The 142,535-nt window shown below is 46.0% G+C and overlaps 7 protein-coding genes and 1 long non-coding RNA gene across 15 annotated transcripts in view; 4 read left to right on the forward strand and 4 right to left on the reverse strand.

The window, feature by feature from the left end:
* Nucleotides 1-330: 330 nt before the first annotated feature.
* Nucleotides 331-6,391, reverse strand: LOC126546119 (AN1-type zinc finger protein 1-like). 2 transcript variants are annotated; one of them, XM_050194213.3, is made up of 7 exons: nucleotides 6,101-6,391; nucleotides 5,753-5,795; nucleotides 5,608-5,653; nucleotides 5,301-5,526; nucleotides 2,346-2,539; nucleotides 2,203-2,283; nucleotides 331-2,114 (listed from the first exon to the last, which is right to left on the reverse strand). In XM_050194213.3, exons 1-7 carry the CDS (start codon nucleotides 6,168-6,170, stop codon nucleotides 1,947-1,949), a joined length of 828 nt encoding a protein of 275 aa, XP_050050170.1. In that variant the 5' UTR covers nucleotides 6,171-6,391; the 3' UTR covers nucleotides 331-1,946. The 2 variants fall into 2 exon arrangements, with proteins under 2 accessions (XP_050050170.1, XP_050050169.1); XM_050194212.3 differs by having other exon boundaries at nucleotides 5,608-5,677.
* A 244-nt stretch (nucleotides 6,392-6,635) lies between these two features.
* LOC126546118 (periodic tryptophan protein 1 homolog) lies at nucleotides 6,636-8,212 on the forward strand. The gene has a single exon (XM_050194210.3). The coding sequence runs from the start codon at nucleotides 6,710-6,712 to the stop codon at nucleotides 8,123-8,125; it is 1,416 nt and encodes a 471-aa protein (XP_050050167.1). The 5' UTR covers nucleotides 6,636-6,709; the 3' UTR covers nucleotides 8,126-8,212.
* LOC126546116 (ankyrin repeat and SAM domain-containing protein 6-like) lies at nucleotides 8,208-38,690 on the reverse strand. 5 transcript variants are annotated; one of them, XM_055061670.2, is made up of 14 exons: nucleotides 38,225-38,690; nucleotides 38,020-38,083; nucleotides 37,240-37,449; nucleotides 30,429-30,617; nucleotides 26,187-26,231; nucleotides 21,601-21,808; nucleotides 21,409-21,506; nucleotides 21,245-21,323; nucleotides 21,076-21,112; nucleotides 16,210-16,392; nucleotides 14,128-14,250; nucleotides 13,984-14,059; nucleotides 8,501-8,565; nucleotides 8,208-8,444 (listed from the first exon to the last, which is right to left on the reverse strand). In XM_055061670.2, exons 1-14 carry the CDS (start codon nucleotides 38,231-38,233, stop codon nucleotides 8,328-8,330), a joined length of 1,503 nt encoding a protein of 500 aa, XP_054917645.1. In that variant the 5' UTR covers nucleotides 38,234-38,690; the 3' UTR covers nucleotides 8,208-8,327. The 5 variants fall into 5 exon arrangements, with proteins under 5 accessions (XP_054917645.1, XP_054917643.1, XP_050050161.1 ...); XM_055061668.2 differs by having other exon boundaries at nucleotides 37,856-38,083; XM_050194204.3 differs by having other exon boundaries at nucleotides 37,856-38,083; nucleotides 38,158-38,690.
* A 105-nt stretch (nucleotides 38,691-38,795) lies between these two features.
* Nucleotides 38,796-43,333, forward strand: LOC126546120 (trafficking protein particle complex subunit 2-like protein). Its single transcript, XM_050194214.3, has 4 exons — nucleotides 38,796-39,115; nucleotides 42,728-42,988; nucleotides 43,071-43,150; nucleotides 43,232-43,333. The coding sequence occupies exons 1-4, from the start codon at nucleotides 39,083-39,085 to the stop codon at nucleotides 43,272-43,274; spliced, it is 417 nt and encodes a 138-aa protein (XP_050050171.1). The 5' UTR covers nucleotides 38,796-39,082; the 3' UTR covers nucleotides 43,275-43,333.
* A 2,724-nt stretch (nucleotides 43,334-46,057) lies between these two features.
* LOC126546126 (alpha-scruin-like) lies at nucleotides 46,058-77,483 on the reverse strand. 3 transcript variants are annotated; one of them, XM_050194220.3, is made up of 13 exons: nucleotides 77,301-77,483; nucleotides 73,850-74,044; nucleotides 70,979-71,187; nucleotides 69,054-69,232; nucleotides 68,030-68,134; nucleotides 67,833-67,931; nucleotides 67,008-67,168; nucleotides 59,403-59,545; nucleotides 59,218-59,334; nucleotides 54,541-54,724; nucleotides 46,762-46,953; nucleotides 46,451-46,668; nucleotides 46,058-46,394 (listed from the first exon to the last, which is right to left on the reverse strand). In XM_050194220.3, exons 1-13 carry the CDS (start codon nucleotides 77,447-77,449, stop codon nucleotides 46,177-46,179), a joined length of 2,169 nt encoding a protein of 722 aa, XP_050050177.3. In that variant the 5' UTR covers nucleotides 77,450-77,483; the 3' UTR covers nucleotides 46,058-46,176. The 3 variants fall into 3 exon arrangements, with proteins under 3 accessions (XP_050050177.3, XP_050050179.3, XP_054917648.2); XM_050194222.3 differs by having other exon boundaries at nucleotides 54,541-54,727; XM_055061673.2 differs by lacking the exon at nucleotides 59,218-59,334 and having other exon boundaries at nucleotides 54,541-54,727.
* A 1,143-nt stretch (nucleotides 77,484-78,626) lies between these two features.
* LOC140215234 (uncharacterized) lies at nucleotides 78,627-79,154 on the forward strand. The gene is made up of 2 exons (XR_011892176.1): nucleotides 78,627-78,836; nucleotides 78,910-79,154. It is a non-coding gene; the product is annotated as an uncharacterized lncRNA (long non-coding RNA).
* Nucleotides 79,155-85,707: 6,553 nt separating this feature from the next.
* Nucleotides 85,708-119,054, reverse strand: LOC129387984 (uncharacterized). Its single transcript, XM_055077891.2, has 7 exons — nucleotides 118,965-119,054; nucleotides 102,587-102,877; nucleotides 94,341-94,412; nucleotides 91,823-93,813; nucleotides 90,874-91,016; nucleotides 87,698-87,814; nucleotides 85,708-85,745 (listed from the first exon to the last, which is right to left on the reverse strand). Exons 2-7 carry the CDS (start codon nucleotides 102,647-102,649, stop codon nucleotides 85,708-85,710), a joined length of 2,424 nt encoding a protein of 807 aa, XP_054933866.2. The 5' UTR covers nucleotides 102,650-102,877; nucleotides 118,965-119,054.
* A 23,397-nt stretch (nucleotides 119,055-142,451) lies between these two features.
* The window catches only part of LOC126543250 (paired box protein Pax-9-like), a 12,310-nt gene continuing 12,226 nt past the window's right edge, over nucleotides 142,452-142,535 (forward strand). The window contains exon 1 of the mRNA XM_055077892.2: nucleotides 142,452-142,496. Coding sequence (XP_054933867.2) covers nucleotides 142,452-142,496 — 45 coding nt within the window. The remainder of the gene's footprint in view (nucleotides 142,497-142,535) is intronic.

Genomic DNA, 142,535 nt, shown 5'->3' on the forward strand with positions numbered 1-142,535 from the left:
GGGGGACCTGTCTCCTCCAGACTTGTAGCCCAGCCAATCAGCGCTCCAGCAGCAAACGAAATGGACAAGTCCACTAGGTGGACACTTACAGAAAATCCCCCCCCCCCCCCCCCGCACTGCTAGGTTCCAGAGATGTCAAAAATGGTTTACAATAATCAGTTGTCCGATAAAGGCAGAGAGGATTCAATAAAGCAACAATATTCATCTGTAAATATACTTGTACATAGCTTCTTGCCTGCATCTTCCCACGTAACAATATAACAATATTGTAGAAAATGTACTCTGGCACACTTTAAGTACTAAGACCAGACATTTAAAACAAGCACATGCTCAAACATGACAAATTTTATTCAATGGCAAGGAAACACTTTAAGAATGTTTGGCCAGCATTTCTACCAGGTTCTGCTAGCTGTGCCTCCTCCAACAACACGGTGCACCTCGTACATCACTGCCAGTACGCATGGCTATGGAGCAAATAGTTTATTCCTTCTAAATTTATAGTTTGAGCCCACCTTTTCCAGTGCTTAATTGTGATTTTCTATTCAAGAGCCAAGCACTTCTGTGGAGACCGAGGTGGCATTCTTGAACAGTCACTTTTAGGATACATACACCTTCACAAGATTTTGCTTGACAACTGCCAGATGCACCACGTACTTGACGTCTACAGGCAACAGTAGCGCTAGCGATGCGAAATCTTGCAAAGGTATTCCTGAAAGTGATCACTGGAGAATAGGGCCCAGTTGTCCTAAACTTGGGCATGTAGTCATGCTGCAATGAACTTAGTGTTACTGAGAGAAACAAGGCTACCTTTAACACGGGATGTGCCTACAGTATGCTGCACACACAACGGATGTGTCCTGTATGTGTGTCACAACTTCTTCGGAAGGTTTTTCATGACAAGGCCCATGTGTCAAATATTTGCAGTGCAACAAGCAACAAAAAAAAATTAATTTTTTCATACTGGTGTCAGACCTCTGACAACTTGATTTGAATATTATCGCCCTACTGAATTTTCTCTGTCCAAGTAAAAACTACTGTAAGTTGCAAGTTAGGCACGCACAGATGCTAAATAGTGAGGATTATGTCAGTGCACAAGAGACTCGCACTACAGGCTGTTTGTTAGGTACAGGTGCCCATAGCAATTTTCTTTCTTACACATGCGTTTGCTTCTCCTTGTTGTACTGTGCAACATGTAAGCGAGTGTAGGCATTGACATACTCCCCAAGCCCTCTGGCCTCCTGTCTATCATTATTCTAGACTGCAGAGCCACTACTTTTCTGTTCCTCTGCATTATCCCTTGCAACTGATCCAAACAAAGTGAAATGACCAGGTGGCATAGGGGTGTCAATGGCCTCTTGAAGTTACTTCCACCTCAGCTATCGATGTGTAACATATAAGCCAGCATGATGCAATGGTGCTACCTTTGCAGTGCTATTTACATTCAATAAGTGAAAAGGGAGCATAAAAGAACACTTTCAGTGCTCCTCCATGTGGGCCTGAAATGTTTTGCTAGTTTGTCCTTCATATTCACAGAAATCTGTTGTCACTGGACTTCATATAACCTCGTCTAAATGTGTGTGCCTAAGTCAAGACTATAATAAATTCACTGTTTGAGAATGTTTAGCATTCCAAAGCTACCCCTGGGCTATGAGAGATGCCCCAGTGGAGCAATCTTTAATTTGTACTAAAATATAAGGACACAAGAATTTTTTATATTTCGCCCCTTTTGAAATACGGCTACCATGGCCAGGAGCTGAACTTTTATCGTTGTGCTCAGCAGTACAATAAACTTCAAGAATCACTTCATTGTAGTGAAGGTTTACTGTGTATTCAAAATGTAGAGCTACATATTGCTACAACAAAATAGCACAGTTACCCAGTGAATTCCTGCAAGACATATGAACCTCTATTGAAAATGTTACTCGCTATCCAGACATGGCAGACACTCAAGTTTCCTCAAAATGATAGTCTGCTGCTAATGAATCACAGTTTGGAGCAACATATTCAAGAACTAATGTTTCTGCTTCGTTGAGGAGCTTGGAGTTCAACAGTGTCTCAAAGCTGTCACTCACACCGAGTGCCTTGAAGGTACTTGCATGGAACAGCAGCAATCTCTGCACGAGGAAAATGAATATTTATGGTTTCCAATTTTAAGCATATGACACACACTGTAGAATACAGTTCCTCTCCATAGCTGCTTACCTTTTCGGTCAGCCTGTTGTTCTGATTTGGAAGTTTCTCAATTAAAGCAGTGCTGTCAATTGCTCTCCCCACTGTCCATAACTGTAAGTGAACATCTATGAAAATTTCTAGATAATGGCACATATTAAACATTTGAGTATTACCTTGGAAAAATGATAGGGCTTTGAGCGAACCTTGTGACCTTTTGGGAAGTATACTTCAAAATACACCCTGTCGGCAAGGGGGACATTTTTTTCACCAGCAGCATGCATCTTCATTTTCATCAGTTTCACCTTCTGTGCAGTTGGAGATATGCTTGCTTTGCTTGACATAGGTTTTTCAACTGGCTTCTTTGACTCTAGAGGCAGAAAAGTAGAATGCAATGTGAATAAAAATGCAACTCAATGTAATATGCTTTTCTGTTCAATAAAATAATGAATATATGACTTAACAGCATGGTCTCAATTTTCTTAGGAAAGTACAAAATCATCATCACCATCAGCCTATTTTCACGTCCACTGCAGGATGAAGGCCTCTCCATGCGAGCCGATTCCAGCATGTGCTGGCAAATTTCCTAATTTCATCACCCCATCTAGTTTTCTGCCATCCTCGACTGCGCTTCCTTTCCCTTGGCACCCATTCTGTAACATTAATGGTCCACCGGTTACCTACCCTGCAGGTTACATTACCTAGAAAGCACCATTTCTTTTCTCTTAATGCCGACTAGAATATAGGCTATCCCCGTTTGCTATCTGATGCACATTGCTCTCTTCCTGTGTCTTTAATGTTATGCCTAGCATTTTCTGTTTCATCACTAATTGTGCGGTCCTTAACTTGTTCTAGAGCTTCTTTGTTAACCTCCAAGTTTCTGGCCCATTAGCACCAGTACAAAGCAATGATTGTACACTTTTCTTTTCAACAACAGTGGTAAGCTCCCAGTCAGGATTTGGTAATGCCTGCTGTATGCACACCAACCCATTTTTATTCTTCTGTAAATTTCCTTATGATTAGGGTCCCCTGTGAGTAATTGAACTAGACAAACATACTCATGTACAGAGCCTAGAGGCTGACTGGCGATCCTAAATTCTTGTTCCCTTGCCAGGCTATTGAACATTACCTTTGCCTTCTGCACGTTAGTTTTCAACTCCACTGTTACACTTTCTCAATTAAGGTCCTCAATCATTTGTTGTAATTCATCCCCACAGAATTGTAATTCATCCCCACAGTAAAATACAAAATAGGATAAGTGCAAAATATTTTGCTGCAAATTCTAGTTGGGTGCAAGAATTGTCAGCTTCCCCAAATCAGCTCATATGCACTCTGAAAATCATTAAAAAAAATGCCGCCAAGCACATTGTCCTGTGGCTCGTACTGGCTGCGCAAGCTAGAGTGATGCTTGATTTTCTGTGTCGTTTTTATTTTAAAAGGCTTAAAAGCTGCTTCTTGTGCAAGGATACAGAAATGTTTAGTTACTTTAATGAGTTCATTAGTTCAGTATATAACGCAAGGTGATATATTAGCATATATCATGTCAACTGATGCTTGTGGTGTATTTTTGTCTCCTGCAATACGTGCTTATTTGCTTTCTCCTACTTTTATATAAAAGTTTATCTGTATTTCTACCCTTTGAAAATTCCCTCTCAGAACTGCCGTATAAATAAATAAATAAATAAATAAATAAATAAATAGAATAAAATAAAATAAAATAAATAAATAAATAAATAGTGATATTTATGGAGGGAAACATTTATTTACGTCTATGTTGCCATTGGCTATCGTCACAATGTTAGCATGCTTCCTATTTTTTATTTTTCTGAAAGTTTCCAACTATTTCGTCTTATGAGCACTTTGCAAAAACAGTTATGCACTTCAATTTGGCAGAAAGTGCCTCAATGGATAGACCCAGAACACAAACATGTTTTCTAACAACTTCACTTGGTGTATGTGCCAAATATAACACTTGTTTGAGAAAATTGTGTATGGCATCAGTGGTTATCGTAATGACGGGGACAATGCTATAACAAATCTTTGAAGCCCTTGGTGTTACACAAGGAGTGTTTATCACACAGAGTTGAACAGAATGGACAATGATATAATCACCAGACTTCTGGGCCTCTGCTGAATATAAGAACAAGAGGAAGGCACAGGCATTTGAAAGGAAGAGTTTCAAGAGGCTATGAGAATTAAAAAAAAAAAAATATGGAGATTGAACTGCAAAAGCATTCTGCTTTGACTTGTCTGAACAAAAACTTTTGTGTTTTTCTTCAAAACCACATTTTTGTGGGCACAAGGATCTTTTTCTCGGCAATCGCTAAAACTTTGACAAAGATTTTTCTGTGAGTCGTTCCTGAATATGGGTCATGCCTACTGAACCAAAAGAAATCTGTTTGCTTTAGAACTTTTGTGTTAATTAATAGGTTTGTCTAAAAGAGGTGGTTGAAATTTGAGCCGCTAACTTCCAAAAAATTATCTTGCTTAATTCAGAAGCCCAGTGTATCCAAAAATAAGCAGAAGAAACTTCAGCTGTGCACTAAAGGTTAAAAAATAATACAAAAAAGCATGATGCTTCTTTACTGATATCCTAATATCTTAAACACATTTCAATATTTTTGTGTAATATTCGGTGTGCTACTGGGGTAGAATTAAAAACCAGCTAAGTTAGAGGCGACTGTAATTTAACACTATAGTTGACTGCTCATCCCCTCTTAACAGCCAAGTGCGCCTGCAACACCACAATAAATTAAGCACTAGGATGACACAAGGAGACGGGACGGAGCACTTCATCCAGTCCCATTGCCATCATGCTTACGGTAAATTTATCATGACGTTGCACCAACTTGGCCTTCAATATAAATCTTGGTGTTTACAGATACTGTTTCGAGGATGATGTGTTCTACCATACAGAGCAAAATTTCTTCATGAAAGTTGGATTTATAGCCTTGCAAATTACCCAGATGGTGACCGAGTGAGTATTCACTAGGCACCATCAAAATCATTGTGCAAAGTATAAAAACACATCTGCCGTACAAACACAGTTATCAGCATTAGTTATGAACAAAGGAATACAATAGCGAATCATGGAGTGCAAAACCAAAGTGTCCCCCGCAACATACACTTACCTAATATCTTCTGGACCACTTTTGTGGTAAGGGGCATGTGCTCCGATTGCGATGGGAGACATTTGCATTTGTGGTCCTGAGCGTGGCGGTGCCGCACGCAGAAATTAGCTGCGCAGAGTCCACAGGCTATTGGAGTCAGCTCCTTTTGCGTGCACTCACTAAATGTGCATCCGAAAAGTGTTCCGGTCCTACTGCACTTGGCTTCGTTGTCAGTAAGAATGTGGGTCTAGACAGGGGATGCGCAGCAAACACAACACTGCATTCATCTGCACAATTCGCTACTAAACACAATAAATTGCTCGCATACCTGCACTTGATCGCACACATGCGCATCCGACGTACGATGGTCACTGCTGTTGACAGGGTTGTGTGAAACACTGCATGAGCGCGCTAGTTCCACAAAGAACAACATGGAAACGCTGCGTGGCTGCATATGATTGTACCACACTTACCAAAACGAGTTCTTGCAGTGCACACACTCAAAAGGTAAAAAATCTGGAAACGGAAGTACAAAAAGCTTTGTGTAACACACGAGGAGTGATCATAACTAGTCTTGCTAATGCGACAGGTACGCAGGTAAGGCGCTAAATCTGTCTGTACAGTCACATTATGTGCACATGACTTCAAGTACACGCACACTGGACATAACTGCTGCGTGCACCAAGGCCATGAAGTTATCATAGCTGTTTAAAAAGCCGAAAATCGACAAGAACCATACCTAGTGCGCCTACTCACGTACTGCAAGCGCGCTATGTGAAAGCAGTGTATAAATAATATCATAGCAGAGCTGATCCACCCACCTAAACGATTGCATGATTCCACGTGACAGTGTTTACCCAGCTGAGGCAGTTCTGCCATAATTTCACTCATACCAGGCACCGCTCATACAAGGAGTTTTGCCGCGGCATACAGTACCGATTAAAGCTTGCCTGCGCGTCTCCTTTTAATTTATATATCTGGATTAATCAGAGGGAATTCGACTGCACTTTTAACAGCATAATAAATTATTTCGATGACTATACAGAGTGCCAGCTGATTGCTGAGCAATAAAATCGCGCAAGCCCAGTCAACCAGCTGGATACGATTTGGACTAGTTTCGACTCTACTCAGACCGTGTAAATTAGAGCGTACTTGACAAGTGTAAATGTACCGTTTCAAAGACTGCACGACAGGCAAAACCATTTGCAAGTGTAAACACATTTCTTTGCAAAACCTTTTTTAAATGCCAAAAGTAACGATTGTTCTCGCAGGAGCGACGACTTACTCGGAGTATAAAAAAAAATAGAGAAAACGTTTTTTTGCGTCTTAGCTTAGTCCAACAACCTGAAATCCAATCCAATCCAATAGGTCCTTATTTTTGCTGTGTGTCCGCGTGTTCGTCATTCGTGGCTAGCGCATCTAAATTTGCAATGAATTTTGTCCCGTGTGTCACCTGGGTTCCTCGAGGAGTAGCTAAGGCAAACCCCGAGAAAGTAAAATTACTCAGCGAGCAGCTAAAGGAGCTGATAGAAAAAGGTAAACACAAAAACGACAACAAAAATATGGACGGTGACGGCGACCTGGAGGACGGTAACGAAGGAGCGTGTGAAGATGACATTACAGCAAAGTATGGTTTGGATACGTATGATGATGAAGACAGTGCGGCGCAAATGGGTAATCTGGCTGAACTTGCCGTGTACGCAAACAACGCAGACGACCCCTACTTGGACCCTCAAGACGGCGAAGACAGTGAAGAAGAAATAGACGACTTCACTATAAGATCCACCGACAACTTGATTGCGGTGGCACGTGTAGATGAAGATACGTGCGCTACAATTGAGGTATACGTCAACAACCATCAGGAAGAGCATCTCTATGTACACCATGACATAATGCTACCTGCTTATCCGCTGTGCTTGGAATGGATGAATTTTGACCCAACGGACGCGAATCCTGGCAATTACTTAGCCGTGGGGGACATGACTCCTGTGATCAGCGTTTGGGACTTGGACCTTGTTGACACCTTGGAGCCTGCGTACAAGTTAGGCAAGAAAGCGAAGAAGAAAAAGGCAGCTGGCGCCAAGGCAACTATGAGGCACAGTGATGCCGTCCTGAGCCTGTCGTGGAATAAGCAAGTTCGGCATCTGCTTGCCAGTGGATCTGCCGACAACAAAGCACTCGTATGGGACTTGGACACGGGTGTGCCGGCTAGGTGCCTCTCAGCGCACAAAGAGAAAGTTCAATCTGTTGCTTGGCATCCTTTTGAAAGTCACACTATGCTAACAGGCGCATGCGACAATACAGTCAAGCTTTGGGACTGCCGAAATACCGATGCCAGCTTCAAGTCGTGGACTGTTGACGGTGAAGTAGAGAAAGTCTTGTGGAACCACTTTGATCCATTTTACTTCTACGTTAGCACAGACAATGGTTTTGTGTATGGTTTTGATGCCCGTACAGACCAAGCCGTATTCACACTCTCAGCCCACAGTAAGGGTGTCACTGGCCTTGCACTGAGTGCTTACTGCCCGGGATGTCTCATCACAGCGTCGGAAGACAAAACATTGAAGGTGTGGGACGTATTGGATCACAAACCAGTGTTTGTATTTGAAAAAGAGGGGTTGAATGTGGGGTCTGTGCTTACACTAGCCAGCTCCCCAGATGAACCCTTTGTAATCGCCATTGGAGGTGACAACAAATCACTTGGATTTGCGGTAGTTGACCTCAAAGAATGGACTGCTTTAAACTGCTTTGAAGGTCGGAAGCTGCTGAGAGCAGAAATGCAGACAGATGATATGGAGACAGATGCGCCTTCAGGAGCACTTGGTGGCCTTTCACTTGACAATTAAGAATTCCACATGTTATAGATGAAACATGGATTGGCTCAAGATGCCATGCTGCATGACATGAACAGTAATAAAAACACTGCACTGAAATTTCAAGCATAATTTATTGCTTTAACAAATAGGTAATTGTGTAATAGCATAAATGTCCATAAAAATTGCCAACTTGGCTTGTGCAACCTGGAATTTTTGCAAACTTTTAGGCTCGTTACATCTTTTGCAGTTGGTTGATGGCTTCTCGTAGTGCTTCTCTGTTTGCTTCCGTTTTAACACCAATTTCTTCTATGCTTTTTGAGTCCAGATTCACAAATGCGTCCCAGTCAACCTACAAAATACAAAGACAGTGACGTTTCTTGGCAACACAAGTGCACCATGGCCTACCTCATTTTCTTCAAAGTTTTCGGCGTACTTGTCAAGACCTAGTTGTTGGAGAATGCTCATTACACCTGAAAAATAAAGATATGGTACCCAAATAACTAGATGTGAAGTTTAAACAAGCTGGTTTAGATTGAATGCAGTCATGTTCCTAATTCCACTTGTTTCCTACTTAATCAGTTTGCCAGACAGAAAAATGGCATTGCAATTGTTTAGTTACCATCAGATCTCGAGTTGCTGGTAGTACACAAATTTTCTTACTCAATATTGTTCTTTGTGGCTTATTCGTTTTGTGCTAGCCTCACATTCCCTTATGGCAGCTATTGCAGAGAGAAATTGTGACACTTTCAAGTATGCTTGTGGAATCTAGATGAAGTCTGGTCAGCAATGCTCAGTATGCTTTTATTATTATTATTATTCTAAGCAATGCATTTTGTCTGAAATGTTCTCAAAAACATTGAATGGTGGTAATTAGAGGCTAAAAAGTGAACGTCAAGCACCTCAGGATCTGCAAGGTTGAAGTTGAAGCAAATTTATGTACTGCCCCCATTTTTCCATGCAAGTTGAACAACCATACTGGTGGTGCGTGCAGAAACTAATGCCAGCTCAGCCACTAGTATTTAAAAAGCAAAACTATACTTGCTGTATTCTGTTAATGCTGTGACATCACTTCACAATTTGGCAGGATTTGTGGCTGGGCAGACTTCCTCCTTACATTATTTTTGTTTTGTGTTGCACTGCATTATGTCCTTGAGCAAGTACCAAATCGTGCAACATGTCCTCCTCTGTTCTAGACTAGCTTGAAATTGGCTCAACCAGGCCTCCATGAGAGCCTTTTACAGATTTTAGCTGATACTGCCTGCACATGCACCAAATGCCATGCACACTTGTCGATTTGCACATCACATTCTCCGATTTTTACTGTCTTTAAGTATAACCAAGGTGACCTCTCTCTATTTTCTAAATACCTTCAAGACGTAACCAAACTTGTGGCTCACTCAGTTGTCTGATGTGCTGCTAGTAATTGTTGCATGGCTCAATGTGGCAGCAGAGTAGACGACCGGGTGAGCTGGAGCGAGTGCAAAATGCCACAATGTTTGCTCCCATGTGACCGCCTTCTGTGTCGTGACTAGAAATCGGAACTTTAGGCAAAATGCCTATTTTCCACTGAAGTCCTTCTTGTGCCTATTTAACATATAAGCATGAACTATAAGTCTAGAAACATTTTAGTGTCATTTGTATTGTGCCTATAAATGCCCATTTCGATGTTGGTGCCTATATTGAACTTTCAGGGCCTAAAAATGCCTTCCATGCTTTGTCCCAGCCTCAACTTGTTTATAATGTTACAATTTGCTGGGAAACCTCTCTGAAGGCAGCTGATTATTACCATAAATGCTTTGCAATTGTAAAGGTTGTCATTACCAGCTTTGCAGCAGTCTATAGAAGTGCTGTGAAAAAGGCACAAACTGCTCTACCTGGCGATACAGTTGAATGTGACTTAGCACACCTGTGCGCTCACAATATGTTTTTAGCCGAGAAACTTCAAAGCTCGGGTGCAACAATGACCCGGAGTGTGGGGCTCATTTTGCACACTCAAGAAAGGTTTGCCGCCATCTCCAATAGACCTATTGCTGATATAGTTAGTCCGAAACTTAAATCTTTCTCAGACAAAACACCCGGGTTTTTCGTACCGAAAGAACTGCTCTAACTGGCGAACATTCTGCAATTTCAGAGGGCACTGAATCATTGAACGTTTTGAAATACAAGTATGCGCCACTAACTTCGGTAAATGTTCAGCAGTCCTTTTCTCAATACAAACTAATACTTGCTGAAAAAGGGCATAGCACAAAACCTGAAAACCTTGGGATAGTGCTTGTTTGTAACTGCTTTCACAACTTTTCCCATGGTGTCTAGTTACACTAAATTTTAGATAAACCTTGCAATCTACGTAATCTGGCTCATTCTGTTTTATTGAAAACTAAAATGAATTTCACAAAACAAGTCTTTAAGTGAACTGTGCTCCTTAGAAAATATAATTTATCCTTGGATGCGCACCAGAAGTACTTATTAATTGAGCCTATTACATGCTTAAGGACTGTAATTGGTGCCTATATGTGCCTTAAATGGCAGCTTTAGTGCTTGTTCAATGTGCCTAAACGTCCAGTCCCTAGTTATGACATGCACCTCATGGGAAATGATAACAATAGGAACACATAGACCTGCGAGGGTGATGGAGAAACTGTGGAGGATTGACGTGTCAGCGGGTCTGAAACTGATTCATAGAAAAGTTTTAACAGCAAATTATTTTAGAGGCTATGACACTTGCAAGTATTTTTTCTAGAGCTTCAAGGTTGAAGGCCCTAATTTAATGCCACAAATGTTGAAAAGTGTCTTGCCCATACTCCTTTAAAGTTCGTTACACAAAGTTGTTCTTACAGAACAATTAGCTCATGTGAGCTTAAGGAACGTAAACAGTATAAAAATGCTTCCAGCACACATTAGTGGAGTACTGAACGTTTATGCATTTGCTTCTTCTAAATTGTGAAACGCCAGTCATGGATGTGTACTCAATGCAAGTAAAAAAAAAGAAATGTCATAGGTTTCCCTGAACAATAATAATAATAAAAAAAAATATGAAAGGAAAGTACCTTTGGGTTTTTACATCTCTTGGAAGAACAGCTGGATGCAAGAATATAGTTAGGAGTATTAACTGAGTTGGTTGGAAAGACAAGGAAATTTTTTCTCTGCAAATTAATTTTCTGGAAGACATCTGCAGGTCCAAGTGCATCTTGTAAAACTTGAATAAAATATATTAAGACATGAAAAACAGCTGGATCTGAAGCATTTGTACCACAGTAGATTTGGTTTAACTGATGTGCCTGTTACTCTTGATAAGTCGCTTCTAGTAAAGCTGTAGCAGCAGCATTTTGTGGGGATGGCGGGCATCAAATGCAGCAATACCAGATTATATTCAGACATTCAAGACACGTAAGCGTTCAAACTGAAGAGTTGCTCGCACGACTGGTGTTGGCTGCAGTGCATTGTGAGCTAGTCTGATAGTACGACTGAGGGAGGGGGTGGGGGGAGGGAGTACTAAAGAAAGAAAAGCAATCTGCTTCACGTGATTGGTGCATGTAAATAAAGACAGCATTACTTTATTAAGACATACTGTTTCCAGGTGCCACATAACATTTGTAATATTTGTCACCATAAAAACGTGCTAAATATTTCTTCTGGCAAATTATGTTTAGGAATAAAAGTCTAGCTGCAAGATATTTCTTTTTATGTGGTTTTGAGCACTGCATGTATGAAGCACTGCTTAGTGAAGAGCTGAAGTGCGTAACTATTGAGCAGAGCAAAGATCTCTTGAGAACCAGAAGCAAGATGGCAGCAAGGGAGCTTCCAGAAAGTAGGCACAGTAGAAGTGGTGAGATCGGTCTGTTATAGTTTGTTTAGCATGGCACTTTCAAAATGATGAATGAGTACACACAGGCACAGTGCATCAGGCCTTGCATATATGTTGCACTCTTCGGCCCTTGCACGGCAGTTTCAACTCCTTAGCAAGTGCTACCTGTTTCCAACAGGCACACACCCGCTCCGATGACCTTCATGCAATCTCGTACATGGCAATTGTTTGCAATGTAACAAATTATATGAATGACAGTTATCAAATACTAAGCCAGAGCAACCTACTGAGTTTTGCAAAGCAGTGTTCCTGTATGCTCACATCCACATCATTCCTTTCATTCATTCAGTGAAAGTCGGGCATTTTATGAACCATTCCAGTTTATAAAGTCCAAAATCACTGAAAGGCGAGTGAGAGTAGCAATGCAACTACAGAAAGTGAAAAATTATGGTCACTGACCCAGTGAAATTTATTGTTGATGTTTCATGATGAAGAGAGCAAATATCAATTGTAATGTATTTTCACTTTGTTTTCTTTGTCACTTGCTATGCATATCTACAAACTACAAGACTATGTCCACTATATTTTGAACAAGGAACCCATATGGGCTCTGAAGCATCAATAATAATGTTTATTTAGTTAGTGACCATACTTCCTTGCTTTTTGCAACATGCTACCCGACTAGACAAGCTTTCATCAAACCCTTGACTACGTGCAATGCAACTTATGTCCTGCAAGGGGAAAAAAAGAGGCCGATGCAGACCTCTTGCTAGAGCACACAAGCTGGCATTCTCTCTCTCTCTCTTTTCCCCCCATTATTTTCGTAAATGATGACAGGGTATTGTGGTGGCCAAATTGTTTGCCGCAAGCTCAGGAGTGAAGAGAAAATGATGCTACGTATGTTTAAATTAAATTAAATTCTGAGGTTTTATGTGCCAAGGGCATAATTTGATAATGAAGCAAGCCGCAGTGAGGGACTGTGGATTAATTTTGACCACCTCAGATTCTTTAATGTGCACCCAATGCAGTGTACATGGGCCATGGGTGTTTCTACATTTCACCCCCATCAAAATGTGACCGCCATGGCCAGGATTTGATCCCGCGATCTTGTGTCTAGCGGTGCAATGCTATAGCCACTGGGCCACCATAGCAGTTAAGTATGTTTCAAGCCACCCATTAAAGGGCTAGACTACAATTTTGACAAAGTCATCAGAAGTTTATGTACTGATGGCACTATGTACAAAATATTTAGTAAGGTGTCCCATTCAAGCAAGACAAAAATGTAAGAAAAAAGTGTTATTATATTTAATCCTGTGGTATGCTAAAATATGTTGGCATGCCCACTGGCAATTACTACGGAACAATCAAGTTCAAGCTAACATCGGTAGTTCATTTTAAACGGCGCCAAAAAACACATGGACAAGGAAGAGCACAGGACCAGCGCTGGTCCTGTGCTCTTCCTTGTCTGTACTTTTTGATGTTGTTTAAAATGAATGATACGTACCAACTAGCTCACATCCAAACCCTTCTAAATAACATCGGTATCTTAACATTTTGAGCTAGAACTTATGTTCTGCTCCTGAAGCAGCACTTAATATTGCAATTATAAAAGCGATTCCAAGTTTTAAAGAAAATTTTGTACTGTATGAAGCATACTTCTGTACAAAGTGTCTTTCACAGTTTGAAACTTTGAAAAAAGTTTACATACCATAAGCGAGTTTCTTTACATTGTACGCAAGAAAAAAAAAAAAAAAAAAAAAAAAAAAAAAAAAAAAAAAAACCAGCTCGAACAATTAAACTGAATTCTGGGGCTTTAGAGGTTTTATGTGCGAAAACCATGATCTAATTATGAGGCATGCCGTAGTGGAGGGCTATGGATAACTTTTGACCACCTGAAGCTCGTGCACCCTATGCATGGTACACGAGTGTTTTTGCACATACTGCCTCCATTGAAATATGGCCACCAAGGCAGGGATTGAACCCGTGAGATCTAGCTCAGCAATGAAACACTATAGCCACTGGGCTACCGTGGTGGGTACTCAAGTAATGAAGGAGTCAGTCATTCCTTTTTTTTTTTACATACCTGGAGGCTCTGGTTTAATGCAGGGAGGCGGTTTCAGATGTCGAAGAAATTTTGGTTCAATGGCTCTTCTTGTGATCTGCATGAGAAGTACATGTTTGTTCATTACAGCTTGTTCATTAAGGATCTCTCTGTATGCAGCTTTACCTTCTGTGAGTGTGCCTGTGTGAAATTATCAGGCATGGCTGCTGGAGTGGCTTCAAGCATTTTTTCATAGTTTGGAAGTGATGGTAGTGCTGCTCTGAAAACAGTGTCTACCTCGGGAAAAGTCTGCAAAAAGGCAGGATACCTCTAATAAATCACTGCACTTTGCTGGTATGTACAGTACAATCCACTGTCAAAGCTAACCACAAATTGTTACTAGTATTTCAGGACTGGTTACAGTAGATGAAGGCCTGAGCAATATTTTTTCTTTAATATTATAGGTCTACCTAATGCGTCACATCAACTACATTTCTCCTGTCAAGTTGACGATACATCCAAGTTAAGGTGGTTTAATACTGATTGGGTGTCCCTTTTAAAGGAGTACTGACATGACATTTTTTACTTGTCCTTACTTTTTTTTTTACATTAGCAAATGAATGTCATAAAGAGTGCCCTAAATAATTTACTGTGATTCTTTTTTTTACAAACCTGTTTTGATTCTGGTACTTAGGATGTGGATGTGTCATGACAATGATACACTGGCTCATTCTGTTCCTATGATTGCTGCAGCTGTCACACAGGACCACAGCCTCAAAAATGCGTTTTGTTTATCATTTTATGAGCAACATCATCATTCTTAGCCATGTTGCTACACAACATCAGCAAGTTTTGCTATGTCATAATGCTGCAATAAAATAATGTCAATGACATGAAGTCCAGCATTTCGAGATAATTTTAGGATTGAATTAAAAAACATATCTTGTGTTTTCCAACCTTCACACTTGCTGCGATGCGATCCATTTAGGTGCAAGAAATGTGTAGTAGAGTTTTTAGAGCTTTGGAAATATGTGTCAGTAGTCCTTTAAGAGTGGCCGGTACAGTACCTGACGTACAGTGATGCTGTAGTTGCATGCCATATTAATGAGCTGAAACAAGTGAAGCTGAAATATCTGCAGCAGCACCCCTATATCCGATTTTTCACATGCCATCCATAAATTACAGTGTGAAAGAATGAGCTTGCTGGTGGAGCACAAATTCCTGCTACAGTAAACTCTCAGTTGCACGAACGTCGGTTTAACGAATATTTCAGAATAACAAACTTCTGTAAAATCCCTGGCAGTTTTCCTATGCATTCAATGCAAAAATCTTTCAGTTGAACGAATTTCTGAAAAGCGAATATTTCAGTTGAACGAACTTGGATCAGCGTGATCAGCGAACCCGGGCTCATTTTTGAAATCAGCTAAACGAAGTTTTGCGCTCTGCAGCGCTGGCGTAGCCGACGCCCTCCGCCTCCAAATAACCCCTCTAGCAGTGGCTATGTGCAGAGTGACAGTGAGCTGGTTACCTGTGCTGAGCTATCAGACCTGGAAATTGAGTCCAGTGTTATAGTCCCGAAGAAGAAGAGTGTGACGAGGAGGATGCACTGGCAGAGGCAGATTCAAATCCCGTAATTCCAGCCGAGACTGTAGGCTACCTTGGAAAGTTGCGAGACTTCGTGTCTCAGCAACAGACTGTGCCAGAGGGAGTGCACAAAAACATTGACTCTCCGGACAGTTTTCTTAACTCATGTGTTTTAAGAGCACCAGTGCAAATGAAAATTAGATTGTTTTTTTCGAAATGAGATATGCAGCAATGTAACTGTTACGCACTTTGTATATATTGATGTACATAACTAGATAAATTTCATTGCACACTTTTGACTCCATGTCTGCTGTGACCTATGCTGTTCCATATTCTAGTGAATATTCAGTTTAGCGAACTTTCAGTTAAGTGAACTATTTCCTTGGGTCCTTTGAAGTTCACTCAAGTGAGAGTTCACTGTAGTAGGGTTTGTGAAATGTTCCACTAGCACTGAGGCATGGTGGAGACATGCTGCATGCTAAGGCAATCTAGGGATGCTTGGTTGCCCCCCAGTGATTATTCCTTAAATTAAACAAAAGCTGTCCGAAGATATCATAAAAGCAGTCAAAAACACAATGTCTCGTGCATCTCATTATATATATATATTCTCTGTACAAACATCTGGCCACACAGCTAGCTAAAATAGAAGCCATAGGTCTTGTGGCGAGATTTTTTTCAACTCACTATTTCTGGAGATGTGAAGGAAATGTCTAACGCAGGCATCGTGTTGTGCTTTGGCAATACGCTCAGTGACTGCAGGTCCAAAGCCAAAGAGCTAGGCAAGTTGGCTGCTTGACTGACACTTTTTTGCACAAGCTGTCTGCCTTTCCATGGTGTCAGCTTCTGTGTTACATTGCCAATCCAGCCCTATTTATAACACATAAAACATAGAAATGAAGAAAATATAAGATCTAAGAAATATAAGATATAAATCACAGCACATGCCCCATTTCCAGTCACGGTGTCTTTAGTTCATCACACTAAGGAGCCCTCCTTAAATATCAGTTGCAACAGTTCTTTCATGTATGATGTTTCTTCGCCATTAATTGAGTAAGCAGTTATTTCGTATGGACAACAGGCTTGTAGCAACTTCTGCTGCTCTCGACACAACATTAAAGTTTAGTTTTCATCAGTCTCTTTTTCCCAAAATAAATCATAGACAGGCATGCATGCAGTAGCTCATCAAAAGAACATATCAAGAGCCGTGGCCATTGGCATCACTGTGGTTTCAGCATAATGTATTAGATGGTCGACGCAAACTATAATCCAGCGGTTGTCACTTATTGAGCACAGGAATGGGCTGTGAAGATCCACTCAAACCATTTCGAAAGGAGATGATGGTGGCGCCACAGGGTGAAGGAGTCCGACCGGAGCAGTATTAGTGTGTTTGAATTGCTGGCACTTGTTACAACTGGCCACACACTTTTCTATATCCCGTTGCATACTAGTCCAGTTGAATTGGCCCTGAATGCGGTGGTATGTTCTGGTCAAACCCAGGTGCCCAGCGGTCGAGTCGTCGTGCATAGCACGGAGCATGTGGGTTCTCAAATTCTTAGGGACCACTAAGAGGAGGCGGGCACCATCAGCCGCATGCAGGCCATCTTGGATGACAAAGCCATTGTTACCTGTTGATTGAGCAGCTGAGACGAAGGGGGCATCCAGGCTGCGGCCGTCATGCTGCTCTTTCTGGAAAGTGGCCAGATCGGGAAAAAGAGTGTCGTCGATGGCGGCCAGAAGCTCATCGAAATTGTCGGCGTCACATGCACTTGTTGGTAGAGGGAGCCTCGAAAGACAGTTGGTGTATGCATGATGTCGGCCAGTCTTGTAATGCACAGCAAAGTCAAATTCATGCAAACGTAACGCCCATCGAGCAAGGCGGCCAGACGGGTCGCGGAGACCAACCAACCAACATGGTGACTGGTGATCAGTAACAATCGTGAAGCAGCACCCGCAGAGATATGGGCGGAACTTCTGGACTGCAAAGACGACAGCGAGACACTCTTGCTCCGTGACGGTGTAATTCTGTTCAGCCTTGCTCAACGAATGGCTGGCATAGGCAATGGCATGCTCGGCGTCACCAAAATGCTGGACGGCGCTGAGGCTGATTCCACTCGCGTCAGTGTGCAATTCTGTTGTGGCAGAGGGGTCAAAATGGCGAAGTATGGGTCCGGAAGAGAGCAGGAACTTCAGTTGACGAAACGAGGAATCACAATCTACTTTCCAGGTGAAAAGTTATCCTTGCGCAGCAATGAAATCAGCAGGAAGGCAGTATCGGCAGAATTGGGCACAAAACGTCGGAAGTACGAGCAAAGACCCAAGAAGCTCCTCAGCTCGCATTGTGACTGCGGTTGTTTAAAGCTGCTAACTGCAGCAACCCTCTGTGGGTCTGGTCGCAACCCCTGCTTGTCCACTAGGTGTCCAAGTACTAGCACCTCTCATTGGCCAAAGTGACATTTCTTGGAGTTGAGGGTAAGGGCAGCTTGTTCAAGGCACGTCAGAACAACGTCTAGTCAATGGTTGTGCTCTGCAAAAGTGCGGCCAAAAATGACGATGTCATCTAGATAACACAAACAAACTTGCCATTTCAGGCTGCACAGTACCGTGTCCATAAACCTTTCAAATGTTGCAGGCGTGTTGCACAAACCAAATGGCATGACGTTGAATTCAAACAAGCCGTCTGGGGTCATAAAAGCGGTTTTCTCTTTGTCAGCTGAATGCATGGGTATCTACCAGTAGCCCAATCGGAGGTCCACAGATGAAAAGTAGGATGCGGAATGAAGGCAGTCGATAACATCATCGATCCGGGGAGGTGGATACACATCCTTTTTTGTCACAGAATTGAGAGGCTGATAGTCGACACAAAACTTCCAGGACCCATCTTTCTTTTTCATGAGGATGACCGGCACAGCCCAAGGGCTAGACGAATCTTGGACGACGCCCTTGGCTAGCATGTCATCGACCTGTTGAGCGATGATCTTCCGCTCTGACACGGACATGCGGTAAGGCTGATGGATGATGGAGGCCTGATGGGATGCGCGGACCCCGTATCGATTCTGTGGCGAGCCTGCGTAGTTGGAATGCGAACTTTGTTAGCGTTCTGTGCAAAATCAAATAATGAAGCATGCTTGCTAAGGACGTTGACCAGGGCTTGACACATCTCTGAAGACAGCGACTGGTTGATCATTGTTAAAGAAGGCAACGAGTCTTCAGGGACACCAGGGCCAGCCCCGTGCTGTCGGGATTCATGTGACATGTCATCAGTTAAAGCGCCTATGCTGAGACTGGTATCCACTTCAAAAGAGGCAAGTCGCATACCGCTGGGTAGCACAACAGACTGGGAGGCTAAATTTGACACCCACAGTGTAGTTGTTCCAGAGGCCAGAGAGAGGACGCATCAAGGTAAGAGCACACTTTTCTTTACAACCATCGAAGGCGCAGGCTCAACAATTGCATCAAATGTATCAGTGTCGACACCGCAAGCAACAACTCGAACTCTGATAAGGAACGTGCCGGTAAGACAGCATCTTCAATGACGGCGAAAGTGCGTGAACAGGTAACAGGTTGGTTGGCAAGAGGAGACAGGAAAAGCTTGCCAGTACCACAGTCAACAGTGGCACCGCACTGCTGTAGGAAATTGAGGCCAAGAATTACATTGTGAGTGGCTTGAGCAAGCACTGCAAATTCGGCTTGATACACATTTTTAGAGAAATAAACATTCGCGGTTCACACTCCAATAGGCCAGAGCAACTCTCCACTCACAGCACAAAATGCATTAGCGTAATCCCAGCGAAACATCACTTTACCGCCTAGTCAGGTTTTAAAATCTAGGCTGATAACAGAGACACTCACTCCTGTGTCCACTAAGGCCAATGTAGCAACACTGACCACTAAAACACGAGTCTTTTTATCATACATGGTGACTGGCGGAGGCATAGGGGCATGTAGCTTATGATGATTGGCGACCTCACCTCCATTGGTCACACCACCTAGTTTCCCGGTGGCGGTGACGTGAGACATCGTCGCGAAGATGGAGACTGCGCTGGTGTGAAGGCGGCGGCGTCAAGCTCCGCACAGAAGCTGGTGAGTCGCTACGGAAAGTCGCCTGGTGGTTTGTCCTGCTATCGGAGTCGAAAGGCCAGCGCGTTCTGTCGCCGTGCCGATTGCTGCGCCAATAAAAAGTGCGCGGTCACTCATAGGACGGTGGTGACGTGCGACAGCGATGAGGACAAAATCTGGCGACGTGACTGCGAATACTGCATTGGAAGCAGATGGGGTGGTCACGGGACCCACTGAAATTGTCAGTAGCAGGATAACTGGCACTGCCGTCCCACTCTTGAGAAACTGCAGGTGGTCTGGGCGAGTAACCATCTGGGAACTGATAACTGGGATGCAAGTTCATAGTAGGGTTTGGCGCTCCTCAACGAGGAGCGAAGGTGTAGGCGTCTACGGAGGCGGTGGTGATGGACATCTCACTGAAGTCACAGTGAGAAAAGGGCTCTTGAACTCGCGGAGTCGAAAGGGAAGCCGCCTCACATAGGTCAAGCTCTTCACACACCACTTGCCGAATAACTGACGCAAGGTCGGATGGAGCTGGGACCACGTCAACACTGGCGACGTTAGTTGCGTTGGCCAGGCGACCGAACTTCGGTGTGATACGCTGAGCTTTCAAGGCTTCAAATGTGCGGCAGTGCCAAATGACGTCACTTACAAAGTCCAGACTGTCTTTTCCGATGAGGAACTGGTACACGTCCTCAGCGAACCCTTTTAAAAGATGACCAACTTCGTCCTCTTCTGTCATCTGAGGGTCCAGGGCCTTGCACAACTTTAGCACTTCCTTGATGTACGTCGTGCAGGTTTCGCCGGGAACTTGAGCTTGCTGCATTAGGGTTTGCTCTGTAGGCTTCTTTTTAGCTGCCGGATCTCCGAAGCACTTCCTGATTTCGTCGACAAACTTTTCCCTTGTCATGCTTTCTTTTTGGTTTTCAAGCCACACAGACGCGGTTCCCTTAAGGAAGAAGGCAACGTTGTTAAGCTGAGCGGTGGCATTCCAGCCATTGAACCAACTTGCCCATTGGTAAAAGCTGAGCTATCCATTCACGTCTTACCCGGCTTTTCCGGCAAAGGTTCGTTGTTTGATGTAGGGCTGCCATGGCTAGCTGGAAGAAGGTGGCGGGTTGTCGCCGTCGGATGCCATCTCTGTCGGCGACTTCGGCGAAGCTCCATGGATTGCGCTTCTGCGGGCGGTTCGTCGTCATTCTTCGTGGCGCTGTTATTTTACCCAGCACCTCTACCAAAACTGTTACGATGGGGTGCGTTTACTTAAAGATGAATTGGTGAAAAGGGGCCATACCGGCACCGAGCCGCTGCAAAGACAAGCGCACTTCGTTTTCCTTTTCTTTCGTCCTTGCTGTAGCTTTAGCGTAAAAATATAATAGGTTTATATGTCACTGTAAAAAGGCAGACGATGGTGCAGTTTATGGCTTAATGGTTGTACTACCATGGGATCGAAACTGAATAATAATTAAAATGAAATAATTAAAAATTGCTCACCTTAAGTGCCTTCAAGTGCTGAGAGTCACTTTGTTTTCTGAAAGTTATTTAGTGGGTAAAACAATGGCCAGAAGCTGCACGCGATACATAGATTTAGTAACCCAAGTCTTTCAAATAAATAAATAAATAAAAAAATAAAACAAATAAAGACATTGCTTTCACAGGGCACCTCACGTTCCCTGTTGGTGTTGACATGCGAGCAACTGTCTGGTCAGCCAGCATCCGAATGATTTTGGCATCTCCATTCTCTAGAAATAAAATGAAAATGAAGACATTCACATCCATAATACCTTCTCTGCCACATGAAAAAGTAACCTTGCAAGCTCCACTGACCATGATAACAAGCAATATCAAGAGCAGTGGCACCATTGAAAGCTTCCACACAGACGTCAGCACCAGAGCTAATGAGGTAGCGAACAATGTTGACATGCCTGTTGAAAAAGAAAGAGGGAGGCATGCCTTCGGTATTGAAAAAAAAAAAGGGTTTAAGGTAAAAAATAAAAATCATAGAACACTGAATACTACCCATGATATACAGCATGCATGAGCACTGTCCAGCCAGCTGAGTAGTCTTGCATTTCCAGATCAGCATTGTTTTTGACTAGAAGTGTGACAGCGTCCATACAGCCCAATATCGCTGCATGCATTAAGGGAGTGGTACCCTTTTTTAGGTGGCACCAGTTGGTGCATGATGGATGTTCCTTCAAGATTCTCTTCAAATCCCTCAAGTTGCCTTGAAAAAATAAAGAAATAGAAGAAAACTGCTCAAGTAAACCATTAGGAAAATACAATTAACTGACCATGAATTATCGTTTAGAAATAGCAAAATTATGCAAATGCAATGCACACATTTGAATATATGTAAAGCAAAGTGTTATATATATATATAATTTATAATTAAGGGGTTTTACGTGCCAAAACCACTTTCTGATTATGAGGCACGCCGTAGTGGAGGACTCCGGAAATTTCAACCAGCTGGGGTTCTTTAGCGTGCACCTAAATCTAAATACACGGGTATTTTCGCATTTCGCCCCCATCGAAATGCGGCGGCCGTGGCCGGGATGAAAGCAAAGTGTTAACGAAACAGTGAATAAAATGCTGTACAGTCGACTACCATTAGTTCGAAGCTAACGGGCACGACGAAATCGATCGAGTTATCCGGCGGGTCGAATTAAACATGACGCAGAAAAAATGCCAGAACACACCACTGATTCAGTTGGCAGTATTTGTTCGAGCTTAACGCACCTGCGAATCAAACGTACGACAACTTTCTGTGCCTGAAGTATACAACTACTGTAGAAATGACTTGAGGGTTCTAACCAAAGCACAAGTATAGAGCGCACCCGATTATATAGAATGGCGGCCGGTTTCCTAAATTCAGCTTCGCCGCAATACCGATATGTTATGCGGTAAAGCGTACAAACGGCGTGAAGGCAGCTTTGGTTTCATATCCGATTGCACCGCGCAGACAATTTACGGCCTCATTTGCTTGGAAAACAAAAGGCATCCGTTATAATTGGGTAAATACCGTAATCAGACATTGCGAGCTACTCTTATTGCTTGAAACTCTTCCTAAGGTAGGCCGAAAATAGGCGTTTTTGACGGGAGATAATGTATGTTCAACGCATTCACTGTCCCCTGAACTCTGCTAAGACAGACGCTGCCACTAAAGAGATTGTTACTGGGGTCACCATATGGGTCAGGCATGTTGGAACTAACCGGAGAATTCCAATTTCAGGATCAGAGTAATGAACGTTTGGCCCCATAGAAATGCATGGGTGCCTGCCGGGACCTTTGGTTGGGATCAAATTAACTGAAAAATTGAACTAACCGGAGTTAAATTATGGAAGTCTACTGTGAAAACTTAATGTGATCTATACAGTTATGTTTGTTTTCGACCTATGAAAGATGCAACCTCGTGCAATAGTTATGTTTGTGTATTGCGCAGGTCACAACTTGAATATCATGCAATGCACTACACCGTTTTTCACAAGCTATGCCAAAATGCAAACACCAAATAAGCCGAATGTACAGTGTGAGAAGTCAACACAGCCAGGTCACAAGGAAGAAGGCAATATATGACAGTTGTTGAGGGAAGAATGGTGATGAGAGGTGTATGGGCACAAAGAGGTATGACACATCCGAATACATTTAAGTGTTCTATAATCCTTTAATCACAGTATCACATACCTATTCCAAAAATCGGCCCGTACCCTGCAGTCCAAAAGTGTGGTAGTCCAAATAATAAGAAATTTATGAAAAAGAATCCATAGCATATCATATGCTATTCTGTTTAGAGCTCTGTATGCTTTAGCGATACACATGAGCTGACATTACATGTACAGCTTTTATGTCACAATTTACTGTTTTACTGTGCATAACAAAGGTGCACTCACTGACAATACTTTGTTGGTCAACATTTCATGCTATAAGCTGGAGCATATGATGGTATATAACCAGTTGCTGAAGAATTGGGCAGCCCAAATACAGTTAATGCTCGTTACATTGCACAGTAATAATCCAGCAGAAAAAGGTCCGTCTTATATCTGAAGTACTTCCCATCCAAAATGAGGGCCATGGCACATATGTTGCAAAATGGCAGAACTCTGCATATACCCAAAGGTGATAAAAAAGAACAGCGAAAACACCGAAATTAATAATAAATAAATAAAAGATAAATGGTTTGCACAATAATTGCATAACCACACAGCACGGCACTTTGCTGTTCACTTTTTTCCGAATGCTAGTCACCGACAAATGGCCGTTTTTCCGCACTAAAGCATATATACATCTGCACAATGGCAAGATTAACGGCCAGCTCCCCACTGTGCTGAGAATCCGGCTTGAGATGACACAAACATGAACTACCGTTTTCATATAACACAGTGGCAGGTACAATAAACTATCTTAATTTTATCTTTCACAACTGGCTGCTTGCATTGTCGGTGTGAAACTCTTAGCTGGGCTTGTTGCAGCATGCTGTTCTGAGAAGCTTTCTGCTAATTTGTTCATTCCTTAAGAAAAAGTGCATTTTTGCACATTCCGTGAGTGGCTGAAAATAGTTGCATGCAGTGGATTTCTGCATCAAAATGGCAAGTTGGGCCAGTTGATTAGGATTCATAGTAGGGTTTGTTACAGCGCAACACAAGACAAGGACAAAAGAAGGTATGACGACACAGCGTCGTGTTGTCGTTTCATACCTTCTTTTCTCCTTGTCTTGTGTTGCGCTGTAACAAACCTTACTATGGACTGCTGAATGCATGCATCACTGCAGCAAGGTATGTTGTATTTGCACCATCTAGACAAAATTTGCACGAGAATTTGTTTATTGTACCCGATACAATGTTATAGCCAGATCTGTTAAAAGCAGGAATTGTTGCATTGATAATATAGGCAAACCAAACAAAGCGAGAAGAACCATCTGTTATATCTGAAAGTATGTCGTATGCGGATCTCTCATAACGGGCATTGATTGTATGTGAAAATCAAACAAGCCATTGGATATTAAATGCTATTACACTAAAAAATCTTTGTGTTTTCAAGATACTTAAGAGCTAACATTATATGTATAAGTTTTATGTTGGAATTGTTAGATTACACAGAACAGAAGTGTGTTCACTGGCACTATTTCGATAGTCAACATGCAGTGCTATACAAGTCAGTCTGCTGGAGCCTGGCTTGCAGGCACTATCAGGCAAGAAACCGACAACTGACTGATGATCCATGCGGAACACTGGGGTGGTAGGTAAAGCTTTGATTTGAAGTGACAACAAACTTGACTAGGTTGAAGGACCCTTCCATCCTCTTCCCACCTTTCAAATGAAATTTGAGGGGTGGCAGGTAAACAAAGCTTTGCTTTAAAATAACAATGAACATGACTAGGTTGAACGATCCTTCCATGCTCTTCCCACCTTTCAAATGAAATTTGAGCTCCTACACCCACTAGTGTGCAGTGTCCAAAGAAACATTTTAACTCAAGTATTTCAGCGTATTTGGAGGATGCTTAAGCTTTGCCTTTAAGAGTGGAACGCGATAGTATTCAAAGATCCCCGACTGCTTCTCATGCTTCCTGGCAACTGCAGCTTATGTATCCATAATGTATACTGGGAAACGCTGGCAGCAAACGCTATGCACGAAGGCGAGGTTTCTGGTAGAAATGCAGCCTCTTGCGTGGGCCACGAATGCGTGGAGGATAGCACCATCTGGATGGTGCTGTTGGAAGGTACCAAGCCCAGCACACCACTTTATAAATGGTAGAAATGCTGCAAAAGGGGCTTATGTTTGAGTTTTCGTGTAAGAAAATTATGTTCGCTTGTATATTCAAATTACATTACGACGCTATCATGTCTGTAGGTTGTGTGTAAGCCATACTTTACGATTTCTTTGAAGCATTTTACTTTCAGAAATTAAATTAGTTCAGTAATGTCTTTGCACTACATGGAGAGCCTGTGTAGCTGGGTATGCATGGTTTGGAATGATTTTCGCTAAAAGATGTTCGACACTGGGCGTGTGACGCAGGGCGCCAACATCGGATTTTCTGCGGGGGGAGGGGGGCCTTAACGTTGTCGTGTTAAAAGCTGTGTTCACAGCACATACTGTACATATTTATATACAGTCTCATTTAAACAGGCAGCCATGAAATGTGTGATAATGTGCCATATTTGGCACGTTGTGATAATAACTTGTACGGTGCTATTACTTTGGCAGTACTACTACCATTATAAAGAAACATCGGCTCAATGTTACTGCCAAATGAAAAAAAAAAAAAAAATTGCCTGTTTTTCAAGCACAGTATAATGTAGAGTGAAAGTATAATGCAAATGACTTCTTACATTTATGCATATTCACACACACATGCAATCAGGTAAAAACTACTAATTGCATTACGTACATGAAAACCTCATAATCACGCATGTTACTTTTCCTATATTTTCTTGTTTTTGTGCTTTGTATGTGGGTGCAGATATTTTTTGCCTGTTTATTAGAATGTAGGTTATTATTATTTTAGGATGTAGGTTGTGCACATGATACTTTTTTATGTAAAGCTTGGCTCCTTAATGTAGGATGCCCTGCAGGCATATTGCAACTTGCATGACAGATGAGTTACTTACCCTCTGCAATAGCTTTGAAGATATCAGTTATGGTTGGGTTGTACTCTGTAAGAAGTGAAGAAGATAAACTAGTCAAAGAGCTCATGCACCTAGTGTTTCATTAGACATGTTGTAGGATAACTAGAAAATACATTGCAGTTCACTTATAACTATACCAGGCTTAGCACTGGACGTTTTATATTACTAAGTTGTGTGTCTCAAACCAATCATTCAAAACATAATATTGTCATGTTGTAGTGACAGTGAAGAAGGCAGCAAAACTGTGATTGACGAAACTAGCATTTTATTGGGCGAACCTGTGCCCTCAAAAACGGGCTACACTCAAATAACGATAGCAGTGAAGACAGTCGGCGATTGGTGAAAATCTGATCTGTCAGTCAAGCGCATCGGCTTTTATACATGAGTCATTGAATGTTCCAGAGTAATCACTGGTGCCTGCGAGTCATCCAGACAGTTCTACATAATTAGCGCCACACATGCAATCAGATTACACAAGCTTCGGAGACAACAGAGAGCAAACAGAACCATCAATAACATTCGAGAAACTTCTGATACATGCAGGTATTTCCTGCGCTGAGCGATAACATTTGTTAGACGGTGAAAAGTGTCACCCGAAAAACATAAATAAGTATACGTGCCAATATACAAAAGGTTATAAGAAACAGATTTTTCGATTCATTATTGTATTTATTGTAGGTCTTTTATAATTATTGAAAGCAAATACATAGATTTTAAAGCACAGGCTCATCTTCGCTTTAATTGTGCAACTGAGTTTCAGTTTATTGTTGTCGTCTTTTCGCACTGTTAAAACTTGCAATACACTGTGCCGACTTGCCAAAACAGAACTCCTGAATGTAGACTTTTATATATACTACCAAGGTCACACGTTTAGGGCATGCTCACTGTTATAGCAAGTGCATGGAGTGCAGTGCACTTGTACTTGACGTTGGATTGACGTTGATGTTACAGTGCACAATACCACAGTTCTACAGTTCTATGTTGTCATAGTGCAGGAACCAGTTCTACACAAGTTCTTAGTACTCCTGCAGTTACCACTTTGAAAGTGCAGGCATTGTGTAAGCACTTTGGTGTGGATGGCATGGCAATGCACTTGTTTAATTTCACACAAACAGAAGTGTTACAATTTTCTTTAACAAATGAAAAGTCAGTTTAGGCCTCAGAAGGTCTGCAGGAAGCACTTGTGGTCATATGTGTTTAATCACTTCTGGCAGCATGGGGTAAATTAGTTTTATTTGGGTAACTTTTGTATGTGTTGCACTATTTTCAATGAAAAACGTCCGTCTCCAAACCTTACTCAATCACAGAGATAAAAAAAATCCAGTCATAGCTGATGACAAGGCTTATACATTGCTGCATTTGTTCACTTGATTTTGGCGTAAGAAAAGGTGCACAAGCAAAATGTGAACTTCCTTCTTTCTTCTTTATTTTTGTGGCTGGCACCACCTTTGACTTTGAATTTGTTTCACAGAGTGTGAACTTGTGTACAGTGCAGTTATGAAATAGTGCAGATCATCATCATCATCATTATCAGCCTGGTTACGCCCACTGCAGGGCACAGGCTTCTCCAACTACCCCGGTTATGTACTAATTGTGGCCACGTTGTTCCTGCAAACTTCTTAATGTCATCCGCCCACCTAACTTTTGCTTCCCTTCTCTTGGAATCCAGTCCGTAACCCTTAATGACCATCGGTTATCTTCCCTCTTCATTACATGACCTGCCCATGCCCATTTATTTTTCTTGATTTCAACTGAGATGTCATTAACTCGCATTTGTTCCCTTGCCAAATCTGCTCTTTTCTTATCCCTTAACGTTACACCCATCATTCTTCTTTCCATAGCTCGTTGCGTCGTCCTCAATTTAAGTAGAACCCTTTTCGTAAGCCTCCAGGTTTCTGCCCCGTAGGCGAGTACTGGTAAGACACAGCTGTTATACACTTGTCTCTTGAGGGATAATAGCAACCTGCTGCTCATGATCTGAGAATGCCTGCCAAATGCACCCCAGCCCATTCTTATTCTTCTGATTATTTCAGTCTCATGATCCGGAACCGCGGTCACTACCTGCCCTAAGTAGATGTATTCCCTTACCACTTCCAGTGCCTCGCTGCCTATCGTAAACTGCTGTTTTCTTCCAAGACTGTTAAATATTACCTTAGTTTTCTGCAGATTAATTTTTAGACCCACCCTTCTGCTTTGCCTCTCCAGGTCAGTGAGCATGCATTGCAGTTGGTCCCCTGAGTTACTAAGCAAGGCAATATAATCAACAAATCGCAAGTTACTAAGGTATTCTCCATTAATCTTATCCCCAATTCTTCCCAATCCAGGTCTCTGAATACCTCCCGTAAACATGCTGTGAATAGCATTGGAGAGATCGTATCTCCCTGCCTGACGCCTTCCCTTATTGGGATTTTGTTGCTTTCTTTATGGAGGACTACAGTGGCTGTGGAGCCGCTATAGATATATTTCAGTATTTTTACATACGGCTCGTCTACACCCTGATTTCGTAATTCCTTCATGACTGCTGAGGTTTCGACTGAATCAAACGCTTTCTCGTTATCATTGAAAGCTATATATAAGGGTTGGTTATATTCCGAACATTTCTCTATCACCTGATTGATAGTGTGAATATGGTCTATTGTTGAGTAGCCTTTACGAAATCCTGCCTGCTCCTTTGGTTGACAGAAGTCTAAGGTGTTCCTGATTCTATTTGCGATTACCTTAGTAAATACTTTGTGGGCAACGGACAGTAAACTGATCGATCTATAATTTTTCAAGTCTTTGGCGTCCCCTTTCTTATGGATTAAGATTATGTTAGTGTTCTTCCAAGATTCTGATACGCTCAAGGTCATGAGGCATTGCGTATACAGGGTGGACAGTTTTTCTAGAACAATCTGCCCACCACCCTTGAACAAATCTGCTGTTGCCGGATCTTCCCCAGCTGCCTTCCCCTTTTGCATAGCTCCCAAGGCTTTCTTTACTTCTTCCGGCAGTACTTGTGGGATTTGCCAAATTCCTCTAGACTATTCTCTCTTCCATTATCGTTGTGGGTGCCACTGGTACTGTATAAATCTCTATAGAACCCCTCAGCCACTTGAACTATCTCATCTATATTAGTAATGATATCGCCGGCTTTGTCTCTTAGCGCATACATCTGATTCTTGCCTATTCCTAGTTTCTTCTTTGCTGCTTTTAGGCTTCCTGTGTTCCTGAGAGCATGTCCAATTCTATCCATATTATACTTCCTTATGTCAGCTGTCTTACGCTTGTTGATTAACTTGGAAAGTTCTGCCAGTTCTATTCTAGCTGTAGGGTTAGAGGCTTTCACACATTGGTGTTTCTTGATCAGATCTTTCGTCTCCTGCGATAGCTTACTGGTATCCTGTCTAATGGAGTTACCACCGACTTCTGTTGCACACTCATCAATGATGCCCATAAGATTGTCGTTCATTGCTTCAACACCAAGGTCCTCTTCCGAAGTTAAAGCCGAATACCTGTTCTGTAGCTAGATCCGGAATTCCTCTATTTTCCTTCTTACCGCTAACTCATTGATTGGCTTCTTATGTACCTGTTTCTTCCGTTCCCTTCTCGGCTAGGCTAATTCAAGTTCTTACCATCGTATGGTCACTGCAGCGCACCTTGCCGAGCATATCCACATCTTGTGTGATGCCAGGGTTAGCATAGAGTATAAAGTCTATTTCATTTCTAGTCTTGCCATTCGGGCTCCTCCATGTCCACTTTCGGCTATCCCGCTTGCGGAAGAAGGTATGAAGGTTCTGCACTACTTCATATATCAGTGAAATAGTGCAGAAAGCGTGTCTAAATGAGCTAAACTGTGTTTGATGACAGCAATTGAGCACTTACATATCTAGTTGGCAAAGACCTCGATGTCTTAAAAGGTTAGAGCCATGGCATGCGATATTGTGAGTGCATATTCACCAACAGAAATAATTATTTTGTTAGAGAAACCAAACAGGAAAATATATTTGCTAAAGCCTCTGGTTAACATCTGGTTAATATCTGGTTAACATCTGGTTAACATCTCTGCCTTTCACCTCTTGTTTTCCTTCCTTAGACTAACCAAGTTTACATGAAAATCCATAAAAGCTTTTTAGACAATCGAGTAACACATACTGATTACATTAAATTTAACTTCATTGTTTACACAAGTAATCATGTGACTTGTTTTGCAGAAACACTGGTGGAGTTTGCACAAAGTTGTACTACCTTGGTTTGACATCAGTTGTGTCATGCTTCGAAGGTATTCAGCTACCTCCATGTTTGAACATGCAGTGGCGACATCCAAGGCAGTTTTGCCATAGAAATCCTGCTGGTTTGGGTCAGCACCATGGTCTTTAAGCATCTGTGCTACACGAAGGTGACCACCACTCGCAGCCAGCATGAGAGGAGTTGTGCCTGCGATATCCATGCAGCAGCCTAGCATTATGGTACCAGCACTAAGCAATGGGCAGCCATATGCTGCGACCTCATGTTTTTGGACCGGTACAGAATTCAACAGCCAAGCTGCTTTTCATTTAGCAGTAATGGTAGCCAATGGGTAACAGATCTATTGCATGCTTTGTAGGGTAAACCTTCTACCAACTTGACAGCTGTAGGGCTTCAACATGCAATTGTATGAAAAAAACAATTAACTCGGGCAGAGGCAGAAACATTTTAAATAATACTAGTGGTACAGGTATCAAAATACAAGTAAGTCTGGTTAAAATTAGTTTAATTTTCCTATTATTCACTGACATTTCAGCAAAATAAATCTACAACAGTAACCAATGCAACTACCTTTAAAGTGACACAAAATAAAAATATTAAGATAAGCTAGATTGATAAAATATCCATCTAAAACTCTATAGGCCGGTTTCAGTTAAGATCAGCCAATTACGTCCAGTTGACATTTTAAGTTACGTGAAAAAAATTTATAATACGCTTTTTGTGGCAGCAAAAGCAAATGTGAGCTTATTTTCTCGACAAAAATTATTTTATCCGGAAAAAAATCCCAATATTTATTATCCCTCAGGCCAACATCTGTGAACTGCAATTCATCAGCACTTCCCCAAATTATTTCAGGAATAGTTTTCACACTGTAACTGAAATATCTTTTCTTAATGATATTAACTGAAAGTTCTCCTGGTCAGAATAAATATTATCTTGTTGCGAGCTTCAGATGTAGAAAAAAAAAAACATAGCACAAACTTCAGTTTGGCTTTGGCTCACATTTCTACCTATACGTTTACATCACATGACTAACCCAGAGTGCTAAAATTTTTTGCACACCTCAAGCAAACTGTTGTCTTAATTGATGCCAAAGTATATCCTTCCAGTCATTTTCTTTCATGTACAAAATGGGCACCAAATGTGCTAAGTTTGTAATTAAATGGAAATTTCAAAAAGTTATACAAAAACACTTTTTATTTTTTAGAAATGCTCCCAGTGACCTGAAGGCATGTGCCCTATCAATTCATGAAATAGTATTTTGCTTATTGCTGCAGGTGTACATGATACAGCGGAACAACTACGACCATTTTAGCGTAATTTCAGTTGTGAGTGGTAGTGTGCTTTGTAGTTTCCTTAGCTGTTCGAAATTAATGGCTCTGGCATAAAGTGAATAACATGCCCTTTCACTGGAAAAAGCCTGGTAAACAGTACCTTCAATAATTGAGCAGTGGTAATATGCAATATTAACATAAAAAGGGTCTTTGCATGCACACATTTAATGCGTTTCATTGTCGCTGTATCCTTGTCTTTGCCTTTGCCACAGTACACCAGAACAGCTGGTCTACTCTGAGTGTGGAAACAAAAGACGTGCTTTTACTCTATTTTTTGGTTGTTTGCTCATGAGGAGGAAAAATTCAGCTGGAGGCTATGATTCACACTAGGCTATTTAATTATTTGGCTGCCAAATGTTCCCTTCATGGAGAAGCTCAGAAATATCATCCTTGAAAGAACAAATCGTTACAGAGAGTGATGAAGTGGTTTTCTTTAAAAGAGTTCAGCATTTTTATCTGTGCATTTATCGTTCTTCCCACCTTCACCTGAACCTGTGTGTCCCGTTGCGACTACTCGGCCACATATGCCACGACTGAATGCCATGTACAGGGCGAAATGAGCGCCAGGCATCTTGCGTTTCTTTTCTGAATTCTTTCAGGCTTTCTTCAGGAAAATACATTAACTTCACATTTGGTAGTTTATTACCGAGTCTTTCCACAAGGTACGTGCAGTTTTGATTACAGATGTTGCCGGACGTCGGAGGTTGTTACAGGTTTCATGGCGCTTGATGACACCACAAACTCCGTCACATGCATTCTTGTCATATCCCATCACAGAGGACAGCCGTTTTGTAGACACAAAGTTGCTGTGTCGAAGTTCATGCGATAAAGCTGTCTGCATGCAATGATATCCAGCTTTATTGACGGTCTTTTGAGCTGAGACACGTGAGCTGAAAAAAGTGCAAGGCAGGAAGCAAACGATGAAGCACTCTGTATTGCAGCCTATCTTCTATATGTTATCAAAGGGAAGGGTACTGTTGTGTTCGTCTGTGCCACGTAACTGCGCAAGCAACTACACATGACAAAGAAAGATGAACACAACAGGATTCGAACCTGGCTGCGGCGGTATAAACTTTGTGAGGTGAGCCACTGAATGAGCACAGTGCTGGGGTCGTGTGTGCATTATTTATTTCAAAGCGCTGGTTAAGCCGGATGTGAGATAGCATAAATGCCCAATGTGCGATGGTTTCATTTAGTATTTGGAAGCTATTGTGAGGTCTCGGTGCAGATGTTACTTAAGTCAGTATCAGCGTTTTGTTGCTGCGAAAGATAAGAATCTTCACTAAAGGTTAGAATTATGAAAGGGAAAAATTGTCATCCACCCAAATGTAGCACGAAGCTACAAAGGAAACCAGTACGGGTTTCTCAGAAAGGTTAGAATCTCCTGTGCTTCTAGTTGCCGATTAATTCGCCCTCACACTGCAATCTGCTAGCCTCCTGGTTAGCTCAGAAGGTAGAGCGACTACCTCTGAAAGGAGTTGGTCCCGGGTTCGAATTCCGGACCAGGACAAATTTTTCCTCAACTGTGAAGTCTTCTTTCCGAGAAACCCGTATGGGTTTCCTTTATAGCTTCGTGCAGTATTCGGGTGGGTGACAATTTTTCCCCTTTCATGATACTTCCTCCACCTTGCGGGATTCCGCAGTACTGATATGCCATAAAGGCTAGAATATTTTTTAAGCAGCCATGGAAGCCATAATGCGTACTACCACTCAGAAATGAAATTACGGGCTATGGGTCGCATTTGTTTCTCTCTATCATAGACAGTTGCAGCAAAAAGTGAAATAATATTTTATGAATTGATAGGGTGTATGCCTTAGTCTCATGGGGGGCATTTTGCAGAAAATAAAAGTGGATTTTATTTTGTAAAAGTTTTCAAAATTTCTATTTATTTACGAACATGGTACATTCCGTGCCCATTTTGTACATGAAAGAAAATGACTGGAAGGATAAACTTTGGCATCAATTAAGACAATAGTTCACTTGAGGTGTACAACAAATTTCAACACCGTAGGTTTGTCATTTGGTGTAAAAGAAAGGGTAGAAATGTGTGCCAAACTGAAGTTTGTGCTATGTTTGAAATTTTTTCATTCAACATCTGAAGCTCCCAACAACATTATATTTATTCTGGCCAGGAGAACTTTCAGTTATATCATTCAGAAAAAAATATTTTGATTACAGTGTGAAAACTACTCCTGGGGGGGTATTCTGTAAGAGTACACCTAGTGGACTGTCCATTTCGGCCGCTGCTGATTGGATGCAGCTGTACGAGCGAGGAGGAGATGAGCGGCCCCAGCCAATTAGCAGCGATCGAAATTGACAGTCCACTAGGTGGACTCCTGAGAATACCACCCCTGCAATAATGTGGACAAGTGCCAACAAATTGCAGTTCGTAGATGGTGGCCTGAGGCATAATAAATACTGTGATTTTTTTCCTGGTAAAATAATTACTTTGTCAAGAAACTAAGCTTGGATTCACTTTTGCTGCCACGAAAGCTATATTATATTTTTTTTTCACGTAATTTAAAAATGTCAACTGGACATGGTTGGCTGAAATTAACTAAAATCAGCCTATAGTAAACGTTTTCTGTGTGACAATATATGACCTTGTTGCATAAGAAATTGCCATAGAAGGTATCGCTGCTACTCCTCAATTTGAAGTGCCTGCACCAAAATGGACGAATCGACGCAATTGTAACATGACCTCCCTCTCCCTGCCACTCCTGTGAATGAATCAGTGCTGACATCACATGAGAGGTACTGTAGTCCAAAACAGTGACACCACTTCGACTTTCCATTTTCATTTTCTTGCTTACAGAAGCCCTGTTCTTGCATTTTAAGAAAAGTTTGCACCCTTTCAGGTTTATCTTGTCCCCAAACAATAATCATCATCTATCCTGCATGCCTTTCCTTTCTGTAATGCTGTGTACTCAAGAAGATTGAAAGGAAAAAAAATTTCTCTTCACTTTCTTCAGCAGAATAAAAAAATGGGGGAGAAATGCTCAAAATCTTTGGCACACATTGAAATTTGTTTCAGCCAGTTCCCTTACAAACAGCTCCCTTAGATTAATGCAAGCCATTGAAACGTAATGATGAAAGGAAAGGTAAAAAATTAAATAATTGGATGATGCTTAAGCTTCGCTATTAAGAGTGGAATGCAATAGCATTTATGGATCCCTGACTACTTCTCACGCTTCCCGGCAACTGCAGCGTATGTAACCATAATGCCCACCAGGAAACACTCGCGGCGAACGCTATGCACGAAGGCAGCCTTTCTGGTTGAAATGCGGCCTCTTGCATAAGCCGCGATGCCGCGGAGGCGAGCGCTATCTGGAAGTGTTTCAAAGAAGCAGGCACGCCGCTCCGTGGACTCAGATATTTATGCGCCGGCGTACGCAAATGGCGGACGCCGCCTCCGGTCTATGCATTGTATAAACACTGGAAAAGGGGTTTGTTTGAGTTTTTGTGGCACAGAATTATGTTTTCTCATACATTCAAATTACAATCCGAGAGCTATCATGTCTGTAGGTTGTATGTAAGTCGTAGTTTACGATTTTCCCATGTGTTTTAGCTTGAGAAATTCAATTAGTTCAGTGCACTCCTTGTGCCACATGAACAGCCTGGGATGTGTGGTTCAAAAATATTTTGCCAGAGCGACGTCCGACGCCGACACGGGACGTCAGCGCCGGATTTCCTGTGACACGGGCTCCTTAATGCTATTGTGTTAAAAATGATAATACGGTTTTTCTACATGGTGTGGCTTGCTCACACAGTAGGAAAAGTCAAGAATCTAGATTTGATAATTTTTTTACTGCTAACAGCAATTCTGAGCTAGGAAATGGGCCGACCATCTCTATCTGCTTGCAGGAATTTCGAACGATTCTCATAAAACTAACAATTGTGCGTTGGTGTGGCAAATCGAGCCATTGCTTATGCGACTTCAAGCCGAGCCCTCTAACCATTACCCAACGCCGGCGTTCAACTGTGATCAACCGTTTTAGGGAGGATTCAGCATTTTCGGTTAAACCAAAAGAATAAAGCAATACACTGAATTTATTTCGTCGAATTTAGTTTTAACGAATTAAGGTCTCTGAAAGCAACCTATGAGAGAGCTAAAATGGTGATCAGCATGCAGCTGCTAGCCAACATGCGATCCAATACAAGGAGTCTGGCAAAGTCAAGGTGATGCATTGGCCTGCAATGCAATCTTTACTTCTTTCTTATTTGTGCCCATTTTGCCTGTCACTGTAACAAAAACAAAAGACAAATGAAGGGGAGGGGGGTAGGTAGGTAGGTATGCAGTGGGTTCAGGGGGCCTTGACACAAGCCCTCGCAGTCTTCACACTGCAGCCACTGTGGTGAAGAACTGGGAAAGTTGACTGACGGTAATGTGGGGTCATATCTACTTTATAATTCTTGTGTATTATCCATTGGAGCTCTGTAAATGCACATTGTTACAAACTAAGTATAATTCTATTTGTTCTTGATTATCAAATGCACACTCTTAATCTATGCATAGTCGCCACATGGCGTTGTACCCTTGCTAAAGACTGCTGCTCAAAAATTTTGTTGTGTATAGGATGCAACTACAGTATTTAAGAGCAAGATTTGCACTCATACAGCACATTTAACCATGGACTACATTAATAAACAAGATATTCACTAAAAATAAAGGAAAAAGAAAGAAAACAACTAAGCGTCACATGAAAAAAAAGATTTACCCCAAAAAAGTCGGTGAATGTTCTCCCAGAAAAAATAATAATAAAAAAAGCAGAAGTTTCGAATGGAAACAAAACCAAAAGAGTATGTAGAACTTCAAAATCTGAAACTACTGAATCCCGTTATAAGCTAGAAAAATGGGCTAAACGAGTCTGTCAGTTCAACAGATTACCTAGGCTGCTCAAAACAATGCGAAGTAGGTAGGAAAAAGAAAGGCTCCAGCAAAGTGAGTGCGATGCCACGAGACGAGTAAAAATAAGCTTCACACCGGCTCTTGCTATCAGTGCAGTATGAGACCATGAAAAAAGAAGGCGGTTGCTACTGGACAATAGGATATAAGCAGAGTCATAGCCGGGCTTTACACATAACTGTTGTTTGCAGTACTAGAGTTAAGGGACTCAGAATCTCAGGAATTCAGCAGCTTTTTTATTAAGAGCTGTCCATAACACCAGAATGTGCTGTTCCGACCATTACGAGGCTCTGCATGTGCAATGATTGTGTGTGGCCTATTGGCGCAAGAAATTATTGGTGACAAAACGCCCCATCTGTATTGGACTCCACCTATTTATGCTTGCAGTTTAGCTTTCGTATTCCAGTCCTGGACCAAACTGACAAGCATTTGCTTTAGCACTACGCAAAACATGTATACATCAATCTGGTGACAAGGCCTTTCCATCAATTATCTGCTCACACATCTCATATGTCGGCTTCTGAAGATAAATAAAAACATGAAGGCTTTGTAACTGCAGTGGTCATTTACCAGTTGCTAGAAGCACCTGGTTGACGGAAGTACCCCTCTGAAGAAGGACACCAACGATTGACACATGTCCATTGATAGCAGCAGCAGCTAATGGGGCGAGTCTTGGGCCAGAATGGCCAGCACTGGTTGCAATGTCTGTTCCTGCTTCCAGCAGGAGGCAGACGGTTGAGTGGTGACCACCAGCTGCAGCCAATGTTAGTGCACCAGCCCCTGTTCAGAGAAATATAAGCATGCACAGTGACACACAGCTGCGATGGCTGCTGGCACCCCTGCCTCTTTCAACCCTATCAACTCCACTTTTTTTGTGCTTGTGCAAAAAACAAACAAACAAATCAGGTATTGTATGCCACGGCTTTATGTATCAAAGTGACATGCATCTTGAATTAGGACTTAGCGCACTTCATCCCGTACCCCATGCCAAAATATCAGCAAGTGGTTGTGCTAAATCTGGACAACTATAGTTAATAACATCAGCTTACTTTCTACAGATATACATGCAGTGAATTACGTCTAGAAAGCCGAAATATTCGTAGTAAAGCTGCGATTTCATAGTTACATGACTGACTGGACAGCAAAAGCGAAGCATATAATTTAAAAAAAAAATCCCTATACTAACCTAAGAGGCTGGTGGCATTTACAGTCGCACCGTAATTTAATAGCAGCGTTACTACAGACACCTGACCATGCTGCGCAGCATGCATAAGCGGTGTCCAACCACAGTTGTTCGTGAGGTTAACATCGGCGCCTTGTTCCACAAGGTGTTCGGCCAACTTTTTGTACCCATTCGTAGCAGCAATTTGCAACCCCGTTGTGCCTTCTGCATCCTGAGCGTCAACTGGAATACCTGTAACAGTAAAGAACTTTCTTTTTATGAAGCGAAAAAATCTACACAACTGACACTAGAGAAAAAGCACTGACCATTTGTCAATAAATTACATACTTCCGTTAACTCGTTTTCCAGACAAAGAGACAAAAATGTATTTACTTTCTCCATTGATTTGTCAACTCAGTCACTGTGAAAAATAAGTCATGAAGACGCTTTTCATCCAACCTTGCATCTGCACATTTTATCAATCTAGTTTTGCCTGGTTTTACAAGTCTAGTTTCACGAAAAGGTGGAAGGCGTATTTGCCGCGTTTGTTTGGCTGGGCTTCGATCTGGCTGCGCTTGTGCCAGCTCTGTTCCAAGCACGACCATAATGACGTTCTTTCGGCGCCTATCATCGCTTCCTGCGTCAGCGGTACGCAAAAGAATGGCCTTCGAGAGTAGTTTTTGATACTTCGACGGAGCCGTCATGAGTTGAAGAGCAGTTGCGTGACTTGGGGTGCACACGGGAGTACCATAGTATACACGTTACAACAGATCATGAACGTCTAGTAATGTACAGACCACTGTGGTACAGATCTGCTGCTTTTACTGAGCGCTTTTCGACTTCGTAACATTGCAAACCGCAACAGTTTTGCGTGGTGAGCACATGGGTGGCTTGCATGCTCGCCCGGCTCGGCTATCGGCTAGTCATCTTTCTCTATGGGCTAGTTTCGGAGTGCCCTCATAGTATGGTGCAAAACTAACCGTGGTCCCGACTCATTTTTTTAATGTAGGGAGTGCTTGCATCGTTTGCATGCTGCTGCGTTTCACCGCGCTAACCGTGCTGTCTATTGTGGCGCTGCGGTGAACTCACAGCTGCACCTTTTAGGTCTTTATACCTGTGTTTATACTGACAAGATGCATTACGTTTAACGGGTATAAAGAAGTGTGGGCAGCCCGGTTAAAAGATCCGGCACAGAAGCGCGTCTCAAGCCGAGTTGAAATCGGGCATCCGAAGTGTTTCAAGAAAAGTGCTATGGCTGTTGCTGTGGCTGTGATCGGCAAAGAGGTAAACGCCCACTTCGTTTTTCATTCTTGAGGCACCAACGAGCACTAAGGTCCGGTTGTTAGTCACTTTCTAGTCAATCTGTGTCACGTTTCCTAGCGTCGAGGCGATGCGATGCTCGAGTACCTTCAACAGTGATCAACGCGCCTTTAAATCTTACAAAATATGTGCGTAACAGTACTGCGTCCGATTCCAGCTCGCTCCCACCGTTAAATGCTGAGCTTCGGTTTCGTGTCCCCGATCAACTCTCGTTTTCATGACCGTTCCGCTGTACCTCGTAATCGAGAAAATAAACTTTTCTGAAAGGATGATGCGCACTGTAGAGTGCGCCCCTGCCGGAAATGCCTGGGTGCACGACGCGCAGGTGCCGCACGGCGTCAGCCGTACAGTTCTTTGCCAATTGAAACGTACACTCGCCGGGAATTTCGAGTCTGGTTTGGACCTTCTTAATTCGCGCACCCAATCTGGGAGCTTCAGTAATATTTCGTTCTAACCGTATTATCCCCTACTTGTTTTTAACCTAACCTAACCTAACCTAACCTAACCCAATCCAACACCAACCTTAATCTCCATGATAAAGTTTCACCAGTGCGCTGCATCGTCGTGCACCCAGCCATTTCCGACAGGGGCGCACTCCGTAGTTCGCATAGCGTCATTCTTTCCAAAAAATTAAGACCCTTGCGTATCTCCAGAAGCGCACATTGGCCCATTAGCATGCGAACGCTAGGAAAGAAATCTCAAGCTAAATTGCAATAAATAGTCATTGAGCTGCATATCATATTGACCGCAAATAAATACGGGGACAGCGGAAGAGAACACAAAAACGTCACGGGTGGTCGTGTCGTGACCGCCCGTGTCGTTTTTGTGTTCTCTTCCACGGTCCCCATGTTTATTTGCGGTCAATATGATATGCAGTAAACACCAACTAGGCCAAACGGAAGTTCTTCTGGAGTCATTGGGCTACACGCATGTCAACGAACTTTTAATGCTTTTCATACTTTCTCCTGTAGGCTTCCTCCAGTATTCATTTTTATCTTGCTGTGAGGTCTTATGTGAAGTCTGCTGCCTCCACTTTCCATCCACCTCATATGTTGATCGACATAGCTGTGAGGAGTGCAATTATTTTGTTGTAATATTGTTTCATAACCTGGCATAATAATATGTACATGCCACTGCAAATAAAGTTGAATTGGCTCCCAGCCTTTTGTTCTGTAGGTTGATATCCGTTATAGCAAAACAAAAGGCATATGTAACTATAGCATAAAAGATCCTTTCTGGAATGTTCAAGCTAAAAGTAGTAACACACAGCTGATTTATTCCAGAAGTTCTGACCTCTGGGATGTGTTACTCTAGACAAAACATGTAGCATTAGTAGCATGCCTTCATGTTATGTTATCTCATTTATTAACAGGAATCATATTTACACTAGAGCATCTGATAGCCAGCCATTTAGTTTGCCAAGCAGGCTCTAAAGCTTGGCCATTGTGATGAAACACATTTACATTAGGGTTTGGTGTTGGTTAAAATGTCTAACCTTATTTTTAGACTAATCAACTAACCTGTTCTATTCATTTAATGTGCAATGTATAAAAAAGGACAAATTTTCACATTTTGCATTAGAGAGGAGTTGCAGCCTTGTGGCTTACTGCTAAGACTCCAGTCGTGCAATTTTCATTGTTGCCTTTTTGGAGCTTACTGCGACTGTGCAATGGTAATGTAGGCTTAGATTAGGTGGCATAAGACGCTTGCATTCCGCATGCGTACATAAGCTGCGTGGGTCCCTTGATTGAAAATTCTCTTAATATACATTTTAAGTTTGCTGTGATGGAAGACAGATGTACAAGTGCTGGTACTTTCTTTGTAATTTGCTTTATTTTGATCTGATAATGAAATTCAGTACAAGTTCTGGAGATCAACAGGGTGATGGAAAATGGTTTGTTGCTGTTAATTCTTTTTCTGCTATTTCATTTCATTTATTTCACCTTGATCAGTATTGAACAAGGAACACAGGATTGGAGCACAAACTAACAAGTGGTTTATTTTGGACTGGAATTATGTATTTATTTTATGGCAAAGAGCAATAGAATATGGGAGAAAGTACCTTTGAAATCAAGTGACCGGTAATATGCTCAGGCACAAAATATTTTAACATAATATAAACACAGCATGTGCTCAAATGCGATCTATACCTCTGTTAGCAAATACCTATGCACTCCATTTGTCTGTCTGTGTGTTCTTCATATCTGTACACTACTTAGGGCAAGTAAAAAAAAAAGTTCTGGAGAGAAACCAACGAGGGTGTGTGAATAGTAATTTTTTAGACCTAATTGAATACGAATCGAATAGTGCCAGAAGTGAGTCGAATGGAATATAGAATACTTTTCAAGTATGTTTCAAATAGTTTTAATGAACAGCTGTTTTCACAATTTATGTAAAACACTGATCACATCCTAGAATTTGTAAATGTGCTACGAGTGTTAGCATACACCAACTTGTTTGTATACACAGGACTCTTTGGAGAGTGCAATGATCTCTGTATAGCCGGCAAAGTATGGCTCCCTAAGTGGCGTAGCCTGCTGCTCTACTATTTAATTTGACATGTCTTATGCCTATACTATACTTGTGGAGATGAAATTTGTCGTACTTTCCCACCAATTTTATGTTTGATTACGCACAGTTACCATTCTTAAAAGTGTTAAAAGATATTCACATTTAGGGATATTGACTATTCAACTTGAAGATCATATCAAATAGGACATTATTTGATTCGTTATTTGAAAATTTCAAATATTCACACACCCCTAGAAACCAGTCATGGGAATACCAAAGGAGAAGTAGGTTTATGATTAGTAGACGCTGTTAAAAAGATTGGACACCAGTCATTTTGATTAGACACTTGTGAGGCCTCACAACCGACTATTTTGCACTAAATAAAAGAACATGGTAAACAAGAATGCACGGCAAAGCAGAAACACAAAAAAGAAAACGGGTGAGAGGGATGTAACATCTGATTGCTGCAGGCGTTCAAACTGGAGAGACGACTTTGAGCCAGAGTTGTTAGTGGAAATCTGAGGCGCAGGACAAGAGATGACAATGGGAAAGCAGTCACAGTGGCTGCCTCTGCTATTGTAATAACAGCAGAGCTGAAAAAGCATTATCTATGACTCGGGTATGCCTAGGGTATGCACCAGCTGTATACCTAAGTATCCATTTGAATGACTTTAGTGCAGTATAAGCAGTTGTGTGTGTCCATGTCTTTCTGTTCTGTGTGTTTCATTGTTCTTCAAATAGACAATATCATGTACTACTTGAATGCTAAGACAGCAAATTGACCCAATTTAAGAAATACATAAGGAATTTATGAAATGGAAAGAATATTGTCATCCACCCGACTGTAGCATGAAATTACAAAGGAAACTGATACGGGTTTCTCAGAAAGAGAAGCTACAGTCAGGTGCATGGCAATTTTTTCCTTCTCGTGAACATGTCTCCACCTTGTGGGCTTGCGCAGAACTGTTTTGCCATGAAGAGTTAAATCTGTTATTGGAATTACCCTGCCTTACTTAACTTCCTGGTAAGGCACAGAATTAATTTTGAGTATTTTTCTTTTTCCAGAATTCTCCGCTTTTTGTAAAGACTGTGACACCGTGCAATGAACTCAAATTTCTATATACTATACACACGTCATTGGATGTTGTCGAAGAAAAGATATCTCCTGGAAACAAGAGTTCTGGAGATGTTCGGGAACTGTACTTGGGATTGCTGTACCCCACAGAGGACTATAAAGTTTATGGATATGTGACAAACACTAAAACCAAGTTCATTGTAATTGTGGAAACTTCGCGTACAACTCTTCGTGACAATGAAATCCGGCAGGTAGGTACAGTGGTGCAATGTCATCTTTCATGTTTCATTCATTGAAATTGCACAGCATGCAAACAAAATTAAATTGTTGCAGATGTTTCACAAACTTCATGCTTCGTACTGTGATGTTGTTTGCAATCCCTTCTATGTACCTGGTGACCAGATAGTGTCCAGGTCAGTTGTATCTATTACATTTATTTATTTCATTTTGAGGAGGTTTGTGTTAACAAATTTATTGTATAACCTTCATTGTAGGTCATTTGACAGCACAGTCAATGGAATAATGACTGGAGAGTGACTTATCAAGAGGTTCACCTTTCTGGTAAATGAAACAAGAATAAAGATATGATCCCAAGAGTGTTTTACGAGTGTGAACATCAGAACATAAAGTACTTGCTTGTTTTGGCTGCAAGCAGGCACTAACCCTTTCAGGCGCTGTGTGCACAAGTGTGTACACCAAGATATTGCACCAAGAGCAATAGCATTGATGAAAGTAGTATTTCAAATGTATTACATATAGAAACACTTCTGATGGGAATAGTGCTGTAAGTTTGAATAACATGTGCAGAATGTTTTTAGTAAAGTTATTGAGAAGGTAGAAGTTTCGGTGTTTTTCGCGGTGTCAGTATGTCAGATGTGGTGAGTTCTCTTCTTTCATTGTTCTTCAATTTTTTGTTCCTGGCATTATTTTCAAGTGGCTGGATAGGCACTTTTCAAGCCTGCCAGACATGAAATAGCTCTCAAATTTTATGTTCCTGTAGTCAGTTTTCTCAAGGAATCCGCATTCTGCTAACCTGACAAAACTCGTTAAAGAATTCAAGAAAAGTGGTGAAACTAACTTTTCAACGAAGAATTAATCGGCACCTGAAAGAGTTAAGCAAGTTCTTCAAATATGGTGTCACTCCACTTTATGACGTTGCTTGAATTACAACTAGTAGAGGGCAATACAGTGATAGAGATGTGTACAGCAACTAATTGAAGCATTGGGCATGGTGATAATATAGCATTTCAATTGGTGAAGTGTATGCATTGACACATGTTTATAGTACAAGTCTTGCATTTTAGGTCATTTGACACACAGCCAATGGGCGTGGTGCCAAAAAAACATGCACTCACCAACAATAAAAGAAAAATAAAGAACATGACGTTTCATGCCTCGTACGGGTCCCTTGATCATAATGAAAATATGAGCATGGGCGCGCGACTATTTATGGCTGAGGTGGCGCAGCATGCAGGTGTATATCTTGGGAAGGTTACCCTGCATCCTGTTTATCGTGCATCTAGTTGATTGAATGTAGTAAGATTCTAAAAGCAAACGGGCAGACAGGTGTTTCTCGGTTGCGATGATTGCTGCCGAGTCCCAGTCAATGCTGTGTCCGGTTAGTTCACGATGGTCCGCCAGTGGGTTCACGGTTGTGTGGCCCTTGGCGACGTCATTTATGTGTTGTTTCAAGCACCATTTAAAAGTTCCGCTCTGGCAGATGTGATGTACAACACGTCACACTCCTTGCATGGTATCTTGTAGATAACTCCTGGGTAGTCCATGTGCTTCAAAGGGTCTTTTGCATGAACCAGCTGTTGGTTAAGTTTTCGAAAGGCATGTGGGCAATTTGCACACCGTAGCCCTTGAAGGGCCTCTCACCAGGCTCCTTAGCAAATTTCGGTGATACGCTGGAAGTTGTTACGTGTCCTCTAGGGAGCATTCTGCCGCAAAACGTTTTCAAATCGGCTCATTAATAGCCAAGATAGAAATATTGCAGTACTACAAACCCACGATTTCAGCAGGTGGGCTCCACTGCCAAGCGAGACACACTCTCTACTCCGCCCCGTCTAGCCTCTGCAAGCGAAATTGCTTCCTTGTGTTCTCCCATACTGGACCTTGAGGATCATGTGACGCATACGTCATGAGCCCCGCCTTCGTTCTTTTTTTTTTTTCCCTGCACTGCGCACTTCTGCTGTCGGCATTGCGCACAAGCTGTTGTGATCGCAGCAGCAGAATTTTGTGTCCTGTGCAGGACACATGACTAGCGGTATAATTCAGTGCTACACAAATACTGAGGCAGAACAAGCAGATCGCAGGTCATGATCACCTGCTAGAACACGGTAGAAAATGGCATAGTTTCGGTACCTGCGCACATGATCGCATGATCGTGGGAACAAGCAGATTTGGCGGAAGTACATCTCTCTTGCTTCGGTGTGAAGTAAAACAAAAAACACGCACACATTCCGTTTGTGTGTTTTAAACTTCAGTTCGTCAATTCAAACGACAGATCACAGAATTAACAGATGTTGCCTTGAATAATTCTCGAAGTCTCGTGTCACCACGAGCGACGTCGCACTGCGGACAAGAGTACGTAGGTGCATGCACACAGTACGTCACCGTCCGGCTTGGAGCGCAGTCGCCGTGACGGAAAGGGAAAAGGCATCCCAATTAAAATTTCAGATCTTTCTGCGGCATGTAGCGATGTAATTCTTTGCCAACACGATCGTTAACGTGCATTGTATGCTCTGTGCTTGTCAGCTCAAAGTGGAGAGACCTGGTGAGGGGCCCTTCAAAAATTCTTGCAAGGGCTTCGCTTGTTCCCACTGTGTAAGGTACCGCTGCACACTTCACTGTTTCTTTTTCAGTTTCATGGTGGAAACAAGCGAAGCCCTTGCAAGAATTTTTAAGTGCCATGGTGTGCAAGTCACCCACAATGTGGAGTCCAGCATTGGCTGGACTCCGCAGCCATCATCGAAACTGAGAAACACTTATCTGCCCGTTTGCTTTTAATATCTTACTACATTCAATCAACTAGACGCATGATAAACAGGATGCAGGGTAATCTTCCAGAGATATGCACCTGCACGCTGTGCCACCTCAGCCATAAATAGTTGCATGCCCATGCTTACATCTTCATTGTGATCAAGGGACCCATACGGGGCCCGAATCATAATGTTTTTATTTTTTTGGCACCAGTATATTTCCTGGGCAGACGAGTTTTCGTCGGACACCTGACTACAGACAGTGGGATAATGACTGGAGAGTGGTTTATCAAGAGGCTCACCATTGTGGTGGTAAATGAAGAGAGAACAAAAACGTGCTGCCCACAGGTTTGTTTTTATGAGACTGAACTCTGAACACTCAACATTCTAAGGTTGCCATCTGAATGCAAAATGTTTTGCAAGAAAGGTTTTTTTTTTTTGGCTACAAGCAGGCATTATGTAAGCCTTTCAAATATGGCGTTGCTCCACTTGATGCTCGAAATTGGATGCTGACTAGCAGAAGGCAACACAGTGACAGCAGTGTGTCCAGCAACTGCTTGAGGCATTGGGTTCGGTGATAATATAGCATTTCGGTCAGTAACAATCAACGTGTTCTTGGAGAGTACACCCCATTCTTGGCTGTTGATGCCGCCCATGATGAATATGCATGAACCTGTAAAGCAAATGGGCACTTTTCAGTCTATGGATACTATAGTGGCAATTTCTTACCTATGGTTGCAGTAGAAGCACCATGCCTGGCCACTGCAAGCTTGCAGGTTTTTTTCCATTCTGAGTGCTTGGAGCCGACATCAATAGAGTTCATGCTTACGGGGTGCTCCTCTTCAACATCAGCTGTTCTGCAGCCTCCACAGAGCCAGATTTTGCCATTGATGAGAGTTGCAGATGAAAAGGCTCGAGGTAGCCTGAGTGGTATACCTTGAGCCCAGCTGTTAGAAATAAAGCGGACCCTTTATGCATGGACAAAAAATATGAGACTAGAGCATAGAAAGGCGTGAAATACAAAAAAAAAAAAAAATTGCCTGTCATGCTGTAGTGAGTACAGAAGAACTTCAGATACAGCAGGGCTATTGGGCCTCTCAGACATTCCTCCTAAAAGCCATATGCGTCCCTCCTTGACCACTGCAGCCATGCCCATTCTCGGCTCTGGCATTGAGTTTAGCTGCTTCCATTCATTCTTCTTCAAGTCATACTCTTCAACGGAAGAAAGTAGTCTGTGAATAAAAAAAATATTTTTAAGCTGATATAAAACAATATCTATGTCAATGACCTTTCCCAGAGCTCTGTAATTACCCTTGGTTTGTGTCAACCATGCCCTCTAATATCGATGTTATTGTCTTATTTCCCTCCATTTGATCCTGTGCAGCAAGCGAATAAATAGTTTTCTTGGTATTTATTTTGTAAACCTAATAATATGGTCAATTCTTCCGTGCATTAAATGCCCAGCCCAAGTTTTAAACCAACAAATGCAGGCAACTGGTGCATGTATGGTTCAGTTGTGCGAAGGCCTGTTGCAAGCACACAGAACATGTTTGCTGTGTTTATATGATGCAACATCATGTTTGTTTCACACTGCACTGGCCCGTGCTGTAATCGGGGCTCAGTGCAATAGAAAAAGCTGGAATATGAAACATCAAAATGTTTGATAGAGTGGAAGTGTTTAGGAATTGAGCACTATGCTTTCCCCTTTTTAAATGAAAATTTTTACTGGCCGAATCTTCACAGTGATGGCAAGAAGTCTGGCTTTTTTTCTCTTCAGAATATCGTCAACATATAGTTACTGAATCTATGAGTGGTGCTGTTATTTTCTTACCATTGTGGTAAAGTGCAAAAAACAGCCATGTGGATATTTCAAAGCATGTTAAAAATTCCAGGTGGCAAGGTGAGTCCTTGTAAGTTTTGAGTCACCTGTAGCAGATAGCTCGGTATCACCTCTTGGTGGACTACCTTAAGAGGTGGTCATCACTTGCATGACAAATTGCAATTTTCAGGTTTCCAAGTACATTTTGCATAAACCCTGATACTAGCACTAGTTTCAAGGTATCTGCCTCCAAAATGTACTGCAAACTATGTTGGTATCCCAGTTAATGGTTTTCCGAAGCTTTCCTTCATGCACTGTGAATAGAACTGGAATGCCAGCGGGTTTTGCGGTACGTTTTGAGAACAGTTACTGACACTGGTGCCAGCCTCAGCCTTTCTGTTAAATGACTGTGACTTAGTTATTACTTGGCCTAAATTGCAGTTGAGCTGCAGCATGTGCTCTTAGTGATTGATTATAAGTTAAAAAAAATTGTTAAATGAGCATTGTGATTTGTCATGCATCACTCACCTATGTATTGAGTTATTCCTAAGAACTGAAACCCAGCTATACAAACTCCTCCCAACATGTACTGTAAGTACATAAATTCCCACAGGCTTCTTGCACTATTGAGATAAATTTCCGCATGATTTCGCAGTTCTTGGATGAAATTAATGTAGTTAAATTTGGATATTTTTTCTTAGTCTTGTCTTCAAAGAGCATATGAATGTTTTCTTGAAAAATAGTGCACTACTGGGGTGCCATAACGTAAAGCTATTCCAAACTTTTCTATTCCTATTCTGCAATCTGCCCTACGCGATTGGTCAAAAGCTTTTTTGGACCACCCCCACTTTGCCTTTCTGTCATGCGACGTCACGAAAACCGCGATAGCTCCCCATCTGATATGACGTGTACACACTGATTATGCATGATTTGACTGCGCAAGAGAAAAATAGTTATTTCCGATACCACGCTTTTTCACCATTAGCCCTCAGCTATTGGTCAAGAGTTTTCGGGCTGCACCCACTTCACCTGCCTGTCGCGCGACGTCACAAAACCACGAAAACTCACCGCGTTAAAGTGACGCGTACGTGTTAAAGATGCATTAATATGCCGAACAAAACTGAATTTTCGTCTGAATAGCCGCAAGCTGCCCCATTCCAAAGGAATAACAGATTGCTGCCGCCGATCACTCGGGCACTGGCTACTCGCACCTGCCGGAGAGCATGAGTTTATTTGCGTGTAATAAAGCTTTTTGCGTGGCCATGTAACGTGTTCGAGCCTTTTCGGCATGTTTACGACCTCGTGCTACCAACTCCCCTTTGCTGAGGGTCGGTTTTAGTGTCATTCTTAAGCTCCCGTTGCATGCCGCCGTGATTTTCGACCAGCCACTGCAAGCTAAGTAAGGGAAAGCGGACCAATCGCAGATGCTGGCACCAGCCGGCTATCGATTCTCAGTGCACTGGCTCGGCCCCATCGAATCCCTCTCCACTTGAGCATGCTCCTCACCTCTTGTCAGCCAATTAGGTAAGACAAGCCACTCAGTGTAGGCAATGTTATTCGATTTTCAAGCAAAGAAAAGTGACCTCCTATGATCGAGGAGAGCGTTTGATTGGTCAGTTCAGACAGCCCTGCGGTTCACCACCCAACGCTTGCATCGGTGATTACGCTAATTTGATGTCAGGAGATTGGAAGAAAAACATATTGGAAGAGTTTTACGTTATAGGGCCCCTGGAACATTTCCCATGTAAAATCATGAAACCAAAGTGAGGCTGTAGACTTGGGGTCACCTCAAGAATTCTAAAAATAAAGAAAAATTACAGCAGAATTCATCTCATAATGACTCTCGGTGGTAATGCAATTAGCATTCGAGGAATGTAGTGATGCACCGTATTTCTAAAGTCAAGTTTATTTACCATTGGTACTGGTCATTCTGAGAATTCTGTTGCTTCGGCTTTATGTGTCATACTTTGGTATGATCTTGGTTTGCTGTAGCACTTGCTTGCCAAGGTCATTCACGAGCAAGGTGGCATAACGACAACGAGAGGACGATTCCTAAATGAGGACAATGGTACGACAACATGAGGATGATGGGATGACGACAATAGCGTGATGACGATGTGGCAACCTCCGAATGACGACGATGGCAGGATCACGACAGCATGATGACAACGGTACGACAATAGATGCATGATAGAGACTGTCTGACAACGATGACATGGCACTGTGGCATAATCGTGATTGAATTATGACAGCATGATTACGATGAAACGAAGAACAAGTGACGTGGTTGGATTGACGAAGGTGGCATATGACAGTGTTATGGAGTTACTGAAATGATGACAATGGTAAAACAACAGCGTTAAGATGATGGCATGGCAAGAGTTGGATGTTTAAGTTAGAATGACGGCGATGGAATGACCACGATGGCAACACAACGACGGTATGACGGCGTAATGACGTCGTGAAAGAAGCCCGCGAATACACGCAAAACTGCCGCGCGACTCAAGGCACTTTGCGTGTATTCGCGGGCTTTTTTCAGGCTTGGACAATAACTTATGTAGCTCATATTGAGCAACAGAAATCTGTATCGGGAATGTTAACAGCTTTCGTTCAGCCGTGGAGCGTTACCAGAAAACTCAGCCCAGCTGTGCGTTGCCTAGCAACTACCTGCGAGAGCACCGAGCCACGTAACCTCCTCGCACCCCACGCGCATAGGGCGGAGTCGTGACGTCACAGGCGAGTCAAAGCTCGCAACAGCCGGCGCGGCGACGCACCTCTCGCCTCCGTGCGTACGTGCTGCTGCCATGGGAAGACGGAAGAAAGTCCGGACGCCCGAACAAGCGGCTTACCAGGAAGAGCGCCGTACGGCCAAGCGAGAAGCGATGTGTCGCCGCCGAGCTGATCCGGAACACCGCGCCGAAGCTGCGGCTGAGAAGAGGCGACGCCGAGTGGAGGAGACGCCGAGTGGAGGATACCGAGTTTCAGTCCAGGGAACGCGAGAGTCGACGCCTGAACGCTCCACGTCGCCGAGAAAGCGATCCCGGCCTGCGACTGCTCGAAAACTTCTAGCGTCAAGCCCGCCGAGACACAGGGCATGCGAAAGGCCAATTCCAGCGCGAATTTCTGGGCATCGAGTTTGGGCACAGCTGTCGCGTCTGTGACCGACAAGGAAGCTCGGCGCGCGGCTCAGCGTGACTACGATCTACGAAGGAGAGCCGATCCTGCCGATCGCGCCAAGGCCGCCGCCGAGCCAAGGATCCATAGTTTCGGGCCAGAGACAACGAACGCTGCCGACTGACTTCTCGACGCCGCCGGGAACCGGTTCTGGGCCTGCGCGTCACCGACAACTTCCAATGCCAAGACCGCAAATCCATGGGAGGTGCGAACGGCCGCTTCCAGCCTCGGCATAGAGTTCGGGCACAGCTGCCGCGTCTCTGACCGGCTCTGTTCGATGTGAATCTCTCCACGGTGAGCTCGGTGCGGAACTTTGAACAGAAGAGCTCTACCTTGCAGGTGCTTCGCGAAGCCTTCCTGAACGCCACCGACCACGACGACGGTCGGACGTCGAGGACCGGATCGACGATGATGACGAGTGGTACTAAAGAACTGTACATATTAAATTGTGATGCGTGTACTGTGGCTTGTGTGCGTGTGACTTGCTGGGGCTTACCGGCCTGACCGTGCATGACCTCGCAAGAACTTGGCGAAACTTAGCAAATCTAGGCGACACTTAGTATGAGCATAGTTAAGCCATGCATAACATCGTAACACGTAGCAAAACCTAGCAACGCTTGGTATGAGCCTAGCCAAGCCATGCATAACATCGCAAAACTTAGTGTGAACCTACCCAAGCCATGATAACCTCAGAACGTAGCGTAAGAAGCCAACAAACAAAGACACCAAAGAGAACACAGGGGAAATTACTTGTGCTTACTAATTGAATTAAAGAAGTGATAAATAAATGGAAAAAGAAGTGGATGAAAAAACAAATTGCCGCAGGTGGGGAACGATCCCACGTCTTCGCATTACGCATGCAATACTCTACAAATTGAGCTACCGCCAACGCCGTTCTCCCACCCACTTTCTGGGGTATTTATGTGTTACTACTAGAACAAATCCTGGGAGTGCTAGCCAGCGCCACCACTCGCAAACCTTGGCGGCGGATATGGAACATCCTTTCTGCCGCAGGCGTCAGGAGTACGCTATCTTTTTGGGTGAAGGCAACTGGTCAATAAACCTACACGTGGTACCTGACGGCATCAATGTTGCCGGAGTCGAGACCCTCGTAGTATGATGAACGAGAAGAAAGGGTGTTAACCGAGGGGCCCGATATTCATTAATCATAGCATAAGAAGCCAACAAACAGACACCAAGGAGAACACAGGGGAAATTACTTGTACTTACTAATTGAATTCAACCTAGCAACACTGAGCAAAAGCCAGAACTAGGTCTGCTGTAACCCAGCCTTGCACCACTAGTGCAAACTGCCCACATTCTTTTTCATGTTGCTCTACAATTGTCTCATTGATACTTCACATCTAAATATAATATTTGGAAAGTTGATCAAGACTAATTATGTAATTAGGCAGAATGCAAAAAAATAAGGATATCTCCAAGCAACTGCAAACAACATTACCGTGGTTCTGTCCTACTACGTGGCCTTTGCATATTTTTTATCTTGGTGCATGCTAGTTGGGACACCCTGTATGAAGTATGACCACCATATTAATTTTTTTTGCATGACAAACTGCGTAAAATTTTTTGGAGCATTGAGCAAATGCCAGTTGATATTACTACTTTCTCAGAAGATTCTGCTGTATAATGCACATTTTGCTTCAAACGCGTTATTGTCGCTTAATTTAGGGTAATGGAACCAAACAATCAATGAATGATGATTCTTTTGCAAGAAACGTACTACTACTACTACTACTAGTAGTAGTAGTAGTAGTAGTAGTAGTAGTAGTAGTAGTAGTAGTAGTAGTAGTAGTAGTAGTAGTAGTAGTAGTAGTAGTAGTAGTAATAATAATATTAATAATAATAGTAATAATAATCTCTTCGTTAGATTGCATGTCTGCCTTACAGTTTAAACGTCTCAATCATTCGTAAAATTTAAGAGTTAACCTTTTATATGAACACCAAGTAGTGCTATCCTTGACATCCTAAATGGTGAAAATAGCGCTTATATGCATATTTTATCTAATTTAATACACAATTCTCCTCACTCTACTCGGCACTCCGAACAATGGTATGTCCCTTGGGCGCGTCCGAATTACATATTTCAAGTGTAAACCTATTATTTGCTGAAAACACACAATAAGTTCGGACTTACTAATGAAAGGCTACGTACAGTATGTATAGTGACTCGATAATAAACTTGCTGTATTTGACTGCCCATTCGAATATGAATCCAGAAAAGAGCGGATCCCTCTAGCCCTGAGAAAGAAGATCATGGTGGCCAGCATCCCGAGAAACATGCATCCGGAACACAACAGAGAAAGGAGGCAAGCAAGAGTGCAATCTCTATGTAAGGCCTACGAAGGACCAAGAAATGGAGAAGTCGCTACACCGACGTGGCAAAGCACAAGAACAGAGCGGCCCACGCTGTCAGCGTAATCAGCGGCCAGGGAGAAGAGGTAGCAGCGACCTCGGCGAAAACTCCAGAAATCGACTCCGCGTAAGAAACGGCGATAGCTCTGGCGGCCACGACGGGCAAGCGTGAAGATCACATCACAGTCATCACGGACCCGCAAACGGCGTACAGAAATTACCAAAAGGGCCGCATTTCTAAACAAGCCCTGACCATCCTCGAGAAACGACAATTTTCAACTAATGTGCATTGTCCGGGCCCCGCGACATGAGTTCCTGGCGGGTAATCTAGCGGCTCACGCCGCTGCCCGAGATCACATTCTCCGGACTATTCCACTGGGTGCACGAGTCCCGGTATACCTACACGATGACATCCCGAAAACATACAGCCACATCCTGAGCCGTTACAGACTGGGTAGGAGGACTTACCTACCCCGGCATCCCAAGCTGACTAGAGAAGCGGCGGTGATCTTCCGCAAACTATAGACCGGCACATTCCCGCACAGCACCCTGCTACACGCACGCCATGTATCCTGCGAGCTACACATACAAGTGCGCCATCTGCTCTGCGCCCGATACCTTCTACTACATGGTAGGGGAGTGTGGGCGCAACCAATCGATACCACACATAACCGGAAACACCGTCGAACCATGGGAGGCCCAGCTGACAAGCCCGAGCCATGAAGACCAGCATTGTCTGGTGGGCAAGGCCAAGCTATCGGCTAAGGCCCACGGCATGCTGGACTAGGGACGCCGCCCACCTCGGACGACTCCACCGTCAGCTCATTTTTGCAAATAAAGTTTTATTCCTGCTCCTGTCCTGCTGTTTGGTATATTTTTTATAATGTGCATGTTGCAAAATACACATGTCGCCTTTAAGCTGTCATTAGACCTCAGGATTGTGGGGCTAGTCAAGCTGCTGTAAATGCAGTTTTTATCCCTATCTCTACCACCTATGTACAGCTGTACGCGCAAATGTGGTAAATAAATTTATCCTTAACTTTATCCTAAGCGATGTCTGCGAGTATGTGAAGTAAAAAAAAAAAGAAGAAAAAGGGTATTGTGTTTGTGGCATAGCGCTGAAGAGTGGGTCGCACAGCTGCTGTGCCTGACCAAGCACGTTGCGGCAATCTAGCCAGCAGTCGACTCCTCATTCACTCCTGCATTTTGAGTGAGTACGCGGGATATGACATGTGCAATCTCAGAGCGCTCGCGGAAGACGTTCTCGGCGCGAATGACGATTTTCCAATGTGTGGTCTTGCTGTCAACGACACTGCGATATTGCTCGTTTCTGCCGGTTGTTGTGCAGGTACACAAATACTAAGAAAAAAAATGAATATATTAACATGTTTGCGATTAGAATCGGTCGCTTTCCTATCCTTCCACAGCTAAGCAAGACTCTTCCCGTTATTACCTTCCATGATGTCCTCTTCCACCAAAAACAATGACACTGTCTTCTGTGGCAATCGATGCATGGCACGCCCTTTCATCCCACATGTCCGGTAATCTTTCCCAATTGCCAGTTTCAGTGCTCATGACGAACGTCGTTTTTGTTGCGACCATTTCGCCACTTTTCCTGTTGAATGTTGAGTAGCCACCTGCTGGAAGAATGGTTTCCGTTAAGGCAGCTTGCCAAGCTAAGAAGAACTTCACATTGGCCTAGTTGGTGTTTACTGCATATCATATTGACCGCAAATAAAGACGGGGACAGAGGGAGAGAACACATAACTCTAAGTACCGCCCGTGCTGTTTATGCGTTCTCTCCCTCTGTCCCCGTCTTTATTTGCGGTCAATATGATATGCCAAGCTAATACCGAGTCAAGAATAAGCCAAAAGCCGCTGAGAAGGGTATCTTGGCAAAGGACTGGCAAAAAAGTTTTTGCATGTACATAGTAAACAGCAATACTTAACAGCAGGCACGTACCCAGGATATTTTTCGGGGAGGGCCCAACCCAAGGTAACTTTTCTATGCAAATGAGGCGGGGTACCTTTACTAGTAGAAATGTGAATAACGCCCACCATTCGCCATAAAAACGTGTAAACCCAGAAAAGAAAAATGAAATAAGGTGTATTTTACACGTACTCCTGTGCGAAACCCCTCTCCTTTACTTGGCAAACAAAGAACCACGTCAAATGGACTCGCGCAGGAAAGAAGCGCAGAAAGAACACTGCCAAGAAGAAGTAAACAAGCAAAAGTGTAAAATAAAGATTACTTTAGTAGAATAGAACTTAAAAAAACAGCAGTTGGCAAGAAAGGCACACGGAATGCGCGGAGTTAGGTTACTCCGCCAGCCAATCACCGAAGCAAACAAAATCGTCGTCATGCGGCCTTTTCAAAATGGCGTCGTACTTGATACCTCCAGAGCGTCTGCTTTTCTTGAAGGGTCTTTTCATCGGTAGAAGCAATCAGGTGTGCAACCGACATGGACAAAATGTATGGAGTCTTCAAAAGTCTGCGGTGCAGTTCATTTCAGGACTGCACCAGTTTTACTCATGAAACATCACTACCAACTGAAGTGAAACTTCACAAATAGTTGTAGCGAAGCAAGCATGTTATTTCAGTTCAATAAAGAATTAGTCATTCGCCATTCCACTATAATAGGCGAGGGAAAATTACGCGCTAATAATTTTATTTTTGTAGTTACCGCCTTATTTGGGTAACAGAAAAAGTTTGAAGTACCAATTATTTGCAGCCTCGCGGCGGAACAGTGGAAGGCGGTTATGAGGGCGTGGGCGGGGCTTCATTGCAGACTTAAGTTGTATCTGGCTATAGTAGAGTTTTTTGAATTAGCTCTGGAAGAATTATACAGAAATATATATTTGCGGAGCAATCACAGTTCTTTTGGATCCCTCGTTTACTGCTCTAACACGTGCCACAACCGACTAGTATTGTTATTTGGGAAGTTACGTAACGATGCGTGGCCGCTAGTCGCGTAAAACCGCGTATGGCGCACGAAGCTGAGATTCTAGACGTACTGCGCCCACCGCGGAAGGTTAGAAAACACCCCTATTAGCACAGTAGGGAAGTGGCTACGTCAGGTGGCTCTAACGATAACTGTAGAAAGCGCCATTCAGAACACACGGAATTGTCCTCCACTTCCGGCGGCGTTTTCTCTGTTTCCTTTTTAAATAAAGAGATGTTGATCAACAAATATTTTCATAAACAATGGCTAAATTTGTTAATTTTCGCTTTTCCTTCCAGTTTGGCTGTTGTCTCGGCCCTCTCCCTTAGTAGATTGCTTAATTTCTCAACTCCTTTAGACTCTTGTTTCCAGTTGCCAATTTTGCACGAAAAGTTCAGTAAAGTGGAAAGTTGGGCTAGTTGGTGAATGATCATCATACCTTGCTGGTGAAGCAGCGCACTGACACGGACACAGTCAAGACACACAACAAAAGACGACACTCGCTGCGAGTGTCGTCTTTTCTTGCGTGTCTTGACTGTGTCCGTGTCAGTGCGCTGCTTCACCAGCAAGGTATGATGAGCACGAAAAGTGCTGTACAATTAGGGAAAAACCAGACGAGTTAACGGGTGACAGTCATATTGCCTATGAGTTTAAGGGTTATTGCAGGGTTTGATGATGGACGCTGTCTCGCATTATTTTATTTTCCGCCTTATCTAACCCATATCACGGGTATATGGTTCCGAGAATCTGTGAACGTCGAGGCGATCCGTCACTCGAGAAAATAATGAAACAAAAACAATAGTCAATCGCACTTGGCATTTTCTCTGGCTGCAACTCGTTCCACGTGCACACAGACCAGCTGACCACGAATTGAATCCCTTTCCTGGTCCCTGGATCAGTCTAGACGATGAAGGTTGAACTAACGAAGCAACAACGATGCGCGTGACCGTTCAATAGACGGTGACAACTTAATGCATATCGAGTTAATCGTGCGGGCACCGAATTGATGAGGAAACTGGCTTCACATCCCAAGAGAAGCGGATAACTACCGACATCCAAAAGGAGTCAATAAGGCAACAAAATGTTGACCGCCGAATAGCTGTCAAGTCTCAACATTGATTTGGCGGCGCTTTAGGAATATGTGTGAGAAGTGGTGGCGTGGGCGGATAGGAGGGTGGGAATGCTTCTAATTTCGGGGGGGGGGGGGCGCCCCCCCCCTTGGGTACATGCCTGCTTAACAGGATATGTTATGTAGTGAATATCAGCCTCCACTATTAAAAAATTAAGTTATGGGGTTTTACGTGCCAAAACCACTATCTGATTGTGAGACACGCCGTAGTGGGGGACTTCGGAGATTTGGACCACCTGGGGTTCTTTAACGTACACCTAACTCTAAGTACACGGGTGTTTTCGCATTTCGCCCCCATCGAAATGCGGCTGCCTTGGCCGGGATTAGATTCCGTGACAGTCTCCATCATGATATATATATATATATATATATATATATATATATATATATATATATATATATATATATATATATATATATATATAATCGGATTTATTTCCATCACTATTACATTGATGGAGGGGATGGGAATAAAAGCGATTGACGCTTGACTAAGTTCCCACCCCCCGTACAGCAGGTCAACAGTGGCATGCGACGGCACTTCTGTCACGACAGCAAATACAAAGTCAAACAAAGCATTAGTACAAACACAAGTATGCAAAATACACAATCACCTGCGTGTGTGAAAAAAAAATATAAACCGATTGAAAAGAAAGACAAGTACAGCAACTGAGAACAAAAACGCTTACGAAACAGCGAAAGAACAGCAACCAAAAATACGCTTATAACACAATTAGACACAGAAACGTTCACAGATGCCTACATGTTGGACAGTCAAAGGGACGCGTTAAGGAGAAAGTAGTTGCGAAGGTTAGAGCAGCTAATGCTTCCTAAGTCTATATTTTCATCAATTAATTTGTTAAGTAAGGATGGAAGTTGAAATGCTACCATTTGGCGCCCATAGTTTGTTCTTACTTTTGGTAATACCCAGTGTGGTTTATGCCGGCGTGGATATGTGCGATGAAATAATTCAATCGGGGCTAAGTCAGATATATTACTTATGCATCTTCTTTGTTCTAGTTTGTAGGTGCGTAGTAGTCTATATGCATAGTGGCTGAAAACGTTAATGATCTTGTTCTTGAAAAATAAGTTTTTTGTTGAGTGTCTACTTGGCAGGTTATGAACTAATCTGAGGGCCCGTTTTTCGAGAGTTCCTAGTTTTTTCAGACCGGTTTGTGTAGCAGTACCCCATACTAATGAGCAGTAGTTTAGATGTGAGCGAAATAATGCATGATATAGAGGTAGTTTTATCTTTTGTGGAAGATAATTTTTGGAACGCGTTATAAATCCTATGGTTCTAGATGCCTTTAATGCTACATTGTCTATGTGGTCGTCCCACAGCATGTTTTCGGTGAATGTTACGCCAAGTGATTTGAATGACCTTACTAACTCAATCTGGTCTCTGTTATAAAATAACTCACCGAAATCACCGCATTTTTTATTTTTGGGACGAAAAAGTACTGCCTTTGACTTTGCAGTATTAACAGACAAAGGATTTTTATCGGACCATATATGTATTTTTTCCAGGAGCACATTTGCATTTGTCCTTGACTTACTACTGCTATCGTCAGATAAAAACAAACTAGTATCATCGGCGTAGATTATGAAACGAACATTAGTATCCACACTGATGATATCATTAATGTACAGGTTAAAAAGCAATGGTCCTAAGATACTCCCTTGGGGTACCCCGCACGAAACTGTTCGTAAACTTGATTTATATTCGTTTATCTGGACATACTGTCTTCTATGCGATAGGTTAGATTTAATTAAGAGTGATGCTGCGCCTCTTAATTCCATAACATTTAAGCTTCTGAAACAAGATGCTATGATTTATGCAATCAAAGGCTTTGCTATAATCTAATAAAATTCCCAAGACGAGTAGTACTATATTGCTAAAAGGTTGACTTGAAATGCACTGTAACTTCCCTTGCTAATCAAAACGGACTTTATCAAGAAAAATGCTCATTAAAGATTTCGACTGTCGGTGAATGAACTTCGGATAGTCGACGGCCATTTTGGACGCATAGAGCTATATCTTCTAGTGGTGATAGCGTACCCGTAACAAAGATGACGTCGTTAACGTAAGCAGCTGCGTGGTAGTTTCGAGGCTCTGGCATGGCGTTCACCAGCGTCCACCGATCCTTAAACGGATGGTATTTCAGGACAGCCGAACCTAGAGTGCAACAAGATGGACGTGTAATTTTAGTCGCGCGCCGCTTGCGCGCCGCGTTGCCTCTGTACCTGAGCCCATCGGGTTTCGGGGGTCCAGTCCGCCCACAACCAAGATCACCGGGAAGCGTGGGTCGCACGGCTGCTGTGTCTGTTCTAGCATGCGCAGTCTGGCCGACATCCACGCGGGCGTCATGCGTAGTCCTAAGGCACTCCTGCATTTAGAGGGCGACGCACGCTGGATCTCAGACTGCGCTATTGGCGATTTTCCAAGCGTGGTCTCACTGTCGCAACGGTACTGCACCGATGCCTGCCGGATTTGCGTGCTGCTACCGGCAGCGGCAGTTTACGCAGGCACTCGCACCGAATGCTGCAGTTGCCGTTTCGTTGTGTTAAATTGCGAATAGGAGGCGTACACAGGTGCTGTGATGGCCCGGACATCGCAAAAATTATTCAGATCCCACGCACTATAGGAATCGATGTAAGAGCAGTGTAAGTGCTGGGGCGCTATAACGTAAAACTATTCCAAACTTTTCTACTCTAATTCTGCTATCAGCCCACGGCGATTGGTCAGAAACTTTTTTGGACCACCCCCACTTCACCTGTCTGTCACGCCACGTCACGAAAACCGCGATAGCTCCCCATCTGATATGATGTTACTCACTGATTATGCATGATTGGACCGAACAAAAGAAAAATAGTTATTTCTGATTCGACGCCGTTTTGCCATTAGCCCTCGGCTATTGGTCAAAAGTTTTTGGGCTGCACACACTTCACCTGCCTCTCACGCGACGTCACAATACCGCGAAAACTCAACGCGTCAAAGTGACGTGTACGCGTTAAAGATGCATTAATATGCCGAACAAAACTGAATTTTCTTCTGAATAGCCGCGGGCTGCCCCGTTCCGAAAGGAATAAAAGATGGCTGCCACCGATCGCTTCGGCACTGGCTACTCGCCCCTGTCGGAGAGCATGGGTTTATTTAAAACTTTTTGCGTGGCCGTGTAACGTTTTCGAGAATTTTCGGCACCTTTGCGACCTCGTTCTGCCAACTCTTCTTTGCAGAGGATCAGTTTTAGGGCCATTCTTAAGCTTCCGTTGCATGCCGCCGCGATCGTCAAGGAGTCACCGCAAGCTAAATAAGAGAAAGCGGACCAATCGCAGACGCCGGCACCACCCTCTTCATCCGGTTATCGATATTCAGTGCAGTGGCTCGGCCCCATCGAATCCCTCTCCACTTGAGCATGGTGCTCGCCTCTTGTGAACCAATTAGACAAGACAACCCGCTCAGCGCAGGGAATGTTATTCGTTTTTCAAGCGAACAATAGTGGCCTCCTATGAAAGAGGGGAGCATTTGATTGGTTTGTTGAGACAACCCTGCTGGTGACCGCCCGATGCTTGCGTCGGCGGTTACGCAAATTTGACGTCAGGAGATTGGAATAAAAACATATTGGAATAGTTTTACGTTATACGGCCCCTGGTTGCTTTAATTGGCGATAATTAGCGGTGATGTTGACAGCGAAAGCTAATTTCTTCAACGTTTAGTCTAACACGAGAGTGGTCAGTTGATGTTAAACGTTACTTTGCGTACACCGCTGCTGTTTGTTTACGTAGTACACAGAACACGCAGGGAGAGGTGTTTGCTTCAGGCGTTGTTGTGGGCCATATTTCATGAGCTCTGAGAGGGTTGAACATTGTCATTACCTTACATGGCACATCGCATCGTGGCAGTATTAAGCTTAATTGGATTATGGGGCTGTACGAGCCAAAAACACAATTGGATTATGGGGCACGCCGTAGTGTCGGTCTTCGGATTACTTTTGACACCGTGACGCTCTTTAACGTGTCGCAAAATCTAAGTGCACGTGTGTTTCCTATTTCACCCCCGTCGAAATGCGGCTGCCGCGGTTGGGATCAAATCCGCGACCTCTACCAATGCCATAGCCGCAAAGCTACCGCGGCGGGCACAGAAGTGTTGATTTGGCGGTCGACCGCTTCCGTAGTGTCGCCTGGACCCTGCGGTGAGCTTTAATTAATGCGGCTCTGCTTGTGCCCGCCATGCGTAAGTTGTCCGTTTGACATATCTGCCTGATGTTTATTTTTCAGAAATAGCAGGAACGTACTGTACCGTACCTTGAACTTAAGCTTATCCACTTTCCCTGCAACCGATGTCGTATAGTAGTAGGTTTTCCTTGCCTTCTCACGTCACCTCCCCCCCGCCCCCTTTCTTGTATGGGAACTGCCTCTTCTCCTGCCTCCTCTCTACAGTTCTATCTACGTCCGCTCTGGACTCGCACGTTAGCAGAAAGGGGAGCGCTGTAGTTAATGCAATGCTTTTCAGGGGGGCCACGGATAATTACAGCTGTCAAGAGGCTAATGTGGCGACGTCCAGGGAGCTCCAGAGGGCATCGTGCACATTCGACGCTGTGGGGTCCAAACAAGTTTCTTGCGTCACCTTTCCCCTCTATATTTCCTCTCTATATTTAAGAAAATCGCAATCTGAAATTGAATAAAATCACCTTCAAATTTCTTATCCTTTCATAGAGCAAACGTTTTATTCTAAGGAAAAAACAAATGTCTCCAAAATAAAATTTGTTTACTTTAATTTCTCGTACAATTTCAATTTTACCCTCATGTAGACTTTTTTTCTCAAACTTTAGTTTTATCTCCTGCAATCCGTTTAACTAAAGCTTCTAGTCCAGTCCCCCGTAGTGAGTACAAGCCATGCTATAGGGAGCAAGCAAGCAAGCTTCTCGCACCGCTTCGACAGTTTAGTTACAGCAAAGGCATAATTGCTCTTCTTGGACGAAGAGCCGTCCGAGGTGATGACAGACGACACGCCATCTCTAGCGTCGAGCACGTCTCTTCGCACTTGGGGCCCCACCTCAGTGCTATGGTGTAAGGCTCGCCCCGTCGACATGGAGGTGTCCGGCTCCTGTTTCTACAACAGCGATCCCATGGATTCCGACATCGACTACACTGTCGTGGAAGGCAAACGACTGAAGAGGAAATACCGCAGGACAGGGATCAAAGACGTGAGTGAGCAAGGTTCTGCGGACCACTAGCTTGCTCCGACTTACGCGATTGTATATGTGCCTGTCGACGTCTCAAACAATTTAAATCCGGTTCGTAGGCAGATTCTGAACACCTATCTTGGTAATGCGGCTAATTAAAGAAGTACGGTTCAACAACAGGAAAAACACTTACGGTCGAAATAGCGACACAGGCCGCCCTCGGAACACTTAAAGCTATGAGCATACTAGGACATGTATACAAGTCCGCTCGTTCATTTGCACGCTGGTCGCACTAGGGTAAGTGTCATTCCTGATGTCGTCGTTGACTACAGCGACGCAGAATTTCAAAAGTTTCCGTCTTCAACAGTGAAGATCGTCGACTTTCAGCGCTTCGGCCACTCGACGAGCGTCAAGCTTCTATTCGGGGGAGACACTCTGTCTGATCATGCCAAGGTGGGCTACGTGGGGCACCCGGCGTGTCCTTACGTGCCTCGATCAATGCAATGTCGCAAGTGCTTCATGCTAGTAGGCCATGTCAGCGCTGCCTGCACAGGCAATTGAGACTGCAAGCCTCCGCGTGCAGGCGCCCATGACATATCTTTACACCCTGTCAAAGAGATGATGTGCCTAAATTTCGATGGATCACGCGAGGCGAATTCCAAGGATTGCCCGAAACAGTAAAAGGGGTTGAAAATATTGAACCGGACCAGCAACACCAGCATGTCACACAAAGAGGCGGCAGCGTCAGTGCACCAGAGGAAGAAGCGGTTGCTTTGTCGACGTAGACAAACTGTAGAAACAAACGAGAGTTCCCTAGCTTATATTGCGCAGGCCTAGCAGGAGGTCGTTGAATCGGTTTCGGTTGATCTTCCCGATACATTGCACCAAGCGAGCAACGCAATCCAGGACTCCAATGCATGGCCACGCTTGCCGCCGGGGACAAGGGCCTCGGAATGTTAGAACGAACAACGACAGTGCGCTGAGACATCCCTACCGAACTGTACCATCAAGGCCATGTTGAAGCAAATGATTGACGCCCTGCAGCTGCTCTTGCCTGGTTTAAGTACGCCAGTTGCGCGGACAACTTCGAATATAATGGACGCTGTAGACAGTTTCCCTGCAACCGATGTCGTATAGTAGTAGAGTTTCCTTGCCTTCTCACGTCACCTCCCCTCCCCCCCCCCCTATTTTTATGGGAAGTGCCTCTTTACCTCCCTCTTCTCTACAGTTCTATCTACGTCCCCTCTGGACTCGCACGTTAGTAGAAAGGGGAGCGATGCAGTTTCTTCAATGTTTTGAGGGGGGGTCACGGATGATTACAGCTTTCAAGAGGCTAATGTGGCGACGTCCAGGGAGCTCCAGAGGGCATTCTGCACATTCGATGCGGTGGGATCTAAAAGAGTTTCTATCGTCACCTTTCTTCTCTGAGTCGCTCCTGTCACCCCGACGCGGTGTGCCAGGTAGCAGCAGCGGGAAAGTCGAAGGAAGAAGCAAAGAAAACTTCGCTTTAAAAAGCATTGACGCGAAGCCCAATGAGCACGCTTTCACAAGAACTGCCGTGGCAGGGTGCATCCTAGGCTGTGGCACACACCCGCTGGTTGCATTGAAATAAGCTGCAACGATGTGGTTGGTGATAGGCCCACGCCCGTATAAGCATAGATGCCTCCGGCGCCATATACGAGGGACTTTCTGAAAGCAAGTTCCGTGTTTTTTTTAAAGAGAAGATGGTACACCAGGCGAAACAAACAATCACCGTAATAATCCACGCTCATTGCTGGTTCAACGACGGAAGGAGCGTCAGCGGAGGAGGAATGACGCATGCACAGAGCACCGAAGAAGCGAGAGTAGCAGCAGACCGGCGTGCCCGAGGTTATTCGAGTACAAATTACGATGGCAAACAGAGGTGAGCTGACAACGTGTTCGCTGTTATCCGATATGAATGGGCACCTGTCCCCTGCACTTCCCAACAACAAAGCTGAGGTGTAGCAGGCTGTGCGACAGTTCGTTAGAAATACAATTGAATGTGGGGTTTTACGTGCCAAAACCACAATCTGATGATGAGGTACGCCGTAGTGGCGGATTCCGGAAATTTGGGCTACCTGGGGTTTCTTGACGTGCACCGAAACCAAAGTACACGTGTGTTGGCACGTTTCGCCCCCCATCGAAATGCGGCCGCCGTGGCCGGGATTCGATTCTGCGATCTCGTGCTGAGCAGCCCAACACCATAGCTATTATAAGCAACCGTGGCGGGCGCGACAGTTCCTTGCATAGCAGGGCACCGAGTTTTCCCGGAGTGGTTTCTTCAAACTGATTGCACGCTACAATAAATGTCTCACTGTCGGTGGCGACTATGTGGAAAAACAGTGCAAGGTGTATAGTTAATGATGCCATGGTGTACTTTTTTCCCGGCAATAAAGTTTCCGCGTGAAAATAAATGATGAAACTTATTTTCGGAACGTCCCTCGTACATCAACTGCATTTTCGTATGCTCCTCGAGCGGCGAGCTGCTGCTGAGTTCCGAAAAGGAGGAGAATGCGGAAATAAATGTTGGGGTTTAACATCCGGAAATTACATAGTGCACATTGGTTATAAGGGACGCCTTTGTGGAGGGCTCCGGATTAATTTTGACAACACCTGAGGTTCTTTAACGCGCACCAAAAGAACGGTACAGGAACGTATTTGCATTCGAGAATACTAAATTAAACACGGTAACCGAATGAAAAAAAAAAAAAAACATTCTCACGCATGACCGTCTGTTGGTAAACTCCCTCCTCATTTGCCTGCCTGTTTAGTTCGTGCTCCGAGGAATCTGCTCACTTATGTACTAGGCGCTTTATAAGAGCGCAGGGAAACATGTATCGCGATTAATTTGGCTTTTTTCTTTTTCCTATATATATATATATATATATATATATATATATATATATATATATATATAGGTTGCTTGAAAGGTTGCAAGCCCTTTTTATTTTGTACCTTTGCACTGCCCCAAGGGTAAAAAAGAAAAGCGACTAAGTTTTTTTTTTCTCTCCCGAATTTTGATATATCAGTATCTTCCATAAGACTGTTTTGAGCAAGAAGTACTTATTTACCAGGCTAGTGGGTCATAATAAATTCGGTAGTGTACTCCACGAAATATGCACCGAAAGGTGCGGAAGAAAAGGAGAGACACGAGAGGAAAGAGCGTGGTCTAACAACTGTTTTATTTTTCCGCGCGCCATGAAGCCAATGTAAAGGCAGGTTACACTTGCACCACCACGAGAAAGCACGCCGTCTATAAAAATGTTCCTTCCATCATTGAAAGGAACTGTGACTCGTTTCAGCAAAATTTAAGTATCATGGGTTTCAATCCATACTGGCTTTCTAAACTTGTCACCAGTGTCAGATAACCGGACTTCACTGATTCGGGTTTGATTTCACGCTCTCATGTTATAGTTTGGCGGATATGCATGCTCTTCTTCGTTCTTTCTTTTTTATTTTGTGTCATCAGGTTCAAGTGCCATGCGGTTGGCCTTGTGGTTCAAGAAGGCAGAAAAAATACGCACCTGTCAATGATGAAATGAGCATATTCAAAGATGGCATGTTTTCTCCAGCTGGCGCAAGTGTAACCTGCCTTTGTATTGACTTCATGGTGCTCGGAAAAATAAAACAGTTGGTAGTCTACGCACTTTCCTCTCGTGTCGCTTCTTTTTTCCGCACCTTACGGTGTATATTTTGCGCATTACACTACGGAATTTGGTTTGAGCAGTTGGTGCAACCAATTCACTCGCCCGAAATGACGTCAGTGGCCGGATTCAATCATATACCGGATATACATATATATTCCTTGCGAAATCTGCGGTGTCAGCAAAGACGTTGGGTAGCGGACATCGCGGAGATCTCTGCTGCTTTACAGCGGTTTTCTTAATATTGGTAACATTCGCGATATAGCTTCCGCGGCCGTAAGACATATCCAATCGGCGTTAGAGTTACGGCATGCAGAAGTGAGTTGGAAGACTGATAAAGTACTAGATAAGGTAATAAATGACAGCTAAACGTGGTGTCGAAGCGGCACCCGTAATTTTGTGCCCCTATTAGCTTATCCATATACGCGGTGACGTCGTCTCATTACCTAGCGGCTTAAAAATACATCTTTTAAATGAGTTAGTTAAGAACCTAAGTTCGGGATATTGCGAAATCATAGTGTCTTTTTTTTTTGTGCCCCTATGAGCTTAACCATGTACGCGGTGACGTCGTCTCATTACCTAGCGGCTTAAAAATACATCTTCTAAATGAGTTAAGAATCTAAGTTCGGGATATCGCGAAATCATAGTGTTTTTTTCCATATACGCAATTTTAATATTGCATTTTCATGTTGGACATATTGAAGTTTCAGTGCAGCTTACGTAGTTTTTTTTTTCTTTTAAAATATTATTTTAATGTTCCGATATTTCCCGCTCTGTCAGACGAAGTTGAACGTTACCGTATATCTAGGCTTGCGCATCTTCTCAGATACGCTGCATATGAACATATGCGACCCCACAAGAATCTTTCGAAGACGTGCCTCTACTCGGCGTCATGTTCAATGCCGAGCTCGCGAGAAATAGATAACGCGACAGTGTGCGGCTAGCGAGCACTGTCACGGACGGCGAGACGATTGCACGGAGCTCGGCGCGTCACTTACTTTGTTTTCAGGAAGGAGCTGCCCATGTGCAGGAGCATCCCAAGGTTCGGGTCCATGTCTGCGCGCAGCGTTGTGTAGTGCGCGTACTTTCTCTCGCCAGGTTCGCCGGCACCGCAGTAGGCGTTCAGGGTGGTTGTTGAAGGCTTACTGGGCGGCCACTTCTGCACGCCAGCGTGGAAGCGCAGTTCATTGACTCGTGATTTTAATGGCTGTTGCGTGCGCGGTGCATGCTGCTGCAGGCCTTTGTATGGTTGACCTCGCGTACTTTTTACTCCTCAGGTTTTCGAAGCGCCGGCAGTGCCATATAGAAGGCCATCTGAATGGTGCGACCGGAACTATTGCGATCATTCGCGCATTGCACAGGGAGTAATAGATATATATATACGGTACGTGCTGAAGCGCAGCAAGACGTGGTGGTGTGCAGGATGATCTCCACGGCTGCCCGCAGATTTCCTGTTGTTATATTGGAACGCTCTATTTACGTCACTGCCAGCATGTGTAATTTGCCTCATTTTCATTTTAGGTCAACGTAATTATAGCTCTCCTCTCGCAGGTGGTGGAGTGTGTAATTGCGCAGGCAACCTGTAAGCACTTTGATATACGTAGATTTACTACCGGCTCAGACGACGATGTAAGAAAATGTTATTAGAAGCTTTGTGCTTTCTAAAACCTGTAGGCGTCGCGTGACACAATAGTGCGAGAGACATAAAGGAACGAGAATGGGCACCTGGCTAGGTGCCTGCCTTCCAGTAATCACTATAGCCGCACAATGGTAAAGAAGCGATTATTTCTGGAAGGACTAACTGCGCTTATGGTGTCCCTCACCTCGATGCACACCGGTGCTAGGTCCCTCGGGCATGTGTGCGGCCAATGAGGCATTGAGGTTTGTCGAGAGGCGACAACTTTCGAAGGGCCGTACCGCATCTGCAAACGTCAGTAACGGACATTATCCCAGTGAAGGTGCGGACGCCATCGATTCGGTAGATACTTTTCGCTATGCTTATGTCTACAGAATGACTTACGTTTTTGATGTAGTACTGTAGGGTGCCGTTTCGGTACTGTCGATACGCCCTCTGGATGACTGTGGCAGCGTAACAACGCTCTTGTGGAGTCGCTGTGCTTCCAGGCTGCGAAGAGCGTAAACAAATCCGAGGACATCTAAGCACTTCTTATGAGTAGTGAATGCGAATACATTAATGTTCAATTGGACGCCGCTGAGCGGTCGTTCAAGTTATGAACTCCTCGCAGGTAAGCGAGCGCGTTGAGACGCTTGGTGCGTATTGGTTTGGCGTTACCGAGGCGCAGTTAGAACGCAGGTGAGAGCTTGCGCGGACAAAGCAGAGACACTATACTATTTGTCGACCTCGGAACACCACGAACGCGCTCATTTTATACACTCATGACGTGGCGCCGCCTCCTCTCCATTGGCTGCGCCATCACGTACCCAATGACGCACGCACTAGACCACACGTTTAGTCAGCTCGATGGCTGCTGCGTGACGTGTGCAATGACGCACGGACTAGGCACACCTTCGGTCAGGCAGAACCGTGGAGCCGCCGTGGAGTCGAGGAAGCGTGCGTGCCTCGCACCGCGGAGGCCGGAGTTCAATTCCCACCCAAATCGAAATTTTCTTTTCAATGTTATTGATTTACTTTGTTTGCAGGAACCTCCCGAGAAATTTGACGTCAATCCGAGCATTTCTGATGTGCTTTTACTCTTTTATTTTTGGTACCATCTCTCGGTCACGCCGACGGATTTTTGTTCAGTGGGGCATATAATGCTTTCGCATTAAAAACGAAAATAGGGTGACGAAAAGACTTCTGTGGTCATTTTACAGTGCGACATTTCATAACTTGTGCTGGGGCATAAAATATATTGTGATATACCGCCAAATACAATCCTACCGTATACAGACCTAAATGAGGAAGGACGAACGGCTAGAATATTCAACCGGGAAGAGATTTGATCCAATATCTCTCGTCGCGCGGGGGCAGGGTGCCATGTGGTGAGGCAAGTGGCGATTCTTCCGGAGACTAGTGAACTCACCCACGGACAGCTCTTCAGAACCGTACAGTCCTGAGGCAGCACCACGGCAGCGAATCCGGCAAGGGCCTTGGGCGTCTTGGTGCACCTGATGAAGCTGAGCTGTATGCGGTCGAAAACGATCACGTCCTCGGTCGGGTTGTTCATCTCGTCCTGGCCGCCCACCAGGTACACCTCATAACCTGTAGGTCGCGGAGAACACTCGCTCTCAGATTTCAGCGACGAAGTATGCATCGGAAAGTGTTAATGGAGTCGTACACACACACACAGCGAGAGAGAGAGAGAGAGAGAGAGGGCAGGTTGGCGTTGAGCCTCTGTGGTTGCGCGCTGATGAGCCGTAACTTAGCGACTTCGGTCGACGGTAGTATTTTTTTCCCTCTGAGTAAGTGCGACCTGTTAACCCAGCAAAATTGACTTCTGTGCGGTTTGTACTTCGGACTTTCTAAGAAGAAGAAAGCATTTATTTGTTACGCTACTATGGTACTGTAATCGAGCAAGTAAGCCTTATAGATTTAGAAAATTATGGCCGGAACTCTCTTAAGGGGAGATATCGTGGTGCGAAGCATTATATAGTGGCTCTTGCGCATTTGCAAGCTAAACTTTCTTGCTTCTCTTCTTGTTAGATTAGGGTAGCTCTGTCTATCCCTGACTCTTCTGGCGCATGATGTTGAAGCAACGCTCACGTTCTTTGGTCGAGACATGTTTGCAGCCCGAGAGCAGTAGCAGCTCTGGAGATTGTCCAATCATCGCACCAATGGGTGCGCGCCAATTGCGCCGTAGATGCGCCTCTAGCGCGTGAAGAAGAGGAGCTTCGGACTTCGTTGCGGGTGATGTGGCCTTCATGCCCAAAGGGTCGAGGACCCCTAAATCATCGTATGGTCACGTGACTCACTTTATGTGAACCCTTACTACATAGATAATATAGATTGGCAATTTTCAAACTCCTAATTTAGTTTATCACTTCAGACCTCACAGAACCAAGAAATTGAGTCTTATCTTAAATTTCATTGCATAGATCTAATATGGCATTTCAATGCACATATCTTCACAATTTATTATCATTATATACATTATTAGGTCTAGTTTAAGATCGTAGCGTGATTTTTCCGGATTTATAAGCGAAAAAATGTTTTTTAGGTTAACCGAAAAATTGAAAATGACCTTGCGTGAACTTACTGAGCGCTTCCCATCTAATACGTCGCATAAAAACGTTAGAATTGTTGTCCAGCGTTTACAGCCAGTTTGGTGTAACCCCTCTCTTGTAGGTGCCCACTGCATCCAGGTGAGAAAACAGGTTCATGGACCACTTGATGTTCACTCGCTCAGCTCCTTATTTCATGAGCAACAATAAAAAATCGCGCAAATGGCGCGAGGCAGCAGAAAGACGGGACACCATGAATTGTAAACGTACAACTGAAGGGTCCAGTGAAAACTCCCAAACGCTCACTCAAGACCCCACATGCTCAAACCAAGCGACCCTTTAATGAAGACACGGTGTCCCCGAGTGCTTCATTGTAAACGCAGGGAGATAATCTTTTAAAAGTGTTCGTGCCTCGCTGTTCCAAACAACGCCGTTTTGTGCTACCTTCATTTGCAATGAAGTCTCCTGTTAAGCGTGCACCACCTCACTATGATATACATTGCGGTGAAGCTCAACCAAAATTCAGGAGAGATGACTTGAGAAATAACGCCTACTAGACGGCACAAGGAGGGAATAATTTGGGCATTTTAAATTAGTTTTGATTTACAACGTGTAAACTGTTTGCTCAACGAGTCCTTTCTCTGAGAATTGCGCCGACGGGGTGGTGATCGCGCTGTAAGCACTTCACCTCAGCATCTGCGGCAGCTACATTTTGGCGCCGGCCATCTTTGCAGTCAGGCTGTTTGGAAGTTCTGTAAATGAGCTTTCTGTAGGCAGCTATACTCACCTGTTTTGACGACTCGAACGGAGTGCATGGGGCCGGGCAAGGAGGCGCATCGCTCCCAGCTGCCCTGTGCCACTCGGAGCACGTCGATGCGGTTGGTGCACTCTAACGGCCGTATGTCTACAATGCCACCCACCAGCCAGATGTCGCGCTGCAAGGGCACGGCTGAGCAGAAGGCCCTTTTTCTCGGCATGGGCGAGTGAGTGACCCAGCTGCACAGCATACGACGCCTGTTATCACGCCTCCGTCACCACACTCACAGAAAAAGCGCTCCCACCAAGTACTGGTCGCAGTCATTGCATTTTTCATCGCATAAATGAAAAAAAGAGAAGGAAATGAGTAGTTTGCGGCGATATTTAAATTTTCGAAATGATTCAGGAGACCTCTACTTGGATCTATCTATCTATCTATCTATCTATCTATCTATCTATCTATCTATCTATCTATCTATCTATCTATCTATCTATCTATCTATCTATCTATCTATCTATCTATCTATCTATCTATCTATCTATCTATCTATCTATCTATCTATCTATCTATCTATCTATCTATCTATCTATCTATCTATCTATCTATCTATCTGTCTGTCTGTCTGTCTGTCTGTCTGTCTGTCTGTCTGTCTGTCTGTCTGTCTTTTTCTTTCTTTCTATTCCCTCTTTCCCTTCCAACAGAGTAGGGTAGCCAACCCGACGCATTCCGGTTAACGTCCCTGCCTTCTCTCTTTATTTCCTCCTATCTATCTATCTATCTATCTATCTATCTATCTATCTATCTATCTATCTATCTATCTATCTATCTATCTATCTATCTATCTATCTATCTATCTATCTATCTATCTATCTATCTATCTATCTATCTATCTATCTATCTATCTATGTGTCTGTGTCTGTGTCTGTCTGTCTGTCTGTCTGTCTGTCTGTCTGTCTGTCTGTCTGTCTGTCTGTCTGTACGCATGGCTGTTCATTTTAGGTAGGAAGAATATGCCGTTGGTTTCATACCGTCTGCGATGTACCACTATTGATTTTTAATGGTTGGTTTATGTTACAAGGACAACCTGCGTGGATGCAGGGCGCTTTATTCAATCACTTAAAGGGAAGCTGAAGAGTTTTCCAGAAAAATGAGTGAGGAGCTGTACGTAATGGTTTTCAACCCTCCGAATTCGAATATCGCATCGAAATTGAGCGAAAGAAAGCGCAAACAGATTTTATTTTGACGAAAAGTGCAGCAGCAGACTCGGGCAGCTCGCGCGCCTCGTTTCCGCCTGTGATTGGTCTGGCGCCTCGTGACGTCAACATTGGTGTTCGTCCGGACCGGCCGCTGCCGCCACACATGAAGCACGGTGCAAGGTGGTTTGGCGCTGTGGTTTGGTGCGACGGTAATGGTAAATTTCGAGAGCTTGCGTTTCTCTGAGGAGTTCGTCGTTGCTCCCTACATGTATACGTAGCCGGCCTCTCCAAGAAGCAAAAGATGCTGGTAGCAAGCAGTACTTTCGACGCGAACGAAAGCGAAGTGCTAGCATCTCCTCGTGTTAGAAATGTTCTTTGGTAGGTATGTTGTTTGCAAAGCTGTATTCAGCGATCCAGTGAGTTCGTTTCCTGGCAAACAACTGTACTGTTATGTTCCTGCATGCCTCCTTGTGGAACGTAAGGAGGGATGCGATCGTCGGCATTTTTGCGCTGCCCCAAAGCTGTCGGCAATCTACACAGACGGTTTACACGCGGGAAAAGCTTTCCGGCTCTTGTAGCACGTGTAGTGGCCTTCATCAGCGCCATCCGCAAGCTACTCGTAACCGGAGCCGTAAAGGCGGCGCATTCCGTCGGCTACGTGAGACAGCCGCATTCTCTCTGTGCTTTAGGGGGCGCGCAGCGTCCTAGCATGCGCCGGCTTTTAAACACATGAAAACTTTACACTTGCACTGCATTATGGTAGCTGCATGTTGGCTGTTTCACAACACACGTGCGAATAGAAAATTAATGGCGGTTTGCGACGAAACCTGCGTCAAGGGTGGGAGATGAACATGTACCTTCCGTTCAGCGTGCCAACATGAAGGAGCTAGCAATAAATCAAAATCCAGGTTTGGACGAGTTCGTGTATTCATAAGGTTTTCCAAGACCAGTTACCATCCGTCCGCCCGCACCCGTCCCGCCTTTGTGCGTTCGTTGCCCCGACCTTGTTGCGCTGCGTTTAGAAAGCCTGCTAGCAGAAAATCGTACTCTCTCTCATTCACGCATTATTGATAAACTCTGGTAGTAATCGTCGTCACGGAAGTGGTTAGAGCACAGTGCTGTTGTTCTTGAGCGCTTGAAATTCTTTCGATTCACAGCAACCTCCCATTTAGCTGCAAGCTTCTTGCCTTGCGGGAAGTAATGGAACATCGTCGCGGCCGCTGGTGTTCGTGCAACCGTAGGCTGCACAGAACGCCGGCATGATCGGCCCACCACTTCAACTGATGCTGCGCACGTCAACTACCACTCTACATACACACAAACAAAGGAATGCAGGCTCGAGCGAGGCAGATTATGACGGCACTCACGCAGAAACAAGCGCGGTCGGGCACGGTCGCGGAGACTGCGAAGGAGCGGAACACCAGTGCTGACGTCACTACGTCGCGGTTTCCGGTCTCCGCTCGCATCGTCAGCGTCAGCAGCAGCGCGCAGTGCTCGACGGGGGGCGGAGCGACAGCGCAATTTTAACCGGCGATTACGTCGTTCCTAAGCGGAAATTCCCGCCCAAAATTTTACGTGCATGGTTTATAAGGTTCCCGTATCCGTATATGATCGTCTTATTGAATTCGACAGACTCTTCAGCTTCCCTTTAATAACAGTGACTCCGCCTCAGCAACTGCCAGACGCTTTTTACGTCGATATTTACGTGTCCGTTCGAGGGTCGAAGACGTAGGTTGAGTCCTGAAGGTTGGAGCCGTTGTAGTCGCGAGTAACACCTCCCAAGATCCAGATGCGGTTGTCGAGCGTGACGGCCGCCATGCCCATGAGTCCCACGGGCATCGGGTGAACGAGCGTCCACTGGTCCGCCTTGGTTGAATAAACCTCCGCACTGGGCAGAGTTCTGTCGCCGGGCCATCATGTCAGTAAGCCCGAGCAGAGGTTAGCCCGCGCTTAATTGCATCTGTAAAGGAGTCGCCTCGGCCACAATTTACCGGCGTAGCTGGCCAATAATGGCGTCGCTTTGTGCTATATCAACTTTATGTGGCAACGAAGGTGAAGCTATGGAGGCAAAGCGCGCGCAAGTAACAGCGCTACTGGAAAAAGTCCCACATTTTCATATATAAACATCTTATATACAATAACGCGCCGGAGTGGCGTAGTGGCTTTGGCGTTGCACTGCTCAGCCCGAGGGCGCGGGATTGAATCACGGCCGCGGCGACCGCATCTAGATGGGGGCGAAATGCGAAAACGCCCGTGTACCGTGTATTGGGTGCACGTTAAAGAACTCCAAGTGGTCAAAATTATTCCGGAGTCCCCCACTCCGGTGTGCCTTTTAATCATGATCACGTAAAACCCCATAATCATTTTTATTTACAATATGAAAAGAAGACCAAATGCACTCCTGAGTGTTAAATTTGACTTATTTCTCTGCTTTTCTCTTCGGCGTTCGGGCAAGTGCGAAACCGTCGCACGTGGGTGCTACGCTGATTCAGTATCTGCGAAGCTAAACGCGCTGTCAAATGAACAACATATGTGCAGACGCTCCAAACTCCGCTTAGGCTGGATGCTAGATGACGGATTGTGCCGAGGGGCAAGATAATTTTTTCCTTTGGCGCAAATGTGACATCTTTAGATTCATATCATGAGAATCCAACAAAGACCAGGGAAAACATAGGGGAAATTACTTGTACTTCCCAAGCGAATTAAAGAAATTATAAATTAATAGCAACCAAAGTGGATGAAAAAACAACTTGCCGCAGGTGGGGAACGATCCCACGTCTTCGCATTACGCACATTACCCCCTTTCTTCTCGTTCATTACATAACGAGGGTCTCGAATCCGGCAACATTGATGCCATCAGGTAGCATGTGCGGGCTTATTGACCAGTTGCTTTCACCCCGAAAGACCACGTACTTGTGACGCCTGGGGCAGAAAGGACGTTCCACATCCGCCGCCAAGGTTTGTGAGTGGTGGCGCTGGCTAACACTTCCAAGGTTAGTTCTAGTAGTAACACATAAATACCTAAGGAAGTGGATAGGGAAACGGCGCTGCGGTAGCTCAATTGGTTAGAGCATCGCACGCAAATATATATATATATATATATATATATATATATATATATATATATATATATATATATATATATATATATATATATATATATATATATATTAAATTATGGGGTTTAACGTGCCAAAACCACTTCTGATTATGAGGCACGCCGTAGTGGAGGACTCCGGAAATTTCGACCACCTGGAGTTCTTTAACGTGCACCTAAATCTAAGTACACGGGTGTTTTCGCATTTCGCCCCCATCGAAATGCGGCCGCCGTGGCCGGGATTCGATCCCGCGACCTCGTGCTCAGCAGCCCAACACCATAGCCACTGAGTAACCACGGCGGGTATATATATATATATATATACATATATATATATATATATATATATATATATATATATATATATATATATATATATATATATATATATATATAAATATATATATATATATATATTTAAGGGTTGCTACCGACATGCCCCACATCAAGCGTCACGTAAAACATGGTAGTGCCTTCACCAAAGCTATACTCTGTAACGATACATACCACTCAGAAGCAAAATGGAAGTAATTTAGGTTATCAGAATTTTCAATTTGCCGTAAGCTTAATGTTCATGCTCTATTTCTAGCTACCACTGCACATAAATGGCAAAAATATGTCGCCTCTACAAATGTGGCCGCCGTGCCTGAAGGTGATATGAGCTACTTTTCTCAATTTATAGCAAGCTAATTGGTGTGAGGCCCGAACTTTGTCACAAGTGAGATTCTCAACAGCTGGTGTGTCGACCTCAACTCTCCTGACATACTCTCAGCCCGCGCACGATGCCTCAGTGTTGCGTTTCACTGCGTTAAAGAATTTATTTCGGTTTGGATGAGGGACACCTGCCCCATTCCGGCATCAGCCAACACTTTCTTTTTTGTGCTCAAGCTCCTTGAAAAAAGCGGCGGCAGGCTTCCTTTCCCATTCATTCCTCAGTGCGTAGATCCTTTCTGTTCTCGTCCTCCTTCCACCATGCGTTCACCCCACGGACCATTTGAAGCGTCCTCTTCGTCAGGTGTACTGTCAGCGTCCGATTTTTCGGACTCCCTAAGGGCCGTGAAAACGTCCGTAAAATCGGGCTGTCCGAAAAAATGAATGCATGTCTTTTACTGCCATTAAAGGCTCAAATCGCAACAGGCACATCCGAAAAGGCCTACCAGCACGCTTATTAGGCATATCGGTGCCCGTACTGTGACTGGAGATGGCGGATGGACGCGTGTATAATTAAGGAATAGATACTGTGTTCCGTGACAACTGCCCCTTCCCACGCTTGTTATGCTTCACCGCGTAAAATGTCTGTATTGAGGCAAAGCTGACTTTTAAAAACCGGCATTATGCAACGCGTTGTACTTTCCGAGCTTCGAAGCCAATCGCGAGGACCACAAAGACAGAGTCGATGCCATTGCTTACAGCGGCGAATTCTTTAAATGAAAAACACGGCGCCGAATGGCAAGAAGCTTAATAACGAACGTTGAAGCAGCCAGGCCTAGCGTTTACCACGGCGGCGAGGTAATCAAAACGGCGGCAGTGGTGGCTTTGATTAATGCCGTTTCGGACCTGCGGTCACGGCAAGAAGTCCGTAAAGTCGGACGGCGAAGGGCTCTTGCGTACGAAATTTTAGACGTTCTTAGACATTGACTCTATGGGGTACGTGATGGTGCCGCGGAGCCGTCGGGCGTCCGGAAAGTCGGCAGCCGACGACACGGCGTCAAAACACGATTCGTTACGATTCCTCTCTGTTACGCGAGCCAGCATTACTGCGACTTTCGTTCCCTTTCAATAAAGTTACAGCTAATTTTCCCTGATAGAACCACAATTTCCCTGAGTTTTCCCTGAGTATTTCCAGACTATTCAAAATCCCTGAGACTTCCCGGTTTTCCCGGTTGGTAGACACCCTGCGTGTCATAGAGCACATTTGAATGAAACTGAAAACAGTACAAGTGGCCACCAGGACAGCGACCATGTCCACCCTACGGCAGAATTTCTTTGCTTTTATGAGTATGGTGTGGCTACGAGTCGCTGAAACGTAATCTTATTCCTTCACTGGAAAGTGGCTTACCTTCGAGCAATGTTCATGCCACCGAAGACGATCATACGGTCGGACCATCCGACGGCGGCATGGTAGGCGCGCTCGCAGTGCATATCGGCCAGCTTGCGCCAGCTTCGTTTGCGAAGGTTGAACAGAAACGCCTTATTGGAGGGCTGCATGTGGCCGCTGCTCGTCACGCACAGTGGGTCCAGGCCGCCTGCATGACGGTCACCGTGAGCAGTCACGCGTGCGCATTCGTTGTATTGGCAATCGGCAGGCAAAAACTGGGAAAGAAGCTCTCTCTCTCTCTCTCTCTCTCACTCACTCACTCACTCACTCACACACACACACACACACACACACACACACACACACACACACACACACACACACACACACACACACACACACACACACACACACACACACACACACACACACACACACACACACACACACACACACACACACACACACACACACACACACACACACACACACACACACACACACACACACACACACACACACACACAACGAGCACGCACGCATGCTACCACGGTGATATGCCCCTAGGATCAGCGCGCGTTATGAACCAGTAAAAAATTTGGCACCAAGTCATTATTACAACGAGCTTCCTACAAAAGTTACCAGAGGGAACTCTGCCGCCAAGATCGTTCGGCTACTAGGGCATGTATTACGGGAATGACCGGTAGTACAAGGATATTTTTCGTGCTTGCGACTTACACATTTATTTATTCCGCTTTAACTGCCTTTATTGGTCTAAATTTCCAAGCAATCGTACTTTGCTAAACGCATGAAAGCAATAAGAGTCTTCGCATATGCATAATCAATATAGTTGCACTTTTTATAACGCAATATTTTATCGAATGTGATCAAACCTCAAAGTCACGAAGTCGTTTGAAGTCAGTACGAAGACGTTTAGTGAATTCCATGTCTATCATTCCAATTATTTCAATGGTGGCTTACAGCGCCAGTTGCTTGCAGATCGGTCTAGTCTACTCAGCCAGACAGCCGTCCACGAAGAGAGGTGGGAAAACTCAAAGAAAGCTTCGACTGAAAAACCCTTGCGGACAAAAGCGGCGCTGAACTACCGCAAGGAACTATCGAAAGACGACAGACTCGAGAGCGCTGAGCACCTTTATAGTTTATGGGGAGGCGTGTGTGTATGTGTGGATGTGCTACAAGACCGCGCAGAAACAAATGGGAGCGTGCATTTCTATCTTAAACACAGGCATCGCCGGGCTGAGCGTCGCGCTCACGCGGCGTAGAATTTCTCGCTAGATGCCGTTGTTCTGTTGTAGCGGCTGTTACGTTTCGCCTACAACGCGCGGTAATGCCGGCGCGGATGCAACGGACGCCGGGGCTTTGTTCAAAGCGGCGGACATTTTGGCCCGTCCGACGCCGCCGCGACGCCTACCCGCCAAGCGTGTCCAGGCGTGTTTCAGTGCCACGTGTCTTCGTGTGTGCGTGTGTGTGTGTGTGCCCTCGCTTGTCAAAGCGCGGCAGCCGGGGAGCGGAGTTCCCCGAATGAGGAGCCTGGAGGTCTCTCGGCTCAACTGTTCGCGCCGTCGTGTGGGTGAGGGTTGGCGATGCGTCACTACACTCGGTTCAGCAGGTCTCTCGGCCCGACAGTTCGCGCCGTCGTGGGCTCCTGCTGCGCCGTCCCGTGACCTTCATCCCGTGACCTTCCCTCCTTCCCTTTTGGACCGCGACGCCGAGGGTATAAGAGCAGCTGCCCCCGGACGCCAGGGGAGAGGCTCCGATTTGTACTGTTGAGTTACGTGCTCTCCCGTCTCTCCACTTCGGTAGACCTGACCGGCCGCTCTTTTGCTATGTTAGAATAAACAAGTTGTTCTGTTACCAGTCTTCTCATGCTTTGCCGGGACCTTCGGATGCTTCCAGTGCCCCAGGCCGCCAGGCCAACGCTACCCTTGGGGCTTGCGACCCATTGGCAATAACGGGCGTCAGCACCGAGACCCCATCAACTCGTGCCAGCGGTGCGATTCCAACATCTGGTTGCCAGCGGTGAGATCGCGACAACGGAGGCCAGCAGCGAAGAGATGCGGTTGACTGTATGCTGAGCAGCACAACGACCATCCGGGAGCAGTGCAACGAGCCCTGTGTGACGACTGGTTGCCTGCAGCGGAACGACTGCGCTGAAGTCTTGGCTGCGAGGTTTGGTGAGTGCGGGACTTTCTTCTTCTGAGTTTTGCCAGGCTTTTGTTAGTGTTAGAAACAGAGCTGGTAATTGTGGTTGTCGTTGCTACCGGGTTAGTTTGCGGCAAGACAATAGTAGGCAGTAGAGAAAGCAGCATTCAGAGCAGCCATGGATTTGAAGTCGTTGCGCAAACCGAAATTGCTGGAGCTTGCAAGAGAGTTGGGTCTGGATGTCTCAGACAAACTCAGAAAACCAGAACTGCTAAGGGCTATTCTTGAGTTAGAAGCTGAGGATGACGAGCTGTCGGAATGCCTTGAGACCATTGAGGAGAGGGAGCGTGAACTTAAAGAACAGAAAGAGAAAGATGAGCGTGAACGAAAAGAACAGAAAGAAAAAGAAGAGCGCGAACACGCTTTGGAAATGAAGCGTCTCGAGGTAGAGATGGAACGCGCTCGTAATGGAAGTCAGGCACACGGTGCAGGAGAACGAGTATTGTTCAAAATGACTGACCTGATGCGGCCGTTTAAGCTTGGAGAGGACATTGGTTTGTTCCTGGTTAACTTTGAGCGAACGTGCGAGAAGCAGGGGTTCTCTCGGGAAACGTGGCCACAGCGCTTGCTCACTTTGCTACCCGGCGAGGCGGCCGACGTAGTCGCTCGCTTGGAGAGAGAGGAGGCAGAGGATTTCGAGAAAGTGAAATCGAGTCTGCTAAAGAAGTACAGGCTGTCAGCGGAGGCGTTCCGTCGGAAGTTTCGGGAAAATGAGAAAGGCAAAAGTGAGTCATATACAGAGTTTGCCTACAGGCTTATGTCAAACATGCAGGAGTGGCTCAAAGAAGAGAAAGCGTTTGGTGACCACGAGAAAGTTCTGCAGTGTTTCGGGCTAGAACAGTTTTATAGTCGGTTACCTGAGAACGTGCGGTACTGGGTCTTGGATAGGCCAGACGTTAGTACGGTGGCTAGAGCCGCTGAGTTAGCCGAGGAGTTTGTGACGCGTCGGGCTCGCGGAGCTAAGGACGGTCAAAAGGGTGAATTTGGCTCCAAGTTTGAGAGGCCGAAGTTCACACCCATGAGAGCAAAGGGGGATACACGTAGTGCGGATGCGAGTGAAAGCAGTCCGACCGAACGTAAGGAGACGGCGGCAACCGAAGCCGAACGCAGAAAGCGGTTCGAGACGAGGCAAGCGCGCGTTTGTTATACGTGCCAGAAGCCGGGTCACTTTTCGGCGCAGTGTCCAGAAACAAAAACACAAGTCGTGTTTTTGTCTATATGCAGCACTGACGAGAACATGAAGCTTCTCGAGCCTTACATGCGAGACCTCCTCGTGAACGGGAAAGAGTGCCGAGTGCTTCGCGATTCCGCAGCTACAATGGATGTAGTTCACCCCTCTTACGTAGAACCCGATATGTTCACGGGCGAGTGCGCATGGATCAAGCAAGCAGTGGAAGCTCATAGCGTGTGTCTGCCGGTAGCAAAAGTGCTTATTGAAGGACCTTTCGGAGCACTTGAGACGGAGGCCGCAGTGTCATCTATGCTGCCCCCCCAGTACCCGTACCTATTTTCAAACAGGTCCGATCACCTCCTGCGCGAGAAGGGGCTTTTGTTTGGTGAGGCTAGCGTTCAGGCCTTAACCAGATCGAAGGTTCGGGAGCTCGCTGCAAAGGCGGTAGTTGCGGGGCCGACGTTGTTGAACGATGAGAAAGGGTCAGAGGTGCAGCAAGCTGGTAGTCAGAGCACGCCCGAACGGGATAAAATTGAGCCTGTAGCGTTAAAGGCACCAGATACTGGAGAGGAAAGTCCCGATGCGGGAAAGTTAGAAGAGCTTCCGGTCGAGCTTCCGGGACTAGGCTCAGTGACGAACAGGAAAGACACCGATCAAGTCATTAGTGACTTAATAAGTAAAGCATCGCTGTCGCCTGAGCAGAAAACCGAACTACACCAGCTCTTACAAGAGTTTCAAGGTCTGTTCTCTGAGAGGCCTGGTAGGACTTCTGTCCTTACTCATAACATAGAACTTACCTCCCCAGAGCCAGTACGATCCAAGGCGTACCGGGTGTCACCCCGCCAGAGCGATATTATGGAGGCTGAGGTAAAGAAAATGCTACAGCTCGGTGTTATTGAAGCGGGTGAGAGTGATTATACCTCCCCTTTGATTTTAGTTGAGGTACCGGGCAAGGAACCTCGTCCTTGCGTCGACTACCGCAGGCTTAATTCCATCACTAAGGATCAAATTTATCCGATCCCTAACATCGAGGAGCGCCTTGAGAGAGTGAGTAGCGCTCAGTTTATTTCCACCCTAGATCTTGTCAGGGGTTATTGGCAGGTTCCACTTACAGAAGAGGCTAGTAGGTATGCGGCGTTCATTTCACCAATGGGGACATTCCGTCCTAAAGTTTTGAGTTTTGGTTTGAGGAACGCGCCATACTGCTTTTCAAGCCTCATGGATAAAGTGTTGCGGGGACAGCAAGAATTCGCTTTACCGTATCTAGACGACGTAGCGATATTCTCCGCATCCTGGCCGGAACATATGGCGCACTTGCGGGCAGTGCTAACCCGCCTGCGCGATGCGGGCTTGACAGTCAAGGCTCCCAAGTGCCAGTTAGCACAGGCCGAGGTTGTCTACCTCGGACACGTGATTGGTCGGGGTCGTCGCCGCCCCTCTGAAATAAAGGTGGCCGCTGTGCGAGACTTCCCGCAACCGCGCACGAAGACCGATATTCGGTCGTTCTTAGGTGTCGCCGGCTACTATCAGAGGTACATCCCCAGGTACTCTGATATCGCGGCTCCCTTGACGGATGCTCTAAGAAAGACAGAGCCGCAAACAGTCGTCTGGGATGAGACGAAGGAAAGAGCTTTTAGCGCCCTAAAGAGCGCCCTAACAAGCCAACCTGTGCTACGATCGCCCGACTACACAAAAGGGTTCGTTGTTCAGTGTGATGCTAGTGAGCGAGGCATGGGCGTTGTACTGTGCCAACGGGAAAATGGAGAAGTAGAACACCCCGTCCTGTATGCTAGTCGTAAGCTGACGAGTCGTGAGCAGGCGTATAGCGCCACCGAGAAAGAGTGTGCGTGTATCGTGTGGGCCGTTCAGAAATTGTCATGTTACCTAGCCGGCTCGAGGTTTATCATTGAAACGGATCACTGCCCTCTCCAATGGCTGCAGACCATCTCTCCCAAAAATGGCCGCCTCCTGCGCTGGAGCCTCGCTTTGCAACAATATTCCTTTGAGGTGCGTTACAAAAAGGGGAGTCTCAACGGTAACGCCGATGGCTTAAGTCGAAGCCCCTAACGTGAGAATCAGCCTCAAAATTGCTTGTTACTGATGTTTTTCTTCCTGAGGCAGGATTTTTAACTTATTGCTTTTGTGTAGTGTTTCAAAGTGATGATGTGCTTTCTAGTGCAATTTTTCCGATTTGTGGACGCGTTCTGAGTGCTGCTAAACTACTGTAAGGAACTAGGCAGCAGTAAAAAAGGGGAAAGAGCCTGGCAGGGCTTAGTGAGGGTTGTGCCGTGCTTGCTGACTGAGCGGTTGACTTTTGGCGTGGTTCTAACGCTTGCCGGAAACGAGAACAAAAATGTCAACTCTCCCGAAGTCACTTTGCAGTGTCCTGTGTGCACCTGAACGTGAGAACGAGGCCTTCTCTGTGCGCTGCGCTCAAGAAACGCCCAAGGACGCCCAACTTCGGTTATGAGCATCATCGAGCGACATCCCTCCGGACAGCGGATGCAGTCCCCTGACCTTCGGGATCTCCTTCCCCCGGCGGGGCGGTCTGTTACGTTTCGCCTACAACGCGCGGTAATGCCGGCGCGGATGCAACGGACGCCGGGGCTTTGTTCAAAGCGGCGGACATTTTGGCCCGTCCGACGCCGCCGCGACGCCTACCCGCCAAGCGTGTCCAGGCGTGTTTCAGTGCCACGTGTCTTCGTGTGTGCGTGTGTGTGTGTGTGCCCTCGCTTGTCAAAGCGCGGCAGCCGGGGAGCGGAGTTCCCCGAATGAGGAGCCTGGAGGTCTCTCGGCTCAACTGTTCGCGCCGTCGTGTGGGTGAGGGTTGGCGATGCGTCACTACACTCGGTTCAGCAGGTCTCTCGGCCCGACAGTTCGCGCCGTCGTGGGCTCCTGCTGCGCCGTCCCGTGACCTTCATCCCGTGACCTTCCCTCCTTCCCTTTTGGACCGCGACGCCGAGGGTATAAGAGCAGCTGCCCCCGGACGCCAGGGGAGAGGCTCCGATTTGTACTGTTGAGTTACGTGCTCTCCCGTCTCTCCACTTCGGTCGACCTGACCGGCCGCTCTTTTGCTATGTTAGAATAAACAAGTTGTTCTGTTACCAGTCTTCTCATGCTTTGCCGGGACCTTCGGATGCTTCCAGTGCCCCAGGCCGCCAGGCCAACGCTACCCTTGGGGCTTGCGACCCATTGGCAATAACGGGCGTCAGCACCGAGACCCCATCAACTCGTGCCAGCGGTGCGATTCCAACACGGCCAAGGAGGTTAAAGAAAAACTGCTGGCGTGGAAGTCGCCTATGCGTTCAGGTGAAGCCAGTGGCGGCCATCTTGTGGGGGGCAAGAAGCGGCCAGCCAATAGTTTCGCAGCGCTTTTCGCCGACTTTTCCAGCGGTTTTTAATTGCTTAACGGATTTTCAAGTTCTAGTGCAACACTGTGGGCTATGAGGCGAGCCATATTGGAGGTCTCCGGATCACAGGTATCCGAGTACTGGGGCATTTTCCCATTTTATCGGCATATGATTATGCAGTCCCGCAAAGTAGAAAAAGAATTCACGCAATAATTAGCGTTTATTCACCCTCTTTAATGCAGTGTAGAAATTAATCAATCATGAAAGCTGTCATGACAAAAAGCTATTAAAAACTGAAAGTGCAGCATGAGAAATAGCAGTACATGCAACAAACATAATTATTCATTATTATCTTCATTATGATCAGGTATAGCCGTGGCTTTAGCATCCTCATTCCATGTATTGTCTCAGACCTTTTGTGGCGGCCGTTTGCTTTTAGCGTGATATATAAAATTTTTCTTTACTCTAGAGCAAGGCAATGCTAATCTGCAACCTTATTTATGTGAGAAGGATAATGTTAATATGTCAACTGCTTGTGCGTCAACTTTCCTAAAAACACCCGAGTGCGCTAGCAGATTTTGGGATCCGCACAGCACCGCGCTTTGCAAGATACGACGACCCGAAACATATAATCTGGGGCGACTGCCGTGCTTTTGCCCCCTGCAAGATGGCGACGCGGCGGCTTCACTTGACGGGAGCTCCCTCTACTTCAGCAGTTTTTCTTTAACCTCCTTGGTAGCACCCGAATCTGTTACCAAGCCAGGTGGCGCCCACAGCTAGAACAACGAACGAAATGATGGTAGCGGGCGTAGGCTCCAGTGATCAGCTCTTCAGCTTACGTGTCGGTCGTTCTTTCTTTCGCGCTCCACAGTGGTGGCCTAGGACTGAAACATGACCGAACCTTGCAATGCTGCATATCAGGCCCTCGCTGCGTCAAGCTCTTCAACTAAGTCGAGCCCTCGCCTCCCCGATATCGCCGAGGCGTGATTTCAGCTGCCACCATTTTGGACGCAGAATCCCCAGGTGTGGTTTCTACATGCAGCACAATTCCACCTCCACCGTCACTATCACCCGAAGTAGTCAATGATCTCACCGACGTCCTCGCTCAGCCTTTGGGTGAAAACCCGTATGAGCGCCTTAAAGAAACGATCCTCACGCGTAACGCACCTTCGGAACGCACTTGCCTGCAACAACCCTTGACGAGTGAATAACTTGGTGATAGACGCTCTTCCCAAATGCTGCACCGGATGCGGCAGCCCTTGGGCGAAAGTAACTTCAACACCAACAGCGCTCTGCCCAAGGAACTTTTCCTGCAACGTCTTCCCCAACTTGTTGGCCTCGTCCATGCCGCCGCTGATGCAACGACGCTAGAGCGCCTGGGTGAGCTCGCCAATAAAGTCCACGAGGCTTCCGCCCCTTCGGTCTCTGTCGTCGCGTCTATGCTTGAGCCCTCAGCGGTCTCCCAGCTCGAAGCACGCATTGACGAGCTCGAGCCTGCTATTACTTCACGAGCCCAGACGACGCCAGCATTCTTCTAGTCCACGTGTTTCGTCGTCTTCTCGCGCCCCCGCGGGCAAGGACTCCTCAGTTGCAGCGAATCTGCTGGTATCACCCGCGTTTTGCACATCGTGCTAGGAAGTGCACGCCCCCTTGTACCCGGTTGGGAAACGACAGGAAGGGTCTCTTACGGCCGCACGTGACCCATCCCCTCGAGCTGGCCGCCTGCTCACAATCACGGACAAGATTACGGGCATACGTTTCCTTACCAACACGGGCGCCCAGGTTTGAGCGTAGTGCCCCCATACCGAAATGATCGCCATTCTAAGCCTCGTGGATAGCCTCTCCGCGCCGCTATATAGCGACATATGGGCTTCGTTCACTTACCATTGACCTCTGATTACGCCTCACGTTCCGCTGGATTTTCGTCATCGCTGACGTCGTCCATCCCATCATCGGTTCGGATTTCCTGTCCTTTTACAACTTTGATGTCAGCATGCGGCACCAACGTACGGTTCATCCATGGCACTACTGGTCTGTCAATTGTTGGACTTCTAACGAGAGTTGATTGCTTCACTGGCATTCACGCCCTTGTGCCGCCAAGTCCGTTACAAGAGAATATTGGCCGAGTTTCCCGAGGCCACAAACCTTACAATTTTAACAAACCTTCTAACCACACTGTTACTCAACACATTACCACACGTTGTCCCCTGCTTCATTCCCGTCCTTGCCACTTTTCACCGAGCGTCTAGCCGTCGCTAAACGGGACTTTGAACACGCTGCAACTCGGCATTATTCGTACTTCATTCAGTGCTAATTGGGCTTCGCCGCTGCATTTGACACCAAAGAAGGATACGGATGATTGGCGGCCGTGTGGACTACCAGGCTCTCAATGCTCAAACAAACTGTGCATGACAGCTACCCACTTCCCCATATTCAAGATTGAAAATCTAATATGCCTGGGTGCACCATCTTCAGGAAAGTGGATCTGGTTAAAACGCACCAACAGATACCAGTTGAACTCAAACGACATTACCAAAACTGCCATCACGACGCCCTTCGGTTCATTCGAGTTTGTGTACATGCCTTTTGGATTGCGCAACGCCGGACGAACATTCCAGCAATTTATAGCTGAGGTGACACAAGGGGACACCGCGTACATCGATGACATGCTAATCGCTAGCGCCACTACGGAAAACCACTAGCGTCACTTGCGTGAACTTTCCCAGAATATGCAACGGTATGGCTTCGTCGTGAACCCGCAGAAATACGTTTTTGGAGCCTCTGGCCTAGATTTCGTGGGCCAACGCGTTTCGACACTCGACATCCTTCCGTTGCCATCCCTCATCGAGGCTGCCAGGAAATTTCCAGTGCCCAACACTCTTCCCCAGCTTCGCGAGTTCTTGGGCCTCGTCATTTTTTCACGCCCTTTTATTCCACACTGCGAAACCTTAAGCCGACCATCGACTTATTGAAAGAGCCACGGAGCCCGTATTCGACAATACCATGGTCGCCTCAGACTCAGTCTGCCTTTTTGGCAGCTAAGGAAGCCGTCGCTGAGGCAACTCTGCTGGTACATTCCCGTTTTGACGCACTTCCGCCACTTACTGGAAGGACGCGAGTTCCACGTGATGACTATGAGCCTCTGACATGTGTTCATCACGAACTCGTCAAAGTACGCCGCGCGGGAGATACGGCATGTTGCATACATCTCTGGATTCACCACGGACATACGGCATCTCAAGGGAGCCAGCCCACAGCGCAGCGGCGATCCCGTGTTGCGGCGATCGGCTCCAATTCTACTGATGTCGACTGGCACGCGCTATCAGAGGCGCAGCGCGCCGACTCTGAAATACAAGCGTTGCTTTAACGCCCCTGCTCCCTTCAGCTCGAGCTTGTTCCCCATCCGTCCGCGCTGTGCTATCTGTGGTGCGATATGTCTGGACGTCTTCCGAGCAGTTTGAATCGCAGTTTTCAAACGGCAGTTTGAATGTGCATTATTTGCTGCACTTCTGCTGCATTATGTGCATTATGTGCACTTCTGCTGCATTATGTGCATTGTCTGCTGCAACTGTAATGCCGGCGGAGCGACAGCTTCAAGAAATAGCTCTGACCCATGCGCTAAAAAAGACCGTTAGCTCTTGCTCTTGTTTGCGGGCACTTTGGACAACACTTGCCTGCCACAATGATGGCGTCGCCGACGAGTACTGCGGTGTGGTAGCACCTCGGTTCAGGCATGGTGCCGAAGAAGAACCAGGCCTGCTTCTGCGGGTGGTAGATAGTAACTGCAGAGCCTGCGCGTGCCACCACACGTCAACTCAGAAAAAATGCAGCTTTCCCGTTTTTCGCTCGTCTATCAAAGCTCGCCACTTGATACGACTGCCACATTATTATTATTACTATTATTATTATTATTATTATTATTATTATTATTATTATTATTATTATTATTATTGTGGAGAGAAGAATCCCGCTTTTTTCGGACTCTCCAAACATCTTTATAATTGGAATGCATTATGTAACCACGCAAACGACAACGGACAAAGAAAGAAACACACAGGACAAGCGCGGAATCATAATGCATTCCAATATCGACCACTAACTAGCCCGCCTCTCCCTTTTAAATATGCGTCTCTATAAGCCGGATCACGACTCGTATATGCATTCTTGGAAAAGAGCGCCTCCGACCGGCCGGCCGAATTTTGAAAGTACATCTGCAAGCGCTCTGTTAAACGTGTCGAGTGTTTTAGAGGAGTACAGGTCCAAGCAGTCGCGGATTGTTTTGCTGCCCTATTTTGTCGTCCTTATATAAAACTTCAGGTTTCAAAGCTGGTGTCTGTCGGCAGCACACGGCGGTTCCTACATCTAGTGCTGTGTTGTTTGATGAAAATTTCTTCAGCGAATGCCTTAAGTTCTTGAAGCCTTCCCTATCCTGCGGCCCTGATGGCATCCCCTCCGCAATTCGAAAAGCTGACGGCAGTATGTTTGCCCCAGTATTGACATCTATATTTAGTAACTCTCTGAATACTTCCACTTTCTCTCGCATGTAGTAAACTGCTGGTGTTTTTTCTGTATTTAAGTCTGGCTGTAAAACCGCGCCCGATTCTTTTTTTTTTCTCTGTGCCACGTCTAAAAGTTTTGAGCTTGCTCTTCACAACATATTGTCTTTTACTGTGAAGAGCTAATTGATTCCGTATTAGCATAAATTTCTCCCCGGCCGCTCCACTATCACAAATCTCGCAAGTTTCAGGACACAGATCTCCGCGCCGGTACTTCAAAGGGGGCGAGTTTGCACCATTTATTGCGGTCTCAGCAAAGCTTTTGATGTAGTCAGCTACTCATTGCTTCTGATTAAGCTTAAGCATTTTGATGTCGACTCGTCAGCTGTCAATCTCTTGCGCAGTTATCATCGTCATAGATCATGTGTTAACGTTAATGGGCAAACGTCTTTTTTTACATGGCAACTAGTGGCGTTCCTCAAGGATCAGCATTAGGACCACTCCTTTCTTTTAAATTTTTATTAATGACGTTCTTTCTACTATTCGTAATTCTTCATTCCTTCTATATGTCGATGACATCAAGATATTAAAGGAAATTCGTACTGTTGATGACTGTTGCATCCTGCAGTCTGACCTGTTTTCTTTTCCTAAATATAGTGCGAAGATAATCTCACCTTGAACGCTGCTAGGACCAAAATCATGACTTTCGATCACAAAACAGCAAGCATTTCTTTTTTAAATTATTCTTCTGTACCATTGTGTACAGAAGTATACCAAAATCAATGATCTCGGTGTACTCTTTGATACAACCTTACAATTTCTGCTCACACTAAACGCGTTGCAATGCGGGGCATGCGCTCTCTTGGCTCTGTTTGCAGACTATATAGATAATTCAGTTCTCCTACACCATTCCGCTAGTTGTACGCAACAATCAGTCTTCCTCAGCTCGTATATGCGTCTGTCGTCAGGAATGGCATTTCTAGATCCAACGGTGACATTATAGATCGTGCTCCTAAAAAGGTTCTAAGCATATATCATCACCGCTTTGCTAACACGGATACTGGACCTTGTTCTAGCACTGTTGAATTATTGTCATTGCCCTTACTTCGCTGCTGACGTAATCGCGCCGACTTTCTGTACCTTTTCAAACTCCTTCACGGCATCCTCCCGTGCCCCGAACTCGTCAGTTGTATCAGGTTTCGTATTCCGTGCGAGATTACCAGAGAACATAGACCTTTACACGTTCCTGCCTGTCATCTCCAACACTCAACCGTCCACAGAATACATTCTTTATGATCTTGATATTTTTCATAGCTCACTGTCATTGTTCTTTTCCCTGCTTTGCGTTGTTGTGTCATAGTTTCACACATTGTTCAAGTGCTTTTCTCCTCCCTTTTTTTTTTGTATTCGCCTTGCGCCTTGCTGTATTCACACTATTATATTCAAGGTTGTTCTTTTTATTCTTTTTGTTTACTTATATTCCCCTGCTGTTTCTTTTTCGTTTTTTTATATATGCGTGCGCCAGCACTCAGAACTCATTGTTGTTCCTGGGCACGGTATATAAATGATTGATTGATTATTTAATTAGACTTTCTGTTCCTCTCTAAGGTGTCCATTGCATTATACATTGCCCAAAGCTTCTTGCTCATGCATAATTTTCCTTGCCGTAAAAGCATACCGGGCAGCATTGCGCGTTTTCTGCGTGGCCTTGTTGCATTAGTGACTGTATTATGGCTCGTCTCCAGAAAACGCAGAAAACGTCTAATAAGTATTATGCTTGCATAGGGGGGGGGGGGGGGGGAAGACGTATTTCAGTGTTCATTTTCTGTGTTTTCTATATATGCAGATAATTATGTTGATTATTTTGTGTGATTAATTCCCATTTTACGGCGCCTCCTCGTTTCTCTACCTCTATTTGTTTCTCTATCTCACATTGTTTTATCTACTACATTTGTCTTCTCTGCAAATTTTGTCTCGCGTGTTACTTTTTAAGTGCACCAGTACAAAGGCTCGGTAGCTGTTCCTGGGCACTGTAACAAACATTTGATTGATTGATTGATTGATTGATTGATTGATCGATTGATTGATTGATTGATTGATTGATTGATTGATTGATTGATTGATTGATTGATTGATTGATTGATTGATCGATCGATTATTACAGCACGCGATCAATAAGAAAGGGCTCCGTAGCTGTAGCAGGCTCGCTCATGGGAATCGCGCTACGATAACTTGCAGCTTTATGCGCTTCCTGTTGTACACAATAATTAAGGAGCATGCGGTTGAAGCGTGCACAGAAAAGATGAATTTCATTGAGACTTGCTGCGAGTTTTAACTTCCCAGCGCGAGCTTACCATCCAAATAATTGGTTGGGAAATGAGCCGAGATGCCACCGATAAGCATAAGGTTGTGGCTTGTCATGTTCTGGAGCGTCGGAACAATGGCCATATCGTCGGTGTAAAACCAGTCGCTGCGAATGGATTTCAGGATCTCGTGCCTGCGAAAAGAAACAATGCAATGAAAATGTTGATACTGAATGTAATTTTATTTCCAGCCATCAGGTGATGTTTTGTCCAAGACATTTTTCACTTCACATGCCGTGACATTTCCCAAGCACCATGCTTCGCATTCACAACACAGTTCGTGTGCACGTACAGTCGCTCGTAAGAACAAGCGCCGGCCAATCAAGATAGCGAACATAAAAGCAAATGCGGCCTTCGAGTGAAAAAACAGTCCTTACTAAAGAAAATATTTGTGAATTAGTCCTCAAATGTAAACGGCATGCAACGCTATGTCGCGGCTGCTTGAAGTTTGTCAGGCATCGTATTTGTGAACTGCTTCAATGCTGCATGCTGTATGGCAGGCGTGCAGAAAAAGTGCTTCAGGCACATTATATCCTCTAGCAACCGGGAGTTTTAGCATGGCGACGAGAATTCGAGAGCATGCATTCACGCACGTATACGTGCGAATGTGGCGCAGCCCTTTGGTATAGTTTTGACTTTCAAATATCAATGTATATGCGTTAAGATAATGAGCCGTCGTTTTAGCTCGCTGCAAGCTGGGACGATTGTAGTGCGGGGCCGTAGTTTATCGTTATATTTTCACGATACCTAATGTCAACGCCCAGTTTTCAACACGCTCGTAGCGAAAGCTCGGCGCAGCACGATGTTTGACGCGCATGCAGGAAACTTGGAAAGCTCGCGCGTACGGAGAGCGCTTCTCCCGCCAAAGAGCTCTGCACTTAAAAAAAAAGAAAAATGAACGGGAGACCCAGCTAGGGGGAAATTTAATGGGCCGACTCGCCTTTCGCGGACTTTCTTCTGGGGCAGCGGCGGTAGCAATGAGGTCACAGGGCTCCAGTAGTGCGACTCGGCGTCAGCCGCCCGCCACCCACTTGTGTCCTTGCTCAGTCGGCTTTCACAGGAGTAGAACTGAGTTTTCTGCTCGCCAGCGGCGTTGTCGAACTTCGCGGCTTGTGCGCGCATTGCGGCTCGACTACGCAGCGGCGCGGCGAGCTGGTGGTCCGCTGAGGTAGGACTTTGGTCTCCACTCCCGTTACAAATTTTGGCAGCCCATTTTTTCTCACAACTTTGATTGCGTCTTCCTTCCATCAGTAACTGGCCTGGGCGAAATCCCATCTCTCGGTTTCCTGTCAGCTGGGACGACGATTTTGTTAAAGTACCTTCTACGGGAAGCATCTTGCCTTGATATGGGATCCTGGGATGTGCACCACCGCAGGCATGTTGCCTGTGGTCGGACGCGTCCGTTGGCATCGTTTGCTCCTTGCACCCGCACACTTTCTCGGGATACGTACTTGTCTGGTGCCCTTTGTTCACACTGGTACCATGTCCCACCACTTCGTCGAAGCGAGCTTCGTTTGCTTGGTACTCGCCGCCAGGATTGTTATAACAGGCGTCTTTTCTGCGAGAAGTGTGGTCAATCTGGTGCCGCGAAGACGCATTTATCGGGACATTCACAGCTCTTTTCGTTTGTTCTTCCTTGATGATTTCTTTGTAGCTCCTCATAATTCCCCGGTGGCTGGGCCAAACGGTAGACGGCATGAACTGGAGTTGCTTCCTATCTAGCGGCGGTGAACTGTCTTCGGAGGAGTCGTCTACGAATGCTCCTGCGGCACTTTTCATATTTTGGGGCATTTTTTTAGCGTGGTTTTTGTTTGCCTGCCGAGTGCGGGTTCCAGGAACCTTCGGCTCCTGTTTCGGTGGTGAGACAGCCTCTCCGAAAATGAGCACGGGATCTGCCGCGCTTTCCGCACGCAGAGGCTCTGGCGCGTACTGGTAATGTGCGAGAACCCATCTCTCTGTTCTTCCAGGGTCGTCCGGCAGGTTGATGCTGGCTGCGAGGATACGCTGCCAGTCTCTTTCGGCGTGAGATTCGTACGAACATTCCTCGCATGACTCTTCGTCCCCAATGCGCATCGCCATTCTCCGCTCGTAGTAGCGGCGGTCGGACTCATTATGGAAATGAACTCCAGGTTTCTCATGACACGACAGGAGACATTCCTTCGAGGTTTGCTGCCCTAAGAGTAAAGTTTGATGGGCTTTACATTTCTCGCACTCTTCAGGCACTTTTTCAGTCGCGTGGACGTAGCGGGCGGCGCAAGGCTCGGGACAGGTTCCTTGGCAGCCGTTATTCCTGCCGCCGCGCCGGCCTTCGTCCCTTCCCGTGCCGTCAATTCGCTGGTAGTTTTTGGTCAGACACTTGGCGTTTTGAACACGCGGTGTAATAAAAATTGGTCTGCTAGAAGACGTCAAGCGCTTTGCGCGGACCGCACGCTCCATATCGTCCTCGTACCAGAAGTTGCCGTCGCCCACTGGAGTAGGAGTGCAACCCTGATTCGAGTTTTTCATCTCAATTAGAATGTCGCTTCCAAAGCGTCGAACGTTCTCGCCGTCGCTATCTGAGGCATCCACACGTAGCTGGTTGGCTGCAGCTTCCCCGTACACCGCCGTTCTGAGAGGCGGCATTGCTGGTGGTCGGTAACGATGCCTACGAGCCCTGTTGCTTGTGCGACGCTGGCTCGAGCTTTTCATTTGTGCCAAATGGCGTTCGCTACTGCTACTAGAGCTAGGTGGAGGCTTGTGTGCTTGCTGGCGCCTGAAGCCACTGGCTCCACGCCGGTTGCCATGTGCGGTCGCCCGGGCAGCCACAATCTGCTGCCTGGTGCCGCGAGGGCAAGGCGGGAAGGTCGCGGTGTTGACGCCGGTGAGATTGCCGGTAACGCCGCCAACCACGCGGCTTGTGTGGGTTCCCTGCTGCTGCTGCCGTGGCTGCCTCTGTGTTTAATAGATAGATGGATGAATATATATATCTATATATAACGAGAAGACAGGGGGTTAACCGAGGGGCCCGATTTTTATTAGTCATATCATAAGAAGCCAACAAACACTGACACCAAGGACAACATAGGGGAAATTACTTGTGCTTAATAAATGAAATAAAGAAACGATAAATTAATGGAAATTAAAGTGGCTGAAAAAACAACTTGCCGCAGGTGGGAACCGAACCCAGGATGCGAAGGTTGTGGGTTCGGTTCCCACCTGCGGCAAGTTGTTTTTTCATCCACTTGAATTTCCATTAATTTATCGTTTCCTTATTTCATTTATTAAGCACAAGTAATTTCCCCTATGTTGTCCTTGGTGTCAGTGTTTGTTGGCTTCTTATGATATCACTATATATATATATATATATATATATATATATATATATATATATATATATAATATATATATATATATATATGCCCGAATTTATAAAACAAAGCTACCATTGCTGGGACCTCCCTTTTCTCCGTAAACCTTACCTTCAGCGTAGTGATTTTCTTTCGCGCTAGGTGTCCCCGATATGCCGCCTGTATGGCAGTTGCTGCGGCATCCTGTAATTTGAATAAAGAGAGCGTCATTCGTCGGGAAAAAAATTACTTAGATTAAGGTGTAGAAGGATCAGAGGCGTATTATATTGACACGAAGCGACATCAACCGGTGGCGGCAAAATTAACATGTGATCATGTAGACTGAAAGCGTGCTTTAGGTTTAGCCACGCACCGCGGAAGTAAATAATGAAGAGTGCAGTTCCAGAAGGCAAACGAATCAAAGTGTCAGAACAGTCACATATGCGCTTACAGATGCATCGTCGAAATAATAATAAAAAAAAAACAGCGCGAAACGAATGAAATACGATAGACTCGGGCAGCATGGGCGCTTTTTTTTTTCTCGTTCGTTTCATGCTGCTTGATTTCGACGATGCTAACTCGCCAAACTTGCCGTTTTGATACATGTTGCATGCAATTTCTTTCATGTGAAAGAGAGCTACTACAAAGCACAATACACGTGCACGGGCAAGACGACGTAGTAGTAGCCTAACTTAAGCTCCATGGCCCCTATGGATATCTTGCGTTAGCAAAAAAAAAAAAAAAAAAAAAAAAAACTCACAGTTTCGTCGGAACGGCGAAGCATTGATGGCGAAAGTATTAAACAAATGCACGAAGTAGGGTTCGTAGATTTATCGGCCGTACAACTTGCACTAAATATTTGCTTACTATAATTAAATTAAGCATTGTGTCGAGGGCGCACAGGCAAACGAACAGATCTCACTCGATGACCGCGAGCACTTGATGTCACAACGCTGGTGCGAAGAGGAGCGCGGGCCTCGGGGAGCGAACGCTTCGGGCTGCCTCTCGCTTCGACGCGTCTCCGAAAAAGTCAGGCGCGCTGGAAGACAGCGTACACCGACGAAGAAGAGATCAGCCATCTCGTCTCGCCCAGCTGGCTCGCCCAGCGGGCAGATTACCTCCAAGATATGGCGCGTGGGCCGCGTATGGGCTCAGCCGAACGGAGAGCCATGCACAACCACGGCCAGCTGGGTTAAACGAGGAGACGCCGAGACGCTCGCTTACCTGCAACCCCCCCCCCCCCCCCCCTGAACTAACGCTCGTTGCATCACATTGCCACTGTTCAAGAACGACACGCACGCGCCGGCATGGAAAATAACTCATGTGACATAGCCGTACGACTTCCTTGCGGGCCTAGGCACGCTACCCGAATAATTAGTTCAAATTAGTAGGAAATCATGTAAAATATTCATTCTTTTGAAAGCATGTAAATGTTAAAACAATGTTATCTCACATTAGCATTTGAAGGAAATAAGCAGTTCAGAGGTGAACACAGTTTTGGCCAGTTAAAATGCAGGATACTTCAACTATAGAGGAACATGCACAATTAGTTTAGATTCATGCAAGAGGTGAGTTAACAGTCTCTTCACAGCAAAACAGATTTTTCCCTTTTATTAGTTGACACAGCAGCCAGAGGTGGTGGCACAAAGATCGGGAGTAATCAGTTACGATCAGGCCATACATCACAAGCCAAACTGCACCTGGCGTGCAAAGATGTGTTTTTGTTGTAAGCAGATCCCTCGGTTTCTTCTTTCTCGTTTCTGCTCTATACGAAGAAAAAAAAAAGGGATCAATCTACTAAAATAACTACGTCTAAGCAAAGCAGGAGTCATCGTGCGCATATCCTAAATGTATATAGATAACAGAAATTTTGGGAACGCAAAAGCAGCGGGAGAGCTTCGCCGCAGCTTCGTCACGCATGCTGAACCATGCAGGTCGCGTGACAAAGTTCAAAGCTCGCTTTTAGATTCCCCGCAACACGCTTAGTCTGAAAGGACATTCTGTTCATTGCTGGCTTTTATGTTTTGAAAAAGTGTGAGCTGGCAGTGGTGTAACGTATGAGCCCCCCCCTCCCCCCTTCCTCCGATTCTTTTTTCGATTTCATTCCTATTCTCGCCTACTGGTCGGCAACAGCGACTTCATCGGCCGCTGTGACTGACGAAGCCCAAGCGCAGCGAAAAGGAATATAACACGCTTGAGATAGGAGCATGGAATCAATCGCATTATCACGGCCCTGTTTTAAAAGCTGTACAGCGCAGCGGTCTTGCTCTTCGCTCCCGTGCGCGTCGATGTAGTGACTTAGCTGAAGAAGACTTCCCTGTAACAGTGGATCAAAACAGCAGAAACATGCGGCGTTTTTCCAATAAGCCTGAGAAGTGCTGCATGCTAATGTTTTGATTCACTGTTACAGGGAAGTCTTCTTTAGCTAAGTCACTATACATCGACGCGCACGGGAACGAAGGTTGGAGAAGTGGAGTGCACTTCGTTTCCACGACCAATGTGCCGGAATATATTGACGATTTTCACCAGAATCTCGCGCGGGTCCACTGTCAGGCCGGAAGTTTGCATACACAGCGCGACCAGTTCAGCCACATACCAAAAAAAAAGGGGGTTTTACGTGCCGAAACCACTTTCTGATTATAAGGCACGCCGTAGTGGAGGGCACCGGAAATTTTGACCACCTGGGCTTCTTAACGTGCACATAAACCTAAGCACACGTGTGTTTTCGCCCCCATCGAAATGCGGCCGCCGTGGCCGGTATTCGATCCCGCGACCTCGTGCTCCGCAGCCCAACACCATAGCCACTGAGCAACCACGGCGGGTACAGCCATATTACCCAGTGTACCTCTGGTACCGACTGAAGCAATGTGGTCGGCGTGAACACACCTCTCTCCTTCCACAAAACAGCGCGATACCGACATCACACTGCAAGAAAATAATCAAATAACGCGGTAGCGGCGACATCCTTGCATCCGCCGTGCTGCATGGTGTAGCCAGACTTTTCAGCGCCCCCTGATGCTTATTATTGCGATAGCAATTATATGGACACTCCAGGCGCATCTATGGCGTCGCCGTCGCCGTGACGTTCCGTATAAAGTTCAAGGGCGATAACACCGCCGCTGCGCGCCGTATGCTGTATGTGCGAGTGAAAGCGTGCGTGGGTGAGCCGACGAACGCGGCTCAACTTCGCGCGTGCACGGGAGGAAAGTGGGAAAGAAGCGCGCCATATTCCATCGTTCGCAAGGCACCGGGGGAGGCGGGCGTTCTTCTCCGGCGGCGGCTGCTTATGGCGCGGCCGAGTGCGCCCTATCTTGAAAGCGATCTGCGATGCATTGGACATACCGGGATCTCGCGCCCGCAAGGTAGGAACGCGGGCATTAAGCGCGCCGTCTTTCGTCGCGCGCAAGGCACCGGGGGGGGGGGGGGGGCGTTCTACTCCGGCGGCGGCTGCTTATGGCGCGGCCGCGCGCGTCCTATCTTGAAAGCGATCTGCAATGCATTGGACAGAGTGCATCGAGTGCTGATAGCTTCGTGTGCACAGTCTTAGCGCCGCTTAGTTCGCGCTGAAGCGAGAGGCAGCACAAAGGTCAATTTTCTCGCTACTGTTGCTGTACTTTCTCTCTCCAGCGTTTTGACAGTGAGTGCGCGCGGTCATCGAGTCAGATGTGTTAATGTTTGCTAGTGCGCGCCTGACACCATACTAAGTAGTAAGCGTTAACTTGTAAGCGTTACAAGTTTATACGGCTGACAAAACTACTATCCTACTTCGTATAGCTGTGTACTAATTTGCTATCGCAATCGATGCTTCGCCCTTCGGGAGAAACTGCGGCTTTTTATAGTCGCGAAACAGATAGCAAATGGTTAGAAACGCTCTGTGAGATGAGTAACTGCTTCAGTCACTAACTCTGTACTAGCGTTTCTTTAAAACAGAGTATGGCATATTTAGAATGAGGGATACATGTCGCGTTTACATGAATGCGACAAGTGACGCATTGTATTTGTAGAGCATCGCAATTCATTTATACGGCGGTAATGCGCTAGGAAGGCAAATCGCATTAATGCGTCAGGAGAGGAAGGAAAAGCGAGACGGCTGCGGCATGTGCGCTCCTACACTCACCGGCGAAACAGGCTCGCGGAAAAGAGGTTTCGGCTTGATTGGGACTCGCCACATGCTGTCGCATAGTATTACCGTAATGCGCTGGGAAATGTGATACGCTCTACTGCCGCATTCATGTAAACGCAGCTATTGTGTAAGTTACTGTTAATACTGTGGCACTTCTTGTTTTTGTATAATTAATTATAGCGCACTTTTTGATTACGTGACATAGCTATGCAGGCATTGCCACGCGAAAGTATGTTGGAATAGTTTCAAGGTTGGATTCAGACATCCGCTTTGGCACTCGGATGTATCCCCAACACACTAAGAACAAGGAGAGTATTGGGAACTGTTTTCGCATCAGTAACTGTTTGTTCTTAACTTAGCTCGATTTCCAAGGTTTCCAATACATCACTTTGCTTGAATACAAAGCGAAAAAAATTGGCCCGTCGTGGTGGGCCAGAACAACCGGAAATTAAGTTAAATGTGCAAGTTACTTCCGTGAAACGAGTTAACAACCCTCTTTTAACGCGACAGCGTTAAGGAGCTCGTGTCGCAGAAAAGCCGGCGTCGTCGGCGTCGGCGGCGTTGGCCGTGAGCAATAAATCCCGGGAGGCACTTCATGAATAAAAAACAACTTGCAAGATGGGCTGGGTGGGAATCGAACCAGGGTCTCCGGAGGGTGAGACGGAGACGCTACCACTCAGCCACTAGTTCGATGCTTCAAAGCGGTACAAAAGCGCCTCTAGTGAATGCGGTGTTGCCTTAGAAAGGAGCCGTAGAAAGTTATACTGCGGTTTATATCGGTAATTATGAACATGTAACTTACAGAAGTCGCAGTTACACGAGTAGCGAAGTGCGTTTCCGCTACATTTCTTCTGCGCTTTCCGCACACGCAGAGCCATCTTGCGGCAAACACAGAAGACCCCCTCCTCTCAATATACGGCGCTGCCCCGACAGGTGGCGCGCCACGCGCGCATTGCGGCTGTGCGGGGACCGGTGCGAGGCGCGTCGCGGCCCGGACTCCCTCTCCCCTGACGACGCTTCGCCGTGCTCCCCCACGGGTTGCAGAATCAAGCGTCCTTCCTTTCTTTAGATCACTATCTGTCTATCTCTCTGCCCGTGCCGATCACGACGTTTGGCTGGCGTACATCGTTTCCCCCTCCGAGACACCGAGTTCTTTGGTTCGTTCCGCTTGCACAGGCGCACGTTTCGTTGCCGCGTGGAACGTTGCGTTGCTCGACGCTCACCGAGTGATTGGTGGTTGCAAAGTTCGATGTGGGGCGCCTCGTAAGTGATCGCTGCGCCGTAGCGCATTGTCTTACACCCCTTGGTGGCTCGACGGGAACGCTGTCGTGTTCAACTCTTGAAGGCGAAGCTTAAGCGTACTCCAATTTTTTCTTTCTAAGAATCAACAGGATGACTAAATATAGAGACAACTATACGTGAGAACGAAAATTAATAATAATAATGGTGAGCGACTTTATGTACGATAACTATCTCAGGAACGCGATTATTTGTTAGACAAACGCATAATTGTTCCTAGCAGTACCTTCAGCAGTCCTCTTCGCTCGGCCCTCGCTGTAATGACCGGAACCAGCTAGCTTTGGCTTCCTAGCTCATAAGTACAAGACGCCTCCATATAGTATACTCTGAACAAGAGAGAAGTTCAGAGGAAGATGGAAGATTGAAGTGGTGAACACCGGTCGAACGAGGAATGTCTACGGAGCCAGCGTTTCGACCAGCGAACTTGTCTTCGTCAGGACAGCAACTGCTTTCCGTAGCTGCCTTATCGTGCACGTAGCTCACTCTCTCCCACCCTGAAAAAAAGGTGGAGGAGAGAGAGCTGGTGCGTAGAGTAAGGTGAGGAGAATCGAAGTGCTAAAAAAAGATCCGACAGAAACCATGTAAGAGTGACTGTCGACGCGAATTCGATCAAAAATGTAGCGACACACCGTATTGTCATCGCCGAAACGCGTCATGTATGAGGTATACTGCCGTTGGGCTCCTCTCCCGCGCTTCCTCGGGACACGCCAAGCCACTTAGCGGTGCCACCACGAAGTTCGCGCGTGGCCCGTGTCTTAAGGATTGTCTGAATATGCAGGGTGATCATATTTAAGTTTTACGGAATTTTTTTTTAAAAATCGGCTGTCGCATATATCATTATTGTCCGAGTCGAATTATTCAGAAAGGCGGGCGTTACTCGCACGGGAAATCGAAGCACGTATGCAACTAATTAATAGAAAATCCCCAATTAACACCTTACTTACTTTACGGCACGTATTGCAATTTGCGAAATGTAGCCGGTGAGTTTACATCGCGTATCCACTTGGAACGAATTTCCAGAATGACTCCAGTTTCAAGATGGGCACCATAAAGGTCGCCGTAAAAATTAACTGTTCCACTTACTTTTTTAACAAAACACTTTATTACGCATTGAAGCACAAAAGTAACTGGAATGCCTATGTATTTTGTCCTACAGTTTCGGAAATAAAATCTCAAAACTAGTGCAATTGTGGAAATTAATTTCAAGTGGATACGTCTTGCAACCTCACCTGCTACAATTCGTAAATTGCGATATGTGCAATTAATATTGATAAGTTAATTAGTGGATTTGCGTTAATTATTATAATACGTGCTTCAGTTCCTCGTGTTAGCAATGTCCGCCTTTTCGAATAATACAGCTCAAGGACAAGAATTATGCTATCTGCCACAGGCGATTGTTAAAAATTTCGTAGAACTTAAAAAAAAAAGGTCACCCCGTATATGACGCGGCTGAATTCGATTCCACGTAGTACCGGAGATATTTTAAAGTGTTTTTTTTTTTTGTCGTTGAAGAGCGGCACATACCTAATGGCATATAGCCACTTATCCAAGACGTTCATTGATGCGCAGCACATAGCCAGTGACCCAAGTTGGTGCCAAAGGTGTTCATTGAAAAGCGGCACATATCCAATGACACTACCCAGTGTCACAAGTTGGAGCGAAAAAGGTTCCGACGGTAGGTTTCTACGAGGAAAAAAAAAATGCGAGGAAAAATAAAAATCGAGATTTCCGAAAGATGAAGATCTTGGGTAGAAGCCAAGATGCCACTGCCCGGGAGCTGATGGAAGCTTTCTATATATCTCTTAGAGGGAAGGCTTGCGTAAGTGACACACCTGTTTCTTTAATGGATAGTGACAAGTGTTTCTTGCGCGGCTTGCTCTAATCTGAGGTAGTGACAACGTGATTACATACTTCGCGTATGTGCGTCTAAAGACATATATTGACGAGAGACGAAGAATAAGTTAACGCTTGTCCGTGTCCCTAACTACGTCCTTGTCTTGAATTCCGCGCAGTCCATTTATTTCCTCGCAGTGTGAACCCACTATTGGTTGGTTTCTAACCCGGTTCTCTCAGCACAGTAGCCGGATGACCTACCCGTTAATGACCCAAGTTGGCGTGAAAGAGGTTAGCCGAGGAAAGACTGACATATATACCGAAAACTGGATAAAGTTCATGTAGTGTCGTTGAGCGGAATTACGGGCGGAAAGAAACGAAGTGGACAGGACAGACGCTCTGTCCTATCCGGCGGATGGTATGTCTGTCTCTAGTATATCTGTCGTATGTCTGTCCTGTCTAGTGGGTGGTATGCACCTGCCTGCGCACACCTAAGATTGCGGTTGCACTCCGCTATTTAGAAATGCAACGAGTTTATGCAAGTCCATTGACAGATAAGTGAGGAAAATTATTGAGGCTGGTCAGATGTAGGCACACTGTGCCTCGTATGTCAGTGTCCCGTCAGTTGCACTGACGGATAAAGAAATTAGTTATCTCCTGGGCGTTAGCATTTTTACAACTTTTGCATGTGAATATGTATGAGCTTTGTATCCGCCTCCTGTCTGAGGGTCTGTCCTGTCCACTTAGTGGACAGGACAGACCCTCAGACACACATACGCACATACACGCGCACATACACGCAGCTAAGGAACGCAGTTGCTACCTTGACGAAGACAAGACTCCTTGTCAAAATGTTGGCAACCAGGAAAAACATTCCTGGTTATGGAAGAGGACCTATAAACGAACACCGTAAGTCTCATAATCGCATATTGCACCAGCGTACTTTTTTTGACAGTTTGGATAACGTAAACTGGGACATTCTACATACTCTGTACAGAGAACGAGTGCCTCCAAATGAATATAGAACGCGCATAGAATAGATGACTCGCAGGATTGTAGGCCTCGATAACGGCGCAAGGTATCAAGTACGCTGCTCGAATTCGCACCATGCGGCGTCGCTTACCAAGTCCGGGTATTGGTAGCTGACGGTCTTGGAATGCGACTCCTCCACCCGTCGCCGCCTCATTGAATATGAGGTAGCTTGATGCTGGCGATGATCCTTATTTCTCCTGTGGCCAGGTCAGAACAAGGCGCGACGTTCCCGAACGCTGAATAACAACGCTACGTGGCCTTGTTAGAATCCAATGGCGCGCGCGATGATGATGATGATGCCGATGAAGTTGATGTGTTTGGGCGCGTCCAGAAACGCGCGCCCTCGCTGCTGAAAGTGGACGTCTACTTCCTTCTTCTTAGCCTTGCGAACAATGGCAAAATCACTATGGGAGATGGGCCAAGGAAAACATTTTTAGAAATTCCTTTCTCGCCTAAAGATGTTTTGTGGCGAGCAGAAAATATATATTTTAAAAATTTAACACCCTTTAAAGCGTAATTTTCCCCCAACAACAATGATGATCATCATCACTCTTGAGGGCATCTTCCTCTCACGGCGCGTACCTGATTACCTGTCAGAAATGCTATGGGCGCACATAGTGTTACTAAGGAGGTTGTTTTAAATCAATACGGATAGGAGAACAAACTCTGTTGCCAGGCAGAATTACATATTCAGGAATGTGCTACGTAGCTGGAGCATTCAGATAGTAAATAAATAAATAAATAAATAAATAAATTTTATTTACCAGAAACAAAAGTAACTGGAAGGACACCTGGGCAAAAAGCTGTCGGTGCAGCTTGACGGGAGCCCAGGGTCCCTTACATGGCAGTAGAACTCACATGATATATACACAGCAGGCTTTATACACAACAAACATTACAAATCGCACGTATGCATAAAAAAATGACATGTTACACTTGAATGCAATATACTATAGTACCACTATAAAGAAAGAAAGTAATGACGCAAACCATTTTTATTTAGCGTAGCTGTGCGCTTATATTTGTTTAGTACAGTCGGTATATTATGTGTTAAGGACTGTAGGCTGTAATTGTGTCGAAACCATGGTACCCTCCATACCTCGGGTTTTCGTGTAGTATGTTTTGTGTGAGTGCAGAGTTCTAGCTGAGCAAGGGATGTAAAATAATTCTTAACATATTCGGATGAGAAGTAAATTGTTTCTAGTAATCTATGTTCGTATAATTTATCTACGCGGTTTAGTTTGTATTTGAGAAATATGTTATCTGTTGGCGAAAGCCGATTAACGTTCTCTATATACCGAATGATTTTCTTTTAAAGTATTACCAGCTTTTGCAAGTTACATTTAGATGTTGTAGCCCAGACAAGGTAAGAGTAATTTAGTAAGTGATGGCAAATTCGGAAAATCGCACCGGCGCGCACCGGGGGGCCCTGGGGCGACGATGATTGGATGAAACGGCGCATTGGGGTGCCCCGGTGCGCCCGGGTCTAAGACCCCTAGATAAAACAAGTTTACAAGGTAGGGACGCTCGTTGTTCTTTGCGCCGTCCTCCTCACTCTCGCGCTTGCTCTCTCTTTTCTATTTCATTCGAGTTTGTGATTAGCGAATTGCTTGCACGCGATGTGCTAAACGACTGGAGTGATACTTATTATATTGCAAAAGGCTCAAAACTACTGCGCATGCTCTAATATCATCTGGTTGGATTTCTGCTGGAAGAAAATGCGTTGTCGTAGCCAAGACATAGGACGGCGTTTTAGAGTGTGCTATACGGCAGCTGGCATAAAAAAAGCACACGGCATTATCATAAACAGCATGAGAAGTTGCGCAACAATACGAAATGGGACGTGGTAGCTGACATACGAATTATATTCACCATGTGCAAGCACCTGAGACCGGCCTAGGAAACTCGGCCGCTCCGGTGGCAGAGGTAATTGGCGCCATCCATCGGGAGGGCGGGAAAGCAAATCCGCTTCCCTTGTACGACCTCCCAGATCGGCGCGCACCCGCGCTCGCCGATCCAGGAAGCTGTGCTCTTTCGTCCCTCCTCTCAACTCCTTTCCTTGCGCTCTCTCGCAACGCCCTCACCTTCGACTGTCTCCCCGCGCGCCCGGCGCGAGCTTAGCCCGCTGCATGACGTTTCATGTTTCGTTATCTGCTGTTATCGGGAAGCGTGCGCTGCTGTGCGTTGACCGGCGTAGGTAGTTTCGTCAGTTTCGTGGTCCTCGATAGCTGTGTGCTTGTGCTCCGCGATGTTTCACTCGTTTCACGACTCGTACAACTCGTGCATCGTGCAGGGGTGCACGAATACCTCAAAAACAAGCCATGCAAGGTTCTTCCGGGTGCCTAAAGACAACAGGTGAGCGCGCAGACCCAAGGACATCAGGAGGCGCATGCACACAAACACAGCCCTGTCCATGTGTGTGCTCCATGAGCCTCCGGACGTCGTTGCGCCTTGATTGTGCTACACTTCCCTCTTAAGGCCGATCCACACGACGGACTAAATTGCTCTTTTGGACCGCGGTCCGCGCATCACGTGATAGGACGTCACCAGTTCGTGCGTACCGTCGTTGGCCCGCGCAAGACCGCGGCCCTCGCGGTCCAACAAATCACCGAGGCTTTTCCCGCTTCAGTTTTGGCGGCGGACCGCATGCAAACCGCAGCGATTTTGGCGTAGCCAACGAATGTTGTCCGGCAACAGAGTGTCTTCAGCCAAATCCAATCTAGTTTTCAGCTCAGCAAAAGCCAGTCAAGGCAGTCGTTTCATGTCCGCCGTTCCGCCTACACGTGCGTGCAGCAGATATATTGTTTAAACACCGTGTCCTTTTGGAGTGACGAGGAGGCTTTATATTTTGTATCCCTCGTTGAGCAGTTCCCGGCTGTGTGGGACTCGAGCCGGCATGATAACAATGATAACACTCTGGCCGAGAGTGTAGCTGGTTGGTCTGCTCTGCCGTCTGCTATGGCATTCCGCCGTGTGGATGTGCTCTGCGCCGGACCGGACCGCGGCGGGCCGTGACGTCGCATCACGTGACCGAGCGGCCCGCGGACTTGGTCCGTCGTGTGGATCGGCCTTTAACGGTAGAGAAAGCTGACAAATAGATGTTCCTCCTCATTGTCACCTTGTCTATGACGTGTTTTTCTGTACCAAGTCTCATTCTGCAACTTCAGTAGCTTGCTTAGCTTTCCATTCCGCCTTCGGTGCGTTTTCTGTGTGTCACGTTCTACAAACGTACTAACAGCTGAAAAATTACTGTTCGTGTTTGTGTATTATCTCAGTAATCGCCGATGGGAAAACCGCGCGAACAACCTTCATGTGTAGGCATGATACGCTTTTTTTTTCTTCTGGAAAGCATGAGCATTGCAAATGTTCTAAATGCAGATTTTTGCAGTTCGTGTTTATTATACAGAGGAGTGCCCAGTAGGTACGACTTAGTGCCTTAAGTGTCGTAATTTTACTGCTAAGCATTGCATTAGGGGTGAAAGAAAAGTCGTGTTGTTGGGTTATTTTACCTGGTCTTTGATTGAGGAATAGGCCTTTCTGCGAATGTTTTCTATGTGCTGCTGCAAAAGCCGACTACCTTCTGTTCCCGCTTGCCACCGTTACTCAAGTTGTGGCCAAGTGCAATATAATGTGATAATGTGTACTTCAGTTTTTAGTACAATGTTATTTTTGTTCTGCCATGTCTTTTTCATTTTGTTCAGTAGTAATGAACATGTCACGCATTTAATGTACTTTCGTGCAGGTTTATAAGTAAGCCATTGTTTTTTTTTTTCAGTATGGCTGTCAATCAAACAATCTTAGCATTTTATTCTATATTTAGGTATTTTGCCTGTCATTGTTTTTGCCATTACCAGTGAGTTTTCCCTTTCTTTAGTTGACATCACTATGTCACACACGTCGTCCAGTTTTGTACAATATCTTATTGCATGTATAAGAAGCTCGTCTACATTTTGATCTTGAGGGCGTTATATAAAAATCTTGTTTTTTTATGTGTGTGTGTGTGTACATGGAACGGCCTTCGCGTTTTCTAGCGTTCTTTTTATCATTGTCTGTGAACTTGTTGTGTTTAGTACTCATTTATATGTCATGCACCTTTCACTCTTGTTCATTTTTTGAGCGTGTATCACACCCTGTTATAAGAGAAATCTTTGTTTTCGTAAACGAAGTCAATAAAGCGAGACCAAAGGTCTGTTGTGTTGCGCGTAGGCGTGTTAGCATGAAGCGCCCATAGCCCAATGCGCGGCGTAGAGCGGCGATTGGCGTTGCTTGCGAGCTGGCTCGTGGTGCGCCGTAGCGCGCGCGCAGAAAGAAAAAAAAATAGAACCCCAGAACACGCCGCGTACAGGCAAAAATAAAGGTAAGCGGCGCGCGTGGCATGGGGGAAAGGGAGCGGGGCGGGTCGGCATAATAAACATAAAAAGAAAGAAAAAACGCCAGGGAGAGGAGGCGCCGCGCGGCTGCTGTTCCTGTTGCCAGGACAACGTAAACAATCGTGTGCGCCGCCATTATGCTAGACCATCGCCCTCCTGTTAGGGCCGTACACGGAGGAAGGAAACTAAGGAGAGGCCCTGACGTCACTCTTTGTGAAGCAAAAGTGAAGCCGGAATTTGGCGTTGCTCATGGCGATGCTCCGCCTTTTGGGCCACCCTCCTCTCTTGTTTACATCTTTCGCGAAACCACGCCGCGCTGCGCGTGGTGTCGCGCAACATCTGGCAGAGCACGGTGCAGGTAACACAGCGCAACAAGACACGGTGACTAACGCAAACCCGCCCACTCAGCGCCTTTGCCACGGCCCGAAACCTACCAGAGCAACACGTGTGAGCGCTCAAAACCATAACAACGCCGCCATTGTGGCCCAAAAGGCGTGGCCATACAAAAAAAAAAAAAAAGCAGCAAAAAAATGAGAACCTACTACGTCATTTTCGCCACACTTTTCTCCTAGCGCGCGGAGGGGGTAGGGCCTCTCCTTAATTTCCTTCCTCCGTGGGGCCGTAACTGAAGGGGACCTTGGCGTTAGCGTCGAAAGAGCGTCTTCTCGAAAACAGCCAATGGCAGCCATGCGGAGATTCACCCCTGGGCCTGCGTTCCCATAAGTTGCAGACTTGGCTCTGCTAAACGCCACTTATAAGACAGGGTGTACTTCATTGAAGGCAAGCTTTCTTTAACGCGATAGCGTTAAGGACCCCGTGTCTCAGAAAATCTGGTGTCATCGACAAAATGATTTCCGAACCACCCATACCTAGGCCATCCACGTGGCGCAAGAAAGTAACTGAACTGAATTTCTCTGGCTAAAATGCGTAGAAAAATCGTAAAGTACGACTTACAACCTACAGACATGATAGCGTCGGATTGTAATTTGACTATACGAAAAAACATAATTCTGTTACGAGAAAACTCAAAGAAACCCCTTTTCCAGTGCTTCTACCATTCATAAACCGGAAGCGCCGTCTGCCATTTGCGCGCCCCAGCATCCGAAGGTCTTGGGGGCCTTGGAGCGGCGCGCTTAGTTCCTTGCGATACCTCTAGATGGCGCTTGCCTCCGCCGCATCGTTAAAGCCCCTTACCGCATCGTCGGATCTTGTTTGGATTTTGTGGCGGATGGACGTGCTTTTCGGGGCTCCGTGGCGACGACGAAATCATAAGTTTTTGTGCATGCTTTGAGCTTGCTTCTCTTTTTTATTTGCTGATTTGTTGCCTTTAAGTAGTAATTGGGTCGTTTTCTTTTTCTTTCCTTTTTTTTGTCTCTCGTATTTCGGGTGCGCGGGTGTGCTTCGTGTACATTTGTTTTTGCAGGATGGTTAGAGTCCTTTCGTGCCACGTGCTCCAACACGTGCAGCCGGGTGGGACGTTGAGTGTTTGTAGTCTTTAAATGGTAGTTTGGAAGTGGCAAGACAAATAGCTATTAGTGGTTTTACTGTGCGTGTTTTGGTAGGAAAGTGAGAGCGTGGCCGCGTGGTTGAGCGCGTGCGAGAGCGTGTCATACCTTCGGTCTCCGCGGCATTGATTGTTTTGGAAACAGTGGTGAGAGTTGCTTTGCGACATCTTGAGGATTTGGATCCTGTGCGCATCTGTCTATGCTAAAAGGCACGCGCTCTGCATTGATATAGTATTATAGTATTTGCATCAGTAGCAGCATTATTATAGTATTGTAGTATTTGCAAAAAGCCGTGCAATACATGGCGAGAAAGACGCTAAAGCAAGCAGTGCGCGGGGGGTCCCTCAAGGCAGATGAGGAGATGGATGAGAATGGAGAGGGCATCGAATCAACCGGCACACAATGTGATGTCGATACTAGGCTGCAGAAAATTGAGGCTTTCCAGGAAGAGCTTCTCAAACAGGTGCAAGAGCTCAAAAAATGAGCTAAACAGGGAGCGTGATGCACGGAAGGTAGTCGAAACGAAACTTGAAGCAGCCGAGGAAAAGCTGAACAGGGCCGCCATTGTGAACGAAAATGTGCGTGACAATGGAACGCAGACCCCGACGCGACACGCGAGGGGGGGTCAGAGAAATACGTCGAACTCAGGCAGGGTGATGAAGGGTTAGCTGGAAAGAGCAGCACCTACCTTGAGGGCGCTACGCGGAAAAAGCAGGAGCCCAGGGGACAATGCCCCTTGTCGAGTCCGAATCACGCGGAAACTGACAAAGGGAAGCAGGGAGAGGTAGGAGAAAGTGAAAGGGCGATTATCGCTGGCGATTCAAACCTGGCTGGGTGCTCAAAAGCAGTTGTGGAGAGGGTGAAAGGCGACAAAAGAGTGGCGGTAGGGACATTTCCAGGGCGCACACTGGGTTCTGTCATGGAGCGAGCAAAAGAAAAGCTCGTGGACAATGCCCACGTGCGCAAACTCGTCATAGTAGCAGGTGGGCTAAATGACGTCCTAAACAGGAAAGGGCCAGGACTAACCCAGCGCTTGGCGAAGGGGGTGGACGACTTGCGTGAGCTATCCCCTCAGGTGCAGATCGTGGTATGCACGGTGCCGGAGGTGCCTGTGCGTGACAGTCACGTACAAAGAGCCGTAGTGGCTGCTAATGAGGCAATATGGAAAATGAGCCGAGAGAAAGGCTTCGAGGTTGTTGAAGGAAACAGGGAAGTGAGAAGTTGTGGTGGTTTTAAACGAGACGGGATCCACTTCAATTACAGGTTAGCACGAGAAGTGGGCTGGCGACGTGGTGGTCGCGCTGTTGCTTTTTTAGGGGGCCCGCGGGCGCTCAGGAGGTCAGAGTAGATAGTAATGAAGAAGGTCCCCTAGGGGAACATCAGAAGAGCATCGCCGTCGAAAACAGAGAAAGGAGGAAAGCGAGAAAAAGAGCTCGCCATGCAATAGGCTACATAAACATGCAGGGCGACAGAAGAAAGGAAAAGTGGGCAGAGATTGAGGAGCAGTTACATAGAGAACAAATAGGGGTGTATGCGGTTCCAGAAACGCACCTTAGAGACTCAGAAGAGCCGCCAGTTATTGAGAATTATGTTTGGGAAGGGTGCAACAGAACTAAGCCGGAAAGAAAGGGAGGGGGAGTCGGAATGCTCATCCATCAGGGAGCCAAATGGAAAAGAGTAAATTCACAATGTTAAGAGCATCTTTGGTTATCAGGTACAATGAGTGGGAAAGAAACTTGGCTGGGCGTTACGTATTTGTGGACCGGAAAAAATTGCACAGAGAAGAATAAAGAGTTAGTGGAATGCATAAGCGCTGATATTAAGGGTTTCGGGAATGGTGCTGAAATTGTCCTATTAGGTGACATGAATGCCCACATACAGGATTTAAATGGCTATACCTAAAATAACGGGAAGTCAATGCTAGACCTTTGCGAGCAACATAACCTCGTTATCGTGAACACAGGGCCTAAGTGTGCAGGGCAGATCAGTGTGCAGGGCCATTAATCAGTAATCAACCATTGGTTACTCTCTGATGACAAGGAATTCATGATAAGTTGAGAGAAATGGTTATTGATGAGGAAGGGCATAGCAGCATAGGGAGTGACCATAAACGCATCATTTTAAAAATGAGATATGTAGTTGGGAAAGAGAGCAAGGAGAGCAAAATGGCCAGTCCAAATTTGAACGCTGAACAAATAGCAAATATAGTCACTAGAGTTGAGGAAGAACTTGGCAAATGGCCAAGTAAAGAGTGGGAATATGGTGAGCTTCTAAGTGTAATAACGACAGAAATACGGAAACAGAAACAACATATTCGTTGGAAAGGAAAGAAGAAACCGAAAAGCTGGTGGAACAAGGAGATACGAGAAGCGATCGCCGAACGACAGAAAGCATCTCGAGAGCACAGGCAGGCAAAAAAGGCGCAGTTGCCGCAAGATGAAGTAACCAGTAAATGGGAAATATACCGAGAGAAAAAGTCTATGGTTCAAATACTGGTGCAAGCAAAATTAAAAGGTGAAAGGGAACGTTGATCGTCAGAAATACGTGAGAAAAAGAAGGCCACACCTAGAATATTTTGGAACCACATAACATTATTAGACAGGAAGTCAAGAACAATACAACAACATATCCTAGACGAAGATGAAAACAGACTGGAAGGAGAAGCGGCAATAAATTACATCCGAAAAGTAACAGCCGAATCTTTCCAAGGCAATGACGAGGTTTGTATTTGAAGAAAAAAAGAGCATGAAAGAGACCCAAGTGGTAAAGGAGCTGGTGCTGACAAATTTAAACTGGAAGAAAGCGGAAGAGAAAAATTCCTAAGCGCACAGCCACAGGGCTGGACGAGGTTCCTGTTAGGCTGACCAAAAAGTAAGGAAGCTCTGGTGAAAGCAGTGGAAAAAACTTTAAAAGATAGACGAATACCAGATAGTTGGCGACAAAGTAGAATGAATTTAATTTATAAAGGTAAAGGGGAGAAAGACAGAATTCACTCGTATAGACCGTTGACCATTACATCGGTAATATACAGGCTAGCAATGCAGGCAATCAAATTAAAGCTTCAAGCATGGGCAGAGAATAATGGCATTTTGGGAGAGCTTCAGAATAGCTTCAGAATAGGTAGGCGTTTGGATGATAACTTGTTTGTTCTTACTCAGTGTATTGAAATATCAAAAGCAGAAAGCAGACCGTTGTACGTGGCCTTTTTAGAGATTACAGGAGCCTACGACAACGTAGACCGCAACATTTTGTGGGATATTCTGGAAGGGGAAGGCTTAGGTAACGATTGTCTACAGATTTTGAGAGAGATTTACCTAGAAAATACCGTTTGCGTTGAATGGGAAGGGATGAGGAGCGAGGAGAAAGTTCATATCAACAAGGGACTGAGGCAGGGGTGCCCTTAACCCCGCTGCTGTTTATGATGTACATGGTGAGGATGGAGAGGGCGCTAGAAGGAAGTAATATCGGGTTTAATCTCTCATACAAACAGGCGGGTACAGTAGTACAGCAGCAACTCCCAGGTTTATTTGATGCGGACGACATTGGGTTGCTAGCTAACAAGCAAAGTGATTTGCAACGTCTGGCTAATATCTGTGGACAGGAAGGCAACAATTTAGGTTTGAAATTTAGTGCTAGAAAATCAGGTGTTATGGTATTCAATGAAAACAGTGAACAGACAGTGGAAATACAGGGCCAAGAAATATCTCGGGTAACATAATATAAATACCTTGGTATATGGATAAACGAAGGCAATATATATATGGAAACACAGGAAAAAACCATAACAGTAAAGGGGAAGAGAAATGCAGCCATAATGAAGCACAGAGCGCTATGGGGATACAATAGGTACGAGGTCCTCCGAGGTATGTGGAAAGGTGTAATGGTTCCAGGACTTACTTTTGGAAATGCAGTTGTTTGCTTTAAATCAGGGGTACAATCAGGACTCGACGGGAACCAAAGGTCAGTGGGTCGCCTCGCATTGGGCGCTCACGGGAAGACTACAAATGAAGTTGTGCAGGGTGATATGGGCTGGACTAATTTTGAAGTGAGGGAAGCTCGCAGTAAAATTGAGTATGAAGAACGGCTGAGGAATATGGAAGAAAAAATGGGCTGCGAGGGTGTTCAGGTATCTGTACAGGAAAAACATTGTTTCACAGTGTAGGAAAAGAACTAGGAAGCTTACCAGCAAGTATGCGGCCTGTATAGTGGCTAACACAGCAACAAAGAAGGTCAAGCGGAAAGTCAGAGAGGCCGAAATAATCTCATGGGTGGCGGCAATGAAAAAGAAACCTGCCATGAGTAACTACTTAAGAGGAAAAAACGAAATCTGGAAAGAAACCATTTATGATAACTCAAAGGGAAGCTCATTACTTTTCGAAGCGAGATCGGGATGCCTTAGAACACGCACCTATAAAGCGAGATATACGAAGGAAGAAGAAGCATGTGCTTGCTGCGGTAAAGCTAGGGAAACGACGGAGCATGTTTTATTAGAATGTGAAGACGTCTACCCAGCGGTTGATTTAGGCACCACTGGCCTCCTTGAAGCCCTTGGGTTCAGCGGGAGCAGTGGTAAAGCAAATATGTCCGTAATAGGCATTAGTAAGAGGCGATTGGAGGATTGGTGGAAGAAAAGTAAGGAAACGACAAAAGACAGAGACGTACAAAAGCACAGATCGCAATAGGGGATCAAAAAATTTGGGCGTGGTAGTTCATAGTGTTTTTTTTTTTCTTTTTGCATTGTTCAACCTAGGTAGGACATTAAGCAGTATATTAGCAAGAGCTTGGTGGCGCAACCCACCGCCCCGTTCCAAAGGGGACGCTCATAACATCCATCCATCCATCCATCCATCCATCCATCGTGGACCACGCAAGAGGCCGCGTTTCTACCAGAAAGCCCGCCTTCGTGCATAGGGTTCGCGGCCGGCGTTTCCCGGTAAACATTACGGTTACATACTTTCCAGTTGCCGGGAAGCCTGAGAAGCAGTCAGGGACCTTTGAATGCTATAGTGTACCACGGTTAAAGGGGAAGCTTAAGCGTCCTCCAATTTCTTTTTCTTCTTCCGGAGGGTGAAACGCCGCCCGCGTTGGAGCCCCGAAACAGTTGTATGCCGTCGGTGCGAACACGCAGCCGGGTGCCGGTGTCGGTGCTATATCACAACAAAAAATGTTCTTGCGCTGTAACATAGGCCGCGTTTACTTGAATGCTGGGGCTTAGTTTGATTTGCAGTACACTTTTTCTCAGCAGTTCCTTCAGGCTTGCTTAGTCGACAACAGGGGCAAACGTCCTTCTGAATATGCTCACCCACACCGCGTCGTCTGCTGAGCATCTAGTTGGCGTTTCACCGTCATCGCGTACCGTACAAGGGCGGACTAGAAAAAAATTGACCGCCCTTCTACTACTGTGAAGAGGGGTGCAAGCGAAGCTCGGGATCCGCGGCTCTTCGTTGTTGTAACGACTCGGCTTCGCGCTTCCTCGGCGACGTCGGCACCTCGACGACGAGCCCTTTCTCGAAGGTGTTCCCAGCGGCGTTCATCAAACGCCGCCTGTTCTTCGACCGAACGCACGACGCGCGGCCCCCTTGAACGCAGCCTGCTCTTCGGCAGAACGAATCAAACGCGGCCTCCCCCTCTGACTGCCGGGCCTGAACTGGCGGGAAACGGCGGGCGCGAGGCGAGCGAACACGCGATTACACCCTTTCCTTCCTCCTGGGGGAGGGGACGCCTGTGATTGGCTCGCGCTTTACGCTGCGTCTAGTTCTTCATGCATATGAAACCCCGCTTTAGAGGACGCGTATGATGAATAGGCAGTGGCTGAATCGGTTAGCGTGGTGGTCTCGCAACCCGACAAGCATTTTTTTTATTTTCGCGCGGCTTGAGTTCTTTCGTACGGCAACACCGACGCCGACACAAGTGAGGCAATTCAAGCTTCGCTTAATAATGCAATCAACCATTAGGCTTTGAAAGCGTTCCGCATCGTCAACGCATCATCAGCGCTAAGGCTGTGGTGTGCTAGGTTAAATGCCATCTGCTAGGTTAAATTCAAACCTCTTTTGTACCTTGGCATCGTCTGTGTAGGCCTAACAACACCAAAACAAAGGGCTGATCTCAATAACGACGACAAATCATACCCATGTCCTGCATGAAGTGCATGTAGTGAGGCTAAGCGATGGCTGATTTCACCTTTTATTTCTTGCCGTCGGAGTGTAGAGCATGTAATAAGCGTGAATATCGATCGAAGCGTGCGCATGCGAGGGAGCACGTGAGGCGCCATGGCTAGTGGTGCAAAATATAAAACATGCACAACGTTGCTAGTTGGACACAGCGCATTATGCTTGTTCCTATACTGTACCTTATACTTTTAACTAGGCAATTGCTTATTCTATGTTATTTACTTGGATCAAAACATACATGTTTCTATTCGGCGCGATAACGCACACCAAACATCCCCTTATTTATGCACACCCTCATTAGTTTTGACCATTCTTCGAGGCGCTCCAATGCAGTTCGGGGAAAAGGAAACCAGAAGGAAAGGAGGAGTGGTGCTACCTTGAAAACTTGCTTTATCTAGGGACCTTACTCCGGTGCGATTTGCCGAATTCGCCAATACTTTGGCATAATATGATGACGACGATTGATTTTTATGGCGGAACGGGTTTCAGCATAACGTAACAGTTTTGTTACACATCTCCCAAAGACTTAAGAAAAGGTATAGTGAACTAGAATATATTATAGTGACACGACCGGAGAGGCGCACCTGGCTTTCCGGCGTCCCGTTACGCTCTGGAAAGCCGCTAGAGGCTTTGCCGCTCTCTTTCATACTGAGGCGCGGACGCTGGGCCTGCGTCGGGCACGGACAGGCATTCGTGAGTCTGCCTCTCCTGCGTTTGGCAAGACTTGTGAGTGTTGTGTGCACCCTTTGGCCTTGTCGAAGGCAGTTCTCACGCGGACGGTGTGCCCTGAGCGCTTTCGCCGCGTTCAGCCCGCGGCATGGCGCTCGGGGCTTCGCTCCGGGTTGCCGCATTGGATACCCAGTGGACCCAAAGCGTCGCTGTTCGCGGCGCCGAAAGACGACGACCTCCGCAAGAAGTGGGAGCGCAACCTTCACAGGCAGGATAAAACTCTCACCGTTTCTTCGACGGTATGCGAGCATCACTTTGAACCACACTTCGTTCTGTGCGACTATGCGCACGTGATAAACGGCAACGAAGTGCGGATTCCGCGAGGGAAGCCGTCGCTTGCTCCGGACGCAGTACCAACGCTGTTTCCAGGCTGTCCAACGTATCTTTCCCCCGTAACCCCGCGACGAAGGCTAGAAAGGAAGAGGAGCAAAGTTTTACCAACTACTGAAGTGTAATAGAAGTGGGCGTGTCAACAAAGCAGGAGCCAGTGCTGCAGCGGCGAGGATGATGCTGGAGCGCCAGAGCATGAAGATTCGCTTGCAGCCGACCGTGCTTCCTTCTCTCTCGACTCTATCCGGCCACGGAAGCTCCGTCCAAGGATTGGTGCGGAATTGAGTTGGATAGTCTCAAGGCCGTAATATTCGTAACAACATCTTCCCAAATGGAGAAGAGTATACACTTCTATAGAGTATACTCTTCTATAGAGTATGCTCTCTATAGAGATGTGGCCTGAAAAAGCTCAGTGTTTTACAACCTCAGGAATTTACTGCGAAGGTGTACATTCAAAATCGGTCATGCTTGCACGATCACGTCTATGGACAGCTTGTACTAGTTCATCCCAATGTAATTAAATGGCCAATTTGCACTGATGTGGAAAGGCGATCGAATGAACTTTTTTCTACCCACAGCCGGCGATTTGCTTGTACTCGGTTGAAAATGCGTAGCGGGATGTTCGGGCTTAAATGATTTACCGGCATATTCACTACCAGAAATCTGTAAATAATACGTCATTGCACGTGTAAGATGAATGCTTTTAGATAACAGCACCGGTCATTTTGAAATCTGCTAATCCTGAATGCGGAAAAGCGCCAGAAATCGTAGGCCGCCGCGCCATAGCAGTAGGAAAAGTTGCAGTGGCGCCATCGCGCGGCATCCATGCGAAAACGGGCTGCCTGCGCGGAGCCGTTCGTGCCACTAGAATATATTATAGTTCAGTATAGAAAAGGTAAGCAAACTTGCGACCATGGAGGAAGGAAAAAAGAGGAGGGAGCATGCCGCAACGCGATTGAAGCCGAAATCTGCTGGACCGGTGGGGGCCCAACACGTGATCGCACGTCAAAGTGCGCGGTTGTTTTTAGTGTTCTCGCTCTGCAGGCAGGGCAACTGAAGAAGTGCGCACCGAATAAAACTGCTGACATAGATAGTGGGGACCCAAACGTCTCAGCAAATCTCGATTCTTGCTCCGTTATCTCGACGCAAGAGGTCACGTGTTGGGCCACCACTGTGGCTTCACGGAGCGTTCGCATGCCAAGGCTGGCTACGTGACGTAATGCTCCCTTCTATATTTTTCGTTCCTCCATGCTTGTGACATTCGCGTCGTGTGACTACAGTCCCGCAGCAGAGTTGCAATAGTTCTAGGCATGGAAGAAGGAATAAGTTTGGAGAGAGCATAACGTCACACAGCCAGCCCTGGAAAGTGAACGCTCTGTTACGTCAGTCCCTTTGCTCAGTGTCGGCCTAACACGTGACCTCTTGCGTCAGATCACGGAGCAAGAATCAAGATTTGCCGACGTGGATCAAGACTACTAATTGGGCTAGTTGGAATGTTGGATTCAGGGTTACGATACTTCAGCGCAAACACAAGGAAAAAAGCGCTCGTGTCGTGTACTCCCTTTCTTTGTCCTTTGTGTTTGCGCTGAAGTATCGTAACCATGGGGGGGGGGGGATGAAATTTTTCCTTCCTCCATGTGAATCGGTGTCGAAAAAAATAAACCGGCAGTATAGAAGAACGGCAGGCAATTGCTCTGGTTCCCAGCGCATACGACTCCAGGCATTCCCGCAATCAACCTCAACGAGGTAGCACACCGCGAAGCTCGAGGTCTTACTCGCCGAGCTGAGCAAAGAGTAACTTCCATCGGTCAGGAGAACGTGGAGGAGGAAATCTGGAGAGAAAAAGATAGATAAACAAGATTTAGCGATATTACCAAATTCTATCAAAATCGGAGGTGAGTATTACCACCGCCTCACACTAAACTGAACAGAGCTGAACAGAGTCCGTTACTTGGAGGCGACTACAAACAGAAACTTATTCGAGTCCCGTGCAACTAAAAACTTTCTACCCCGATGTATACGAGAGCGATATGTGCAAGCTATGCAAGTCTGTTATAGCCACCTTTCAACACATGTTGTGGGGATGTGAAATATACCAAAATAAAATGGCAGTCTCCCTGGAAAATCTACGGGCGCGGTGGTCGGCCGTGCTGCTCAGCTCAGAAATCCAAGACCAACTTTGGGCCGTCCAGCGAGTCAAGGAAGCCGCACGGGAGCAGCAGCTCCCAGTGGCCATCTAGGCGGCCCCAGGCCCGGGCCTCCCAATCGCCGGATTCCAAATAAAGTTATTACATCACACACACTAAAACCTACCGCGCGCTCTGACGTATCATCCGTGCTCTGACGTTTTTCACCACGTGTTGGGACGTTACTCTTGGCTTCAATCACGTTGCGCAATGCTCCCTCATAACTTTTTCCTTCCTCCATGGTTCTAGGTAATAGGAGCAGAACTGTCCCTGTGCTGCGTTTAAATTACTGAGAAATTAGATAATTCATATCAAATAGAGTTAGAAAGAGCGACAAACGAAGATATTTCGCGCGCATCCACATTATGTTGTTGTTTATGAATTCTGACACTTACTCAGCAGCCAACTTGCGTGAAATAGCTTTTGTGACACCAGAACACAAGTGACAATATAGCATTTGGTTCTGTTACTTCCCGTACATGTGAAAAACATCACGGCAGCCGCTTCTGCAGCCACTGCTAAGCCGCTGACACAGGGCACAGGGATTAACTTGCTCCGTTTAGTGCTAACATATTGTCTAACACATAGTGCTAGTATCATCTGACACACGCATCATAAAGCTGCGGCGTTCGCATATTTATAGTCTGATGTTTTTTTAAACGCATCCCCATGTAACAGAAGTTTCTAACGGTGGAATTGTCTCACTTAGCATCTACATGGGCGCACAGACACGTGTCTTGTGCAATACCTGTATAACGTGTTTAACACTGCATGTATCTTGTCTGTTTACTTTTGCCTTCTGCTCTGTAATTGGGATTTCAAGTTGAACGATCTCATATTCAAGCAAAATGATTATCCATGTCATCGGTTCGAGGCGCAAATACAACTGGATGAATACTCGCTGCCTTGTCATGACTAGCAGCATTGACTGAAGAAAAACAACCTTTTTTTGTTTAATGCACCTTTGGAGACGACTCTTTTAATTTAAACACTTGTTATCCTTTCACCTATTACACTTCGGTGAAGATGACTACAAGGGGTTCGAAAGGCCAGAGTTCTTATGCGTCTGTCTCATTCAAGACAGCTTGCCAGCCTAATAGAGACACACCGTTCATTTGTAACGGACATTTCATTGTCACTGCTTCAGCAAACTTAAAGACACCGAAGAAAGCACCTTACCACTACTGGCGGCTTTCAGCAACTTGTGTATTTCGCTTGACGGTGCATTGGCTCCATTGCAGCAAGCATACCCTTGGCCGCTGAGGCAATGAGGCAAGAACCCGAAGCACACGCCGATGCTTGCTCCCCAAGACGTGCGACGGCCAGTGACGGCTTTCATGCGCAAAAATTTGCAATATGACTAAAATTACTTTCAAACGCGCAATAAATGTTAAAAAAAAGGTTATTGTTGGAAGTATAACTGTCTTCCAGTCAGAAAACTCGCAAGGTGAATGAAAGTTTAGTGTATAGGGGGCAGCACGCGTCAAAAGAATGATGATTTCGTAAAGGTTCGGAAAAAAAGAAAGACCTCTTAAAAACTCAAGGGTTTATGGTGACACATTAAATGCTGAAGATCACTGCACTTGATTACAGTTAAACCATTGTAGTACTCTGTCAGACTGATTTCTGACTCGATCTGCTCGCTTGTAAACAAAGCCAATAACATGCATGGTGAATGCTATATGTGTCGTCTGCTCAAGCAGACGGCCACAATAGTGGGTCGCCAGTCGAAGGAAGTGGCTATAAAAAGAGGAAAACCACGATAACTGTCTCACACACTGGTGGATACTTCACCCGTGGTGTTGGGGGAAGGGAATGTGGAAAGAAGAGAAAGAGTAAAGGTTAGTGCCGGCGCGTGGCCAGCACGATGGCCGGGAACATCACGGACGGGAAGGGTTAATGTATTTAATGTTCGTCCAGCACCGTGATTTAAGGTGCGCCCACGGGTCATGTGGACTCTTGAAGACTGGTGTACGTACACTCACGACACATTCGACTGGTCTTTAGAAGACACTGTGAAAGCGCTCTGATCGTCGTGTAGCGCTCTGATCGTCGCTCTGATCGTCGTCGTGATACTGCACAGATAAATTACTCTAATAGCATTATTCCGGCTTTTTTCACACTATATATGAGAGTGCTTATCGTCACGATATGGTTATTTTGTTTCAACAACCTCTTACGAAAATTGTTTAAGCATTCCCAGGACTCGGAAATTAGCAGTCGAATGTGGTGGTGCGGGTGGCCGCGGAAGCCGCCGTTATCGAGTCGCTTTATACGTATAGAGCCATCTGTACTACAAAGAACGCTATCCACTGTCTTGGTGATATTTAGGTAACGCTTGTTGCTTCATTTCGTAACTCCGTAGAGTACCACTCTAGGGATGCATCTTAGGGGTACACCCCCTAAGATGCATCCCTAGAGTGGTACTCTACGGAGTTACGAAATGAAACAACAAGTATACCCCTAAGATGCATCCCTAGAGTGGTACTCTACGGAGTTACGAAATGAAACAACAAGCGTTACCTAAATAGCACCAAGACAGTGTACAGCGTTCTTTGGTTTTTCCCCGTCTTCGTAGTCAGGGGCATGAAAAAAGGTCAGTGGAGTATATGTGGCCTCAATCGCACACACGGTTCTCTCCTGTTAACGCCAACTCTCGCGAAAGCTTTGTGTCATCCGAAGGTTTAGCTGCGATGTTCGGTGCACATGGGGACGCTGTGTCGCATGCCTTGGCTGACGGCATGCTGCCGGTCTCGGGGTGTGTTCGTCGCCGAAGTCCGCTGCGCGTCTTTTTGTGTGACAGCCTGCCTAGTGGAGTCCGCGACTGAAGATATATTGGAATGTTCGTGCCGACCGCCTTCCTGCCTGTATCCCACACCTCGCGGCGGCGACCACCGTTCCGCTCGTTAAAGTAGTGTTTAACAGACCACGCGCCGCTCTTCTTGCCGGTAGGAGACGAATGTTTACAAGAAGCGACGTGTATACGGCTGTCATCGCGCCTCTCGCACTAGAACTTCGCATCGGCGTGTCTCGGTCCCAAGCGCGCTGGCTTCTGAGCAGCCGTGGCCCAGTCACGTGATTGCTGATGGGCCGAGGCGGCGACAGCAGAGCGACGGAGAGAGAACTCTACCTCTGGCAGAGACCATATCAACATTCATTGTTACCATCGCTAATTAACATAACATTAATAAAGACCATATTAACATTAATCGTGTGTCAACTCCTACCTTCGCAACAGTCTCTTGTTGATATGTGCCGCTTAGTCTTGCCGGCTCGCCCCAGCTTCGCTTAGGCCGACTCCCACAGCGCGTGGGATCTGAATGAGTACTAGATCAGGTGGCTTTCTTGGAGGTGGGACTTTCGCTGGTGCAAACGAGCCGATGCAAAGGGCGCGTGCTCGCCGTATGGCACCGTTGGTTTAGCACATCACGCAGCTCGCGGGGCCGTGGACTAAGTAAGGGACTAAGGGCCCCTCCCTCAAAGGACTTCCACTCTCACTTAGAACAATAAAGGTATCTCTCTTTCGCGCACGCAACCGATCAAGTTACGGGGCGCGTTCGTCGCCAAACACCAATTACTACACCGAAGCTGTATATGGCTAGCCGATTCGTCCGTCCGTCCATCCATCGGTCGCCTGTGCGCCGAAAACTCCTCTGGCGCAACCCCATGCGCATGAGCGAAAAAAAAAAAAGAGAAATAGAGGCGCGCTTTTAGCCAACACCACCTATATAGCACAAGGCCTGTTTGCTCCGATCCATGACGTCACGCTACCTGGTCCGAAATTTTCATTGACAAGGCTGACGTGATGAAAGCGGTGAAGTCAAAATCAGCGTTTTCACAATAAGTTCACAATAGTTTCACAAGTTTCACAAGTTCACAATAGTGGATCAGAAAATTTTGTTATGGAAATTCATCGTGGTTTATTTATTTATTTATTTATTTATTTATTTATTTATTTATTTGTAACCTAGGTAGGACATTAGGCAGTATAACAGCAAGAGCTTGGTGGCGCAGCCCACCGCCCCGTTCCAAAGGGGACGCTCATAACCATCCATCCATCCAGCAAACCTGTTTTTACTTTTGAATAAAGCCAGTCGACTCTCCGTTCTCAAGTTGTCAAAACGTGTATTCATTGTCTCCGCTAAACCGAGCTCCCTACAAGTGGTGACCCAGGGCATTCACGTTTCTTTTTTTTTTTTTTTCGAGCACTAGCCGTGGACGACGCTGCTCCAATCCTGTTGACAGGGACGACGCCACGATTACATCTCCTGTCATCGCCGCAGAGCTGCAGCTTCCCAGCTTGTGGTCCAAGAATCCTCGAATTTGGTTTATGTAAGTAGAGACCCGTTTTCAACTTCGGCGCATCACTTCACAGACAGCAAAGTACCTTGTCCCGATGCAGCAGCCGCGATTTACCCATTGTTACGGTTCACTGTGTGCGGCGATGAATGAAACGGATGCCAAGCGCCTGAGACACGATGTACCTAATCGTCATGCTCGTCAACATGAAGAAGCTTGTCCGTCGGGTGTGTGTGGCGGGATTATGCACCAGTGCAAATCCTACTCTCCTCAGTATTTCGTCCTCCTCCTCTACGCGAGGGAGTGGTTTCTCTCTGAATTGCTCTGTGTGAGCTGACCCGACGTGACCTCCATTCTCCAACTCTGCGCCAGGGAGTGGTATTTCTCCGAATTCCTCTTTGTGAGCTGACCAGTGTGCAGACAAGGCGCTCTACCAGGGAGCAAGATAGAATGAGGTTGCCCGGATGGTGTAGGGTATAAGAAGGCCAGCGAGACGCCACGAGGCATCTTCTCTGCCCTTGCGTGCAGGAGCACGCACGCCTAACGTTTCTGTACTTTTTGCCTTGGAGCGCACCGTTCACCCGTAACGATGTATTAAACTTCTGTTATTTGTTCTTACATCATCTCGTCTTCCCTGCCCTCCGACGGTTAACCTCGTTCGAGCTCCAAGCAGTCGCTGCTGAAGATCGCCGAAACCCTGTCCCCGTAACAACTGGCGGCAGCTGTAACAACGCCTCTTCTCGCGCACTTAGCAGCGCAAACGTCGCGCAATCTTTTGTTAGACTGTAGACTTGCTGTATGATTGTCTGTCCCTGGGGCGACAACTCACCGTGGACGATACCTTGCTCTTTCGAAGTTACCGTTATTTCTGTTTGTTGAAGGCATCCCGCTTCTGGAGGCATCTTCCACTTCCTCGTGCTCCTCTTTAAACATATTGACACGTGTACTTATCTTTATCGGGCGACCACGTTTCGCCGCCTAACAAATGTTATCGCACAGCGCGGGACGCGCCTGCATGTATCCGAAGTTTCTGGAAAGTTATCGATGCTTCTATCCGCTGTCTGTTGTCGCCGAACCTTGTGTTATCTGATTTCATCGCCTGACGCGAATGATGTAGAACTTTGTGGAAGGCATGCGGGTCCCAACGATTAGTCTGGAACATTCGACCACTGCTGTATAAAAGCCGACGCGCTAGACCCGCTGATCAGATTTTCGACGATCGCCGACTGTGTTCGCCGCTATCGTTGTGCTGTAAGTGTAGCCTGTCTTTGTGGGCACAGGTTCGCCCAATAAAAGCTAACTTTGTCTTTCACAGTATTGCTACTGTGTTCTTTAACGTCACTACCACGTGACAATATTCTGTTGTTCAAAGGTGTGTCCTTGACATGGCATAATCTCCATACACTTGCTGAGAAATGTGAAATGCATCTGATGGAATTTTTCCAAAGTGGCCTACAAATGTCAGGTTGATTTGTTGTTTCATGCATGTTCATCATTCATTCTTCGGTTCTCACAGCGGCACGGCGTGCAAAGACAAGTGTGTGAATGAATGTATGTTATAAAAAGTCGAATGGTTGCAGAAAGCTGAAATTATAGTTGCACTACCAATGCATGATATTTCTAGATTACATAAGAATCGCACCCTTATTTTACACATACTTCACAAAACAGACCTAGTTCCGCTACTTTTCAGACAGACTTCGTATGTTGAGTCAATTGTACCAGATATCGGTTTTTGAAACATCACATTCATTGATCCGCTAACGTGCCTCCTGCAGTCAAATAGTGAAAACACGTATAGAACATTTAAAAGAAATGTATTTGGGCTCCCTTTTTTCTCAATTTTGCATTTACTTTCCTTTCGCTGCTGAGGCACGTTTGCCTCATGCAGGACAACTCAGGCGTCTGCGTTCTGAGTGGCTTTCACTTCTGACGATCTCATCGCAATGGTGCATGGCTTCGTGCTGAGTTACCTGCGCCCTCGCCTTGTTACTTTGCGTCAGCGAACGCGGCAGCCCATCCGTGGTGGGGTGCCCCTCGTGCCTCTAAAGAAACTGGTCGAGCGCCTGCGGCATTTCACGCAACGAATGAGCGGCACAGAATGGAAGGAGACGACGCGAGAACAATAGCCTTGTTAAGGGTTGCTATGTTCTCGAGTCGCTCGGACCTGGGGTCTCGATCTTGTGGACGGCGGTCGCGCGTAAATCGGCGTCAGCTAGAAAAAAACCTTCAGTGAGAGAAACAGTCAGGACTCGAAGGCGCACAAGTGACGGTGTGCGTCTTGAGGACCCGTTAGTGTCAGGAGGCCACACATCACTGGAGCCATCGGCCACGGGGTGACGGCAATGCGGACCCGAGAGCCGAAGCACTTCATTCTGAGCTCGACGCCCAGTATACTTAACATCGTTGTAGTATACTACCGCTGAGAAGAAAATACAGAAGGAAACGAAAAGAGCAGATCATTGGAGATCGATACACGGTGAGAATACTGTCACAGGGACTTTCAAACGGTTGTCAAATTTATGAAGCACCCCTCTTCTCAGAACTGAGCAAGAGGGAAGAGCAATTCGTTTCGTTTCTTCTGCAGTTCGCCACTTGTCTGTGATGCGCAGGATATGAGAACGGTTGGAGCTAAGCAGCTGGCTATCCTCACAAGTAAACCAATTATTGAAGTGCTTCCTTATATAGCCTGTACTTAGTGTCTGAACGGTATGCTCCCAAGCGCTTGCATTTCAGTGTCTGCTTTAAAAGGCAGCAAGATACATTACTCCCCTAACCACATCCTCTAATCCAGGGGTTTCCAAACAACGGCCCCCGCGCCGGGTCCCACACCCGGATGCCACTCGACCAGCCCGCGGCCGGTGGCAGATCGCTTACAAGATAGGGCCCGCGCGGCCGCGCCGTACGCAGCAGCTGACGAAGTAGAACGCTCCTCCCTCACCCCCCTCCTTCCGGTGCCTTGCGCGCGACAAAGATGGGGCGCTTGCTCCCCGCTTTGCTCTCTTGTGCGCGCGAGATTGAGCCGCTATCTTTGGCTCACCCTCGCACGCTTTCACTCGCACATAAAGCATACGGCGCGTGGCGACGATGTTATCGCCCTTGGACTATGTGCGAAACATCACAGCGACGCCGACGGCAGAAATGCGCCTGGAGTGTTCATATAATTGCGATAGTATATGAACCGGGTCCTTACGTGTTATTATATTAGTTCGGGGCCCTTATGTATTACACGGCACTTCGACGGTCGATCTGCGTGAAAAGTTTTGTCTCGTTTCTTTAACTTTGGGGGGAAAAGTTCCTTGCACAGAAAGTGCACCCCGAGCACTGTCCAGTTACGAGTGGCTCTGGAGATTAGCCTTTTGCCTCACCTAACGGACCACATGAAAGGCTCAACATATGGGCTCAATATGAAGCTGCAAAGAGGGACATATGATTCATGGCCTGTAGATGAGCACAAAAGGCTTCAGGTCAAAGCTGCAGTTTTTTCGAGAAGCAGGGACAACAAGGTGAGAGCATTTCTGCTACGGTTTCAGGATTTGTGCGAAGAGTAATGTTTCATTTTCTTACCTAGTCGCGACAAGAATTCGCAGCGATCTGCGCAGACAATTTCCTGAGCACTTCTCTGGCCTAGATGCCAGGAAAGAGGAACTACAAACGTTACAAAGTCTATTTAGCTGCGATGTGAATGCACTGTTAGGTTACTTTTAATTAGATCTAATAGAACTGCAGTAAATCTTCCTGTAGGACAAGTGCGAATAAGAAAATTTAATTTCTATAAATTATGAGGCTATGAACAGTTCCAAACTTAAAGCAGTAAACCCGCGGGTACATGCCAATTTTTTTGGCAATGCCTATCTTTAGAAGCAGACTTTTCCAGAATCGAAAATTGCGAGTGAATAAGATTGTGGAGCCCACCGACACCGCAACGAGGGCGCTTTGGTCGGCGCTCTCAGCCGGCTGCCAATGCAGAAAATAATAAAGATGCGCAGCGCGTGCTCGAGGCGCAAGCTCGGCACGCGCAGTGTTGTTCCGGAAGCTGGCCACATTGGTCGCCGCTCTGCTCGCCGCCTTAGCCCTTCTGCCGAATGAAATGTAGGAACGACGGCACGGCTCCTGGGCCGCGGTCACGTCATCCTACAGTGGTGACCCGGACGTGATGGGTTCCTACAAGATATTAGAGGTGTGCACTGGCTCCGTGTGACCTGAAAGCCCATGCACGGCCTCACCCGAGTCAAGGTGACGTTGGGCCTCGGGTAACCCAACGTCACCTCGACTCCGGCCCGGGCTAGGTTTGGGTCAGTGTATATATATATATATATATTTTTGTCTGGCGCGCCGGGAACCCAAAACATTGGCGCTATGGCGGAATGGTTCTCAAGCGCGACATCCGGAATTGAAACGCCTGTCCGGCTGAAACCAATATAGCGGTTTGGACGAGTTTATACATCTTGACTTGACAAACACGTTTCTCTCTGCCGCCCCTCTAATGGTTCCCTTTATACGGTTTTCCTTTCTTTTGACCACTCCTCTCCTTGTGGCCTCACTTCGAGGAAAGCAAAACAAACCAACAAACAAATCACAACAACAAAATACACAAATACAAGCAGATAAAAGCCACATTTCCCTTTCGTTGCTGGAATCCGCACCTTACCCAAGCTCATGCACTCTCAAACAATCGGCACGTTCAAAGACATGCCGTGTAATTGCTTGCGTGTGGACGGCTCACTTATCCTATGTGACAAAGACAGCCTCCCCCTAAGCAAGGCCTGCCCCTCCCCCCAGGCTTCGACAGGATCGCTGGCGACGCCGCCTTTGTACCCTTTGTCAAGTTTGCACGACGCCGCGGAGTAATGACAGCGCTTCACGGGGAACTTAACATCCATGTGGTGGCAATTACAGCGCAACGGCAGTGTTGTTGTCGGAGGACAGGGGAATGGTTGGCCGATATCTTATTCTGCGAAGGCAGCAACTATAGCCACTGTAACACCGGAGCCACTAAGAAACCACGGCGGGCGAGGTTAGAAAGAAGAGAGAGACACAAAGTTGACTTCCAGCTTGTATTTTTTATTAGAGAGAGCACAAATACATATACCCTCGCACATGTGATTTGCAACTGAACTGCCGCGTTGCCACAGAAAAAGTATAGGAAGTAAGAAAAGAAGATAGGACAATACGGTTCTGTCCTAACAACGAATGTTAGGAGAATGCGCCATCCACTCCGTATTCAATAAATCCTTGCTTTTTTTTTTTTTTACAAGGTAACCTTTACTGACACAGTCACTTCTGGCTATAACTGCGCGGCGTTAACTATCACCCTCGTGCGATCACACGCATGTAACGACCGCAGTCTGACGAAACAGCGGCAACAAAAAAATATGTTTATGCCCTTCTTAATAAAAATTTGACATAGTTGGAATTCACCGAGTTTTCCCGTCTCTTTCTATCATCCGACCTTTAATGCGCCGATGTTTACACTGGATTACCAACTAGCCCTGTCACACACTTTGCTTGAGAATCTGTAGCCTCTGCACAGCTCTCAATCAGCTAGATGGAAAGCCGTTCACCTTGACCAATATCGTGGGACCATGGCCTCGCATGGCGCAGCTACAAAAGGCCACAAAAGCGCTGCATGCTACGATATTTGAAAGCTACCGGTTTGAGTCGCCGTCTGTGATCCGGACTGAGTGACCGATCGATATCCCTAGGGAACGTTCTCTCCTTCGTTCAATCTTTCCCTTCCCTTTTTCATTTCCCCAGTGTAGGGTAGCCAACCGGGCTCAGTCCTGGATACCTAACTTCCGGTTAACCACCCTACCTTTCGCACCTCATTTATCTCTCGCTCCCTCTGCTGTTATCGCTAAATACTGTGAGGTTCCTACGGTGCTCTAGAAGGCCTTTATGCTCGATATGTTCTGGGTCAAAACTATACTATGTTGTTATTTGGTAAACACTGAGTTCTCACATAAATAACTTGTAACCGTCTTACTCAGATTGTGCTTTCTTTATTGTCGCTTGAACACCTGCGATGAAACGCCTACTTTTTAGTGACTGACGATTTGATTGACTAACCATCGGGTAATTTATTAGTGGCTCAATCGCGGTTATTTTTTCAACCAAGTTGTTCGGTTGAACCGCGCAAAAAAAAAAAAGAAAGAAAGAAAGAAAAGAAGTTCGGCAGCATGTACTCCTGTAACAGCACTCCTGTAACACGTGAAAGGAAAACATGCTACGCACTTGGTGATGCGTTAAGTTATACTATTCAAGGGGTCAGACTTCTTTCAAGACATAACGAGCCGCAGTGTGAAGTACACGTGTGGCGCTTTACGTCGACCTCCTCAACGACATATGCGAGCACCTAATGCACCCCCTAAAAAGGCACAGCATGCTTGTCGCCAGTAAGCGTTGGAGATGGGTAACACAAGCCGAACACAATTACGTTGCATCCGCTCAGCAGGGGAAAGCATCACTGGCGGTCGAAAGCCTTGCTACCGCCGCTTCGACCCTCGTTTCTCGCTTGGCGAGCATGCTCGGCCATAGCCTATTTCCGAGGCCTACCGCGCAATTCGCTAGACCCTGGGCGAGCGTCCTCCATCGCCGTCTCTCTCGCTTCGCAGTCTGCTGTCGCCACAGCCGCCACCGCGTGACGTCAGTGACGCAACACCTGTGTTTCTGTCTGCCACGCGTACCGCTCGCCGGAGAAGGTCACGTGTTTCTTTCTGTACCACTCGACAAAAAAAAAAAAAACATTTGCTTCAAGAGTTACTCGAAATACCTTCAGATGCACACAAACATTTACGGTTGGCAGGTCATGCCAACCGAAAATGCTTGTGCGCACGTGAAGATATTTCAAGTAACTCTTCTTAAGAAGTAAAGCATACAGTAAGGCAATCATTACTCTTCATAAATACCATAACGCAAGAAATAGCAATCAAGGCTGGATATTTAGACTAACAGCACAAGCGTAAAACGTAAAACGCTCGCGCTGTATGTCCGATCAACTAGCCCAAACCTGCACCTTGCGTAAGGCTCCATCACTGCTATCACAGAGGGCAGAAAGGGAAGCTTATAAAGAAGCTTATGCTTCAACCTATACGCGTAATATTTTCTGGCAAATCTCATGACGCAAGCATATTGTGAAGGATGCAGCCACCTACTGGCCTACTCTTCTACACTACTAAAACCTAAACACTCTGCACAAAAGTCAGCACGAATTCCTAGAAACACCGGAGTTGTGTTTACGACACACCAGCAAAATAAACAGCATTTTGTAAAGAATGGGGACGTACGTATCCCAGACCACCTCAACATCCTATATATATCTTCTTGGTGAAGATAGAATGACTGAACAAGCAAGAAAAAAAAAATCAGTGCCCTTCCACTCTGTGAAGAAGGATGACCAGCGAAGCTGTGTTGTGGGCCCTGTAATGGCGAACTGCACCTCCGCCGCGGGTCGTCCCGGTATTGCAATATCTTCGGGATCGGCCCACGTATGGGGAGTGTTTAACGCCTGCTTCTCCTCCGCAGCGGGTCGAGCCGGCATTGCACTATCTCCGGGATCGGCCCACGTATGGGAAATTTTTTGCTTGCCAGGCCAACGATACGAAAATGTCCTTGGACGGTAGAGGCAACAGCTACGCTGTAAAACAGCGTGCTACTTGGATATATAAACCAGTTTTTCTGACACTATGAATGCTGAATATTTCGAATTCATATAGCCAAGGAAACTTAGCGGTAAAAGTGAACTTCTAATTTTCAAATAGTCATTTTGTTCTTCTGGACGTCACAAAAGAAGGTGAACGCAACTAATCAGATAACGAATTATTCGAAAAAACGTCGCAGTTTCGCCCGAAAGGTGAAGCACCGATTGCGATAGAAAATTCGTAGATAGCTATACGAAGTAAGGATAGTAGTTTTATCGGCCGTATAAACTTGCAAACATTCGCTTACTAACTAACAAGCACGGTGTCACACGCGCACAGGTAAACATGAGCACATCTCGCTCGATGACCGCGGAAACTCGCTGTCAAAACGCTGGAGTGAGGAATCGCGGCAGCAGAAGCGAGCGAATTGACTCGTGCATCTCTCGCTTCAACGCGAACGAAACGCCGAAGGCACAGTGCATAAGAAGCTACCGGCGCTACACGCCCTCTGCAAACATCGCAGATCGTTTTGAAGATGAAGCCCGCGCGGGCGCGCACTTTGGCCACGTCGCAGACCGCTTTCAATATACCGCGCCCGCACGGCCGCGGCCGTGCGGCGCCTCGCGCGGCTTCGTGCGCGACAGAAGAGGGCGCGCTTCCTCGCTCGCGCACGCGATATTGAGCCGCGTTCGCCGGCTCACTCTCGCACGCTTTCATTCGCACATACAGAAAACGGCGCGCGGCGACGACTTTATCGCCCTTGGACTTTATGCGGAACCTCACGGCGACGGCAGGAATGCGCCTGGAGTGTCCATATAATTGCTGTCGCAATAAAATGAACTTCGAATAATTGGAAATAATGTTTAGTAAACGCGCAGTACCAGTGCTTAAGTGTAGGAATTTATATTCACTGACATTTGTTTAATTTTTAATTGTTCGGCCTTCGACACCGCCACACTGATCGCCACACCGGCCCTAGGGGCAGAACGTTTGGAGACCCCTGCTCTAATCTATTGACCAACCGTTGAGGTGAGTGTTTGTGTGGAGGGGGACCTACCAGGGTGGAGATAAATACGGTATACGTCGTTGCGACGCATAGGTCAATCCTCCTTTCCTGTCGGAATTTATCGCAGTTATATAGTGATTGAAGAGGCGTTGGTGCGTCAATGAAATGATACCCAGCTTTCTGCGTAGAGACAAAAAGAATGTATTCAGCCGCGTCTTTCTGCACTAGAAACTGGTAAACGCTACACGTGAAACTTTGAGGAACTCTGAAAATACGGCTACGTAAAAATTATGAAAAGAAAATACAGGTGGCCTGTATATTGTGCGTAACGTGCGGCGTAAGACCAGTCACTCCTGTCATTAGCACAGCTACGGCTAGAGAGTTCAACAGCACCGACCACACAACGCAGGCCACTCGCCACAAAGGGCATGTTGAAAAGACGGAGCCCACGAGCCTGAAAGTGAGGAGGGCCATATTATTTTGGCCAATTGCTTCATGGAGTGTACTTCGGGGATCATAATCGCGTCGGATGTATACTGGAGCTCGCTGACTGCGCTCACTTTGTCGAGCGTTCATTCCGAGCCAGTGACCTGAGCCGGAGACGGCGGGCTGTGGATCGAGAGCGAGCATTCGATCACGTTGCGCCCCACAGCCGCAGCAGGCCGGCAAGCGCCTCAGGGGCGGGGGTGTGGGAGACCGGCTACCGAGGCGGTTAGCAGGCGCGACGTCCGCTCGCTCTGGCGGCGTTCTCGGATTGCGGGTCGTCGCCGGAAGATGACGATCAGCGCGAAGGTGGGGATCCCGGCTTCACCCCAGCCGCAATTTCCTCGGCGGCCCGTCTTCTGGAAATTGAAATATCTTCCTTGTGCGTCGGCGCGCGCGCGCGCCACCGGCGGATTTGGGGACTCACCGCTGCGCCGGTTTGGTTTCTCTTTTCCGGCCGCGAGCTCTCTCTCTCTCTCTATCTCTCCCTATCGCGGCTGCGTGCCTGCTTAATCCGGCCGCCGGATGAGTCCGGTCCGCCAGGGGATTGGCGCGCCTGTTTGCGCGGCCGGCGGGATCTGGCGCCGCCCCCTTTTCCGCCGCTGGCATGCGAGAAAGGAACCGGTGCGATTTGAAGCCTGCGCGCGACAACAGTAGAAGTGTATTTTTATCCCCCTCGACCACGGTGGCGATCTTTGTCGGCACACTGAGCGACCAGGTAAGGAAGATCAAAGAGTTGGCGGACGCCGCCCGCGCAAAAAAAAAAAAAAAAAAGAACATTCTAAATAATAAGAATGTCGGAATCAAAGCGGCCCTGAAACGGTAAACAGTGGAGGTTGCGACGTTCTTGCTTCGAGTGTGTTTCGTTATAAAGCTTACTTTTTTTTTTTAAAAATTGCCCCGCTCGCATTTTGTCCTGTCGGAGAATTTCTGCGTTCGAGAAACGACCCTGTCGCTGCTTTTTTTTTACAAACACGGGGCATACACACTTGTGCAACGCTGTCACCTTGTCACGGGGACAAACAAAACCGTCGGGTATTGAACAAAATAATGATAATTATAATAAAATAAAGAAGCTAGACCACTGCCCGCTTCCACAGTGCTGGCCGTCTCACGAACGGCTAATAGTGAAAAGATCCTTCCACTACACTTTATTTAACTTAGTTCGCCCTTGTGTCTATCTTGATAGCATGTTTACGCAGGTATATGATTGTACATAATGACATTATTTTCTTCTTTTTTGGAGGTGGGTGTACGCTACAAATAATAATAATAATAATAATAATAATAATAATAATAATAATAATAATAATAATAATAATAATAATAAAATACTTGCTTCGGTATATCCACGACTTTAGGGGATAACGCAAGGAATTTAAGAGTAGCTATATGAAAGTTTCCGTTGTACTTCCTATTATTTGTCAGGAAAATAAACCCGCCGCGGTGGCTTAGCGGCTATGCTGTTGCGTTGCTAAGCACGAGGTCGCGGGATCAAATCCAAAGCCGCGGCGTCCTTATTTCGATGCGGCGAAATGCAAGAACGCCCGTGGTCCCGTACACTGGGGTATGTTAAGGATCCCTTGGTGGTTAAAATTACTCCGGAGTCGCCCACTACGGCGTGCCTCATAATCAAATCGCGGTTCTGGCACGTAAAACCCCAGTATTCATTAAGAAAAATAACGATAATAACAAGGTTAACAATCATTAAATTCCCAAGCCACAACATCGATCACATTTCCAAAATCCACTCCGCTGTCGGCACTGCATGTTTCGTTAGCTTACTCTACATTCTAACGCAACGTTTTGTTCGTCCAGCCAGCACCTTCGCAACGGCTCAACCGGAATGCAGGCGACCCCAACTAACGTGGACGGTGCTTCGTTAGCGAAACCTGTGCGCTATACAGTCCGCATTGGGCTGCGTACATGCATCGCGTACAGCTGCCGCGAGATCGTTGAGCGCTGGACGGCCGGTGAACGGCAGCGTTCGCTGCAAAGGGCAGTCTCCGAAGACGGAGGGGCACACGCAGTGGAGCGAGTCTGGCGCCGAAGGGAGGACGGCGCGAACCGCGTCCCGATCGTCTGGCCGTAAACCGCGCCAACCCGACGCGTCCTCCCCAAAGGAGGGGAACCGAATTACAGCCCGCCGGAGGCAGCAGCAGCAAGAGTGGGGGATCTAAGGAAACGGAGATGGAGCAGCGCAGGAAATCTGTTCCGAGGCGCTGAATGCGAAAAGTTTCTCAATCCAATTACCCTCCGCGGCGACCAGATGGAAAGCCACAGCATCTGACGCTTTCCCACGTCCCGGCCCCCTATATAAGGGAAAGATGTCGCTCGGGATTGGCGCTTTGTTTGGGACATGTCCTCGATCGCCGCGGCCACGGAGACTGCGCAAGCACCGCCCGCCGCCAGCCGCCACGGTGAGCCGCGCGCGCGCGCTCGCATCGGACGCCGCCTTCTTGCGGCGCGCATCGCGATCGCCGTACACCTGCGGCGCCGGACGGCGGCCGCTTCGGTTATCGAAGACGATGACTCTGTGTAAGCTTCGCGAAACTGCGGATATACACGAAACTAACTGCCAGTTTGTCACGCCTTTAGGATAGCGAAAGGTTAGTGTCGCGGTTCGTGTCGTACAGGTAACGGATTACGCGTGCGTGTCAGCGGCGACGATGGTCCATTCTGCGTCGCGCAGCCTTATCGCGCGACCTTCCATTGACAATATACGGCATGCACGTTGTTCTCTGCCCTTCGTTTTTCTTTAGACGTTTCACGTTCAATCACAAGCGTTCGCGTAACGTTCACTTCCCACGTGCGCATTTATTGCCTCTGCGCCACACATTAGACTACGTAATAAACTATTTAGACATTATTGCAAAGAGTAATGAAGTACTTCTTGTCTGCTGTTTTATCCACTTCCTGTGCGATGTTAATTAACAATTTAATTAACTGCGCGTGGTACGTTTGTAGAATGAGCAGCGTGATGCAATCGAACGGGAATCCGGGCTTTCAATAGTCATCTACTATAAATGGTGGGATATCATGACAATCTTTTTATCTCTCTATTACGTTACGGAACATTTAATAGGCGAAAGTAAAGCTGCACTTTTTCTAATCTTTCTTAAGATCACTGAAAGTTTAACAAAAATTAAGTGGCGACAGACTGCCTGATGTGTCGCAAATAGGTACGTTTCACAAACAATAAGATGGAAAACTGGGCGACTTGATGAAGCTTCAAGGTAGTTACAGCGCGACATATGCGAACGAAAGGACTAGAAGACACAAAACGGCGCCGTTTTGTTTCCCCTTCTAGTTTTTTCGTCAGCATCTGTCGCGCTGTAGCTACCATGAAGCTTCAGAAACATTTTGTTTGCTTTCTCAACTTTGATAGATGTGTTGATTAAACAGAACCTTGTTTCGTAATGACGCAGTGCTCCTTCGCTGTTGCTTTTTATGACAAATTTTTACTCTGTAAGTCCGGGACTGCTTGCAAAAAACTTTTCGTTCGTAAGAAACGCTTGCAATTGTGGAACGACTTCGCGTATATCATGTAGTTCTCCGTCACCATTACCAGCGCTGTTCTTGCGAACCACTCTTGTATACAAGTGGCGTTGTGTATCCGGACGCTGATATTTTTATGTTTATAAAAAACGACTGGGCTTAAGTGTCCTAAAAGGGAAAAATATTCTTGGTGCACACATACATATAAACTGTACAAATTCACCCTATTTATCAAAGAAATGATTTGTCCAACAATGCCTAATGTTGCGCGCACGGCAGCCTAATTAACAGCGACCGCGCTCTAACTTGTGCGAGCGCTGATCCCCAAGGAATGTGAGGAGATTACACAGCTACTCACCAGTAGGATATTATCATTCTCTTTTATCATCTAAAATCATGCATCTTCCACGCCAAAGTATGTTAATCTATAGTACTTGTTTCGCATCGTTCCCGCAATAACTGCAGGCGTTGTACTAAAAAAAAAATATAGTTATGATAAGAGAGACTGTTTTCACAACAGATAAAAAATTAAGTCATGGGGTTTTACGTGCCAAAACCACTTTCTGATTATGAGGCACGCCGTAGTGGGGGACTCCGGAAATTTCGACCCCCTGGGGTTCTTTAACGTGCACCTAAATCTAAGCACACGGGTGTTTTCGCATTTCGCCCCCATCGAAATGCGGCCGCCGTGGCCGGGATTCGATCCCGCGACCTCGTGCTCAGCAGCCTAACACCATAGCCACTGAGCAACCACGGCGGGTCACAACAGATACAAAGAAGCCGTCGTGTCGTGCGACAATAATTATGACACGATACAATCATGCTGCCATATGGCAAACGACGATGACAAGCGCATGCGCTATAAAGCCTCATTTTCCGTTCCACATTGAAGCCAACTAAGAGGCGTCTTTAGCGCTTCCCAGACGATAAAGAAGTGTAGGGATTATGCTTGCTGGTTCATTTTTAGCGCGCAAATTACAGAAAATAGGTTCTCATCAAGCACTAATCCAAATTATCCATACTTCAAAGGTTTCAAACGCAACAAATAAACGAATAGACAATCGCCGAACTATTCTGAAATAAAAAGAACGAAAAAAAAGTTAAGTAGATAGCCAGGAGTGCAGATTTTTGGGCTAGTTGGTTGGTCGCAGTTGTTGAGGTCATAGCGCTGGGTTCACACGGACAAGAAAGATGACAGGACGTGCGCTAACTATCAACTGATTTTATTTCAGAAGAGCATGGTTCTTATACCGACAAGACGAGTAGAAATAATCGCCCGCGCAAACTAACATTTTCCAGATAGGCAATTTCTATTCTGCTCAGAGTAATCGACGGGACGCTGACGCAGTTAGCACTCTCTTTTGCAACCAAGCTCGCTTCGACAATTTCCCTCGTATCCTTATCCGTATCTAAACAAGACGGAACACTTTTTAAACAATGGTTTAGACCTGCAATCGTCACAGTGCACGGAGACGGGCCCATCTCAATAACAGTTCAGTTTTTGCTTAGGTTCCCTTAGGCTGTCATTGAGGCATCAACTTGTCTGCCCTACGTACACTTTGCCGCACGAGGACGGTAAGCGATATACGACAGATTGTGCGCAGTGCACAAACGGCGGCCGGGGATTGTTCGGTGATTCGGTGATTTGGGCCACTTTATTTAAACCATCTGATACCCCATTACCCAAGTCAGACGGGCAGATTTAGTGATACTTCGACCGAGTGCACTTTGCCTCGCCGAGTGTCACTTCAACTGTGTTATGGTGGCGTAGTGCTAAACGGTAAAACGAAGTGTCATTCGGGATTGATGACAATGGCGATTTAGAATTGTAGAGCCATTGGTAGAGCTTGAGATTATTGACAGCATTTTGAGTTTTAGAAGCGGTTTAGAAGAGAAAAGCCTAATGAAATGCAGAAGAGTACACGGCACGCCGTATGACAGGTAGACACCTGACAGGTGACAGGCAGACAGGTAGACGCCTCAATGACAGGTTAAGGGAACATAAACACACACAAAAAAATCACCGCCCAAGCATCTCATACACATGGTTAACCAGCGAAGCTGAAACGTGCGGCCCGGGCGTTTATCACGGTTCATTAAACGACGGCTTGGTAGGCTGCCGGGTCCTCGGTATGCAGTTGATGCTTGCGCTCGGCTGCACGAGCCTGCTCTTGTGCCCGGGCTGCAGCATCAGCACGACGCAGACAAGCGCGTGCCCGGTTCTGCTCGGGGCGTTGCTGATCGAAAGCTGCCTGCTCCTAAGGAGTACGTATGACGTGTGGCCTACCCATTTCGGAGCCGGAGAGCAACTGCTGCGCGCGCGCTCGGCTACGATAGAGAGCAACGACGTCACTACTGGCACAGCTAATCCAACACCACCTAGATAGCACAAAGCCTTTTCACTCCGATCGATGACGTCATGTTACCTGGCCCGACTGCCATAGAATATAATGGGGATGCTCCCGAGTAGGCGACAGTGATTTCGAGCCCGCCATGGTTGCTTAGTGGATATGGTGTCGGGCTACTAAGCACGAGGTCGCAGGATCGAATCCCGCGACTTCGTGCATTTCGGACTGCATTTCAGTGGGAGCGAAATGCGAAAACACCGTGTACTTAGATTTGGCTGCGCGTTAAAGAACCCCAGGTGGTCCCAATATGCAGGGTCTCCCACTACTGCATGCCTGATAATCAGATCGCGGTTTCGGCACGTAAAACCCCATATTTAAAAAAAAAGTGATTTTGACGTCACTGCTTTCATACGCCAGCCTTGTCAATGAAAATTTCTGGCCAGGTAGGATGACGTCATGGATCGTAGCAAACAGGCCTTGTGCTATCTGGGTGGTGCTGGCTAATCGTAGGCGCCTCTCTCTCTTTCGCGCATGGGGTTGCGCCGGAAGAGTTTTCGACGTACAGGCGACCGACAGACGGAAGGACAGACGGACGAATCGGCTAGCCATATACAGCTTCGCTGTGAAACTGAAGTGATATTGAGATGGGCACGTCTCCATGCACTGTGACGATTGCGGGTGCAAGCCACTGTCTAAGGATTGTTCCGTCATGTTTAGAAATACGGATAAGGACACGCGGGAAATTGTCGAAGCAAGCTTCATTGCAAAAGAGGGTGCCAACTGCATCAGCGCCCCATCGAGTACTCTGAGCAGAAAAGAAATTGCCTATCTGGAAAATGTTGGTTTGCGCGTGCGATTATTTCTACTCACTTTGTCGGTATAAGTACCATGCTCTTCTGAAATAAAATCAGTTGATAGCACACGTCCTGTCGTCTTTCTTGTCCGTGCGAATCCAGCTCTATGACCTCAATTACTCCAGACAGCACGCGATGTGGGAGCCGGTGTGACACGTAGCATTTTGTAAGTAGCTGCAGCGATCCAGCATCGTTTGGAGTTCCGCAAAGAGTTACCAGATGTCATTCATGTTATGTCATGTAATGCACACGTGTCACGAATGCATGTCATTCTTGTCATGTCATGAATATCCTGATATATATACAATTAAAGAAACCACCACGATGACATAACGACCATGAACGTATATATATATATATATATATATATATATATATATATGCCAATTCATGTCACTCATGCCATGCATTCATGTTATTCAAATTCCGATATACCGGACTTTTCTCGAAATGCATTCGAAATTCCTTAGAATTAGGGAAGCTAATTAAATGACTGCCTCTGGATTACATTTACTACAGAGGCACACATTTTAAGGTTATTTGATGTAGTAATTAGACAAACAATTATGCAAATTATATTACTTAACTTATATAAGACAAAAGAGCCGTGCGATTGGCTCCAACGGAAGACTTGAAGCACACCATCGAAGGAGCTCGTAACCGTTTCCACAAATGAAAAAGGCTGCCGCTGCTGTTTTTACAGCGCAATTATTTACGGCCGATTTGACACAGAGAAGCGCAACTTAGCCGAAGAGCGCAACAGTCACACCCTTAGTAGACGCTCATCCACTTCCATCCATAAGCGTCAACTGTTTTTCATTTTTGGAAATGGTTATGAGCTTCTCAGATGGCGTGCTTCAAGTCTACCACTGGGACTAATCATATGGTTCTTTCGGTTAGAAGGCAAATAATAAAATTTGCATAATTACTTATTTAACTACTACATCGAATTCATTTCAAATGTGTGCCCCTGAGGTAAATGTACTCCAAAGAAAAGTATTTAATTATCTCATATCTTCCCTAATTTTAAGGAATTTCGAAAGCATTTCGTGAAAAACTCGGTATATCCACTTAAAGAAACGACCATAGCGGATCACGACCCCGAGCATGTTATGCATGTCATGTCATTCATGCCATTCATGTCGTGCATGTCATGCTTTACTTATACAGGGTGTCCCACGTAACTTGAGGCAAACATTAAAAATATGCAAATGCCACGTAGATGGACAATGTTGTTTGTGCAAGCAAAATTGCAGCGCGACTGGCCGCTCGAGCTACTTTGCGTGTATTCACGGGCTTCTTTCACGCTCGGAAATACACTTTTATATAGCCCATATCGAGCAACAGAAAGCTGTATCGGGAGTTTTTCATATTTCTCTACAATTTTTTCATTGGCACTTTTTATCTAATTATAATATTTGAAAAGTTGATTAATTCAGCAAGACTAATTATCTAATTAGGCCGAATGAAAAAATAATCCGAGTATCTCCAAGTGATGGCAACAACGTTACCTTGATCCTGTCCAGCTACGTGGCATTTGCGTATGTTTAATGTCTGGCTCAAGTTACGTGGGACACCCTGTATATGTCCAGTTAAAGAAACGAACATGATGGCCCATACAAATGTTATGTCATGCCATGTCATTCATGTCACGCATGCATGTCATGTGATGGGTATTCTGATATGTATAAGCAGTAGACTCAGTTAGAGAAACGCCCACTGCGGCATCACGACCACGAGCACATGCCTAATGGTCCGAGCTGACAGACAACTTCGGTCACTTAGTGGGCGTAAGGATAAAAACACTCAAAGTGCTAAAGTACGTAATGAATGCAATAAAACTTTTGTTTGGGCCAGCTTGTTCATAGCTTCATAGCGCCCGTCCTGTGTACCTGTGTTTTCTTTGTCCATGTTTTTTGCACTTCTCGTCAAGGTTTTCATCTACGTAAACACTGATTCGCATTAAAAAAAAAGTTTTTTTTTAACATGATGGGGGGCCTCAATTTTTCTGGTGCATTTCGCTCTTGGCAGCTGTGTTCCTAAAATTTCTGAAGGAAAGGTGCTTTCAGGCATTAAGGGCGAGTCTAGATAGCGTAAAAGCATAGAATGCAATGAAACTGCCCGCTTCAGTGACAATCACTGATAATAATAGTAATAATATTTGACATGCGCCTGCGAACAATAAACAGTTGAAAGCTTGCGCATATGTCTGTCCCTTTTATTTATGTTGTCCTTTGTGTGAACAGTACAGCACAGTAAACAGAACGCTGTCATACCAACTATAGCCTCAGTGATAAATATAAGGAAGACCTACATGGCGGTGTTGAAGAGTCCTTGTGAAACAGCTCTTCATTAACGTCAATTATCAAACGAGTAGGCAAGAGGAGATGCAACGCTATTACCATCCATAATTTTTGTTCGCTTTCATGTTTGTCCTTTGTCGCTTACTTCGATGAGATGCTTCAAAAATGGGTCGCCCTTTCAGTGCGGTGCAGATGTTATGATGTTAACTTTCGCTTGCAAAAAACTTCCGGCAGCCACTACTCCAGTTGAGCGCGACGTGATACGAATAATTGTTGTTTGGTCAGAAGAAGGGTTGTCATGAAACGTGTTAACTTTCTGGAGCGAAACGGCGACCGCCGCTGTAACGTGTGTGCGAAATGGTGGTATGTGCAACGGGAATGACACCGTGGCTGTTGAAGATGAAATGTTTTATTGCAAGGTGGTCGGCAAATCGCGTCTGTTCTCACCTGGCAGTACTTGCTTGTTCCGTTCGGCTGGCGTGGCGTTCACGTTCGGCGATCCGTTTTCGTTCCAGTAGAGCAGCGCGGGCATCGAGCGTCCGGACCGCATAACGACAATGAGCGGCATCGGCGCGCTTGCGCTTACGTTCCTCTAACTCGGCTGGCGTGAGGAGCTTCTTGGGACGAGGCATCGTGGCGGGAAACGGCCCTGTAGACCAATGTGGATACTCTACGCAGCTCCCAGGGAGCCCTGCATGAAGCGGGAAGGAGCGAGACTGTCCTTTCTAGAATGAACGAATTCTGGGGTTTTACGCGCCAAAACCACGATTTGATTATGAGGCACGCCGTAGTGGAGGACTCCGGATTAGTTTTGACCAACGAGGGATCTTTAAAGTGCCCCAGTGCACAGGACACGGGCGTTTCTTGCATTTCGAACCCATCGAAATGTGGCCGCCGCGGCCTGGATTTGATCCTGCAAAGTCGTGCTTTTATATGGAGTCATTAGAAAACTTTTTTTTCTCTAGTCAATCTATAGTTCCTTCAGCGCATTTCTCACCTCTGCTATCTCACTTGTCATCACTGCTTTAATTTCTTGAGTATCGCCTCCCAAATACGCTTTCCTATCCTCCCCTCCAAAATTTTGCTTTTAAGTAAACAATGAGGGCGATGGAAATGCGTCACTCAAGAATAATGGACCAATAAAACGGCTTCGTGTCGCCTTAGATGTTATATCTTACAGTGCAGAGCAGCGTAGGTAAGTTAAGCCTTGAGTCTACTCAAAATTTTTCAAGCACTCTTGAGATTCTACAGTCTGGCGATGCCTCACTGAGAATATGTTTTAAGTATTTTTCATGTTGTTACCGCTTAAGAGAGTTGCTACAATGCATTAGCGTACTTAACCGTTGCGATAACTTGCTTTAGAATTTGTATGCCAGCGAAATGCTTTGGCATACGGGAGCCTTTAACCACTCAGCGTGTCATGGGGGTGTCGAAGTGTGAAACAAATGAGCATAAGAGGACGTATACAGCGAGACCGTGCAACTGCAAGCGTCGCTTGCTGCGCCGTGTCCTTGGTCCGTGTCCTGGTCCGTGTCCTTGCTACGCCGTGTCCACTGCCTTCGTGATCGATCCCGATCCCGAAGGCAGTGCATTCTAGCACAGGATCTCAAAGCGCTAGCTATCACGAGGAAAGAATGCAGGAAACTGGCTTGTGACGCACGCACCAGGCATTTCAAAGCGCTGCTTTGGCACGATGAAAGCATGCATATAATCGTGGCCTAATGGTTAGAACGTTGGGCTGCTGCACTGGAAGAGAGAGGATCGATCCGACCATCGTTCACGCGTTTCTTTATAACACTGGAGGCGGACTTCACTCACTGGAGGCATCTAATAGAAATCTCGCGGTGCGTACGCGAGCGCATCACAGTGTGCACAAAATTGTACGAGCAATAGAAAAGTCCCTCAATAAAGCGAACAGCATTCTGGAAGCGTTCGGCTGTTTTATTTACATTGACGATCATCGTCGATGGTTACGGCCCATTTTCTTCTTTTCTTTAACATAGTTTCCAACATTTTCTGTCATGACGTGCACTCGGTGAAAAATGAAGTGAAGAGCTATACAGACGACACTTGCACTGTAACGTGGCTGTGTTTGAGCAAACAATAAGCTGACAAATAATCCAGACTGGAAGCTACATAGATGCTATTGATATTACTTAATTACTCTGTCAGCCCGGCGATGGGGTTGCGTCGTTTGACACAGCGAGCCGTAGTGTGCGGGTCCGGAATCCCAGGATGACAGGTTTTGCAGTTGTTCCAACACCTACACCACTTGTAAGAGTAAGTCTAGTGGTCTTAAACTCATCTCTGACACCGAGC

Source organism: Dermacentor andersoni, chromosome 1 (assembly GCF_023375885.2).
Source record: "Dermacentor andersoni chromosome 1, qqDerAnde1_hic_scaffold, whole genome shotgun sequence".
NCBI lineage: Eukaryota > Metazoa > Arthropoda > Arachnida > Ixodida > Ixodidae > Dermacentor > Dermacentor andersoni.

What these genes read in the sequence shown, in the direction of transcription:
- LOC126546119 (XM_050194212.3), bottom strand. Translation starts at nt 6,170, where the DNA reads ATGAGTGAAATTATGGCAGAACTGCCTCAGCTGGGTAAACACTGTCAC. An exon ending in AGTGGTCCAGAAGATATTAG is followed by an intron (nt 2,540 to 5,300) that starts GTAAGTGTATGT and finishes TTCTGCCTCTAG; the next exon opens with AGTCAAAGAAGCCAGTTGAA. An exon ending in ACAACAGGCTGACCGAAAAG is followed by an intron (nt 2,115 to 2,202) that starts GTAAGCAGCTAT and finishes TTCCTCGTGCAG; the next exon opens with AGATTGCTGCTGTTCCATGC.
- LOC126546118 (XM_050194210.3), top strand. Translation starts at nt 6,710, where the DNA reads ATGAATTTTGTCCCGTGTGTCACCTGGGTTCCTCGAGGAGTAGCTAAG.
- LOC126546116 (XM_050194204.3), bottom strand. Translation starts at nt 38,233, where the DNA reads ATGGAGAAAGTAAATACATTTTTGTCTCTTTGTCTGGAAAACGAGTTA. An exon ending in CCAGGTGCTTCTAGCAACTG is followed by an intron (nt 30,618 to 37,239) that starts GTAAATGACCAC and finishes TGGATATCGCAG; the next exon opens with GCACAACTCCTCTCATGCTG. An exon ending in AAAACTTTGAAGAAAATGAG is followed by an intron (nt 8,445 to 8,500) that starts GTAGGCCATGGT and finishes TGTATTTTGTAG; the next exon opens with GTTGACTGGGACGCATTTGT.
- LOC126546120 (XM_050194214.3), top strand. Translation starts at nt 39,083, where the DNA reads ATGGCTGTTGCTGTGGCTGTGATCGGCAAAGAG. An exon ending in GTGACAATGAAATCCGGCAG is followed by an intron (nt 42,989 to 43,070) that starts GTAGGTACAGTG and finishes AAATTGTTGCAG; the next exon opens with ATGTTTCACAAACTTCATGC. An exon ending in GGTGACCAGATAGTGTCCAG is followed by an intron (nt 43,151 to 43,231) that starts GTCAGTTGTATC and finishes CCTTCATTGTAG; the next exon opens with GTCATTTGACAGCACAGTCA.
- LOC126546126 (XM_050194222.3), bottom strand. Translation starts at nt 77,449, where the DNA reads ATGCAGCCCTCCAATAAGGCGTTTCTGTTCAACCTTCGCAAACGAAGC. An exon ending in TAGCACCGGTGTGCATCGAG is followed by an intron (nt 67,169 to 67,832) that starts GTGAGGGACACC and finishes GCTGGCGTGCAG; the next exon opens with AAGTGGCCGCCCAGTAAGCC. An exon ending in AGCTCCTTCCTGAAAACAAA is followed by an intron (nt 59,546 to 67,007) that starts GTAAGTGACGCG and finishes CTCTAAATGCAG; the next exon opens with GAGTGCCTTAGGACTACGCA.
- LOC129387984 (XM_055077891.2), bottom strand. Translation starts at nt 102,649, where the DNA reads ATGAGGCGGCGACGGGTGGAGGAGTCGCATTCCAAGACCGTCAGCTAC. An exon ending in GCTACCAATACCCGGACTTG is followed by an intron (nt 94,413 to 102,586) that starts GTAAGCGACGCC and finishes TTCAAATTACAG; the next exon opens with GATGCCGCAGCAACTGCCAT. An exon ending in CAGAAGAAAGTCCGCGAAAG is followed by an intron (nt 91,017 to 91,822) that starts GCGAGTCGGCCC and finishes TTCTTTTCGCAG; the next exon opens with GCACGAGATCCTGAAATCCA.